Here is a 110980-nt window from a genome sequence, read left to right as displayed (position 1 = left end):
ATCCAGTTATGGTTATTGTACCTTCAGTGAAGTAAGTAAAGAAACCATCTGTCATTTGTTTTATGTACACCAGAATATTTTGGGTGTATGTTCAACATTATGGAAAAAGGAAAACTGGGCAAGCAATTTAATTTAAGGATCATTTTTAGATATGTTTTGGAGGTAATAAGAAGGAAAAAAATACATTTTATTTTGTACAGTTCATTTTAGGAAAAATACCACAATCAGAAGCAGAGATGAGTATAGAATCCAAAACAAATATTGGACTTTTTTTTTTTTATACAAAACTGCATCAATATGGCACCATGATAATAAAGAATAATTAGGAATGTTAAGAATACGAAGATAACAAAAACATATTTTGTTTGATAAATTTATTTTCATTTTACTTTGTATATGTACCCTAAACATGGGCAGTTTTGCGTGTCCATATGTTAATGTACGCATCTTAAAGGAAGTAATGAGCTATGACAGAATGTCATATTAACAATTTCTTATTCCTAATGGTTCTGATAAGATAAATGCTGAGATAAATAAATATCGCACCCTTTGATCAAAGCTTTAGAGAAATATATTCCTTTGTCATGAAGATTTTATCAGAAAGAAACCATTGAAAATGATATATGTTCCATATGTACAGTAGACCTATTGATACCTTTGCTTTATTCATTGTACTCCCCTCAGCTCCTAAGTACGCGTTCATTTGAACTATTTTTCTCTTACAGTCCTCCGATTGTAATACTTTGGTTGATACTTATTTATCCCAACAAATCATCTGAAAACCTCTGAATCGTGTAATGTATACAGTATTTGTATTTGTGTAATGGCCTCATTAATCAAGTCTGTCTGCATCACCATAAACAGTCTACAAATCACTCATTTGAAGCAATGATTGGCACATGTTAACCAAATAATATCAAGCTTATACAAATGAACGAACACACAAGTCCACCATTCATGATCCTCTTTATTGATCCTCCACCAAGCTCATCACGATGCTCGGATGTTCTGGAGACATCCGTCTCACAGCTCGCTGCACGCTGAGTCATCACTTGTGCATTTACAGTAGATGAGTGTTGGCATTCATGATATAAAATATAAATGGCATCAGTTGTGTAATGATCAGTAAAAAGCATTAAGAGGTGCAGGCGTATTGAGGGAGGTGTGATCATCCAACAAGTCTTCCTCACATCTGAAAACACAAGCGAGGTTCAGTCAGTGAGTCTCTATGGACTGTTAAAGCCACGGGAAACGTTTTAGTTCACAAAGATGGGAACAGAATGGTACTCACACAGGTCGTCCTGTGTCTCCGCGCTTAACGCCCGTTATAGAAGCGAGAAGAGGGAGCCCTCTGCTTCAGCAGCAGCTTTTGATTCTCAAGGACCTCGTTCAGTTTTTCAACAAAAATTCGCTGGCAGACTGAGGAAGAGTTCAGAAAGATGTCATTTAATGCATACTGGTTTATTATATGTCTATAACACAGCTCAAGTATAGTAAAATATACAATACTTCTTCATAACTGCTGGTCACTCACTGACTGCAAAGGTCATAGTGCACTACAATTCCCATTGTTGTAATACATTGTAATGTTCTCATAATGCATATAATCATTGTTATAATTTACTATAACGTGTTCATCTAGTAAAGTGGAAAAAATATGAATTCTACAAGAACACAACAGTGTAAATTTACTTTTTGAATTTTGACTTGTCAGTGAGTGACCAGCAATTATAAAGTATTATGATCCGAGACCTTATTAATAAATGCTTCATAATGTGTTATGATTATTGGTGTGAAGAATTATGAACATTTATGATAATTATACAGTGGTATATAATATTTACACGGGCGTCATAAACAGTGTTACCAAAATGAAATATGATTTTAATAATGATGTAATAATGCGTAAATAAACAGGCATGTAATAACAGGAGGTTTAGACTCACTTCCTCCACTGTCATCAACAGGTTTCTCAGCTGTGGAACAAGAACATCGGACGAAACATTAGTGGTCAGGAAGCATTTTACCAGATGCCTGTAGATCTGCATCCATATACACATGTGGCATATGATCATGCTGATTGAAGTGATCTATTTACAACATTTTATATTTACATTAAAATTGATTTTTCTTTATGGCTGTTTTCAGATTTATAGAGTTATGCAAAGAGATATCCAAAGTAAATAACGTTGACTCAAATATGTCAACAAAATGAAATAATTAATTTTGAACCTGCTCAATGTTCAGATTTATGTTCTGGAAATGTATGAAAATTAGCTCATATTTCATTAAAATAATGCCTAATTTGCATATTAAAACAACATTTCAGAAAACGTGTAATACAAATAATAGAAATACTATAAAATAGTTCAAATGTAAAGTAAAAGCACATAATGTACAATATGTAATATCAAATTTAACAGGAAGGAAATATAAAGCGTAAACCTTAGACGGAGAGCTTTACCTGGACGCAGAGCATCTTCCAGCTTGAATCCAAAGTCATCTGGAATGAAGAACATTTTACAATTCACAGATGATTGTCTTCTTGATTATTCCATACATGTTAGTTGTAAGTGGACGTTTTGTGTACTCACGTCCTCCAGAAGGCTCGGAAGATTTGGGATCTATTGATCAACAGATAAAGTGTTCATTCATACCACAATATATCAACCTGAAGGGATTGTGACTGAAAAACACACACATATAAATATATATATATTACTTGATGTATAAATATTGATCATTCGTATGTTTGCTGTCACGTGGCCTGCAGCTCAGTTTGAATGTTCTTCTACAGTAAAGATTTAGGTCAAAGGTGATATGTTGATGTCAGTGCTGTGTTAACAGCTTGTTCTGCTGCCCCCAAGTGGCCAAACACTCATCCTACAACTCAAGAATAAACTACTAAAAAACAACCGTCATAGCAAAATGTTGAAATAACTATAGAAAAAGCAGTAATTAAAACAAAAACAGGAAACAATAAGGGTTGATTATAATCAATATTTGGTTATTGCTATGTTAGGTCAATATTAGTCGAACCTTAGAAACTCTTTTAAAAGTTGAATATCACAGTCTTTACCTGGATGAAGAGCATCAGCAAGGTCGAACCCAAAGCCATCTAAAAAGAAATGCAGAATGTCAAATTGAAGAAAAATTCAAATAAAAAGTGTATTTACTCATGTATTATGTGTATTAGTAAGATGTTTCACCTGCTACAGCAGGTGTGGGTTTAGCGGCTGCTCCTGTAAGATAGAGAGGCATGAATAGAAGGACTCACTGTCCTCACTAGTTCTCCTTGTTTGGAGAACAAGGTAAAGCAAATGCAACCCCAGCATATATGTGCTGATCAAATATTACAGCTATCAATATGAACATTCTGCTAAGTGTTAGCTTGCACTGACGCTACGCACCTTTGCGACTGAAAAAGCCACTCAGTCCTGATTGAGAAAGACATGAAGACATGAAGAGTCACGACCAAACACAAGATTAACAACCATTCAGAGATCCCCTCCCTGCTTCAGTTACAGCCGCCAACATTCAGTCATGATGTGATTGTTAAAACTCAGGGTGAGTGTGCTTAAACACATGATGTTGGTCTGGAATAAAAGGCGCAGAACAAATAGTCAACATTGAACAAATATAGTGATAAAGTAACTTTGGCTTGTTTTTCTGTGCTGATAAACAATTACTACGTTGACAATATCTGAGCTATCTATTCCCCATAATAGAGAAGATGTGACCAGTGCGTCTGAAGCCTTTGAACACTCACCACTAAAACGCTTCGGTCGCTGGAGATCTGTGAGCACAGAAACATCAAGTACATCAATAAGTAGAAAAACTGAGAATACAAGTTCCTGTCTGTTGCATTTGTTATGTAGTTTATCATATCCATCCTGGCTACAGTGTATAAGATCATGAAAGGTCTCCTTGTGAATGTATTATTACTGATGTATAAAGCATTACTACATGAACAACTCATTTCGTTATTTGTCTTAAAGGTCCCTATGAGCAGATATTTAAAGATTTAGATATCTTGCATCAGGGACACAAAAATTGTGACACAAGGCCGGATTATCAACTCCGACCCAGGCCGTCTGTGTGGTAATGAGTCTGGTGATTTCATCATTACTAATGTGTTAGACGCACCACTGAAACACAAGTAAAACCTGAAGCAGCAACAAGTCTAATGTGTTCATGTTGGGGGTCCATGTCTGTTTGGTGGAGTCCCTGTTGAGCTGGACTCAACCTGACAGACATGGACCCCCAACATGAACACATTAGACTTGTTGCTGCTTCAGGTTTTACTTGTGTTTCAGTGGTGCGTATGTTAGGTTCAAAGAATCCACTAGATGTCGCTGTGTCAAGTCTCCTCAGTCCGCGTCCTGATGTGTATATAATGTATATATACTACTAATGTTTTAGTAGTAAGTAAATGTAATGTACTACTAAAGGTAGTGATGCTAAAGCAAAACGTATGAACATCCACTGTTATATGTAATGTCGTTCCATTAGATATTTGATCAAATCTATCTATTATTGTAGATTTCTTCAAAGTGTGGTAAATATCTAGAATACATAGGTGGAAATAATTAAAGTTATTATAATACTTTACATTTTACGGTTCACACACTTTTCTGGCCCTCATACAGAAGAATTGTTGTTTGTTACTATTGCCCCAAAGAAGTAAAAAAAGAGAAATAACTTTTTTTAGTAAGGAAATTAAAAAGTTAATATTTTAGTTGGTAATAAAAGCCTGGGACGCTTTGTGTGAGCCCCTATGAGGGAGTGGTGCTGGGATTAGTTACACCACAGGTTTAATACTTGGGCGGCAGCAGAAATGGTGCAATGCTGAGGTGTCTGATGTGCTCATCGGTCAGTATCAGCCTCAGAAAGCCACAGCAAGCAGGACAATGTTGCTGCTGCACCACCAGTCCTCCGCCTCATTAGGACAGAGACCTGACCCAACCTCACGGTTGGGCCTTTTAGATCATGCATATAACCATGCTATGCATTAACATGGACAGGCCCGACTTCCTCTGGTACCACTGAGGGGACTGAGTGTTTCATTAAGATCTACTTGTATGATTCTGAACAGGCCACTCACCATTATCATTGGGGGCTTCGGAGAGGTCCGATCCTGTAAGATGAGGAACACGTCAGGTTATCACGAGTAGCACCAGTCGGAGCGACAGGAAAACATGCGGTTCACTTCTGTGTGTTTGTGTGGCCTACGCCTGGACCAGCAGCCCAGACGACATGTGCTCAGTGTTAGCATGTTGCTCGGAGTCATACAGCGTGGTTGCTGGGTTCACTGCCCTTGGACACCATGAGTCACTAGGAGGTTGTTTCCCGACAGAAAAGCCTGCATGTCAACACTCCTTAACCAAGATGTTGTAAACACAGTGGGTGGAGCGGTGAAACGAAGACCACTAATGCTGCCACGAATACTCACGAGAGAGCACCAAATGTGGATTAATCCGCTGCTGAATATAGTCCCCAACAGAATTCCCCCGTGTTTTAAGTGACCTTTGTTAGAAGCTACAGTGACAAGCTGCTTTTGGTCATTACTGAGCTTCAAATATGGGAAATATTGGATATTTGTAGCCGAGTGGTCGATTCCGGCCTTCTTCTTTAAAACAAAGTGTGCACTGTTTGTGAGATGATGCGTCTTCAGCGGAGAAGTCCTAAAGAATTCAATGATGCACTTTGATTCAAACTCCAAACTCCTGACATGTGCTTTAAAGATCAAACAAGCATAGTGAACACCTAAGAACACGTATCATCCACATGTCTCCTCATGTCTTGTGTTTTATTCCGATTTGATTTCACCTCCTCTTGTTCTCTACTCTTCCAGGGAATGAAGATCCGGTGAAAGGATTGTCGGCAACATGGACGAGAGGTTCTGAGAGTGCTGAGATAAAAGTGCACTTTTACACGTCTAGGTGTGCCCACCTCGTCCCTCTAGGGCAGGGATTCCCAAAGTGTGGTGCGCGCATCCCTGGGGGTGCGCGAGAGGAAAAATGTAATGGTGGTCTAATGGTGTAATAATTGATATTAAATATAATTTTAAAAAATGTAAGTGGGATTTTTCACAAAAACATGAATTATAAAAATTCCCTTTGTAACATTTAAATTTAAAAACTTACAATTTAATAAATAAATGCACTTCAGCTCCTGCCGCCAGACTGTCTTTTAGTACACACTCGCTAGCCTAGCTTGTGCAGCTATAACGTCAGCTAACAGCAACGTTCATGCAAATATGCTAAACTGGCTGAAATCGGGGAAACTGTCAGGTGGAACATCTGAAGCTATCAGTCATAAAAGAGGAGAGGGACAGAGAGAGAGAGGGACAGAGAGAGAGAGAGAGGGGGACAGAGAGAGAGAGGGACAGAGAGAGAGAGAGAGGGACAGAGAGAGAGAGAGGAATCGGAGGCGAGAGGAACGGAGAGGTGCGTTGGGGAGAGACCGGGAGAAGAAATCGAGCCGGAGTCAGAGAAAGATGAGACGGAGGAGACCGAAAAGGAGGAAGGGATAGCACAGACAACGGGAGCACATCGGCCCATTGGAGGAAACGAGAGTGAGCATCAGACTGGAAAAAAAAGAGGAAATATGATGAAAATGATCTGGGTCTGGGCTTCACTTGGATTGCCAATGCAGATTGCCCAAAGCCACAGTGCAGAACCTCTGCAGTGAGGTTCTGGCTAACAGCTGTCTGAAGCCCTCTTATTTACGTCGCCACCTGAACACCAAGCTTGCCAGTGCAAGTCAAAAGCCCCTTACATTTTTTATATGGAAATTGGAGGAGTTACAAAACAGCCAAAAACAACTGCAGTCTCATTCATGTGTTGGGTCTACAAAACACGCACTACGGGCTACATATCTGGTCACAGAATAGCAAGAAAGGGGCTACAGTACCTCACACAATCGCCGAAGACGTGTGCTCGCCAGCTGCCAAAGAGATGGTGGAATGTATGATTGGAGAGAGTAACTTTATTGTAATTCGATTCAGATTAATGTAACCGCTATGTATGGTTAATTGTAAATTAAATGTGATGCAATCTGCCTCTGAGCCTGTGCGTGTGTCCTCGCCATCCTTATTGCTCTTTCAAAGTGACGCCTTGTGTAACTGAAATGTATTGAAACTTTGTTGCAGTGTTTCAGGGCGTTTTCACACCCGTAGTTCGTTTGCTTTGTTCCGATTCAGGGATTAATATGATACAATGTTGCAGTTGCCCCTTTGTTCGGTTTGTGTTCACACTGCAACATTTAACAGCGGACTAAATCTTGTAAACAAACGCCACGCGCGAGCAAACTGTTCTCTCATTGGTCCGATTGTTATGCGGCTATAAATAGGCTCTGTTGATTTTTTGTTTAAGGTGTGGGGGATTGGGGGTGCGTGAACCCGGTCGGGATGTAGAAGGGGGTGCGTGGCCTAAAAAGTTTGGGAACCGCTGCTCTAGGGATAAGAGGTTACAGGTGATGGATGGATGGAACATCCATCTTACCACCATTAACCAGTATAAGTATTAGTCTGGAAAACCACAACCCTAACCCTAGCTCTCCTAACTGATAGTTATTTTGTTCAGTATCTTACCTTTTGCAGTCACTGTAACCAGAAGTAGAAGGAAAGCGACCCTCAAACCAGACTTCATTTTCGCTGTATCTTTCCTCTCGCAGCAGCACAGTACTGCAGACGAGCTGTACCTGCAGACCGGACTCCTTTTAAAGAGCAGACTGGGTGTGGAGCTCTGACAGAGACCTTACGAAAGATATATTGCAAAAGACTTTTCTTAACGAACCTGACGAAAACAGATTAGTTCGAAACAAACAGAACAATTAGTGGTTAGGACTCTAATGACTTCTGTCCTTCACAGGAGGAGGAGCCTCCCTGTGGGCACTTTACACCTCTTGTGAAATGTGTTATGATTCATCATTATCATGTAATATTCAGTAATGTGCGTGTCATTCCATGTTATTCCAGTTTATCTGTTCATTATTTATTTCTATTTTAAGAACAACATTTTTTAATTCATATAGCACTTTTCCAAATCAATAAACATGAGCCAAACAATAATAACGTATGTAACTAAAACACTTAACTGAGTACATCCCATGTCCTTCAGGAGCAGCTAACTGTTAACTTATTTATTTAAGATGTAAGATACTTACACTTCAGTATCAGTATATGATGTTTTGTAATCGTGTATTGATTTTAAAAAAATAGATTTTTAATTGTTTAAATGAATATGTGTGATGAATGCAGATCCCAGTGTTCAGGTTGCATACAAACATGTAATCAGATGTTGTGCATATGGTGGTGTGGTCTTTATAATATGATAGTTTTCCTAGAATAAGATATTAAAAAATTGCAATTTATTGCCTTGCTAATCTGGCCGGTTGTGCTGTTAATGGTTCAGCTTTCTGCTGCCTGTGTGATTGATTCCTCAGCCTTTACTAACTGATATTACAGCTGTGTCTTTTGGACACACTGAACCACTGTGTCTGCCTCGTGTCTTTCTTACTCAATGAAACACGATAGTTCAAAGCATACTTTTGGAGATGTAAATAGAAATGAGAGGACAGTTGTGTTGCACTCGATATCACAAGGTGATATACTTCATTTTTTTAGGTAGTTGGAGTGTGGAGCTGAGACCTTGGCTGCGGTCCAATAGTCCAAAAAGTGACGTGCTAGTTTTTTCTCACAACAATTCTAACAATGCAATAGCCACAGAAAGGCTTGTTACAAAAAAAGACAACTGGTGCCCTGTAACAAAGGTCCCTGTTAAATTACAGTAAACTACTGGCAGCTAGAGCAGCATTCAACTGTAAATACAGTCAACTTACTGTAATCTACAACAACAGTTTAATACTGTCAAAATGATTACATTACTGTGCTGTATAGAAAAGCCATTATACTGTTATTTAAGTGTTCCAACTGTAATCTCCATGAACAGTTGTAATACTGTAAAATGTGATATTTACAGTATAACAGTGCTAGAAGCTGATGATTTCAAAATGTTACATTTCAAAATTTAAAAAAACCTGAAAATTGCTAGCATAGAAACAACTCAGACAAGGGATGGCCTTATAATATTAAGTTTTCATTAAAGTCAAACTCACAATTTTAAAGTGATTGCATTTTTTTTTCAAATACAATTAATAAAATTACCATTACTCATGCTGACCAGGTTCTTAATCTCCATGTCCTAGTCCATGTACCCTGAATTAAGTTTCCATTTTTTATACAAATTTCTATAACTCCCACGTCTGTAATGCATTACAAACATACTGTGGTGAAGCCTGACCGGAGTGGCTTCTGAAGTGGTAGGAGGCAGACATGAGAGACTTTGTTCCGATAACAAAAAGGTGTTTTATCTACAAAAGTGCCCTGCTACACGCGTAACCAAACATATATACAAGCAAAACAAACGTTTAACTTAGCTTAACTGAATAAAACTCAACTCATCATAAAGTAACATAATCACGTGCACACAGCTACACACTGATCTTCCTTTTCCCCCCCTGCTCAGTCAAAGTCATCTCCTTATATAGAGCCTCCTATCAGCAGGATTTAGTTCCTACCATGAGTGCAGGTGACACCAATTACTGACTCCACTAGTTAACAGACAAAAGCTATAACTTACAGCACCCCTTTAGGTAGCCAACAATTTGATATGGTTTACAATTTGCTATACACTCACAACAATGTAAAACAGATCACAACTAACCTACAAATCTACCTGTACATACTCTACTCCCCCCCCCCCCCCCCCCCCCCCATACTTGGTCTGACCCAATAACATCACGGATTAATAGAGGTGTATACAGGTGCTGGTCATATAATTAGAATATCATCAAAATTTTGCATTTCCTTTGGAAATCAGGGTCCCAGAGTCTGGAGGAAGAGAGGAGAGACACACAATCCACGTTGCTTGAGGTCCAGTGTAAAGTTTCCACAGTCAGTGATGGTTTGGGGTGCCATGTCATCTGCTGGTGTTGGTCCACTGTGTTTTCTGAGGTCCAAGGTCAACGCAGCTGTATACCAGGAAGTTTTAGAGCACTTCATGCTTCCTGCTGCTGACCAACTTTATGGAGATGCAGATTTCATTTTCCAACAGGACTTGGCACCTGCACACAGTGCCAAAGCAACCAGTACCTGGTTCAAGGACCATGGTATCCCTGTTCTTAATTGGCCAGCAAACTCGCCTGACCTTAACCCCATAGAAAATCTATGGGGTATTGTGAAGAGGATGATGCAAAATGCCAGACCCAACAATGCAGAAGAGCTGAAGGCCACTATCAGAGCAACCTGGGCTCTCATAACACCTGAGCAGTGCCACAGACTGATCGACTCCATGCCACGCCGCATTGCTGCAGTAATTCAGGCAAAAGGAGCCCCAACTAAGTATTGAGTGCTGTACATGCTCATACTTTTCATGTTCATACTTTTCAGTTGGCCAAGATTTCTAAAAATCCTTTCTTTGTATTGGTCTTAAGTAATATTCTAATTTTCTGAGATACTGAATTTGGGATTTTCCTTAGTTGTCAGTTATAATCATCAAAATGAAAAGAAATAAACATTTGAAATATATCAGTCTGTGTGTAATGAATGAATATAATAGACAAGTTTCACTTTTTGAATGGAATTAGTGAAATAAATCAACTTTTTGATGATATTCTAATTATATGACCAGCACCTGTATGTATAAATAGAGGAAATGGTTGGGTGCCTCCCCCTTTAGCCTTTGGAACACATGGTACTTCATGCACGGACCCACATCATATGTCGGACCTTTGATGTAACATAAATTATATCAGAATTAAGTTAACATCCTTTATGTTGAGTGCAAATGACCAAGCTAACTCCATCTAACTAAACTCAGCTTGTTGATTTGATTGCAAAGAAATTCAATCCTGTGGCTACGAAAATCAAATGACTCGACACGGTAACGTGGTTCGAAAGAAAGATAACAATATCAAATATGATCCTCTCAGCAGCTAAAGGAGAGTACGGTCCGCTAGCTAAAGTTAGCTGAAAGTGTGAACACCAAGTAATGTATCGGCAAAATAAAAATCTGTTAATACAAGGAAAATTCAACACAAAATGACAAAACTAGGTAAAGCAAACTTTGATTACATGCGAATTACCTTGTTAAGTAAATCTTAAATATAATCATGGGTCCATAATATTTAATGCCTATTTTTCTAATTTCTTTATCATGGGTTATGAACATTAAAAAATAATGTAGTATATGCAAGATTGGACAGTAGTTTGCTGTTGATCATTTTTTTCTCCCAAGGCATCAACATTTGGTATATTCAACTGTATTTAACTGTTTATATGAAGAACAGTACATTACTGTGTATAATTCCCGTTTTTTTCAGCGATTTGTGACGGTGTGGTTTAAAAATTGCACGCGTATTATTAGTAAAGAGCCGATGGTGTCTGGTCCCAAATGTCAACCGTAAAATGGCCTCACTCTATCGCCATGACAAATCACTCATGAGAGATATCCTCATATCCAACGGTACAAAACAACACGACTGTTATTCCACAGTGAAAATCTGCAATTACAAATTACATTAGGAGGAGATCGAGGAAGAATGTTCACTCTGTGAGGGTCTGGTGATAATATCAAAACTGGATGTAGTATATTAGGTGCTATTATTCAAAGACTATATATATTTTCACGTCTTGAACTTAAAATGCCCTTAAATGTATGATTAAACAGCTTCTGCTACAAGCAGAAGCATTGTGACCTTTAGGCTACACCAGTGGCGGGCCGTGCATTTTATACCTGGGCCTGCACTGCTGTCCTGCAGCTGAAACACAGCTACGGTTCTTATTTGTTTCGTGTCAAAATGAAGCCAACACCTATAGATAGAGTGCGTCTCCTCTCTGCTCTGACTGCAGCTGGGACTGCTGCGCCTCTGTGTGCTTTGGGGCGGCGGCGGTGTTCACGGCAGCTCCCGCTGCTCGTTCACGACAGTGCAGAACGTACGAGCTTTCACGAGTCAAAACACCACAACAGTCTCCAACAACATCAGAACAAGTCGTTAGATTTGTCAATAGTAGCTTTTGACAAAAAAAGTCGCCATGAGGGTTTGGAAAGTCACCAGGTTTAGCGAGAGAGTCGCCAAGTTGGCAACACTGTCACCTGCTAAATATGTCCCCAGAGCAACATTGGACGTAACAATGGTTCCTATCACATATAAAGCCAAACAAAAATCTTCATAAAAACAAGTTGTACAAATAATAATATATAAACAAGCATATTAAAGCTACTGCAGATGTAAAAACAAATGCATTTAACTTACCAGAGCTGCTGTTCACTATTTAAAGACAAAGTCCATCCTCCTTTCTTTGCTAATAAAGAGTGTAATCCCACGGTTGTTCAGTACATCCGTGCATTTTAGTTCCAGTAAGAAGTCCTTCTGGATTCATGGACGCCAGTGAAGACAGTCGAGCCTCCCCAGTTGTATTTCTTGAATAGGTTTTAATGCGTTTGAGGGCTGAAAATGTCCGCTTGACAGAGGCAGCAGATTTTGGGATTGTCACCGCCCAACATGTCACGCTAGCCCACTGACCAATCACGTATGGCTAGGCCAGCTAGCAGGCTCTGGCACATCAAAGAATACGCCCAACATGTCAAACTAAAGATCTGATTGGTTGAACATTATGACAATCAACAATATCGTCCCCATTCACTTAAACTACACATGGATTCACTTGTGAGTCTGCAGGCCTCTGGCCTCTGTTCTTACCTAGAGACACAGAGGTGAGATCTGATTGGATAAAAGCTCTACTTAAAACAAGCTGCACTGGAAGCAGAGCAACTGAGGAAGACAGTAGCTGTGCAATGAGAAAATAAGATAATGGGAACAAACCAGTTCAATCCATCACGGTTCCTCATGTCTGTGTGTCTCAGTTGAAATGGTGAGTTGTTCCGTCAGCCTATAATGCATAAATGGCTTCATACATAATTCAATTCACAGAAAACACAATTTGCGTAATGTGTTTTTTTGTCATTTTTAGTGGTCCTGTTATCATTGAAGTAATGTGAATAATTACAGAACGTGGCCGACTGCACTTGTAGGCTGTAGCCTTGTGCTGTCGGTGCGTTCCTCTAGTGAGGGTGTGGGCAGTGAGACTGGTGCCTGGTGGCCCGACGACCATTTTCTAATTCACAATAAAAATAAATTGATTCACAATGAGATTTTTTGTACTATTAATGTAAATAAGGTGCCAGACTGCATACAGAAAAAATCTAAATCGACTAATGGAGGCTGTTAATCAAAAAACTGTTTGTTTACTGTCATTTTGCAAAAGTGGCCCCCGAGCAAAGCAAGTTGAGGATCCTCTGGTGTTCGGCTAATAAAGCAACCCAGTCGCCAGAAAAACAATTTTTCAAGCATTGTACCTTTCTGCAAAGCACTGGATGAACCCTAAATATTTTTAATAAATGTTTCTTATCACGCTTGCAGAAACGCACAATGATATTTGGTTATCATTGTGAAACAATTTGTTGGGTTTAAGAAACAAAACTTGTTTATGGTTGGAAAAAAAGATCATGGTTTGTGTTTAAATATTAACATAACATCGTAACTAGACTAAATAAAATACTCATTTTTATAGCATGTACCTTTTTAAAAACGTTTGCGTAATATGATTTGTCACTTGCTCTGCATGAATGCAAACTGTCCACATTCCAACAAAAAAAAGTATTCAATATAATTATTTCCTTCTCTTTAGGAAATCCTGTAGCTTACATGGTTTTGACACATGACTCATGAATTATCACCTATTAGAATCTTTTATACAGTATTTATTTTTACAAGTAAGACATGACGCATAATAAATACTAATAAAAATGTTTTACATTTTGTACCACGAAAGAGTGTGTTAAATGAGGCAGTGGTTTAGACCACAACTTTAAGCCTACGTTACAATACAGTACAATGCATTCATGAAATGTAGAAGGAAGAAGAGAGGGTCCTAAAAGTAAGCTTTCTTGTCTTAACAGTTCATCTCAACCAACTTTTCCATCATGTGACGCCATTTTCCTGGAGGCGGAACCACGGACAGATAAATCCCTCGCAGGCGCTGAGTCGGACACTTTGACGTGAAGCACAGACGAAGTCGGAAGCATAATGTGGCTGCAGTCCGTGCTGCTGCCTCTCCTCAGGCTGTACCTATGCGGAATGAAAGTTCTCTTCTATCAGATGTTCAACAGATCTTTCACGCTACCAGGTAAAAATCAATGTATATGTTATTTAGCAAATGATATTATTTGAAGTTATAATCTCCCGGCATGCACATTATGTGCCGTTTCCATGCGGATCTCCGTTAGAAATGGGACTGTTTACATATATATGATCGGTATGATATCGCGTTAGTTCGTCATAATCTTCCAACAAAATAAATACTGATGAATCAAATCTAAAGAACGCGACTGTAGTGAAGAGAGATGCTGCCGGAGGGACCGTGGGGTTGTGTAAAGTGTCAATGTTTCTAACCGAGTTTGGCACCTTCACATTTTTAAAAAGTCTTAAAACAATAGTCAGGTATGAACATCGTGTTAACGTATTAGCTATATCAGAATAGCCAATGCATGACTGGAAACTAAGTCTGTCTGATATTGTATCTATAGATTTTTGCCGTTTTATGAAGTATTGAATGTGAGCTCGTTCATTAATACTTTAGCGTTTGAAACCTACTTAGACCTCAAAATGTAATAAACCTAATAGCCTAATAAATTAGACCAACAATGTAATAAAAATGCCGGAATGATACTGAAATAACATTTTACCGATTAATGTAAAAGTATGGTATAGAAAACGTATAATACTCTTAGTGTCATGGTAGTTTACTGAAACCAATCATATTTAACACTGATGTCATGTTTGGAAATGTACACTCTAGTCTTTTTAAGTTATCACAATATTGGTTTTATTCCATTTTCAATAATAATTGCAAATTGTGTTACATTTTTTTAGGAGATTATTACTACAAGACATAACAGAATAGTATTTATAGCCTACTATGAAGATATGTTTACCCTCATTGAGGTGATTGATTATTAATAGAATGTATATTTTATAAATATAGCTCTTGTATGCACACACATGAACTACTCAAACTGATGTTGAAAGCGGCGCTGTGTTCCACTGCGAGGTATCAGTACACCCTTTGTATGTGACAAACAAATACTACTTTAGTTTGTAAGACAAAGAGAGGATTGTGTCTCCAGACAGCATGAGGCGGGTTGGACCTGAGCTTTACACACTTCTAATCTCACAGAGACTGCAGGCTATTTATCAGCTAGTAAGAGGATTTCCTAAATTCTAGTTATTTATATGGAATTTCCCAAACTGTGACTAAAAGGTAAAGTCTGACTGGCTCGTGATTTTTTGCAAAAATTCCAGTTTTGCAGCTGCCCTCTTTTTATTCATTTTTTCCTTTCTTTATTTTGTTGGTTTGGACATCAGTGCTGTTTAAGGCGACTACGTGTTTTCCCCTCCATTTTGAAATGTGCCCTTAATCTGTGTTTGTATCCAGTGACTCATTCCAGGCTGTCGGCACTGACCTGATCTCTGAAATGATGAAGACTGGTTCTTTGCTTGCACCCAGGCCTGTGTTTTAATGCCAGCTAGTGGTGACCAAATACTGAATTGTGTTGAATGAAAATCCTTCAGATAACTGGTGTTGAATTATGTTTTATTATCACTTAATTACAATGAACTAATAACGGGCTAATACACTTAAAATGTGGTCGAGAGAGCTCTTATTAAAAACACCATTTGAATACACTCTGTTGCCAGTTTATTAGGTACAGCTAGCTAAAGCGTGTGCAGTCTAATACCACAGTCCTGCAAGAATTCCTCCCTTCATGAAGGTTATAATCTGTTAGTCATCCTGTGTCTATTCAACTGTATGATCATGTTGGGTCATATGTGTAAAAACAATTAGAAACGGCACTATAATTACTATTGTATTACAATTGAATACCTCTTAAACAATGTCAATAAAAACGGAACATTATAAACTTCATGAAGGTAGAATGTATTGCAGAACTCTTTATGATTTTTCACTGTGATCTAGTTTGTTGTGAGCATTGCTGACTGATTTTCAAAATCCCATCTCAGCGTAGCTTCACAAATTGCTCGACTGTTTTTTTTTTAACCACATCCTTCAAATGTGTATTTCACTATTCTTGTTAGGTGCTCAATAAGTGAAGGAACCGATGGAGGGTAAAAGTTCAGGACCTTCATGCTCTGGCCCCAAACTGGTGTCGCACCCGCGGGCAAAAAGCAAAGTCTGGAAATACTTTGGCTTTGACACGGATGCAAATGGCTTCATATTGCACTGGAAACGGATATACTGTCGCGTGTGTATGAGTCAAATCGCTTACTCCGGAAACACCTCCAATCTTATGTACCACCTTGAGAAGAACCACCCCGTAGAATTCAACGCATATGTGAGGAGCAACACGGATCAGATGCGCGAGGCGTTTGCCATGGCGTTCTCCAGGATAAAGACCGAGCCTTCGCTTGTACCTGTTCAGCAACCGTCCCAGGACACAAACCTAAAGCCGAGTTTAGATGATGAAAACAGGCGACACAGTGATCTAACAATAGCCGTCATCAACTTCATCTGTGAGGGGCTGTACCCTGTATCTGTAGTTGAAGAGCCTACTTTCAAGACCTTGTTGAGTACCGTCGATCCTGGGTACTCTCTACCGAGCAAAAGTGACGTGGCCGTTAAAATGCTCCCTCAGATGTACTGCCGTACCCGGGACATGGTCTTCTGCGAGCTTGCTGGGGTTGTGAACTGTGGCGTGACCACTGACCTTTGGCAAAGCCAAACCCAGAAAAGGACCTACATTTCGCTCTCTATGCATTCAGTTAACTACAGTAGTACTATGGGCTTCTCTATGATCAACAGGTGTCTTAAAACCTTCGAAGTGCAAGAGGACAACACAGCTGAGAACATCACCAGAGCGATGTACGAGGCGTTCGTTGAGTGGGGGATAACTCACAAAGTCAGCGGTGCCACCACAAACAGTTCAGTTGACGTTGTCAAAGCATGCTCGCTCCTAGACCTCTCCGTGGAAATGCCTTGCCTCGGACACACCATCAACCGTGCGGTGGACGAAGCCTTCCAGTTGCCGCGAGTCGACAGCTTTTTGGGATGTTGCCGAAAACTGGTCGACTATTTTCAAGAACCGACGCTGTATCTGCTGAAGGAGAAACAGAAGCAGCATGGCCTCCCACAGTGTGCACTCATCGCAGACAGGCCCAGGTCTTGGTTGGCCACGTTGGCAATGTTGCAAAGACTGGAGGAGCAACAAATTGCTATAACTGCGACACTTGGAGAGAGTTCCAGCAGTCATCATTTCAGCTTTGAAGGCACTCACTGGGCTTTGTTGTATGACTTGATTGAAATCCTTCAGCCTTTTAAAGTTGTGGCGAACATGATCACTTCTTGTAGGTACCCAACCATCAGCATGGTTCGGCCCGTGCTTCATATGCTGCTGAACACCACCCTCAAGGTCAAGGACGGGGACCTCAAAGAGATCAGCATGACCAAAGAGATCATCTCAAAGGTCCTATCCAGCACCTACTCACAGGATACACCGCCGTCGCAAGACATAGCAACGTTCCTCAACGTTGCTACATTTTTGGACCCTCGGTACAAGAAGTTGCCCTTCCTGTCCACTCAGGAGCGCTCCAAAGTTGAGAGTACCATCATAGAGGAGGCGAAAGCGATCCTGGAGAAGCAGATTGCAGAGCGACCGTGCCTAGATGATTTCTCCTTGGACTCTGATGAGCCACCGAGCAAAAAGCCTGCGCCTTTAAGAGAACCTGCCAGGAGTTCAACCCAAGACAACCCTTTGGCTGCCATATTTTGTCAGTTCGATACAGACCAGAGCCAGGAGGAGCTGCATGCACAGGTGTTGGAGGAGCTGAGCAACTACAAAGCACAAAGAGTCCTCGGTCTGAATGAAGACCCTTTATTCTGGTGGTCGAGTCATGCGCCCTTGTTCCCCGCCCTCCCTAAGGTGCTCCAGAAGTACTGGTGTGTTCCTGCCACCAGTGTGCCGTGTCACCGGCTGTTCGGCTCCTCTGGGACTGCTCTGTGTGGGAAAAGGAACCGCATAGCTCCAGCTTTAGTAGATCAGCAGATCTTCTTGTACGAGAACTCGAGAAGCTACTATGAGCCTGAACCCTGTGAGGGGGATTTGGACAACGTTTAGGAGAGCCTTTTGAGTGACTCTGCGCTTAAAATAAGCAAAAAGTTAAAGAATTGTGATGACTTTATTCCTTGTAATGGAACTGTTGTAGCAGTAATTACCTTTTTTTTTTTTTTTCTTTTTTTTTTTCAAGAGTTTTTACCTATATTGTCTTACATAGTCCTTTTTAAAATTAATTCCAGAGAACTTGTTGTACTTTGTTAAAAAATGAGATTGAAATCAATCTTCTCAGGAAAGAAAAACTTCAAACTGGAAGGAGTTTATTAAAGCCTATAAATCAACTCTACAAATCACTTTTTTTTTTATTTTGCCATCGCATTAATCAGAGGAAATCCTTAAACTGCTACAGTCATCACATCTGTTCAGTAGATGGTATAAACCAAATGTTTATGGATATTTCAGCATTAACAATGGATGGGTTTTATGTCTTGCTGTGCAGAACACTGGCACATGTGATTATGATGTAAAAGCAATCTATGAAAGTAAAGGTTTTTGTCTTCAACATTTTACTGACTGTTTGACTTTTTTATTGTAACATTGGTGCATTTTTATGAATACACTCACAATTATTCATCTTTCACAGGGGCAACGTATTTTAAATTATATGAATTGATTCTTGAATAATTACAGATTAGACGTTCCTGTCCTGACATAGTTTATGTAACACTACCTGTTCTTCACACAAACATTGAATCATATTGAGTCCTAAAAACATCTGCAAATGAAGGATTGGATAATGTTGTCATGTGATCCGCTCTCTCCTACACAGTCATGCCCAAGCAGAATGGAAGGGTTGCCGTTGTGACGGGGGGAACCAGAGGAATGGGTTATGAGACAGCGAGGCACCTGGCACGCCTCGGCATGCATGTTGTCATAGGTAGGGTGGATTATTCCAAATACCTCTTGAGTGTGAAAGATCCACCAGGATCGGCCACCTTTTACATTTCAGTCAAACGTGATGTTGTCAAAATGTTTCATAAATACAGCCTAGCTTGATACATGACAGCTAATCATTTTCAGAAAGAATGAATAATTAGTAGCGACATGAGCTTTAGCCAGTCCGGTTGAGATGCAGTAGATATCTGCTGGACATCCGCCTACCAAGTCTCTCTGATCTCCATCATCTCCAGCTGGAAACGAGAGGGAGGAGGGAGCAGCGGCCGTCGGCAGGATCCAAGAGGAAGGCGTCGAGGGGAAAGGTAATCATCTGTCTGTCTCTGGTCACATGTCATTTAAGACAAAAGAAAAGAACTCTTTCAATAGTCTGGTATAGAATGTGAGCTGAGAGACTAGTGGAGCCTTCAAACCAAAGCTGCCAGTTGATACAAAATGTTCTGTATTCAAATATACATACAAGACTTTGGCTGTATGAAGTCATTTGTCGTCTGAATAATTTTTTTCTTTAAATTAGCCATCTCTGAAAAAGTTCCCAATCCTTTTTTTGATATTCATAATCAATATTAGCTTTTATATTTCCCTAAAAACTGATGTTGATGTGACAAAGATCTGGAGAAGGCAGCTGCTGCTGCAAAGGTTGCTCCATCTGTGTGCAGGTTACGGGGTAAACATCTGGATGTTAGGTCTTGATCTACTGTTACAGCTGTGTATGTTACAGAGCCGCCCGTCAGCGAGGACCATTTCTCCAGCTGAAATCATAAGCAATAAAACTCACTGTTGCTCAGTTGAATACACACCTCTGCTTGTGCTACTGTCACACTACATGTCAACATGTCCTATATCACTATTGTATATATTTCAGTTGTTCTATCCTGTGACCGCAGTGGTCTCATTCCACTCCCTTTAGTCAGGTTAGCTAATGGTGAAGTCTTTAAAGCAACAGAATTGAGAATCTAAAGGAAATGAATCTACCGTTTATCACGTAATTGTTTATTTTAGATTTTAAAGATGTGTAATACCGCATGACCTGCTCCAAACAAATAGGTTCAGCATTTCACCTCCACGACTGGGTCCATGCAATCCAAATGATTTATTCGACATACGATACTATGATGTTTTTATGACTTTTTTCAACATGTTTTACTTTTTTGTCATACTATACTGTCTTTTTATGACTTTTTCCAAAATACTATACTATGACTTTTTTTTGTACTTTTTTAACATAATATAAATGAATATGAAATAAGTCCAGGAAATGCCATTGAAGGGTTTATTTGGTTGAAGTCATTTGTTCTGGTTTGTGCTTAACATAAAACTGAGGATTTCATGAATCTAACCTATTTCCTCTCATTTTGAAAATCAATTCTAGAATACTAAACTTGTACAAAGTCAGCGTCGGACATACACGAGGGCAAAACTGCCCCTAAGAAATATAATTTTGCCCCTGATATCACTAGGAGAGGGGCAAAAAATGCCCCCATAATTTCCTCTAATAATAATGATAATTTAATGAACTTGTCAAAAACATCGTAGCCTATATGACCCGGTCCAGTTGCCATAGAATGTTTTTGATTTTCGCCTTGACTGATGTGTGCGTGAAGAACCGAACGTTCTAAACAAATAAATAAATGAGCGCTTCTTAATCAGACCTGTGACTGCGAGACTGCGGTCAACTCAGCAGACACTTACATGTTAGTGCACCTATATGCTGACATTCACGGTAAACTCATACGGCACAGATCGGGAGCGAGTAAGGACTTTGAAAGTTAGCGGAAAGATTAACGTGAGACAACATCCGGTTTCTTCAGATGAACATCCGGTTTTCAGAATAAGATGCCAGCAAAGTATACATATTGCATAATGGGAATTAGATTAAATTAATTATATTCGCATTAAGTATAAAACATGCTACCTGCATCTCGTGAGTTAAAGGGAAAATACACCTAAATTGTGCGTAAAGTGTCTCTATTCTTTGATTTGAGGGTTGCTGGAAATGAATAATACCTGACTGACAGTCAATTAAGATATTTTACTAAGTAAAAACTCTGAACTGAATTTGTACTTCAAATGGCACATTTAAAAAAAGTTAAGGTGCTATAAAAATGTTTTTCTCAAAAATTCCACACAATGACTGATGCATATGTTCAGGACAGAAATGGGTAATATCACAATATTTGAGGTGCTACAAAAATATCTTTCTCAATAATTCCATACAATGACTGATGTATATGTAATCAAGGCATCGTTGACTTAATAGTTGTTTAAAAAATGTAATAATAAATTACCACAAAGAAATAAGAAAAAGTGAAATTGATTGTCTGATTTATGTTTGTTTTTTGTTCAAAAAAATCTAAGAAAACACTTTGAATCTGTAGACTACTGCCTAATAGTCTTATTATTGCCATTTGATGACAATTGCTCATATACTGTAAGCCTAAATAAGTATATTTATTATTTTGAACAAAGGTTAAATGTTATTTCACAAGTTTCAAAAAGTGCCCCCAATTTGTTTTTAAATGCCCCTGGATTTCAGTCAGTGGGGGCAAAAATTGCCCCCTAAAAAATATGTAAATTTCCTACCCTGTACAAAGTGCTCTGCTCTGGGCCCGAGGCCTGAGGAGTGCTGATGAAAGCGGCTTTAAATGGGACTCATGGAAGCAGCCAGCTGTTCATAGACTGATTAAAGTGAAGCAGAGTTCCTTACATTATAAAATCTTGACATGAATGACATGCGTGAAGCTGCTAAGAACTAAAACCAGGATTTAGGGGAACACATTCTAGGTTCAAAGCCGTTTAACTTATATTCTTTTTAAATTGTCCCGTGTGCATCTCGATATGCTTTGTAAGCTCTTCAGTCTCTTTCAGCTCTGTGGTTTGGTCTCCAGCCCACATACTCTATAAAATGATTGATTGAAGATGAGGATTTTGATTTGAAGACGCCAAATCCAGTTTTTGTAAATGGAATTCAATGAAATGGTAGAGACGTGATGCTATTTTGTGCTCCATACTTCTGTACTTTCATCTCAGGGTGCAAAATACAAGTTTGGGAGCATTTTGATTGCTAAAACTACTTTATCGATTAAGAATATCTCAGTATTGTGATCACAGCTTGTTCTGCTGCCCCAAGTAAAACCAAATCAATGAGTGCAGCGTTACATTCAGAAGAAAGATGTTTTCACACTCTATGACATGTCTTATATGTTGAATTCTTTATTTGTTGGTTCCAGCACTTCATGCTTATATTAATATTTCAATCTTAATCTTAAAACCGTTTAAACGGGTCCTCTGTGTTTACCTAACGTGGCTGCTTTTCTGTTCACAGTGGAGTTCGTCTTCTTAGACCTGACCTCACTCAAATCAGTGCGGCAGTTTGCTCAGGCGTTCAAAGACCGAGGTCTCCCGCTCCATGTTCTGGTTAACAACGGTAAGCTGCGGTAAATGCATGAAAGAGAAGATCATACGCACAGACACACTGCGTACACTAAGAGCATATCTGTGTCCGTGCAGCTGGAACCATGATGGTTCCTGAGAGACAGACGGAGGACGGCTTTGAGTTCCACTTCACGCTCAACTACCTCGGCCACTTCCTGCTGACTAACCTGCTGCTGGGCACGCTGAAGAGGTCGGGGCGACAGGGCTGCTGCTCCAGAATCATCAACATGTCCTCCGCTACACACTACGCAGGCATCGTGCACATGGATGACTTGAACAGGAGGTGAATGCCTGATGCTGATGATTCTGAGGGTTCTAAATTGCGAGCATAAATAGGATTGAGGAATTGCCTCCACACAGATCTAAAGATGGCGTTGGCTGAGCCGGCAGCTTGCAGCTAACAGTGTTTACCAGGAGGGTGGGCGTTACAAGAGACAACGCAGTCAGTCAGTGCGTGGTTGAAATCGGAATCAAAAACCGGTTTATTGCCAAGTATGTTTGCACATACAAGGAATTTGGCGTGGTGATTGGTGCGGGGCAATAAACACAGCGCAATAGTAAAAGATATTTTCAAGAGATTTAGAACTGAACACAAATGCTCGCAGCACATCACGCCCTCAGATTAGTCCTACTGATGATTTTAGTGATCCTCTGACTTTCCATCTAGTTATAGTTTACTGCTAAATTAGTAGATGGTAGCATGCTAACGCACCGGCGTGGTGCACTGTCACCTCACAGCATGCAGGTAGTGGGTTCGATCCCCGGTCAGGACCTCTCTGTGTGGAGTTTGACGGGAACAGCCAAAAGCAGAAGACGCTAACACACCAAACTATGATCATATATAACATGATAAACATTACATTTGTTAATATGTCATTGTGAGCATGAGGCTGATATTAGCATTTAACCCCACGGAGCTGCTAGCCCAAATCCAAATAATGAAACTATTTTACAGTCTTGGCTATGATATGATGCTACATTCTGCCGTCTGCAGTATTCCCTTACTGTGGTAAAGAAGAAGGATCAGTCCGTGTGCAGACGTCGGACATCTGTCATCTGTGTTCTGCTGTTGTTGCAGTTATTGCTTTTTTAATGACAATATTGCCTCATAGATAGCACAAAGAAGAATACAGAGCAGTCCTTTCAGTGGCATCGCCTCATCTCAGGAAGTGTGCGTGTGTGTGTGTGTGTGTGTGTGTGTGTGTGTGTGTGTGTGTGTGTGGAGACAATCTGAAGAGAGACGGGCTGGTTTAGGTATTCAAGTAGATGAACAGTTGTCTATGTATCTGGCAAAACCTGTGATATTGTTGCAGAAAAGCTAACCAAATACAAAGAAAACTAATTGTACATATGTTAAAAAAACCTGCATAAGAATCCTTAAACAAGTAACAGAGATTAAGTAATTAAGGATTATTTTAGAGTCTCCGATACATTTTAAGTCATGCAAAGAAGATTAAGGCCAGCCTTAGCTGTTTTAAAATGCTAGCCATATTTTTCTAAACTCAATGCTATTTTTACATCTGTCCTTTGGTTTGGCTGCCTGGTCTCAGGCCAGCCAGCCTGTAATTAAATCTATAGAGTGTCTTACCAATTGGTCCTTGAAAATCTTGGAGAATATGATACCATCAGTGCCACATTTTAAGTAAATACAAGATTTCAAAGTTTTGTAAGCTTTATTGATTTTCATCATGTAAAGCTTGAGTTTGAATGTGTAAGTGGACTTGGTCTTTAGCTCCTCAGCCTTTCTGCAAATACTTGAAGAGATTACAGAGCTGCAGCAAATCCACTGGAGCAGCTTCAAGTGGTAACTGGAAGGTTCCATTCTGCAACACATCGTTTGCTCTAACAGCTTTTTCTGTGAACTTTAAATTCGCTTTGAAGCGAGCTACCAAATCCTGGTTAATACAGCAACAAACCTGTACGCATGTCTAGCTTTTAGATATAATTGTTTAATGTGTGCATTGTTGTATCTCTTCTTCAAGAGCCTTCAAACCAACATAGTCAACTCACAGCTCCGAACCATAACCACTGTTGGAGCTCAGTGTGTGAAGCTGACAAAGACTCTGATAGCATCCCTCTCCCCCGCTCTAGGATCTGCTACAGCTCCCACGGTGCTTATTCCCAAAGCAAACTGGCTCTGGTCCTCTTCACCTACTACCTGCAGGAGCAGCTTACGGCCGGCGGCTTCCCGGTGACCGTCAACGCCGTGGACCCCGGCATGGTGGACACGGCGCTGTACGACAACCTGTGGAGCCTCGCGCAGGCGCTGAAGAGACCCGTGGCCAAGATGCTGTTCAGGGTACGTCTTCAGTCTGGCCAGATCAGTGTGTTGCTGAGACAAAGAAAGGTCTCTGTAAAGGGGCGGGGCAGTGGTGAAACCCACCTGACACAGAAACAGGAAACTGTTTCTGAAACGACCGTGTTCTGAAAGAATACATGTTGGGTTTTTTCTCCGGTCCCTGTGAAAGTAGTCTCGACAAAAGCAGAGCAGTTTCAGGATTTAATTTCCTGTTCATTCGTTAATGGATAGAAAATATCAGTGCCATCAACTACATTTCACCGTAATGATTTCCTGTCTCATCCTATGCTCCTCCAGTGGTTTATATTCCATTGCCTCAGACATTTGTAAGTGGTTCTGTAATATTGACTCTCATTCAACATGAGAGGGATGTGAGAGAACAAATGGCATTGGAGAATGGTGACGATATGTTCTCAACTTATATAATCATTTGGTGGCAGTGTTAATGCAAATGACCAAATCTTATAAATACCTCCTCATGTTCATCAACTAAACTTCCATTGTTTCTCTTGCATGCTCTTCTCAGACTCCAGCAGAGGGAGCGTCCATATCCATCTATGCCGCAGCTGCCTCTGAGATGGAGGGCGTGGGGGCCTGTTACCTGTATAACAGCCACAAGACTCAGTCCTCCGACAGCTCCTACGACTCCGAGCTACAAGCCGAGCTGTGGAAGAAGAGCTGTGAGCTGGTGGACCTTCAGATATAGTTCCACATCCTCCAGAGTCACAAGTCTTACCGAACCGCTGCCTGACTTCATATAGTGTCCCAACACTCAAACATCTAGACTTCCAGGCCGTCCACGTCTGCTGACACAGATGGTTTTAGAGCTACAGCTTAAAAAAAAAAAAATATCAATATAACTGAAACAACATGAAAACTGTTGATAATTTATTAAATTCAAACTTGAAAATGGCAAACCTCTTCTGTTTATAGAGACTAAACCACACTTTGATATGTTAATATCTTGCTCCCATATAGAGCAGCGTTGCTGTGTTAAATATCCACAGACAGTCAGAGCACATGAAATTCCTACAGGCCTTAGTGTTGCCTATTGAAGCCGACAGATGATTTCCATATTTGTGATTTAATGTGACGTGTGAGTTTGTAAGTTGTATAGAATCAGTATTCAATCACAACATAGAATCTGGGACTAATTTAAACATCGAGTCTACTGAAAAGTGAGTTTTCACACATTTTAATTTATCTCTATGCCAAACATAATTAATTATTGAATGTACCTTATTGCTGAAAGGAAACACGGTAGACGTTCCAGTTGCAATCTGCAACTTCACTTAAAGATGCCGTCAGATCCTACACACCGGCCCTTTAAGTGGATTCAGTTTTAGGGTATAAATATTCCATTTGTATACCACAAAGTGCACTTTTTTTGCCTTAATGAAAATTTATTTTTACATTCATATATTGAATTAGCATTTATAGTGCAATATCATTTCACATATTTAACTCAAAGAGTCCCCACATGCTGATAGCTTTAGTTGACGATCCAAGATGTCAACTTGGATCCATCTTATTATATTTTATTTGAGTGCATTTCATAATTCACAGTGACCAGTTGTTTTAACAAATTCTTGCAAATTGCTTTTTAATGGAAGTCTATAACTATATGTGATACGTTTTCAAAGATTACATGAATGTAAATCGTCGTCCCGGATCATGGTGTCGTCTTACTTTCTATAAGTATAAAAAAAGTTCATGTTGATATATTTATGTTTATGATCCTGGGCCTGAACTCTTCTCTGTTTAATGTTCTGGATACATTTCAGTGTGTCAGCATCAAAAACTGTATTCCAATCAAACTGATTATACTGCGCACAAATGGTTTACCACGATCACTGTGAATTATGCCTTTATTCCAGATTGTACTAATTTATAGTCATGTGAGTTTACAGTTATTATATTAACAGATTAAGATGTGCCACCGATTCACAATGTGTTAATAAACACTAATTAACAAATTGCTTCGTATGAATGAATTTTACATGTATACAATTAGTATATGAATAAAAATTGTCAAATCAGACAAGCCTTTATGAATATGCAATAATGCACTTTTATTGATTTAATCAGTAAGAACATCAAACATGCACAACCTTAGAATGGCCCCTTAACCCAGGAAACATTTACCATTCTTTAACATAAGGTTTGTGTTATAATGTGCAAATACAAATCTAAGAGCTGATTTTGTTCAAATGTGCAAAGATGTAACAAAATAGATCAAAGGAAATGATAGTCATATAATGCAATTATGTACATATTTGAATTTGTACAAAAAATGACAATATATCAGGCTTATTTTTATCACGATATTTTTGTGCCGAGTGTGACATTTTGCTAATAAGCCAAGATACAGGCCCTGCCAATGTATCAATCCGGTTCTACTGGAGAAAACGGTCATCAGCAATTTTCAGTGTGCAGTTAAAGGATATGACATCATATGAACAGTACTGTATCAGTACTGTTAAACGTGTGCTTACACAGAAAGAGGCTGGCTGGCATAATAACAGAGACACTGATTCCTCATCTCTGTCCTAACACACCATCAGTGGATATATATTCCTGTTAAGTAACCCATTCATATACGTCAGTGCTGTGCAGCGCACTAACCAGGGGATTGATCCACTTTCTTGGATTTAGCCCGCTCCAGGTGGCTTTAGTATTTTCAGAGGAGGTCTGTAACTTTGTTTTAACCTCAAATGTTGGTGAAACGAGTCACAAACATTTAGGGTTAAATGTAGTGAGTGGACCGAAGTCATACGGGGGCATTTCACTCGAGGTAAAACAGAGCTGAGGGTAAAAAATGTTTTTTTCAGTACATCATTGTACATCATTGTATGCTGGTACCGTTGGTATCCCTGTAAACCATTTCCTGTACTGTATTAGTACTGATCTCACCCAAAGAAATATGTCTTGGGTCTGGACTTAAAGAAACCTCTCCCTGACCCCTCCTGCTCCTCCGTGTCTCGGAACGTGGCGCTGTGGACAATCTGCGATGTCCTCAAGCGCAGCTTCTGCAGTCTGGGCTTCATCCTGCTGAGTGAGGACTTCCTCCTGACGACTTTCTGTCTGGGTGGAACCTCGCCGTCCACGGAGTCCCAGTCGTTGGGGTTGAGGAGTCTGAGGGGCTTCAGGTTGGACTGGAGAGCCTTGGAGAACCTCCAGCGGCCTCCTTCCCTGAGGTCTGCGTTCTTTGAGTCAGCACGCTCGTACGCTCCTATTATGTCCCGCATGTCTACACTCACGTTGTCAGTGAGGTACTGGCAGGCCTTCCTCCCGCTGTAGTCTCGGATCTCCACATCGGCGTCGTAGGCCCCCACCAGGAGCTTCACCACCTCCATGTGGTTGTGCATGGCAGCCACGTGCAGGGGCGTGTAGCCGCTGTTGGATCGGACATCGGCGCTGATGGGGACGTCGTGCTGCTTGGCAAAGTTGATGAGCAGCGCCATCAGCTCGGGCTTGCCTCGCTTGGCCGCCCAGTGCAAGCAGGTGAAACCGGTGACGAAGTCCTTCCTCAGGACGAGGCTCGGATCCGTGGCGAGGAGGGGGCACAAGCTGCCCCACTCCCCGTCCGAGGCGCACATCATCCACTCGTGTTCCAGCGGGTCCAGAGTGACGGCGGTCCTGTCGTCGTCCGGGTCGGAGGAGACCAGGGAAGCCGAGTCGCCATCATTCCTGTAGGACAGGTACACTGATGCATGGTGATGTATCACCATGCTCCGCCTCACCTGGGGGGAGCTGTTCATTACCTCGATTAAGTGTTTACGACTGCCTTTGGGGCTGCCGAGTCCTTCGCTCCCAAACAGACTGCGTGTATCCAACTGCCCTTCATCCTCCGCCTCTTCGTCTGACTCCGGCTGTCTGGAGGGAACTTGCCGTTGGGATCCTTTTGAGCTCCTGGTCCCCACGTTAATGTGTTCTACTTCATTCAGGCCTTCTGCTGAAAGAGACTCCGTCTCAACCGGTCCGTCTCTGGGGCCGAGTCCAACACTACCTGTGTCTACCTGTCCTGTAGGACCGGTTTGTACAGGCCCCAGCAGGATGAACATAGATCCCTCTGCAGGAACAGGCGAAGCTTTAGTCACTGAAATTTCTGGTATTTCAGGCTCGTTTACAACCTGCTTCTTCTTGGAGTCCCTCCTCTCTCGTTTGAAGCTTTCTCTGTTTCCCATCTCACCCGAGCGGCTGTCTACTTCCTCAACTGCACAAACAAACTCGCCACACTCACTCGTGTCGTCCGTTTGCTCTGTAAAAATATTCGCAGTGTTGAAATCATGCGGAACTCTCACCTGGCGCTCACTTCCGTAACCTGCGCCAGGTGGCTGCGCCTCACCTCCTGCGGCGCGAGGCTGGGCTGGGAGCTCCGCTGCGTCACTGCCACGAGCCCGACGGCTGTCTGAACCTGCAGGATAACGGAGTTCCTCTCGAGACGTTACCGGCTCGGTTTCTGTCCCGTCGCTAACACTCCAGGTCAGCTGCTCCTTCTCTGAACCGCGAAACATTTTCTTCAGGCGGACATATTTCACTTCACTCTCAGTCTTTACAAAAGCAATGTTGTCCACGTACTTTTTAAATGTCTCACGGACAGCAGCTTTCTTCTCCGGCTCCTCCGGGAATACGACCTTAAAATGCGCAATTAAATCCTTGTTTTTCACTTTGCCCCCTTTCTCCTTTAGAAAGGCGAGAATTGCCTCTTGAGTACACTCGGACGCCATTGTAAACTACTAATTTGAATAACCGTCAAAGCAGCAAAACATCGCGTAAACATGCGTTCCTGTCGTACCGTCCCATACCGACAAAATCAAACGAGTTATCATTCGGCGCAGAAATGAATGAAGTAGTACCGCTAACTGTGCCACGTGAGGTCGAGCTTTTCACTGCGTTCTATTTCTAGCGTTCTTCGCCTCCTAGCAACCGAGTGCAGGAAACGGACACTTGCAGACCGTACCATTTGTTCTGTAGAGGGGGGTGATGCTTAAAACCTATGGTTAAAACCCGTTAAAAACGTCATTCGTGTTTCTATGAACTGCCAAACATACTTTCATTACGTGCACTTTTAAACGTGATGACGTTTGAAATGAAATAAAACATTTTAACATTGAGTTTTCTCCCTTCTGAATTAAAACCTTTTGGACCCTAGCCCTATTTTTAGGCCTCTGCTCAAAAATTGCATTACCCAAAAGACTCCACATCTGTAACTACAAGGCCTATTTTATTAATTTTGATTGTATAATACAGGTTAGGTTAGATGTGTTGATATGTGTAAATATTGTGTATATGTTACTGGTTAATAGTGACTGAAGATGGCACACAGCTCAAATTGAAAAAGTTTAAGGTTCGGCTGAAAAAAAAGCACCTGTATCAAAATATTTACTTGAAATAATGCAGATTCTTGCCTAAAAATACGCCACAGTCATAGCACAACGTGCTTTACAGTCTCTACAACAGATTGTACTTCGATTGAGTGAAGCAGGCCAGCAAGCCACGGTCTGAGTCAAGCCAAATTCTCATTTTTGGAACCAGCTGTTGCGCTGCTCTATTCTAATTTTATATACTATATAACTATATATTAACTATATATTCACTTGTCTTATCACTAAGAGTGTTCAATACATCCTAATAAAGCAGTTTGGAATCATTTTGAGACATTTTGAGACAGTAGAGTGGACGTGTATTTAAACCATAGATTTGTTATATTTACCTGTCTTTGTTAATTGTGTTAATGATACAGATGTATTTAATGTAGGTTATTTAATCTGATATTTGATGTTGATGGTTAATTTGCAACCTAGTTGTATACATCATGTATTTACTTGTTATTTTTATGTAATAGAAAAGTGAGCATGTGTAGTTCATGAAGCAATAAATAATGACAATTGAAAAATAAAGAGACATTTGGTTCATTCTTTTCAAACACTAAGCCTAATTTACGTACTTCATTGATTTAATTGTCACACTTAAATCCTGAATTGACTGGTGAAACAGAAGAAGTTAAAAGGCCAAGATGAGAAGATATAATGTTGGTCAAATACTGTGGTCCAAATAAAATTACTTCAGTTTTATTGCCATTGAGATATAGAAAGTTTGACTCTAGAATATTCAAAAAATTCCTAATCCCTCTGACTGCTGGCGGCACCCTCTGGCACCCTGTGGCACTCTCTGGCACCTTGCGGCACCCTGTGGCACTCTCTGGCACCTTGCGGCACCCTGTGGCACTCTCTGGCACCTTGCGGCACCCTGTGGCACTCTCTGGCACTCTCTGGCACTCTCTGGCACCCCCTGGCACCTTCTGGCAGCTTGTGGCACCTACTGACATACATAAGCAGAGGAAGAGTGAAGATATTTTCAGACATGTATTTTTGGATTGGACATTTTATGAGTTTTAATTTTAAATTAAAATTTTTTATATATATACTTTTAAATGATAATAAAACGGATGATTTATTTTCATTATTTTAGCCGATTGTTGTAAATGACTATAAAAGTAATAATTTGGAAAGAGTGTATTATGTTCCCTTTTGTTGCAAAACCAGCAAAATCATACTTAAAGAAAATGATTGAGAAACAAAAAAGTACAACGTACTTACTATAAGGATGCATACAGAGAACGGGTGGCTCCGGTGACTCAACTAAAATCATAAAACTGATTTACGGAAGCTGACCTGTTGTAACAACAATGTGTGTTCTCAGGAAATGTCTCAGAAATGTGGCTCCGCCCCCTTAGCTCCGCAGCTTCTTGACGGGTGCCGAACTAGTACAGCTCGCCTGCCACAGCTGACGCTTGCCGCTGAGTGCCACAGAGTGCCACAGAGAGTGCCGCTGAAGTGCCACAGAGTGCCGCTGAGTGCCGCTGAGTGCCACAGAGTGCCAGTGCCACAAGAAGGATCTCGCTGTCTCTCCCATACAGAGAGCATAGTTGGTCGATTTATGGCCAAAATTGTGGTAAATCTTCTAGATATCTTCCAGATATGATTTTAGTTCATGTATAATTGTGTTTGCAGTGTTTAAAATGGCTGGTATGATGATGTTGCTCGGACTTTTTTCGTTAATTCGGTATGTAATGTGTGTGGAGAATTAATTATATTTGTTTATGAAAAGTGCTTTCTACGACACGCTGAATGCTACACTTTTCTAAAAGTGATCCCGTGGGGGGCTCTCGGGTCCAAAAGGTGGTACTCAAGGGCAATGCCAGTTTTGCGTTGATGCGTGACGCTGCCTGTTTGTGAACAGACCAAGTTGTTAGTTGAAGAAATCAACTTAGAGTGGACGTGTGATTATGAATAACTATGAAACAAGTTTTATTCTGAATGAGTCATGTGTCAACAGTAGGCTATGGGAAAACATGAACTGGTTGCTGTGTTGCCCAACAGGACTAAACAAGTCTGGCACAGCACCGGCCTGAGTCAGCCAGGCTTCAAATTAAATATATAAGGTGTTTGAGTAGGCTTATAGTTAAACAATGATATTTTTAAAAGGTATAATGTGTAGTATTTTCCTGTGTGTCTGTATCTACAGAGACCCTGAACTCTGCTTCTACTTTCTTTTATCTTTGCTGTGTTCTCTTTGCTGTGTTTGCTGAGTGGCAGCGAAGAGACTTTGGACTCTTTTTTTTAACTCCAAAATGTTCCACTTTTCACTACATTTTTCAACCCTTTGGGACTGCTTCCATCTACTGGAGATGCCAACGTTTCAAAAAACATTGTATTTTATTAACCCATACATTCCCCCTAAATTTAGTGAGGAAAACCGACTGCTTATCTAAGGCTGCACGATTATGGCCAAAATGATCATGACGATTATTTTGATCATTATAGACATCACAATTATTGAATCATGAATTTAGGGGCAACATATATGTATTGCTCTTTCCCATTTAAATGAACAGAGAACTGCTTCCATCCATGTTGTGCTACATTCCTGCTATTGTACAAATTGCATTGAAATAAGACAGGTCCTTCTCTAGGAAGCACAAATAAAACTCAAACTCAACATGGTGTTGACAAGTGGTAGTTTGGAACCTAAAAGTATTCTCATAAATTTAGATTAATTTACTTGAGATTCTCAATTCTGTTGCTTTAAAGTTTAAAGACATCACCATTAGGTAACCTGACTAAAGTGAGTGGAATGAGACCACTGCGGTCACAGGATAGAACAACTGAAATATAAACAAACCTGGAACACGCCTTAAATGCACACGCGCACAAATACATATTAACACAGAGTGAGTTTAGTGAATAACCCCTACAGCTGAATAAGATCTGCAGTATCTTAATATATGAAATAGAGAACAGGTACCTTCACTTGAGTCAGTTCATGGGTTAACAGAGCACACATACTTCCTCATACTTTATCACTGGCAAGGTATTAAGTATAAAAAAGCTCACAGCATTTAAGAGAATTGAAATACCAGTCTACATTAACAGCACATGAGTTGTACACGTAATAATCCTAAAAGGATTAACCTGTGCCTGAATAATTCACACTTTACTCTACCTGTTCTACTATAGAAGAACAGCTGGTTTAGTTTAACAGACGAGTAAAATTCCCTTTTTAGTAGAATCTAATGTGTAAAAGTGTTCCATCATTTCTTTGTCATGCAGTCCACCATGCATTTGCTGTCAGACATGATGTCTTCATAAGGGAACAGAAGTGTATATATATATATATATATATATATATATATATATATATATATATATATATATATATATATATATATATGCATGCATGCAGATTGTGGGCATATTTCAGCATTATAGACTGTAATAAATTGTGGTAACACTTAATAACTACATGCTATGAAGCAGTATGCAGTTCATAAACAGTTATAAATGTTTTATTCTTGATTAATAAGCTTGTCTATTTTGTGCTTCATGATTGTGTTTTCATATTTTATAAATGATAGATTCCCCATTTGTAAATTAAGTATTATATATATTACAAACCAATTATTAAGGAGTTGTAGATAATTAATAATATAATTTACAAAGTGTAAGTAAATGATTAAGAAATGATTTAGATGTACATTATTCATGCATTTATACATATGATATGCACTAATAGTTAGGGACTATGTTAATATAAATGCGTATTAATACTGCAATTCATGAATAATTCAGGTAGTTACTAGTCGTTAGTTAAGTATTTTCTGTGACCTCATCTAAAGTGAGGACTATCTATGTCAAGGGAGTTCTGGACAGGACCCAACAGCAAGACCACGAGACAGAAATTGAGGAAAAGAAAATACTTTATTTTATACGGGAGAGCATGCATCAAAGCCATCGTCCTGCCGCTGGCTCTGCTGTTGCTGAACGTTGCCCTTTACTTCTACTGTAAGGTACGGACACACGTCTGCTGTTTAGACCAGCCATGAAATGAAGCTCTCGCTCTGTTTAGTGAACTGAAGACAGGACTGTGCTGTCATGTCTCTCCAGGCCAACAGGGGGCAGATGCCGTGCAGACAGAAGAACACTGAGCTGGATCATTATAAGCTGGGTGTTCCTGCAGCAGAAGAAGAAGAAGAAGAAGAAGAAGAAGAAGAAGCTCAGGGAGCAGAGTAGCTCCTCCAAGGAGCTCATCTCACATCCAGATGATTTCTACCACACAACCACCACCAGCTCCCTTTCATACGCATGTTCCCTTAAACCAGAAGGCTGAATATGATATCACATTATTATAGCCTGTCTGTCTTACTCTCAACAATGTGTTGGTCTCTCCATACCTTCTGACTTCCTGTCTGTGGCTCTCAGCTCCAAGCCCATTGGTTCCTGCTGAAGAGGTGAATCTTTAAAAACACCTCACAGATATAAAGTTTCATTTAAAAGTAGACTTGAGAGCAGGTTTACCAGAGTCCAAGCAGAAAGCAGACTATCAGGAACAATGTTAATGTGAGATATTAGAATAAACATGAAACATTGACTTCTATCTTCTACATTCTGTAGAACGATAGCAACAGATTGTCAACATTGAGTGTTTGTCCTTTAAAAATATAATGAACTTCATGACTTCACTTATTGTAGTGAGCAACATGTTGGCAGCAGGACAACATTGAGTTAAAAGATAATCATAATAATACAAATATATGAACAACGTCCCGCTGTGATCAGCCCCTAAAACATCACTTATTTGTCATTCAGACATTTTACTATTCTGCTCATTGTTGTACTTTATGATTTTACTTCATTTTGTAATTAAGGATTTTACTTTTTTTTTTCATAATTAAGGCTTTTCCTATTTTGTAAGATTGTTGTTATTCAGGAATTATTTTGTTATTATTTTGTACTTCATGAATGTAAATAATGTTGCAATCAAGGAATTTACAATTTGTGTTATAGTTAAGGATTTTGCTTATTTCACAATAATTTAGCAAATGTTTGTTCTTCATAAATTGAGTTAATTTTGTAATTAAGGAATTAAAAAAAATTTAAATAAAGTATTTTGCTTAAATCATGAGTTTCGCTTGATTTTGTAATTAACGAAATTACCTATTTCATTCAAATTGAGCTTATTTTATACTTCATGAATTTACAATATTATGTAATTAAGCATTTTGTTTATTAATAAGAATGTTGTAATTTTGGGTTTTTCTTATTTCATAAGTTTATTTAATTTTCTAAATACGGATTTTTCTCATTTCATAAGAACTTTGCTTATTTAAGTATTTTGATTACTTTTGTGCTAAAAGGATTTTTGATACAAAATATCCTCCTAATCAAACAATCTGAATAAAATATGAACACATACGTGAAACTAAACACACACTCTGGATGTCCCCCTGGTGGCCCTTGATGATATGCAGCAGTTTTCTATGAGCAGAGCATGCATTTATAAACATCAATATTACAGTCCAACATGTTCATTTAATGGTGGGACGCCAAAATCATGATCACAATTAATATCCTCCAACTCACTCCCAACAGTGTTAAAGAGATGAATCAAAAGCATCATTTAGATAACATGATATACAGCAGAAAGGATCATAAAAGTGGAACTGTGAAATACTCAGGACTCTTATAAAATGAACTTTTCATTCTCCATAAATGTGATTTGATTAAAGTCAGCATTCTCCTCTAAAGTGGTTTGTTCATCAGCTGGTGTCAGGCTGGTTGAGCTGCTTCTGTTTCACATAGAAATGATCGAGCTTGTTGCAGAAGAAAGTCATATTCTGATATTCACTTTTTATTAAAAAAAAAAAATCAAGAATCACATTCTGCAATCATTACATTGAACTAAACACAGCACCCAGTTCAGTGAGTGCAGCTCGTCATTGTGCTGTTTGCGTCAAACACTTCAGAGCTGGAAGGATGTCGTCCAGCTGACTCACTCCTGAAACACACACACACACACACACACACACATCTCATTATTACTGAAGTATTATTACTCTCCATACATTCTTTGTATGCATGTGCTGCAGCATTTGTCTTTACATGTATTGTTATGGTTTCATATCTACCCAGAGTCTGTAAGATATCCATAGTGAGGGCGTGGAAAGCAGGGAAGAACTCCTCATGCTGCTTCACTTTGATGATGATTCTGGAAAACAAGAGCGGTTGGGATGAATGTGGCCCAACAGAAACACGACAGACCCAACAACATGCGTGTGCTCTGTGCATGTGAACCTGTCGATATCAGCATCTCCCAGCACATCTTGGAGTCCAGCGGTGTGCTCGGTGGAGGAAATCAGTCTGGCCACCCGGTTCACCACCTCAGCAGGAGGAACCCTGCTGTCTGACACACAAGCACAAACTACCGTCTGACTACCGTCCAGAGGTCCCACACAGACTGAAGAGCGTGTGAAGCTGAGGTTACCGAGCTGCAGAACATCTCGGAGGTTCCTCATGGTGTTGCTCGTCTCTCCCAGCCTGCTGTAGACCTCGTTCATACGTGGGTACACTCCACTGAGGGAGGTCACGTCAAACAGCTTCTGGAAGTGAGACACCATGGAGCCCAGAGTGTATCGAGTGGGACTGCTGAGCACCTAGCAGGACCACAGCACAGGAAGGCCTTCTTAAAGTTCCATACACAGTACATATTTTTTTAATTTAATATACTATATTGATCCCTTTAAGGGGGAAATTTGTCTCTGCATTTGACCCATCCCTGTATATAGGGAGCAGTGGGCTGCCAATGACAGGCGCCCGGGGAGCCGTTAGGGGTTCAGTGTATTGCTCAGGTACACTATGACACGTGACACGTCCCAGTCGAGGACCATTGACCTTCCGGTTGCCAGACAACCCTCTTAACCCAGTGAGCCACGGTCACCCCAACACGCTCACCACTACCATGAGCAAGTAGTGCACAGTTCTACCTTGTCATCATCAGCTGAGGTGTTTTCCAGCATGGTGTCCACCAGCAACAGCATGTCCTCCACCGTTACTGCGTCTGCAGCATTATGGCTGCCATCACATGGCTGCCAGGGCATCAGTCTGGCAGTCAACTGATTTAAAGCCCTTTGCAGATCCTACCAACACACACATTCAATAATTCTAGTCAGCTAAGCATCCCTAAATGTGACTCCACAAAGCAGCTTCATGTTCAGCTGTGTCAGCTGTTTCCTGGTGAATGATCAGCTCGCATTTATAGTATTTCCATCAACTCCTCTGGTGTTCACCTTCAGGAGGCGGATCTGCTGGGCCCAGACCTCCAGTGTGGGGAGGACAGTGTGAAACTCGGCCAGGTCCAAACCAGCAGAGGAGGGTCTCTGCCTGTGCAGTCGTAACGGAGCGCTGGGATTGGCTACAACAGCTCTGATCTCGTTCAACAGCTGGATGTCAGGACAAGAGATTACCGTTAGTTTTTAAGTTAGAGAGAAGGAAGGGAATATTCAGACCCAAACAGCGTGCTTACGTGGTGATAGTGGGCACACAGACTGGCCTCCCTGGCTTGGTCTCTGGTGTCCTCACTGATCTCACTTGTGTCGTCTTCTTTGAGCAATCTGCAAAGAAGGTTGGTTCTGTACGTGTGTTGAGCGCCTGAAACTCCAGCTTCAGAGCAGTCTTCTAGAGCACATTCATCAGAGATCCTACCTGTTGTTGTGTTTCTTTGAGCCCTCCAAGAGGCGGAGCTTGTGTTTGTAGAACTTCACGTCTCTGAGCGACGGCCTGCACAGAAGAGCACAGTCAGCGTGTTCACTGATAGGACAGCACATGTCTCAGGCTGGAGGAACACACACCTCGTCTCCAGCTCCCGCTTCAGGCACTCCACCTCCCTCTTCAGTTCTTCTATTTGAGCTTTGCTTCCTGTTTGCTGCTCCTGGTATGCCGTGGAAGAAATGCATGAGCATGACCTACTGCTTTAGGGGGAACAAGTCTGAGAAGGAGTTTGTCAGGTTACCTTGAGAATGGTTTTGAAGGATGGAGTGACCTTCTTCAGTCCTGTCTGATGAGCCACTTGAGATCCTTCTGGTTGACCTTTGACAGATCTGGGGTGAGAATGAAGAGCTTAGGACCAGCAGAGGCAACACATCCTACCACAGTAATCATCATGTGACACCTTCAGAAGTGTCTCTCAACATGTCAGCATGTGTTACCTGAGCTCATCCAGCAGCTGAGTCATTTTGGTCTCATAGAAGTCGATCACATCCAGCAGCCTGCAAACAGAAGAAGCAGGTCAGCTGCAGCATCACCTGTGAGCGCGTTAACTGGAGACTCTCAGCCCAATGCGTCCACATATAAGGTGTGCTCGTAAAAAAGCCTTTACGTTCAAACTGAAACACCTGTTGCTCTGAAATGGTCGTAATCTATTGATAATAATAGCAGAATATCATGTATAATCTAAATGTATGGAGAACTGTTTGTTAAGTGAAAGGAGCTCCTGTCAGTCGGTCATGTCCTCACTGCTGGTCTGCTGGGGAGTTCTGCTGGCTGACTTTGTTGCAGACGTGCTGGAAGGTCCGACTCTGTCGAGCCGATCGTCGCTCTTCTTCTTTGACGGTGAAATGTAGTTTTCTCTGGAGTTGAGCTGCTTCCTCCCTCTGTTGAGACAGCTTCTGCTCCAGAACCTCACACTGTTTCTAGACACATGGAACCAAAGATGTTTTCCTCACTGAGAACATCAGATAATAGTGATTTACACACATTTATCAATTACCCAACGTAATGAATCCTTAATGTCGGCCTTTACTGGCTCGTTGACATACCCGTGCTTCCTGTTGTTCCCGCTGCAGCTGTTGTGCGTGGCCGTGCTGTTGGGCGGCCTTGTCGAGGTCCTCCAGGTCCTGGACTCTGGTCCTCACCCCGTCCAGCAGCCCCTCCAGCTCTGTGGCCCTCTTAGACTGCTGAGCCGCTCGACTCGTGTGCTCATGAACCTCCTCTCTACGCACGCGCACACACACACACACACACACACACACACACACACACACACACACACACACACACACACACACACACACACACACACACACACACACACACACACACACACACACACACACACACACACACACACACACACTTTGTTCTAACGATGCAACAGGTGCATGTTCTCTTCTATTTCTTACTTTAAACTATGGCTGTGTTTAGCCACGTCATGTTTTCCTTTTGCTGCAAGGAAAAGATGAGAAAATTGAATTTATTAGCTATTTTTTAATTATGATTTGAGGCTGATAACAGTATTTAATATCTGGTTTGTTCTCTCTGGTGTAACACAGCAGCCTTATAACTACAGAACAGAACTTCTTTGGACTAAATGAAGGCTGAGGCTTCATACCTGCACTGAGCTGGAGGACAGGTGTGTCTCTGTGATGCTCATCTGATGCTGATGAGATTAGATGACAGGAGGACAGGTGGTCGACACACACACTGCACATACATTATGGAGTAGACACACACACTACACCACAGTAATATATACTGCAGCCATGTATACACTGTTGTACTTCAATCTGAACTGCTCCATACATTACAGGACTATTGCTCTGTATTTCTGTGACTCCTCCCCTCTTTTGTGACGGATTGTTGGATGAGACAATAAAGAAGTTGTTTGGATACTAGAGCGAGATTAAACTTATTCAAAGTGATGTCAAGTTCTGCACGTTTGGCCAGCTGTTTGTGGGAATTGAGAAGAATACAACTAAACAATGATACTTAGTACAAGGACTTACTTGAGTGTGTTGTTGGACTTGATGAGCTCCTGGATTAGCGCCTGTCTTCTCTCGGAGTCTGTGAGCATCGTCCTCAGAGTCGTCCTGATCTCACCGGCCGACTTCTTGTCCAGCACAATCAGATCTGAGGACACATGGAGAGTCATGTGACGGAGTAATTCCACCAGAGCAAAAGTAAAGTCTAGAGGCAAACGTGCTAGAGAATACTCTGCACAATGGAGCAGTTACAGCCTAATTACATCAGAGAACCGTAGACATTGGAAGCGTTGACTCTCACCTGAAATATTCTTATTCTCTACAGGATCTGCTAAATGCAGCGGCTTGAACCCGTGATGCTGCAGAAGTTTATTCACATCCTCCCACTGGACCTGCTCCTGCTGAAACACACACACAACCAATGAGCACACAAACAGCACAGAGCAACGTGGACCCGCTGAAGAAACCGGAGCTCTGAAGTCACCTGGAACTGCCTGCTAGTCCACAGATAAACATAGGTCTTATTGCTGCAGTGCACAAAATGAGTTGTCCTGCTGTCCCTGTCCATTTCTAAATGTCCTCTACTGCAGCACACTTCAATCTGAACACAGCTTTGTGAGCCTCCTGTCACAACCAACCGGTGATCAGGTGTCTGCAGCTCCTGCACCCCCACAGGTGACAGGCGCTGCGTTCTCTGATGAACACAGTGATGGTGTGGTGCTGATGGGGACTCACCTGGTCCATGTTTCACCGCACTGCAGGAGAGAAACAGGATGTGTTAGAGTTCATGGAGCTTCAGTGAGATCACATTCCGACAATGAATTCAATTAAATGAACATTTAAAAATCAGGCAATTTTAGGATGCCGAGCTGTTGTGAACACACAGACACACATTAGAAAAGAAACCATTCATGAGTTATTCTGCTATATTCAGCATACTAGTAGCCAACCAAGCGACACTTGTAACTCTTTAAAACAGCAATAAAAAGCCACATTTAGAACGCAGCGGTGACGTCACCTTATATAACGGAAGTAGTTATTTAGCTCGGCTAGCTTCTGTAGCTAACACGGTAGCGTCACCACTCTATATTAGCTGTGCATTTGTTACTGTGCTCGGACTCTGGAGGTGACAGGTACGGCTTTATTTACTCGGTAAGTTACCACTTGTTGCTGTTGCCGTTACCGGGTACCGAGTGCTGTGATACTGCACAGCAGCAGCTGGTGGACAGCAACAGGCGCTACGGTTTACTGACTCCACGTTCCACCGACACGCCTCTTCCGTCATTCAAACAAATGCTCTGTGACGAAATCCTACCGAACCAATGGGATGTGGCTGTTTGGGTCTTTCACCAATTGGCGTTGAGTCCCGCCCATTGTTCCGCGTAGTCCCGCCCCGTTTGTGCTGTGATTGGCTAGTGTTCCTGTGCTGCAGAAAGGGTTCCTTTTAAAAAAAGTGTCTTTAATAAAGACATCATATAAAATACATAAAGATGCACAAAGACACAAGAACATTTACATTTCTCTAAATGTTATGGCGATTTGACATTTTTTCAAAAGATGAGTAGTTTTACAGCCTTCCATTTGAGTCAAATAGTTGATAGTAATAAGGATGATATCATTTCTTAAGACATTTCGTACACAATGTCCTTATTATTCCAAATGTAATATTGATGCAGGTAGAAGTATACAAGGGAGAACAAGACAACCACATCTGCTTATGAAAGTTTGACTTTGATTTTTACTAATATTATAATTGCACAATAAAATAAAGTCTAGTTCTAATTTTGGAGAATAGATCATTTTGGATCAAATTCCATAAAGATGGGTTTTTAATGAATTGTCTGAGCCAATTAATGTTTTATGTATTGTTCAGAGTTGATAAGTCCAGAAAATTCAAACCACCGCATTGATTTGCGTTCATTGTTACATTAATCATTACATATGATTATTACATGAGGAATGCTGCAGTCACATGAGTCCCTGTCTGATGATGATATAAGTTTACAATGGCTGACTGAGTCTATGAAAGAGTTGGCTGTTGCCTCACAATATTGAAATGTAAATTACTTTAAAGTTGAAGCAAGAGGCCGCCATCTCTCTGGGATTATCGAGTAGCTTGACTTTGTTCTCATCCACTTTAAGTTGATCAATAGCAGTTGAACTGTTTTTCCAATCTAAGTAGGATTATACATTTTGCAGCTCACTCATGCGTTCATGCTGAATGAACATGCAGCTTTGAATGTTTTGAATAAAACACATTTTTGTATCACTACTCTTCTAAGACACAACATGGGTCAAAAATGACCCGTATTGACCTACAATGTTATTTCATGCACGGCTGAGGGTTTCTTTGCTATATTTTTGGAAATCAATATATTTCATCATTTAATATTCAAAGTATTCATTAAATATCTTGTTTTTGATTACCACAAATCGTTATTTTAATTTTTCCTTTCTTAATTTATGAACTAAAATAGTTTTTGTATTTTTACATCAAGTTTACACACATGGGTCAAAAATGACCCATGTGTGTAAGTGTGATAAAAATTAAAAAAGACATTATAATCATGATTTTGTTAAAAATTACTATTTTAGCAGTGATTTGGATCAAAGAATTACACATTTAATATTTGAAATGTTTACTTTGTCACACTCACACATAACATACACCATACAACCGATAACACTGATAACACTGTAAGTGTATCTGCAGTGTTACTGTAGTGAACTGTGGTGAATGTATAAAATGAATAAATAAAAGAAAAGAAAACTGATTCAATAAACTCATATGGGTACAGTGCAAATTGCCATCTTAGTGCATACATGCCTCACAAATGACAACCACACGTTTGTGCTCCTTGCACACAGGGCTGGTGCACTTTGAACACCAGCTGCTGGCTTTTCGGTCTATGCATTTTTCGGTCTATTTCTGAAGCTATACAAACCCCTTTGATACATAGTTTCAAAGATTTTGTTCAAAAAAGTTGACTTCAGTTTCATGATGTTTTCATTAGAATCTGATGCTTACACACCTCTACTGGTTTAAGGTACATTCTCAGCCTTTTATGCTCTTAAAAGACGTTTCAGGCTGGGAAGAGGCCAAAAGTGGATTTTATGAAAATTAACATAGGTTCAAAGATTTTCTTCAAAAAAGTGACTCAGGACAGTTGACTTCAGTTTCATGATGTTTTCATGGAATCTCATGCTTTAAAGGTTTAAGGTACATTCTCAGCCTTTTATGCTTTTATGAGTTCAGGTTGAAACATATGTAAGAGAAGTTATGACTCATGTTCTTTTTTTCTTACCTAGCTGTGTTTTGTTAACACTCAATGGCTGAAGGAGGAGAAACGGATTTGGTGGCAGAGTTACTGACAACGCCTGTCTCGAGGAGGACATTTCAAGAAAAGCGGGAAATCGTATCAAAGGGTCAGCTAGCCCCGCAGCTAGCAGCCTTGACCCAGCAAGTAAAAGGATTTGTGGGTCACTTTCAGTCCACCAACTACCAACGTGATTCCTGGCTGACAGCTTCGGAAAAGAGTTGCAAATAGTTTGGCTGGGAATGCCTTTTATTTGCGACTGAGCGTCTTGGTATTTGGAGCCACGTTGGATTTGCTAACCTGAGTTGCCTTACCAAGGCTGCAACACGACACAAAAGAACAGTAGGACACTTAACTCTATCGTGTTGTTTTTATTATATAGTTAATATCGTTCCCTCTGATGTAAATAATATTTGAATGGCCCCTGCTCTTGCTGCAGTTTTGATGGATTGTTTTGTCATGCTTTGTTGTAAATAAATGTGTTTGTTCTTGTCATTGTGTTAATTACATTGATTTGACTATATGCATTTTCCGATAATGACGCAGCATCCCGTCATGCGCGTATTCATGTCTCTGCACTCTGCAGTTAGTGTATGTGTAGGGTTAATGTAACATTTTATTTCACTTGTCAAATGCTGCAGTGTTATGTGAATAACACTGCAAATAACACAAACAAATAATAACCGTAGCTGTGGCGTCATAATGAGGTTATTAGGAGATGGTTCAACTATAGTAAGACAGCACAGAAGGCCCAGGTATAAAATGCACGGTCCGCCACTGTTTTAGACATACTATACTATGACTTTTCATGAGTTTTTTCGACATATTATACTTGGTCTTTTAAATTACTTTTATTTACAAAAAATACAATGAATTGTTTTGGAGTTACTATACTATGATTTTTATGATGTTTTTTTGGGATCTAAAATACAATTGTTTTGGACATTATGTTACGTCCCTTTTCTTTTCGTCCCTGGTCTAGGGGATGATTAGGGACAACCCAAATTATGAACAAATACTTCAACATGGAGTTTAACCGTAAACAATATTTATTTCACTCACATATTCCAATTAGTGAGTGCCATCTTAACAGCAGCTTTTGTTTACCATTCGTTTATTGTTTGCACACATATTACAGAATATCACCAATATAATCATAGATACATAAGACACACATTTACAATATCAAAAGTAATGGATGAAAAAAGAAAAGAAAGAAATATCAATAAATCAGCTGAGAAACCACAATATTTCTCCTACAAAGAAATCACTGTCACCATGACAAAAGTTACAGTACAGAGATCCATAGATTGGACAGGGCTGTAATTGATCAGCAGAGTTGAGGAGAAACAGTGTCATAAAATGTAATAAGCACAAATTATACTTGGTTATTACTGTAAAAATAACAAGATGAAGTAAAAAATGTCTGATATGTAATCAGATTATAAAGTGAAGGGAAAATTTGGTTGTACAACATTTTAGACATCTGAAACAGCTGATCATTTGTATAATGATTCTAATAATTTGAAAGTGTTTGTGAATTACACATTAATATCTGGTTGACCAGATATTGTAGAACCATATGTGACATAAGGCTTAAGGCTAAAAAAAACAACTTACTTTAATCCTCATTTAAATCTTAGATGTATATAATGTCAGAATTGCATGTAATTTGAATGAGGATCAAGCCTCTTTAGAAGTTATGGAGTTCATCATTATGAGGTTACATTTCTCAAGCCTGTGATCCATTACAGAATTGGCTGTGTTCAACCAGCAGAAGAGTTTGAATAGAAGCTCCATAGTCCCCCTCATGTTGTGTGGAGCAGAACCCATCAGCCCGTTTGGACCACTCTCACTAGACCACTGTCTAACATCCAAACGCCAGAGCTTTGTTGAACTCACCTCACATGGTTTGAATCTATGGCAGAACGGGCACAGTGGCACTTTGATGGATAACTACATGATCACTGGGAGAAACAAATAAGGCACAAGCATGCAAGCAAACACACACACACACACACACACACATATATATTGCAGTTATCAAATGGAAAAACTCGTACCACCATCCTGTCAATAGTCTTAGATTCATCTGCATTTTGTTGTTCTACAATAAGGTTTTGTATATATAAGATTCATATATCAACTAAAAGGAGCCCTATTATACTACAATCCTATATATTCAAAAGCCTCAGATATATACTCAAATATGCTGGGTCCAGATGAGTTAGCACTTACACACACCTACACACACCCACATACTGTATACACCAATAGCATGCCGATTACCACATGATTGACATGACTGGGATGACATGATTTGAGATTGATTTTTTGCTTTCAGCTTCAGTCAAACTAAATATCTTTTGGTGCTTTTCAGTCACATATTAGGTATCATAGCAACATTACAACACTAATACTCCCCTAATGCAAGTATTTTGGCCATTCACAAAATAAAAGACAACTAAAAAAGCACAGTTTGGCCAAAAGTCTTTACAAAAGCAGACACAATAATCAAGGTCACAAAGGTCAAACTGTCTTGTTCCTGGGACTTACATCCAAAGTCATATACAGTAGAACTAGAGGTCACAAGTACACTGAGATGCTCCACTCTAAAAAAAACTTTTACTTTACATAGAATGCAAAGCTTCAAGAGACAGATGGCAGAAAATAAGAAAATGTTCTTTAGATTAAGACTTGGGGAACTGAATTATGACCAAATAAACTTGATAACCCTGCTCTATGGGTCTAACCCTCCCCTAACCTTGCTCTATGGGTCTAACCCTAACCCTCCCCTAACCCTGCTCTATGGGTCTAACCCTCCCCTAACCCTGCTCTATGGGTCTAACCCTAACCCTGCTCTATGGGTCTAACCCTCCCCTAACCCTGCTCTATGGGTCTAGCCCTAACCCTCCCCTAACCTTGCTCTATGGGTCTAACCCTCCCCTAACCCTGCTCTATGGCGCTAACCCTCCCCTAACCCTGCTCTATGGGTCTAGCCCTAACCCTCCCCTAACCTTGCTCTATGGGTCTAACCCTAACCCTCCCCTAACCCTGCTCTATGGGTCTAGCCCTAACCCTCCCCTAACCTTGCTCTATGGGTCTAACCCTAACCCTCCCCTAACCCTGCTCTATGGGTCTAGCCCTAACCCTCCCCTAACCCTGCTCTATGGGTCTAGCCCTAACCCTCCCCTAACCCTGCTCTATGGGTCTAGCCCTAACCCTCCCCTAACCTTGCTCTATGGGTCTAGCCCTAACCCTCCCCTAACCCTGCTCTATGGGTCTAGCCCTAACCCTCCCCTAACCTTGCCCTATGGGTCTAGCCCTAACCCTCCCCTAACCCTGCTCTATGGGTCTAGCCCTAACCCTCCCCTAACCTTGCCCTATGGGTCTAGCCCTAACCCTCCCCTAACCTTGCTCTATGGGTCTAACCCTAACCCTCCCCTAACCCTGCTCTATGGGTCTAACCCTCCCCTAACCCTGCTCTATGGGTCTAGCCCTAACCCTCCATGAATGCAGTGAAATAAAGTGCATAAGGTCGTTACAGAGTACAGTAGCAACACAAAAAATAGAACACGACTAAAGATATAAATAAAACTCAGGTCACAACAGTACTTTAATCCTAATAATATATCTGTTGCCCTCTGTAAATCATTGGCCAAGTGGTGGACAGAGAACAGCAGGAGGCCTGCTGTTATATTTGCAGTTGAAACCAAGAAGAAAAAAGCTGTTCATGCTTGTTTTAGGGAGGTTGTGAAAAAGAAGAAGATAAAAAGATAAAGTGAAAAATTCAGAAAACCATAATGAAATCCCCCAGTCAACAAAAAGAAAACCCTGACCAACCCAGGCTAGGCCAGGTACTTTATAAGGACTATTCCCAGAAACAATGATTCCCTCTACTATAAAGCCTATTGGATGATCTCACTTCCTGTTTGGCCCATGACCAGCTCCACAACTAGGACTACAGATAGAATACACAGTAGAACTGCAGAAACTGAGTGTGCAACACAATACAAGTGTATTGTGCACGGGTTAGCACCATGCTATGAACTGCTATTGTTGTTATTGTAGTTGCTGTGTAGCTTTGTCTCTCTTTCTCTTTCCAAAACAAGCTGGTCCAGTTAGAGATTTCATCCTGTTCAAGTTGTCTAAATGCTCATGGCGAAATGATGGCCTCTGTAAATTAAAGGTCTAAATCTGCTCTATATGAAAAGTGTCGTGAAGTAATTCTATTGTGATTTGACGCTATTGAAATACATTTGAATGTACTTGAATGAACACAGAGGTAACAAAAAGACTACAACACCATGCTAATTTCATACTAGCACAATCGTATCATTAGGCCCATGAGCCAAGTCTCCACACACGAACACTCAGCAGTATTACTAAAGCTGAACTGTGGACGTGAGGGGGTGAAGGTAACACTTTCAGTAACATGAACACTGAAAGCAGTGACCATGTTCTTCTCCTCACTTCCTTTAACAGAGCCCACAACAACACTAGGATTTCAATATGTGAAGTTTTTCTTCACATTTAGAATCTTGTAAAGTCGATGTCACTAATGCTCACCACTCTCTTCCAACACAAATACTACAAATTAAGTCCAGTCTTTCACTTCCTTGGTTTTCTTTACCCACGTAATCTGCTGTCAATGAATCTTAATACTTCCTACAATGTTGTCACATTTAAAGCCCACCAATGAAGGAAACAGTGGACTCTTTCTAGGATGAAAAAATAGTTTCATTGACAGAGAAAAACTGGAATGAATAAATGAGATTTATGACTGAGCGGTGAATATGACACGACTGTGTTGTTGTAGTACTTTAACTTGTACGTGTATATACGTAATGTATATTATACTGTATTAATCAAGGCAGCAGGAAAAATAAAGACCTGCTTCTCTCTGCCATTAAGGTTTCATAAATGCCTGTGACACTTTATTTAATGACATGAACTGTTTGTGTATCTGCTTGTAATCCTGTTTTTGTACTAATATTACACCTCACTGCATGGAGTTTATCCCATAGCACTAAAAAACTGCTTCTCTGATGACCTGCAATGAGACATGTTTTCTACAATGACAATGGAGTTAAGCTAACTATAATGTTAATAACCAGATAATATGAATACAATACTAAAGTCAAATATATTAAGGAGAGCCATAAAGAATATCTCAGGATATAGTACAGTGCTGTATATGACTGAGCAGTGAGTCTGAAACAAGGGTTTGGGTTCCAACATGCTTTTTTTTTTACTGCTTTTTAGAATTACAGCATTTCAAAGAATGTCCACAACGTTAGGTACCAAGTTCACCATTTGTGAATTTACCCTGAGACTTTAATGAAGATGGAAACCTCCCAGAGCTAAAGAGAGGAGAGCCTCATCTCTCCTCTCTTTAGCTCTGGATCATCATCCTAGAGGGCATGTTTGTTATCTATAGTTATTATTGATCGTGTGCTATCATCCTGCTCTCTCTGTGAAAGCTACACAACACTTTTTGACACTTCATAGAAACAACAGAGAGACAACAGCACAGCACATGTATACAGAGACAGACCGGAGACATCCAAGTCCAACTGCTATGAGTCTGCCAACAGGAGCAAAGATGAGGAAGAGCCTGAGACACTGAAACAGGTAGAAACACATGCATGTTTGAAGGGTTGCTGTGGTGGAATGATGTGGTGGAAGAGTCACAAATGTACAATGTGACAGAATTGATACATATTTGACTTGAGTGCATTGATGTCCTGAAAGATACACTCACGTGACTACACATCTAGAACAGACTGGATTTACCTGGCAGGGTTAGGGTCTGATAGAATACTATTAAGCTGCATTATGGGAAATGTAGGATCCAGGGCTTTTGGAGATTGACCAAAGTGACCAATTTCTTTGATTCTGACCACATTTTGTTGAAGGTCTCTTGAGAAAGAAAATGCTGCAACAAAATCCGGGAGTGACTTTTTCACCTCATATCAGCTACTTTTTTATTTGTTTAATGATTACTGATTATGAGACAGCACTGTTGACTTCTCAAAATGACAAAAAAAACTAAGCAGACTTTGATCTCCAGTCAGACCAAAGTGACCCCGTGAATGGATGCTATGTCAACAACTTATTTGCAGTTCAATTGTGTGCTATATGTTGTTTATTTAACGTTATTTGGCTGCATTCCAATATGTACCATTGGCACCCACATGCCTGGAGTCACATGGACATGAGGGCCAGAAGCCCTCATGTCCTTCTTGTTATGTCAAGCAGTCCAGACTGCTTGACATAACAAGAAGACACTGCTAACGGGCCAATCAGAATGTAAAGACTGATGGAAACTAAATGAAATGTAATTGGTCCACAGGATCTAGTGTTATAATGGAATATGGTGTTTGGGACTGGACGAGAGACTGCAGGGTGAAGGGGCAGGATTTAGGTAAAGACCAGATGCTGCTGGTCCAGCAGGGTTCTGGTGAAGTTGTTGATTGGCCCAATGGCGCTGAGTGACATGGCGTTGTCCCGCCCCCAGAGCAGGTTAGGACCAAACACCACAGCCAGGTTACTGTTGGTCATCTTATTCACTTCACTGTTGGCTGATACCTAAACACACACACAGACAGGTTACACAGGTAGAAAGGTTCCGGAGAGAGAGTGATGGGAAGTGAAGTCTGTACCTGTGCCAGGAATGTGACGAGGTACCGAAGTGATGCAGCGTTTTCCTCTGGCAGCGACTCCACCAGAGTCTTCATAAGGGCCATCTGGCTGTCACTGGAAACAGCTGGCAGACAACAAACAGACACCATTGTGAAGTAGAGGTGGTTTAGGATACAGTACATGCTGTAGATCAGTAGTCAATCAAGAAGGGATCAGGTGACACAGGAACATTTGCATGCACTGTAATTCTATATTATATAATTTTATTATTAGTGCTGGGCAAGTTAACGCGTTAATTTCGCGTTAACGCATTCATTAATTAACGCCGACAATTATTTTATCGCGCGTTAACGCATTTTTAAAATTTATTATAATTGGTTTTTTTTTTTATTGAAAGACAAGAGACAATACATATACATAACAAGAGGATGACAAGAACAGTGGGATAAAAGCCAGCAAACATCCTATAGTCAGTTGTGTAAGATCTCCGTGGTCAACTCAGCAGACACTTACATGTTAGTGCACCTATATGCTTAAATTCACGGTAAACTCATTTAAACGGCACAGATCGGGAGTGAGCGAAGGACTTTGAAAGTTAGCGGAAAGATTAACGTGAGACAACATCCGGTTTCTTCAGACGAACATCCGGTTTTCAGAATAAGATGCCAACAAAGTATGAATTATATTCACATTAAGTATAAAACATGCTACCTGCATCTCGTGAACCAAATGTTATTGCCCTTTTGTTCATATAGCAGTACTTTTAAAATAAAAGTGCGCAATACACTACTTTTGAATTCATTATTGAACTTTGCCATAACAATGCGATTAATCGCAAAAAATCCATGCGATTAATCGCGATTAAATATTTTAATCGTTGCCCAGCACTAATTATTATATTTAGAACACTCCTTCATGAGTCAGCTGTCACTCTGGTTGTCTCAGCTGCCAGAAAATACACTTCAGTGATAAAGCACATAATTACTTCAAGTAACTACCAAAAAATAAAATAACGTGTGCGTGTTCTGTCTCTCTGTCTCGCTCGCCCACATGTGCAGGCTTTCTACTTCTCTCTCTCCATATTTGTTCCTTTCTCTTGCTCTCTTCCACTTAAACATCTGTATCATTCAAAATCAACACATCAAACATTGATGGGGGCTGTGCATGAATGTGCATGAATGATTACTTGTAGTGTAAAGCGCTTCGAGTGGTTGGAAGACTGCAAAGGTGCTAATCATGTCAAGTCCATTTACTGTTAACATTTACTAGTGACAAAACGTCAGTGAACAGTGTTTGTAATATAACACGCTGTCAAAGTAAATGCAGGTCTCAAAACCGACTGTTTGTTTGTGCAAGTGTCTCTGACAATCACTGCTGAGAGATTCAAAGCTGGAAGAGTCGAGGAGAAATAGGAGAATGTATAGTGCCATGTGGGGAAAAAAACATCTTTTTGTAAAGAAATAAATTTAAGCCAAAAGGTGAGCCAATGTAGAATAATCTATCATATAAATTAGGCTGGGTGTAGTTGATTTTATTAAACAAACTTCACGTTGCATGCAATTACTTTACGGCCTGGCTCCAAAACGAACAAAAACAATAAAATGTACTATTAATGAAAACGACCCCTATGATAGTTAGCCCACGGACTTTAGCCACCTCGCCCGGACCAGGGAAACCGGGGTACCCTCCCGGAGCCAGACCCAGGAGGGGAGCTCGTAGGCGAGCGTCTGGTGGCCGGGCCTTTGCCCATGGGGCCCAGTCGGGCTCAGCCCGAATAAACACCATGGAGCAGCCACCCTGTGGACCCACCACCCGCAGGGACAAGCATCGGGGTCGGGTGCTATGCAGACCGGGCGGCGGGGTCGGGCGGGAGGCCTGGGCATGCCGATCGCCGGCGGCATAGACTAGCTCTAGGGACATGGAACGTCACCTCGCTAGCGGGGAAAGAGCCGGAGCTGGTGCAGGAGGTGGAGCGATACCAGCTAGGAATAGTTGGACTCACCTCCACACACAGCATTGGCTCTGGAACCAAGCTCCTGGAGAGGGGTTGGACTTTGTCCTTTTCTGGAGTTGCCCAGGGTGAGAGGCGCCGGGCGGGAGTGGGGATACTCACTCAGCTGAGCACCGCTGTGTTGGAGTTCTCCCCGGAGAACGAGAGGGTCGCCTCCATGCGCCTACGGGTTGCGGGGAGCAAGGCTCTGACTGTGGTTTGTGCTTATGCACCAAACAGCAGTTCGGAGTATCCGGCCTTCTTGGAGTCGGTGGGAGGGGTCCTGGAAAGGGCGCCGCCTACCGACTCCATAGTTCTCCTGGGGGACTTCAACGCTCACGTGGGCAATGACGGAGAAACCTGGCGGGGGGTGATTGGGAGGAACGGCTTGCCCGATCTGAACCCGAATGGTGTTTCGTTATTGGACTTCTGTGCTTGCCACGGTTTGGCCATAACGAACACTATGTTCGAACATAAGGTGGCTCATAAGTGTACCTGGTACCAGAACACCTTAGGCCGGAGATCAATGATCGACTTTGTAATCGTATCATTTGATTTGCGGCCGTATGTCTTGGACACTCGGGTGAAGAGAGGAGCAGAGCTGTCAACTGATCACCACCTGGTGGAGAGTTGGATCAGATGGCAGGGGAACCAGTTGGAAAGACCCGGCAAACCCAAACGTGTAGTGACGGTAAACTGGCAATGTCTGGCGGAGGACCCTGTCTGGGAGGTCTTTAACTCCCACCTCCGGAAGAACTTCTCACACATCCCGAGGGAGGTTGGGGACACGGAATCCGAGTTGACCATGTTCAAAGCCTCTACTATTGTGGACGCGGCCGCTAGGAGCTGTGGCCGGAAGGTCATTGGTGCCTGTCGTGGCGGCAACCCGAGAACCCGGTGGTGGACACCGGAGGTGAGGGAAGCCGTCAAGCTGAAGAAGGAGACCTTCAAGGCCTGGTTGGCCCAGGAGTCTCCTGAAGCAGCTGACAGGTACCGGCAGGCCAGAGGGGCTGCAGCTGCGGTGGTCGCGAATGCTAAAACTCGGGCATGGGAGGAGTTCAGGCAGGCCATGGAGAAGGACTTTCGGTTGGCCTCAAGGAGGTTCTGGCAAACCATCCGACGGCTCAGGAAGGGAAAGCAGGGCTTACCCCAGCCTGTTCTCAGCAGGGGGGGGGGGGGGGGGCTTATGAAAATTATAGTTTCATAAGCAAAACTAACAAATAATGTATGTTCAGGTTATATATTTTACTTACAAACTTGATTTTTGTTTGCAGTGCGAGAAATTTGCTCTGAAAACATTTTTTTTTGTTTGCGTAATAAAGACAAATATACCTTCATACTGACCACTTTTCTCTCTTTGGAGAACGTCATGTGAAATAACTCCTCTGACTCACGTAATTATTCTCCTGCTCTTCGTTCTCTTTCCTCGTCTCTCTCGTGTGTGTAAATCACTCACTTGAGTCAGGAAACTTGTCAGAATACCCATATTTGATTGGCTGAGCTGCATCACGTGATGTGATTTACAACGCATTGGTCGGTGTGTTTCCTGCACCGCTGAACAAGTGCCGTAAATACTGGAAAAGCTACGCCGGTTAAAATAGAAGCGCTCCGTCAAAATTTAATAATTCTCAATTATCTATCGGTTTTAGGTCCAAGGTCCGGATACAACGGCGTCTGGGTCCGGATCCGGACCGCGGTCCGCTTATTAGTGGTTTAAGGCATGGCCCCAGGAGACTTTTTTTTAAATCCACATGTGATACATGTGCCTACCAAATTCTGTAAATCTATGTGAAACGTACTGCGAAGGCTGCTTCGGCAAAATTGTGTAGGGGGTGCTATCGAGCGATTTGCCACTCTGAAGCAATAAAATCATATTATATAACAAAATTTTGGGCTTTAAATCTGTCTGCCACGTTTGCTTATGTTTCAAGCATTTTTAGCCCCTCAAAAGCACCGTTTTTCACGGCGAAGACTGCGAAACATCAAAAGCTTCATGAACTGGCATTATGAACTTCTTACATTTGTGTGGAACTAATTTGATGTTGATCTGATTTACCTACTAAGAGAAACAAGCCAAAGTATAGAGACTTTAACTTCCTGTTACCAGTAGGTGGTGCTATGACTATGATTCAAAATTGGCCTGCAGATGTCTTCAGGACTGGAGTCTCATCAAACATGTGAAATCTGGAAAAGATCTGATGATGTAGAGTTGAGTTACATCAGTTTATTTGTTCATGGCGAAGGATTGAAATTCGCCGAGCCGCCACGTCGCCGCCCTTTAACAAATTCTTACAATCTTCACCATGAAGAATAATTAAGGTCTTAAGGCTTTTCTGACAACATTTTAGAGGGATCTGATTAATCTGTGAGGAGCGGGACGTACCGACTTCCTGCAGGATGTACTGACTTCCTGTTTGGTTTGGTGAATAACTCCAAGAGGATTATTTGTACGTCCCATCATGTTACACATACGTACCAGATTTCATACATCTAGGTGAAACCCAATGTTGGGGCTAGTCAATAGGGGGCGCTATCGAGCCAATTTTTCATGCTGGACTGCAGTTTTCGCCACGACTGCCTTGCGTGCAAAATTTCAAAAATCTTACCAGTATCCCAAGCACCTCCTTTTTGCGACGAAACATGTACGATAACAATAATAAACATTAGAAGAACAATAGGTCCTCCGCTCCGACTACGTCGGTGGGGAGGACCCTAATATAAATAGTAGGTAATGCTTGAACATACAAGTGAAGTTGATGATGTCGTTGTAGAGCTGGTAGGTCAGCAGAGGCTCAGGCAGTTCCCTCAGGAATGTCTTCAAAATCACAGCAGCCAAGTGGATGTCTTCCATCTCTGTGAAACTCACTGGCTCACCTACCAACACGTGCACAATAAGAAAAGAACACGTTACCCATATTTCCCTTTGTCCATCACAGTCAGGTCCTTTTAAGGGGGCTTAAGCCCAGAACTCAATTAAAAAAATTAAGCCTGTGACAATCGACAAAAATATGTGATATACTTGTGAATGTGCAAAAGTATTAATGTGACATAGACTGTCCAAGTAAATACAGATGTGTGTGTGTGTGTGGGGGGGGGGGGGGGGGGGGGGGTAGACTCAAAGCTGGAGGAGTAAAAGAAATATGTATATGGGATTATGCATGAGGTAATAATTTAATTATAGTACAGAGATGGGAGAAATACTCAGAGAAATACATAATAACAATAACCCCTACAGTTTCAACAGGGCCTTCGCGGCCCGACGTTGTCGGTTGCTCGGGCCCTAATAAGGGAATTATCTCTAGATCCTATAAAGGCCTTATGACAAAAAAGTCCCACAATGCAGGATATGTTAAGGAAAAATGGGAAAGAGAAGGTAACCTCTCAATATCAAACGAGGACTGGTTAGATGTGTGTAAATTTCAATGGAAATGCACCAATTCTCATGTGTGGCGGGAATTTGCGTGGAAGTGTGTTATTCGTTTTTTTTTAAATCACACCGAAGCAGAAGGCACGCTTCGCTGGAGGAGATGCTACATGTTGGAGACGGTGTGGGGCTCCGGAAGCAAATCACTGGCATGTATTCTGGGAGTGTCCGGTGATAAAACCTTTCTGGGCAGAGTTTCATAAAACATTAAAAAGCATACTTAACACTGACCTGCCCCTGCAATTTTCCACATTATTCATAGGAAAATTTGATTTCCAAACAGGGCGTCCAGATGAATACCTGTTTGGCATTTTAATAACGGCTTGTAAAAAAGCACTCACAAGGCGCTGGTTGCTTCCTGAGCCCCCCACGATACAGGAGTGGATAGATATAGTAAACAACATCTATGTTATGGAAAGGATCACTTTTTCCCTTCGCCTTCAGAGAAACAGGTTTATTCAACTCTGGGACAAGTGGGTGAGATACGTAAAACCATTACAAACAGATTTTGTGGCATAGCGAATGAATGACCCTGGATTTTCAGGGGATTTATAGATACTGTAATTAATGTGCTTCACTCTGTAATTGTATTAGCATCAGAAGTATGAAATACTTTTGTTCACAATTGAAACCGGCTGACTTTTTAGTAAAGCTGGGTCAAAGGCAGTCTTTCCCACAGTTTAAGAGGCTCTCGAACTCAACACTAGTTAGCTTAGCCTCCCTGAACACACCTCAGCTGTTTTTTGTTATTGTTCCGGGTTCAAAAGGTCACAGCCCGTTGTCTGTTACGTGAGCGCAGTCCACCGAAAACATTATATTTCCCACAATTTAAGCTTCTGCATTTTCCAAATGCACTAGTATTATTCAAATGTATTGTTCGGTTCGTAAGCCTCGTACCGAACGGTTTAATACGAATACGTGTAGTTACACCCCTAGAAACAAATAATAACCGTAGCTCAGTAGGACAGCACAGAAGGCCCAGGTATAAAATGCACGACCCGCCACTGCATTATAGAACTGCTCAGAGAAATACTAAAATGTTGGCACAAGGTGATCACGAGCTCCCAAAATCAACACATCCCTGCTTCCTGCGTAGACAGGAAGTCAGAAGACAAAACAACAAAGTCTGAGCAGTAAAGTCAACACACTGGTTCAACAGGCCTATTGATCCTACCTGAGTTGTATCTGAGCTGGACCTCCTTCACCAGAGTCACATTGGCAGACCGTCTGAAGATCCCTTCAATCTCCAAACCTGAGACACACACACAGCACAGTAAAGAAGCACAAGACAGTTCTTACTAGGAGAACAATTCATTGAGTGACCTGCAGTTAAAAGTATCAATTTAAAGTATTAGTACATCATGTTTGTGGTACCTTGCTCTGAAAGGAAGCTGATGGTGTCTCTCATCACCAAGGGAATAGGATCCTCATCTGGATTCCTCTGTCTCAGTCTAACAAACACACACAGTGGTTAAGATAACAAGCTGAGACACAGCCAGTGTCCTTAAAGCTGACTGGAGCTGTAATACAATACCATCCATGGCTTTCTTGCACTTAACATTTAGAGCAAATTGTGTGAGTAAAATGTACCAAAGCACAACCTAACAAACGTTTTACTATCATATATGATGTTTCTGGATTAATATCACTGCTGCATTTTACTGCACTAGACGTTTATGGTTGTGCTAATTTGAACATCTTTGTATACAGTTAAGTCTACAGCAATGCATCATATTCTATAAGATCATCATATGTGTGAGAACCACAAATCTCTAAAAATTAAACTTTTCATGAGCTCAGAAGAACAGCCCTGTTTTCAGCTTCATAACGATGCATTTTCTAGTTAATAGTACGAGTATTTATTTAACATAAAACGTAGGAGAATTCATTAAACTCATGAAGGAACACTTCATCCATCAGTTTATCAAAAACACTCGTATTTTCTTTTTCTTTTCACTGAACAGGAAGGGTATGAAAAAAATGTAATCTGAAAAGTAACAAGTAACTAAGGTTCCTAGACAAATGTAGTAGTAGAATATAAAGTACAATATTTGCCTCTGAAAATTAGTAGAGTAGAAGTATAAAGTTGCATAAAAGGGAAATACTTCAGAAAGTACAAGTACCTTGAATTTGTACAGTGAATATAGTTATCAATCGATATATCAAAATATAACAGTCAAACAGACTTACATTGCTAGTGGCACCCCAAACACCTGGTTGGGGAGGGGGGGGCTGTGGAGAGGAGACGTGGGGGGCTGGCCGGTGGGTTTCAGAGACGCTCTTAACTTGTTGTCGTACCTGACAGAGACAAAGAAGATCAGCTGCTGTCAACTCTTACTTTAAATCTGTGGATTCAAAAAGTTAACAAAGATGTACACAGATGTAATTGTGTGTAGGTTTCAATTATTTCTGGGATGAAATGTATTTTAACAGGATACAGAAGTTAAATAGCAACAGTGAATGTAATACAAACACCAATTTCAAAACCAATACCATGACCTATTAAAAGACACAAAATGATAACAGTAGGAAATCAAATGCAGATATGGATTGTGAATAATGGAGTAGATTTGTGGACTATGACATTAGCTCTTACTCTTTGACGCGGGCAGGAATGAGCAGCTGCTCACATTTCACCACATCCTCCAGCTCACTCAGGTAGCTCGCATAGTTGATCTTCCTGCCAAACTTAAAACTACAAAGAGAGAGAGAGAGAGAATTCACTTCAGTTACCTTGTCATTTGCTGCATTCACACTCTGTTGTTCTGAACTTGTTTAGTTTGAAATGGGGAATGATGATGATTATGTTGCCAAATGCTGGATTGAAACTGGGTTGAATTTTCACATTTTATCATAAAGTTGATGACAAAAGTTGATGACAAAAGTTGATGACAAAAGTTTTTTTTTTTTTAAAGAAATGGACAACAGAAAATGTGAACACATAAACTAAGTAAATCAGAAAATATGAGTATATTTGATAAAAGGTTATAATGTGAAGGTGCCTCAGTGAGCCATCACAGGATGACAGTGAATAAGCATTCACAATAACAGGACATTCAGCCATGTTTCATTTGATTATTTACCCTCCTCCCATGATCATGAGAGCTGTTGTATAGTTGTCCTGTGATGAACAGCTACATGTTTGGACCTGGTCTTGCACTGTACTGCTCTACATACAGACGGATGACCATAAAGTAATATAAATCGGTCTTATCTCAATCAACAGGAAATTACTTAATTAAATTCATAAAAATCATAGTTCATGTTTCTCAAATGTGACAAATTGCTGCTTTTCTTTCTTACATGATAGTTTAATTAATAGCTTTGGTTTTTTTGAACAGTCGGTCAAGCAAAAGAAAGTATTTTAAGACGTAAACTTGGCATTTTAAGCATTTTCTGATGTTTTATAAAGACATTCTTAACTACAAAAATAATCAGCAAGTTAATCAATAATGGATAAATGGTAAATGGACTGTACTTGTATAGTTCTTTTCTAGTCTTCCGACCACTGAGAGTGCTTCAACACTACATGTCGTCATTCACCCATTCACACACTGATGACAGGGGCTACCATGCAAGGTGCCACCTGCTCATCAGGACTATCCAACATTCATACTACATTCACACATCATAGGAACAGCCTAAAGGACAACTTGGGGTTAAGTGTCTCTCCCAAGGAGGACATGGAAATAATGACTACAGCCCCTTTTGGCTACTCCCTGAAATGTGTCTGTAGTAACAGGATCCGGGGAGGAGGGGCCAGCTTTGAATGCTGTGGGTTTACAGTTAACAGCAACCAACAATGTAACATAGTATACCTTTTAATAAACAAAGGCTTTTAAAGAAAAAAACTTAAATAAGGTATGAAAAGAATATTGTTTTGCTATCAGGAATGACACTTGGGTATCATATGTTTCACAACACATTTTACAAACGTGTGTCAGTACTCTTATTGAGCCGGGTCTTGTCAGCCATTTGTCAAGTTATAAAGGAATTAAATACTTTGAATGTGAAGCATGCTGGCTTTAGCGGTTACCTGGAGAAGTGATGCAACAACTCTCCTGACTCAGTGGAGAGTGAAACACTGTTGGATGAAGTTGTTGTAGTAGTTTTCTACAGCTGCCACTAGAGGTTACTAGAGTGATTTCATCAGTTATGTCAATGAAGTCACTTCATATTTCTGGGAAACTACAGGAACTCAAATATCGTGTTGAAGTAACACAAGTATTCACATCACTGTACTTTATGGATCTATGGAAACACTGTGCTATTTTCAGATTGAGTTTTCTTATCGGTGTAACTATTGCTGACAGTAAAAACATGTCAGTGATTATTCAACAGCAGGATGGAAGCACATGAAGAACTAATCTGAACACCTTCACAGCTTCTGCATGAACGTGTGTGTGAATGGGTGGCTATAGTGTGCAGTGCTTTAAGTGGTCGGAAGACTAGAAAGGAACTATAGAAATGTACCATAGCTAACGAGGTGATCTCTGCATGCAGGCAAAACAGCAGCACAGAAGCAGGAAGTGCACCATTGAAAATAGGTTTCATGTGTTCAGGATGTGATCTTATCTTAAACTGATCAATTTTATACTTGTTCTTTCTGTATTAATCCTATTAATGCTAGTAAACAGACATTGATCATTATGTGCAACAGCTTGTGTGTTGTAATATTCAATATTAATGGTTCACCCACAAACCCATTTATAGCCCCCCCCCCTTATAAATCTTAAGCCCCTAAACTTCATCAGAAGTCATTTTACCCTCGTTAGACTTTTGGATTATGTGAATAAAGAGAAAAAGGTGAATTTAGGTGAAATGGTGTGGTCCTATACAGGACTAGTCATATTGTTCTGATACACACAAAGTAGTAAACAATGATGGTTTACACTGTAGAAGTGTCAAGAAAACCTCCTGTTTAACATGTAAAAACGTAAATTTACATCTCTCGAAACATTTGATTTAATGTGACATAAAAAAGAACCTGATGATTGGTTTGAAGAGGAACAGCAGAGTCTTGATGAACATGGTGGGATGAACGATATACAGAGCCTTGATGTTCTTCTTGTACCTGAAAACACATACAGATGATGTCCTGTACAGTTAGTAGGATCTCTGAAGCAGAGTATGCAGCTGTATGCTGGTTTCTAAATATTCCACTCATTTCACTAAGGCATGCAGTGCTTCCACTTTTACTTTAGGAGAACATCCAACGCACTTCAAAACAACCATCGACAGTGTGCTATAAATTTGTAGGTCAGTTTTTCTGCTTGGTCATGTTGTCTTTTATTTCCATACATAAGTGCCACTCATTTGGCAAACACGTAGAATGATAGCAGATAGTTTCATTGATCTAAAATGTCACTATTACATTTTAGATTGTAGAGTAACTCAAATAGTGAGTTCTGTTTTCTTCTTGATGATAATCCTACAGCGAAGATGCAATGTACAAGGCAGTAAAGCCAAGAGAAGAAAATGGCTGGATGAATTGAATTCAGCCGATTTCTTGTGTGTAGCAGGATCATAAAACTCTCCGTTCGGATCGTATCATGGATTTGAGGCACAGATCTCGAAATTGGATCAGCACAAAAAAAAGGTAGCAAATATAAAACTTTTCTGCCTCCGATACCAATTACCAATCATTGATAATCCATATTGGTCAATACAGATGGTTCTGTTGATATATTTTATGGCAGCTGGTGTACAAGGCTCCAGACTATTTCATTTTCACCACCATCCCAAAAATCATTTCAACCGCTCTGAAGTCAGTATAAACCATCAAACATTATAAATGTTATCTTTTTACTTTGTTATAGTCATCTATTGTGATTTTTGCATATAAACGCAGAAGGAAATGAAAGATTGTATTTGTATTGATTAAATCAAATCTTAGTTTTAATTAGAGCTAGTGTTATGAAGTACAACAGGTCATAATTCATCTCTAATATCTATTTATGTTGTTGTGAAAACATCTTCAAAGAAATGGATTTATTCAAGTTACTCACCAAAACCTACGTTATACAAAATGACATCTAAACACATCATAATGTTAAAATGTACCTTCACCCAATACTCATTTTCCCGTAACAGAGCCTGAACGCATCATAATGTGACTGAAGGGAACCTCCGTATGTTAGCCGTTAAGCTAGGTTTATAGTTGCACCACAAAACAACGTAACCACGGCCTGCGAGAAGGCTCCGCAAGTGGTCACAGCGCAGTATACGGCCGTTTTATGGCTCTGATAGAGGCAGCGACCTGTCAATCACTGTGTAGCCCCGCCCTAAAGCATCCCCTGCTTTATGGTCTGTTTGACTCTAAATGGACCATCATTTACTAAATGAACATCATGCTGTATTGAAGAAGACTTGAAACTAGAGATTGAGACCATAAACTCATGTTTACAATGTTTACTGAGGTAATAAATCAAGAGAGAAGTAGAGTCATTTTCTCATAGACTTCTATACAACCAGAGGAGTCGCCCCCTGCTGGTCAGTAGAGAGAATGCGAGTTTAAGACACTTCCACATGGCTTCACTCTTCAGAACCGAAGGTTGCCGCAGGGTTTTGCAGGTTACGCTTGTTGTCGTTTTGATTCTTCACAGTTCATTTTGTTTGTACACCCTCTGGCGTTTCAGAGAATCACACAACGAACATCCCATTGGGCATAAACTGGAGCTCGCTCGCCATCTGCGGAGGCTATGTTGCAAAGCGTAAGTACAAACAAAGCTTATGCGCCGCGACCACTTGCCAAGTCAATTTCACAATCAAACAAATTCAGAGCACTTTTTGCGCTTGTCAGTGTGCTGCCATGAAAATAGGGCCCGTGTTTACTTTAAAGAGATGAAAGTGATGGATTAAGGCAAGACGAAGGCTTCAGTCACTTCTCATGTGATGGTCTGTGGCCCCTGTCTGTACACGTCGTGTGACATGTTGTACAGATATTAAGTGATTTGTGATATTGGACTGTAGAAATAAAACTGTACTGAAGTGATGTTGTTGAGCTTACTTTCTGTCAAACTCTCTGTATGCGTCTCGTAGCCAGCTGAGAGAGGGTTTGTTTTCCCCGGTCAGCCCATGGTGGAAATAGATCAGTGTGTAGTCACTTTCAACATACTGATCCAGTGTTCCTTTAAGATACCTGCAAAAAATACAACAAATGAATTGTCATTTCAATAGATACATATGTATCTCAACTGGACTCAATAATCTGGTCCAATTTGACCAGGAATCACATTTACACCAACCTTCTTAAAGCTGAAACACATTACAGAAGCCCTCAGGACATATGGTGAAAAACAAACATCAAAAAGCTGAAGTGACATTTCCATTCACAGTTCCACGTTATTGAGAAACAGGACTCACTGAATCATAATGCTTTGTATTAAGAACGCTTGTTACCACCCACAGAGCCATGAATACACAAGCAGGGATATTTACACAGCACACAATAGATATAAAGTTAGTACAGAGTATTGTGTTGTATACTAGATATTCTGTCTATGTGAGCAACATGAGATTCCAGTGTCTAATGCCCCTATGGTTTATCTCTCACTGAATAAAAGTAGTATTATTCTATACACAAGCTTTTGAACTAAATCATTTCACACAAACATATAACTAACAATTACATATACATTTTTGCTGTATTGTATTCCAATTCTATGATTGTTAAATTGGTGAGATAACCACATGGCTGTGTGCAGGGCATTAACAAACAAAGCTACGAGTGTACAGCTCTGTTAGTTTTCCATTGGTTCTTACATCAGCAGCTTGTGATGGTCCAGTTGGTGGTGTGGAGGCATCCTGCATGCATTAAAGACGATCACCTTCCTGCCAAAGTTATCATCACCTGCAGACACACAGAGAGAAAGAGCGGGAATCAACATCAACTTTTTACTTTCACTCTATTACATATTGTTAAGAAAACATGAAGTCAGACTTCTGCAAATTAACATTTTAGTCTGAACAAGTATTTGTAAAAGATAAAAGACAAACTGAACCATCAACTTTACAGTGGGACACATTAGAAGACTGACCTGCCACTTCAATGATCTGATGCCTGGCGATGTCATAGAACGGATGGTCCCACGGGAGGTGAGGAGAGCCGGCGTCGAAGCGCTGGGAGACATCAGTCTCTGAAACACACACAATAAAAACAGCAGTAACATCGGGGCTCATCAACACTCTGGTCTTTAATACTTTAGCCCCGGGGCCCGTTTAATACGGGGTTGCAGTACCATCCCTGTGTTGGTCTGTCCGTTCTGGGCTGCTGTAGAAACAGGACTGTCCATCATGAAATGAATGAAGAGGACCCGGTCCCTGTGTAGATATACAGGTGCTGGTCATATAATTAGAATATCATCAAAAAGTTGATTTATTTCACTAATTCCATTCAAAAAGTGAAACTTGTCTATTATATTCATTCATTACACACAGACTGATATATTTCAAATGTTTATTTCTTTTAATTTTGATGATTATAACTGACAACTAAGGAAAATCCCAAATTCAGTATCTCAGAAAATTAGAATATTACTTAAGACCAATACAAAGGATTTTTAGAAATCTTGGCCAACTGAAAAGTATGAACATGAAAAGTATGAGCATGTACAGCACTCAATACTTAGTTGGGGCTCCTTTTGCCTGAATTACTGCAGCAATGCGGCGTGGAGTCGATCAGTCTGTGGCACTGCTCAGGTGTTATGAGAGCCCAGGTTGCTCTGATAGTGGCCTTCAGCTCTTCTGCATTGTTGGGTCTGGCATTTCGCATCATCCTCTTCACAATACCCCATAGATTTTCTATGGGGTTAAGGTCAGGCGAGTTTGCTGGCCAATTAAGAACAGGGATACCATGGTCCTTGAACCAGGTACTGGTTGCTTTGGCACTGTGTGCAGGTGCCAAGTCCTGTTGGAAAATGAAATCTGCATCTCCATAAAGTTGGTCAGCAGCAGGAAGCATGAAGTGCTCTAAAACTTCCTGGTATACAGCTGCGTTGACCTTGGACCTCAGAAAACACAGTGGACCAACACCAGCAGATGACATGGCACCCCAAACCATCACTGACTGTGGAAACTTTACACTGGACCTCAAGCAACGTGGATTGTGTCTCTCCTCTCTTCCTCCAGACTCTGGGACCCTGATTTCCAAAGGAAATGCAAACTTTTCTTTCATCAGAGAACATAACTTTGGACCACTCAGCAGCAGTCCAGTCCTTTTTGTCTTTAGCCCAGGCGAGACGCTTCTGACGCTGTCTGTTGTTCAAGAGTGGCTTGACACAAGGAATGCGACAGCTGAAACCCATGTCTTGCATACGTCTGTGCGTAGTGGTTCTTGAAGCACTGACTCCAGCTGCAGTCCACTCTTTCTGAATCTCCCCCACATTTTTGAATCGGTTTTGTTTCACAATCCTCTCCAGGGTGCGGTTATCCCTATTGCTTGTACACTTTTTTCTACCACATCTTTTCCTTCCCTTCGCCTCTCTATTAATGTGCTTGGACACAGAGCTCTGTGAACAGCCAGCCTCTTTTGCAATGACCTTTTGTGTCTTGCCCTCCTTGTGCAAGGTGTCAATGGTCATCTTTTGGACAACTGTCAAGTCAGCAGTCTTCCCCATGATTGTGTAGCCTACAGAACTAGACTGAGAGACCATTTAAAGGCCTTTGCAGGTGTTTTGAGTTAATTAGCTGATTAGAGTGTGGCACCGGGTGTCTTCAATATTGAACCTTTTCACAATATTCTAATTTTCTGAGATACTGAATTTGGGATTTTCCTTAGTTGTCACTTATAATCATCAAAATTAAAAGAAATAAACATTTGAAATATATCAGTCTGTGTGTAATGAATGAATATAATAGACAAGTTTCACTTTTTGAATGGAATTAGTGAAATAAATCAACTTTTTGATGATATTCTAATTATATGACCAGCACCTGTATATGGCTTTTTCTAAGCTATCAAAGTTACAATGAGTCTTAGTTTCAGGTCATTATACACTAATGAAAACAAAGTTCTGACTATTATATTACATTTCTGACAATTAATCCTCCTGTTAAACACTGTTCCTTCCAGGGATTCATTCATACTAGGATTCAAGGATTTATTATGGTCATTATACAATACAGTCTGTTTCTGCACTGATTCATTTCATTCCTTTGTATTGTTAGCGTTGCTGTTCAGCAGCATGTCTCAGGAGGTAGAGAGTTGTCTGGTAATCTGAAGGACCTGTGATCAATGCCGGCTTTATACCTTTTTATTTATTGATATTATGTTAACAGACAACTTCAAGTTGTGGTCAATAACTTTATTGTTTATGATGTTAAGCGACTTAGAGTGGAAAAATGCCATGGAGCTGAAAAATAAAACTAAAGATTTGACTTGCATGATGCATTTTATAAAATTGGTATCGAAAAAGTGTCAACGCTTTTCATCTGCATAAAAAATGTTTTTTCACCTTTCTCTTTTAACCAAAAGTAAACTAGACGACCAGCAAATCCAAATGTTCTTTATATTGTTTTTACCCTAACCATGGCAGGGAAGAAACACCAATGCCTCATGAACCTTCGTGATCCATGGCTCCTTAAAATGAATAATACTGTAAATGTGCAGAAATCCCCTTTTTGAATGAAAGTACATATTCTCAGAATCAGCTTTATTGGCCATGTACGCGTAGGCATACAAGGAATTTGACACCGGTTTTTCGTAGCTCTTCACGTACATACACAGAATTTACAAATAAACAGCGAAAAAAAGTAGAACGCATTTAACGACTATGTACAATATATATATATATATATATACACACACACACACACACACAGTATATATGAACATAACCCTATACAACAATAGTGTCCATGGAATTAAGTTAGTAGTGCAGTATGACTGATTTATTGTTCACTAGAGTGACGGCCAGTGGAAAGAAGCTGTTCTCCTGTGTCTGGTGGTTTTGGCGTACAGAGCTCTGTAGCGCCTATCAGAGGGGAGGAGTTGGAACAGCTTGTGTCCAGGGTGTGAAGGGTCTGCAGTGATCTTTCCAGCCCGCTCCCTGACTCTGGAGGTGTACAAGTCCAGGATGGAAGGCAGGCTGGAACCAATGATCCTCTCTGCAGACCTGACAGTCCGTTGTAGTTGTTTCTGTCCTGTTTGGTGGCCGATCCAAACCACACAGTGATGGAGGAGCAGAGAACAGACTGGATGATGGTGGAGTAGAACAGAATCAGCAGCTCTCTGCTGGGCCATTTTCCTGATGGTGTTGATGTTGGGGGCCCACTTCAGGTCCTGGGAGATTGTGGATCCCAGAAACCTGAAGGTCTCCACAGCAGACACTGTGCTGTTGAGTATGGTGAGGGGGGGGCAGTGTTGGGGGGCTCCTCCTGAAGTCCACTGTCATCTCCACAGTGTTGAGCTTGTTTAGCTCCAGGTTGTTCTGACCACACCAGAGGACCAGCTGTTCAACCTCCCGTCTGTATGCAGACTCATCACCGTCCCTGATGAGGCCGATGGCCGTTGTGTCGTCTGCAAACTTCAGGAGTTTAACAGACGGGTCCTCTGAGGTGCAGTCGTTTGTGTAGAGGGAGAAGAGCAGTGGGGAGAGCACACATCCCTGGGGGGCGCCAGTGCTGATAGTCCGGGTGCTGGATGTGATTTTTCCCAGCCTCACCTGCTGCGTCCTGTCAGTCAGGAAGTTTGTGACCCACTGACAGGTGGAGGCTGGCACAGTGAGCTGGGAGAGTTTGGGTTAGAGTATTGCTGGGATGATGGTGTTGAACGCAGAGCTGAAGTCCACAAACAGAACCCTTGCATATGACCCTGGGGAGTCGAGGTGTTGCAGCATGTAGTGCAGTCCCATTGTGGCAAACCAGGGGGAAAAGCCGAGCCGACACAGTACAGGAGGCGGATCCCCAAGCTCAGGTTGGGGGAGGTGATAGAGGGAGTATACTATCCGGTGCAGGTGCTGCAGCCACTAGGCACGTGGCAGTGGTCACACCTGCAGACCATGAGCTAATTACAATGAGCATATATTCCCAGGGCTGTGAAGCAGCACCACCAGACAGACTGGGCAGAAGAATACAAGGATCTCCTGAACCTCTGGAGAGGAGCTTCAGCAGACCGGAGGTAATTAAGCGGACTCACCGCTCTCCTCTGCTCTGCCCAAACAGGACGGAGGAATCATCTCACACTGGGTGTAGACTGAAGGCCAAAGACCCCAACCGGGAGGAATCTTTTGTTGAGTTTGACCCTATCCCGCTTTACCCTATCCTGTTTATTAAAGGACACTTTATGTTACATGGCTACTGTCGCTGAGTCACCTGTTTTATCTCTGAATCTTGCCTCCATGTCCCCCGGGTTGCCACACCATACTGACTGCATCATCCACCGACCTGTTAGTACGGTAGGCAAAGTGCAGGGGGTCCAGCAGGGGCCCTGTTATGTTCTTCAGATGGGTCAACACCAGTCTCTCAAAGGACTTCATGACCACAGACGTCAGGGCGACGGGCCTGTAGTCATTTAATCCTGTGATGGAGGTTTTCTTGGGGACCGGGATGATCGTCGAGCGTTTGAAGCATGAGGGGCCTTCACACAGCTCCAGTGATCGGTTGAAGATCTGCGTGAAGATGGGCGCCAGCTGGTCAGCACAGACTTTCAGGCAGGAGGGTGAGAGACCGTCTGGGCCCAGAGCCTTCCTGATCTTCTGTCTGTGAAAGAGCCGACTCACATCCTCTTCACAGATCCTCAGTGCCGGTGGGGGGTCGTTTGGGAGAGGTGAGGAGGAGGCAAGGAGTGTGGGTGGTTGAACTGATGACGGGGCAGTTGGGGGGTGTTAAAGTGGACTGATCAAACCTGCAGTAGAAAACATTCAGGTCGTCAGCCAGTTGGTGATTCTTCTCAGTGGGGGGAGGGTGGTCTCCTGTAGTTGGTGAGTACTTGCAGGCCTCTCACACTGATGAGGGGTCGTTGGCTGAAAACTTTTTTCCCAGCTTTTCAGTGTAGCTCCTCTTAGCTACCTTGATCTCCCTCGTCAGTGTGTTTCTGGCCTGGTTGTACAGAATCCTTTCACCACTTCTGTAGGGCTCTTTTTTAGCCCAACGAAGGTCCCTTTTTCAGTAAACCAGGGTTTATTGTTGTTATACGTGCAGAAGGTTTTAGTCGGTGCACATATGTCCTCACAAAAACTGATGTACGATGTCTCTTCTGCGTTTATATATTGTGTTTTTTTACATCTGGTAATTCTTTAAATTGACAGATTAATATTGTAAATGTGCAGAAACTTGATTTTGGTTTTATGCACTTGGGTTAGGGTATGGGCATTATTTCTTAGTTATTGTACATGAAAACTATATTTTAATGTGAGTAATTAGGTACTTTCTTTGCATGCAACAAAAAAAAGAAATTTAAAAATAATTAATTTTATCTGTCTCATACAATACATTCATGATATTTGATTTGCATATTTAATCAAGCATAGTAACCATTCTGCTCTGCTAAAAGTACCTCTTCTGCTTCAACAGAATTAGTTTAGTGTTTCCCGTGGCTTAGTTGAAGAAAAAAAGTAATTTCTGTCTGTGCGTGCACTGCCTAGGAAGTAGTAGTTGCAATTTTAATTTGAATTCTTATATCCTACTTATATAAGTTATAGTTCATATACTGAGTCCACACGTTTGCATTTAGTTAAGTTGGACTATGTAGTAATACAAACAGTTCAGTTTGTCAGGTGCATGCAACATTTATGACATTGTTGGTCAATCCTATTTTGCTGCAATAAAAATGATTGAAGTGAGATGAACAGACTGAAAACTTTATCTTATTAGATAAAACATGTTGACACAGTTTTCCTTTGGGGACATAATTTGAAGTTGAAAAAAAGTAATAAATCGCAATGCTCAGAATATCGCAGTATCGTGATAATATCGTATCGTGACCCAAGTATCGTGATAATATCGTATTGCGGGACCTCTGGCGATTCCCACCCCTACTATTTATAGCATCATAAAAATCGGACCAATGAGAGAACAGTTTGCTCGCGCATGGCGTTTGTTTACAAGATAAAAAACACAAAAAGACAAAACTTCCTGCACCTTGCCTTCGAAAAGGTAACGACGTACACCAGAAGATTGGCCAGATTAGCCACATCTGTAGGCTCATCTACTTGCAGAGAGTAGAACTATCTCTTCTTCACGTGACCGACTAATGTAGCCAGGATGTCTTCGGACAAAGCATCGATGCGGCGCCACAGTGTTGTTGGACACCAGGATCATGTCCAACTTGTTTGCTTCTCTCTCTCCAATCATACATTCCACCATCTCTTTGGCAGCTGGCAAGCACACGTCTTCGGCGATTGTGTGAGGTAGCCCCTTTCTTGCTATTCTGTGACCAGATATGTAGCCCGTAGTGCGTTTTTTGTAGACCCAACATGAATGAGACTGCAGTTATTTTGGGCTGTTTTGTAACTCCTCCAATTTCGATAGAAAAAATGTAAGGGGCTTTTGACTTGCACTGGCATGTTTGGTGTTCAGGTGGCGACGTAAATAAGAGGGCTTCAGACAGCTGTTAGCCAGAACCTCACTGCTGCACTGTCTCCTAAAAATTACGTTCCCCCAAAACTAAAATGCATTCTCAATTACGTTTGACCAAAAATGTATTTTCTCCCCGATTACGTTTGTGTTTGACTTATTACATTGACTTATTACAAATACGTTTCTAATCAACATTTTAACACTAACATTTTTTTCCCTCTCCACCACCGCCTCTCCTTCTCCCTATTACGCGGTCAGAATACTACCACAACACGCCGCCTGTCTCCGGCAGAAATGCGCACGGGAACAACACAGAGTTGTCGGCCGAGATACCACCAAAACACCCCGCCTGTCTCCAGCAGAAACGCGCTCATCCAGGCCGAGCAACGAGGAACATTACGCGGCTACAATACCTCCACAAAGGCCCGCGTGTAAAATCCGGGAGTAACCGTGACTCTCTTAAGGGTTAGGTTTGGGTGGGGACGTGGCTTCCTAGTGGAAGTTATGGTTAGGGTTAGATGGATACAAATAAATAAAATATACCTCCATAACACCCCGCCACTCTCGGCTCATACCTCCCCAGCAACGAGGCACATCACCCGGCCACAATACCTCCAGAATGTCCCCCGGGTGAAATCCGGGACTTGGTTTTATGGTTCCGAGTGGCGGGCGCTCACCCGTTGGCGCCGGACGAGAGGTCTCCAGCCGCCCCCGCCGTGAGGCACCCCATCGTCAGCCCTCGGAACAGGCCGCGGGGCAACAACTTGTGGGTGGCGGGGGTAGAGGCGAGGCAGATCACAGAAAAATAATAAAGACTAGAGTATGGCAAATATATGTTGATGAGAAACATATTTGTAATACGTCAAACACAAACGTAATCAGGGAGAAAATACGTTTATGGTCAAACGTAATTGAGAATGCATTTTAGTTTTGGAGGAACGTCATTTTTAGGAGACAGGGCTGCACCATTAGACCACCATTACATTTTTCCTCTCGCGCACCCCCTAGAGGCAGCTCGCGCACCCCCAGGGTTGGTGAAAGAGTTTAGAGGGTTGGTGAAAGAGGATGAAAAAGAAAAGAAAGGGGGGGAGAAAGGCAGATCCTCAGAACAGTAGAATAAACAAAGTGCGGATGAGAAAACAAAGTAGAGCCTCCATCTTCATTACTTTTATATTTTTGTAGTTTATTCTCTCCTGAGTAGTGAAGTTTGGATGTATCCAGGGTCGGGTAAAGTCTGACATAAAGGTCTCCCCACAAATTAGGGTACCCTGAGCCTCCAAGATAAAGAACTCTGCCAATACATTTCCATTTAGATCCTGAAGGAGCTTAAACATTCAAGAAAGTAACCAAAACACCCTCCAGATATCCCTGGAACAGTACAAATGTCTATATGTCTACATTTTATTTACTGGTAATCAACATTGCTACCCGACTCTTAGAACCCCACATGGTCCCATTCTGCCAGAACGCTGCTCCTCTTTATTGGATTTCCCAGACCATCGACATTATAATGAGTTACTTGAATTGACTTGAGACTGTGTGTCTTTAAGTATATGAAATCCCCTGCAGGCCTTCATATAAATCATGTCCTACACACCTGGTGATACAAGGGCCGCTAGCACAAACATAATCAATAACTAAATAATGAACCCAATCCCAAATACCAACATTGACTTCTAATATGAAGGCCAGAGTACATATCAAGTGCTTTCTGACCAATCGTTACAAACAGCTTTCATAGTCTGCTATGGAACATGGCGCTCCTCTGACCTGCAGCTTTGAGCTAGTTAAGTTAACATGTGCATGTTCAATAAGACCCGCGATGGTGAGATGTACGCCTGATCGTTAACTAGTGGTCCATTCAGACGGTCTGAAGGGAATTCTACCATAATAATAATAATAATAATTAAAGCTGCGAGCAGCATTGATCGGGCCCTCGGAACTTCACGCACGTCGAGGGTACTAGCAGGACTCTTGCCATGCATTTCTGTGACCGTCATACACTGCGTGCATGAGTTAAACGGTATTTGCTGGTACTGGCAGGACTCTCGGTGACGCGGCTATGAATTTCTGTGACCATCACACTCTGCGTGCACGAGTGAGATATTTCCTGCGTAGACCAGCAGCGTAGCAAGATCATGTTGCCAGGTCTTAAGCCTCAAATGTTTTGAGTGTACATCCGATACAATCATAAATGTAAGCCTTTAAAGATCATTAAGAAAATTAATGTGTGTGAATGTGCTTCAGTGTTTGTAACATAACAGACTGTCAGTTTACTGGGATGGGTTCAACTCCCTGCAGTGTCCTGCTGATTGTATTTGGACTTACATGAAAGTTAACAAAACAGTAGTGCCATTTGCTGTTACTTGAACACTTTAATTTAACACTGTTTTCATTTTAAGTTCTTCTGTAACTTTAGATTGTAGTGTGAAGCATTCATTGTAACGTTTAACCTGATTGTCATGAATAAGCTCTGGACAGATCATTTATACTAATGCCCACTGACATGGTTTGAAAATCCACTGTTATCTAACTTTTACTCTCCAAGCATCTTAGTTTACACATATTTAAATCAGAGAAGTCTTTTTCTCATGGTGTGCCCACAAACCCTTTTAATAAGTTCATTGTTTGGGCCGCTGTAATTATAGAATCCTGCTTACGTCCGTGCTTATCAGTAGGTGGCGCTATGACTATGAGTTAATATTGGCATGCAGAAGTCCTAAAGCCATGACAGTCAACAAGCATGTCAAGTTTGGGACAGTTTTGAGAAAGTACAGTCAAGTTACAACAGCTTGATGGATGATGGCGAACCATGTAAAATGCCCATCACACCATATCCACGTCGTTCGATGAAACCCAAAGCTTTTACTAACTTTTAATCGCCAAGGTCTTTAGATTGTTCTGACCAAATTCTAAGCTGATCGGATTAATTCCCTAGGAGAAGTTCGTTAAAGTGCAGCGCCTGGAAATGACAAAAACGACACTAGAAATTCATAACAAATTCAAAATGGCTGACTTCCGGTTGGGTTTAGAGCATGGTCCCAAGAGACTTTATTTTAAGTCCACATGTGATACATGTGCCTACCAAATTTTATAAATCTATGTGAAACATACAGCGAGGGCTGCTTCGTTGAAATTTTGTAGGGGGCGCTATTGAGCCGATTTGCCACTCTGAACCAATAAAATCATATTCTATAACTACATTTCGGGCTTGTAATCTGCTTGCCAAGTTTGCTTATGTTTCGAGCATTTTTAGCCTCTCAAAATTACCTTCGTTGTTAACGGCGAAGACTGCATCGCCACGACAAAGGTGTTCGACGAAACATCAAAAGCTTCATGAACTGGCATTATGAACTTCTTATATTTGTGTGGAACTAATTTGATATCGAGTTGTTTTACCTACTAAGAGAAACAAGCCAAAGTATAAAGACTAACTTCCTGTTACCAGTAGGTGGCGCTATGACTATGATTCAAAATTGGCCTGCAGATGTCTTCAGGACTGGAGTCTAATCAAACATGTGAAATCTGGTAAAGATCTGATGATGTGGAGTCGAGTTACATCAGTTTATTTTTTCATGGCGAAGGATCGAAATTCACCGAGCTGCCACGTCGCCGCCCTTCGACAACTTCTTACAATGTTCACAATGAAGCATTATCAAGGTCTTAAGGCTGTTCTGACAACATTTTAGAGGGATCTGATTAATCTGTGAGGAGCAGGATGTCAAAGTACACAACTTACAACTTACAGTTGCCACTAGGTGGCGCTATTACTATGATTCTAAATTATCATATAGATGGGTCAGGATGTTATGACATATGAGAGATTTGGAGCAGATTAGACAATATATGGCCGAGTTACAACAACTTCCTGTTTCGCGGCGAATGGTGTTTTTTTGACGCCACGGATACATAGTTCGATAACTTTTTGATCTTTGAGTAACTTTTCACTGCCAAGGTCTCAAGAGCATACTGACCAAATCTGAAGTCAGTCGGGTTAAATCTCTAGGAGGAGTTCGTTAAAGTATGACGCCTTGAAACGGTCCAAAAACGTCATAAAAGTCAAAATGGCCGACTTCCTGTTTGGTTTAGAGAAAAATTCCAAGAGAATTTTTTGTACGTCCCATCACGATCCACATACCTACCAAATTTCATACAGCTAGGTGAAACCCGGTGTTGGGGCTACTCAATAGGGGGCGCTATCGAGCCAATATTTCATACCGCAGCTGGACACCCCCAATCAGACTGCAATTTTCGCAAATTCTGGCTTGCGTGCCAAATTTCACAAAATTCCCAGTATCGCAAGCACCTCCTTTTTGCGACGAAACACGTAAAATAATAATAAACAATCGAATAACAATAGGTCCTCTGCTCCGACTACGTCGGTGCTCGGGCCCTAATAATAACTTTATTTATATAGCATCTTTAATCAGATGAGCAGATTGCAGGGCTGGAGGCTACAGCAGACAAAAGGACTTTCTTCTTGTAATATTACAGCTTTTCCCCTGAAAATATTGCGACATTATTCACGACTTCTCAGAGAACACAGACTTTTATGTACAAAGAGTTTTTTAAATAAGCAGACATTTTTTCTGAAGCACATATGAGCTATTAAAGTTCAGGTGGTTGTAAATTAATTCAAATAAATTGATGCTTCATTGAGGTTCATAGGTGCATACATGCACCTATGAACATGAATGTGCATACATACATGCACATTTAAAGAGGTTACTTCCCCAAACAAAAGACACAAAACAGGAAGGGGAAGTATCATGTATACATGTTTGTTGGCTCAGCAGTTATAAGATAAATACTTAAAAGCAATTCAGAATGCCTGAGAGCCTTACTGGATTATATTCCATTATATTTAGGGTTCTAACCCCGAAGGATAGTTCCAAACATAGAAGGGTAGAAACCTATATTTGCTGATCCTGAGCTAGAAAGAGACTTAGACCAATAACTGGAAATGATGTGCATAATTATGCTTCTCAAAAAGTATTACCCTTCTCGGCCACATGATGGTGCTGTTATGAATGCCAAAAAAATGCCTTTTTGTTTTAATACCTCTGTTTGCTACCCAATTTTCTGAGATTCGCTATTGGAATAACATTGTTAAAATGTATCAAAATATTGTGGATCTCTTATTTAATTTTTAAGATATTGACCAATGAACTTCAAAAGGGCGTGGCTCATCACAAAAGTAGACCAAAGTCAAAATCTCAGTCTTTCTGATTGGCTGCAAAAGTAATTATAATTATATAATAATAATAATAATAATAACATGCATATTCTGGTGATTAGCCTATATTGTAATTGATGGGACCTGGATAATGGATAGTTGACCCTATGGGTTAAGGTCAGCCCTGTCAATAACATACGTCTCACCTGACTTTGTGAGAGTGGACTCATCAGGGGGCCACTGCTGGTCCTCGATGGTGGTCAGCTTCAGCTGTTCTAGCTGTGCAGTCGCAGGGTCTTCACCCAATTCTACCAGCAGCTCTGAAGACATCACACCCACTGTGGAAGGACGCTACACTCACACCGAACAGCGATGTCTCTCACACACACAAAGCTGCGTCTTCCACGGAGCAGCAGCCAGAGTCCTGCAAGAGACAGAGACAGCCGAGGTCAGCTGGGCAGAAACTATTGATTATCATGAAAGTACAATAATCAGTTAGACAGTGTGGCAGACAGCGTTGTGTGCTACTCATATACTGAGATACTATATTCTATATTGATTTGGTCATTGTAGTTTAGATTCTAATGTTTAGCTGCGAACTAATTTCACATGTATATGTTGTGTTAATTGTATTACTTAAAAGGGCCGGATCCTTTAAAACACAACTGAATGTACGGTGAGATACCGTTGGGTTAGTGAAAACATATGTATTCTTGTTATTGATACATGTACACTGACCCTTACGTGTCTTATTTGTTTCAGGTCTAATACTGTGAAGTCTGGTGCCCTGCAGTTTGATCTCTTCTCTTTGTTTTTCTTCAGTTGAGAGGAAATTCAAATATTGTTGCTTGAAACCGACTTGTGCTGCGTTTCTATAGAGAGTCACATGCGAGCCGCCATGTTGGCCCATTGTTTTGCCCTTCAGAGATCATCGTGCATGTCACCTGACAGAAAACTATAAACACCGCAGCAATGCAAATTTCCAAAAGTTGCAACACTTGTCCAATAAAAGGTGCGAATAGATTTGTGCAACCAGCAGGATCCTTTGACCCAGAGCAGCGTCTGGCAGTCTGTCTGAGCTACTGGAAGATATTTTCTTGAGTTTCCTTCTAGCCAAATGCTTTGAGTGAATCAGAGTTCCCTCTGGTAAACAGTTCATCAGTAAGTACATCTAGGGCATTTATTGTGAAAGGTAAGAAGAAATGTGTGCTGCCTCTGTCATGATGGAAAGAAGTAAAAAGCTTTTGTACTACTGAGCCTCCGTCTTTGTACAATAAATTCTCTGTGTTGAATATGTCTGTTGCACACATGATTGGTTTATGCCTCTATTCGCAGTGCAAAAGCTAAGAAAATTGACCTCACTTGAGAAATAAATGTCGCTTTTTTTAAAAGCCTTAAGGGCAGACATGAAACAGGGTTTAATAATTAGGATACAAATGAGTGTATTCCGTTACTGTTCCAGGTACATACGACTAAATGTGTGTCTTGTGTCTTCATTACAGTCAGAGCATGTGAATGCAGCTCTACTCTTCATCACTATAATGCTGTAACTCAGAGGTGATGATGGTGACCCAGCGATGTCCAGTAGTCTCCAGTGAGAGCAGCAGCTGCTGCACGTTGTAACGCCGTCGCTTTAGTCGTCCTCTCCTTTAATACAACTCGTGTATTCTTCTTGTGACGGTCCGTCTTGAGGCTCATACGTGACGTCATTCGTTGCGATCCTAAAGGTGCGTTCACACCAAACGCGACGCGAACGCACCTTGAGAACGTTCCTCAGACCGACATCTTCCACAACACTAACCGGCTGCAGTTTGTCTCCACTTCTCTGTAGCATTTGTTAGCTTTGCTTTTGTTTATCTATACTTCTCCCACACGCTGCATCAACGTAGTCTGCTGAAGACTTCCTCCCCCGCTGCCAGTGAGCAACGCACTTTCAAAATAATAATAAAAAATAAAAAACCACGTTAACTTGCCCAGCACTAGTAAAAATACTTTCTTCATTATTATGTACATAAAGCAGAAATAGGGAACAACGTCACTTCACTTTTTTGGTCCATCAAACAGGACAAATGTTGAGTATGAGTACTGCTGCTGCTTCAAGTTCAAATCCAGCAACTGTCCTATGCCAAATTATTGGATGATTATTGATTTTCACAGCAGGAAGGCAGAACTGGAACTGTAGCGTGATGATGTTCCCCTTCTCTGCTTAACATACAAAACAATGCCTATATTTCAGGTTTTCTTTTCTTTTCTTTATTTGCATAGTTGGTATTGAGGCAATCCAAAAGAAACAAAGAAAGTTATTACATTACTTTTAAAAGGTGCAAGATCTGAGATTGGGAGCATGTTAAATTGCCTCTCAATGACTCTTACCATGTCGAAGATGGGCCGGCGGCTCACAGCTAACAGCTCATTACTAACAGTACAAGCTACAGCAAAAGTGCTGCCCCCTAACCGCCATGACAGCAGAGCTAAGGGCACGCTCACATGCACTAACATTGGTTTCAGATTTTAGATGATGTGGACAGTAACGGGTCCCTCAGTATAGCCAGTATAGGTCAGAGCACAAAGGACACCAGCTGACTGTGACATCATCTGTATGATGATGAGCTCATGATCAAAAGTGAAACCAGAACCAGCAGCACATTTCATTTCCAATCATCTCTGTTGGACCAGACCAGATACTAAGGGGTACGGAGGACTTCTTTTTCATCATCAGTCAGAAGGCTGAAATCATGCGTTAAATATAAAGAAATAATCAGAAAAGCAACATGTCATCCACGTTTTCATCAGTTACTCATGTGATAACGAGTGGTTGAATAAACAACCTGTTGTCATGTGACTGAGGATCCACACTGAGACTATGCTGTCCATTTAGAATTAAACACTATTAACGTCCGCATTAGTGGAATGCCTCTCACTTGTTCCAAGAGACTTTGCCATTATTACTTGATAAATGACGTTAAACAATAAATAGATCATTAAGAATTATTGTTGATTAGTTCGATTTAAAAACATCCAACTCCAGGTCCTTTTACTAGCCTTTAACAGCTGTGATGTCACAGTCTAGTCCTCTCTAGCCACATTTCCAATTCCCAAACCACACCTTGGCCATTCTTCATCCCTCCTTTCCCATCACCTGATTGCACCAAAGATGAAATAACAATCTGGTTAATGTTGAAAATATGTAGATATAATACCATTTCCACAAAAAGCCCAAAGAATACTGTGATACTGCCCATCCCTAAATGACATGTTTTTTCTAACGAAATATTCTGCTTCAATCCATTAGTAAGCCCTTCAAAAACCACATTTTCATGTGTTGGTCAAAACAGATGTTGTTGTTGTCGTGTTATAGCAGCTGGTGTTCAAAGTTCACCACCATCCCTGATATCAGTGTAATAAATAAAAGATTGTATTTTATTGATTTAAAAACGTCTCGTCATGATTAGTTTTCATGATGTATAATAATGTGCTTAGAGCTCGTGTTAGGAAATTAAACAGCTCATAATTCATCTCTAATATCGATTTTATATTCATGTGAAAATATCTCCTTCAAACTACTTGATTTAGTTCTCACTAAAATCTACACTGTACAAAATTACATTCAAACACATCATAATGAAACATCAAAATTGACCTTTGCCCGATACTCATTTTCACTGAACGCATCATAATGTGACTGAATGGAACCTCTGTATGTTAGTAGTGCTGCTAACGTTATTAGCTCTCCTTCTGTCAACCCCAACACAGATTTGTTATTCGCAATGTCGCATTATTTTGATCGCATATTTTGACTGAATATCTGCGTATGTCAGTAAACCTTTACTCAGCTTAACTATCATGGTGTCAAATAATCAATCCCGAACCGTGCAGGGGATCCTGACGGGTCATGGACCGCCAACGGTCCGTTACACCAATACATTTAACAGCACCACGAACTAAATGTATATAACCACAACACAAAATGACACGCATGCCAGCAACTTGTTACTGTTTTTGATACGCTACAAAAATATAATGAAGCAAAGAGAAAGCAAGAGAAAAAGAACAACTGAATACAGAGCAAAATAAATAACAGATGTTCCATCATCAAATTCAGTCAATCACAGGTGAAGACCGTTACTATATCGTGTTGAACCATAATCTAATAATAATAAGCCTATTGTATGATGTAGGTCTGGTGTCCATAGGTGCAGGTGTACGTCTGTATCTGCTTGTGCGCATACATGCCAATTTATGGAGAAAAAATATATATTCACATATGTGGACAAAATGTTTGGTACCCTTCCGTTAAAGAAAGAAAAACCCACAATGGTCACTGAAATAACTTGAAACTGACAAAAGTAATAATAAATAAAAATTTACTGAAAATGAACTAATGAAAATGAGACATTGCTTTTGAATTGTGGTTCATCAGAATAATTTAAAAAAACAAACTAATGAAAATGGCCTGGACAAAAATGATGGTACCCTTAACTTAATATTTTGTTGCACAACCTTTTGAGACAATCACTGCAATCAAGCGATTTCTGTAACTCTTAATGAGACTTCTGCACCTGTCAACAGGTATTTTGGCCCACTCCTCGTGAGCAAACTGCTGCAGCTGTCTCAGGTTTGAAGGGTGCCTTCTCCAGACTGCATGTTTCAGCTCCTTCCACAGATGTTCAATAGGATTTAGATCAGGGCTCATAGAAGGCCACTTCAGAATAGTCCAATGTTTTGCTCTTAACCATTCTTGGGTGTTTTTAGCTGTGTTTTGGGTCCTGTTGGAGGACCCGTGACCTGCGACTGAGACCAAGCTTTCTGACACTGGGCAACACATTTCACTCCAGAATGCCTTGATAGTTTTGAGATTTCATTGTACCCTGCACAGATTCAAGACACCCTGTGCCAGATGCAGCAAAGCAGCCCCAGAACATAACCGAGCCTCCTCCATGTTTCACAGTAGGTACAGTGTTCTTTTCGATCCGTGTTCCGTTCGGATCACCCCTCCCGGTTCGGATCACTTGTGAACCGCAGATCAATTGATTATTTTATTTTTTTTACAGTGTAATAAAGTTTTACTGCTGCTGTTCCTTTTCAAGTAACAAGTCCCCGAATGTCAACGCAGAGTATCAGTGAACACTACGGTGCCAAGCGCGAGTATCAACACAGCTTAAAGGGGGCTGACATGTCCATCAATGAACAAGAACCAAGAAGAATATGGACAACGTCAGGCAAACACGCATAGTAAGAAAATAAAAAGGTCCTGGAGACTTGGACCGCAGTTGTAAATTATTCATTAAGTTGAATCTGGTTAAAAACTAGAGGTTGCAAAAGTTCTCGGACATTAATGAACTGGACAGTTCAGATGAATAAATGACCATCGTCTCATCTCTACTGCTGATCAGCACACTGACTAACAAACGGTCTCATTCTCTATTGTTTTCTATGATTTCACATGAACTTCACAATGTCAGCATCTTCAAAGGGCAGTATCACTAATAAGGTACATGAACTAACTATCTCACTCAGAATAACACCATCCACATCTTCACTTCCATGTTACCATAAAGAATGCAGAGGTATCTATTGATGCTTACAGCGTTTTCAGGATGGACGGAAATATACACAGGGAGGAGTAGTTATATATGTACAAAATAATCTTCCTATGCTACATGGGTTAGGGCTTCACAGCTACGCTACAATGCTGGGTGGATTTGCTGGTTTCTCTTTATATTGGTGCACTAGTCTGTATGTGTGTGTCTAAGTGGTTCTGATGCTGTGCTACAAAGGGAAGTAAAACCATAACGTTGTCTCTGGAGGTGAGATCTCCCCTAATATTCTCTTCTGACACCATTTTGTCTGTTCTTGTCTGTATATTAAAACGACCAATACAAATACTGTATTGAAGTGTTGGCTCTCTGCGTGCAGACGAGCTAACAAGCTCACGTTAGCTCCTGATATGGCTGCAACAGGTGAGCAGTCACGTGACTGGTTTATTTTACCTTTACCCACAAAGTCAGGTTTCGATCATCCTGATATTGCTTTAAAGCGCAACGGGCTAACTTAGCAACGTTAGCTGCATATGTTCCGGATGTAACACATTCGCATAATACGTTAGCAGGCTGCTACGGTTAGTGTCGCAGTCTGTCTAGATAACGATACACATTCAACACTAACTTCTACGCGGTGTCAGAGACAGACTGGACCCACATCATTCTGTTTACCAAATTCACGTTAGCACGAGCTGTACGACAATGAGCCACCACGAAAGCCTCGCGCGAGCATTGCTCTTCCACTTCATTGTGGATATTTAAGGCTATTTAACAGAAGCACATTTATACACAGTGAATGTTGGCTCAACGTTACCGTGACTGTAAAGCTTTGTTTTCACCCGACAGGCTGTGTGGCGTCTGACGGCACCGGAGACTCGATCGGTGCTGTTGACAACAATCTGCGTCAACACCTTTTCCGGTGGATTATTTTCAAAATAAACGCATGCACTTCTGTTTATGCTGTACATATTTTAACATTCATGTGTTTCCTTTTTGTGTGTGATGTTGATATTATTTATGGTGTCTCTTCTTCTTTCGTTTGGAGCTACACTGTTGCTTGGCAATAACGAAGTATCTTGTGACTTGTATTGTTTGTACTGTTCCTAACAAAATAAAAGTGATAGTGCACGCGCCTCCTCGTGGTCTTATGAGGCAATAAATACAACAGCAGAACCCAGTGACGATGGGTGAGGGGACGTCACCGTTCTCCTAAGAGTGGTTCAGTTCTCTCTTGCTCATTCTGCAGATAATGGTGCCACTACATAGTTTAAGAACATTAATATTGTCCCTCCTGCCACTATCACATTATGACACAACTATTGACCAAAGGTTTGATTTAAATTAATTTGATGCATTACTCACAAGACAATTAGTCAGCTGATGAAAATACAGCAGCCTATATCACAAATGACATGGAGATCATCTAGAAAAGGTCTGCCTGTTTCACATGAAGCCTCAGGAAAGATTTGATGCTCCAAGAAGCTTTATCTCACCATCGCTACTCATTGCATTCATGCTTCATAAATCATAAAGGTTGTGTGCATTTGTGACGATTATCTTGCTGAACAAAACTTGTAAGTATGGCAACGTTTTTTGTTTGCCACAGAGCTTATTTTCTGTAATATTCCAAAATTCAATGGAAAATCTCATTGGATGTGGAGGGAACCAGTGTTGCGGCAAACTTCCGGGGTTGGCTTACAACAATACGTCATCCCTGCACGAGTCCTCTGACAGCTGGTTCTATCGGCCTTGCTCTTGTTTGAAGTTAAAGGAAACTTACAACAAATATCCTGCAAAAGATATCCCTGTAATACAGACTCTATGGGGAGGACTCCTGGTACCCGTCTGTCGTCATATGTGTCTCACACACAGGGTACATCCCAAGTCTCTTAATTACATCCCCGTTTCCCTCACTTGCGTCCTTTCCTTGCGTCTTAGTCCCTCCCACCATTGATGCATGGAGGAAACCATGCGAGGAGAGAGGAACGAGGAAATATGTTTTAAGATACACGAGACGTCCTTTCCTCAGGTGCGTCACGTGAAGCGACGTCTGTTTCTGATGACGGAGGATCAGCTGATCACAGCTGGATCAGCTGTCAGTCGGCTTTAACAGCTGGAGAGACTTTTGATAAGTTTGTGTCTGTTCACATGACCACTGTACTTAATAATAGGAACTAATACTAATAACTAATACTAATAACTAATAAAGACACACAGTAATCACCACTGTAGAGGTGTTTCTCTCTGTAGTCTGTTAACAACCTGTCCTGTGTTCTGTTTATAAGCACAGGATCGATTTCTACCGGCGGAATGCGATCGTCTTATTTATGAATTATTTGCGTCTGTACGTTTTGAAATTGTGACTGTGGCGTCATTATTAAATAACCCAGAATATGATTATTGTTTCTCTTAAATGATAAAACTCATCAAACACTCAGGAATGATGTAAAAAGTGTTTCGTCTCTCCAGCTCTCTCTGACTTTAATTGTATTCATAATAAAAGTTATTGAGGGAAATATCAGATTATGAAAACACAAATCATTCTAATAAATGAAGAACGTTGTTTGTGGTCCTTTTGTTGTTCAGACTACAATGAACATTTATTTAAACCAGATGGTGAATCAGAAACCTAATCAAATATAAAGCTTGAGTTTATTCTGTGATCTGTCTTCACTCTGGTGTTAAACTCAGTCAGTCAGTCCGATCGGCTGCAGCGTCCAATCACATGACTGATGAACAATGAGGGGGCGTGTCGGCCGTTAAAAGACTTCCTGGAAGTCTATTCTCGTGGTTCCTCGCTCATGGCTCCTCCGGGGTCCCTCCTCCATCCTCGATCCTCACTCCTCCGAGCTACATTAGAGCTTTGGGACGGCAGTCAATATGGCGGCGCAGATCGAGGAGCGAGGAAACGACAATTAAGAGACTTGAGAAGTACCCACAGGCTGCTTACAGGGGAAAACAGAGAAACTAAACTGACGGAAAAGCCCGAGGGACAAAGTTGTGTGCGGAAGTGCGTCTGTTAGTACACACGTTGTCCCATTAAAGTAAAGTTACCAGTAACCTACTTTAATAGGAGAGTGCGTCATACCGGGACCTTCAGATTCCGGATCTCATTCTGTGAGACCATGCCAGGACAGGGACTTGGTGGACCGGGACGGCCGTTCACCAACGGCCCCAAACCGTGGTCCGTGGTCGTGCTGTCGGTGCTTGGCTCCGCCGTAACGGTGGCCGCTGTGGGCTGTGTCTGCGCCCTCATCTACCCCATACTCAAAGGTGAGCGGGCGGGCGCGCGTGCACGTGTGCCTCATTAGGGGGGTGTTAGCTAAAAGTAAACATGTGGACACTTCCTGGACATTTTGAGAAGTTTTCAAATCAATGATGCAGAAAACTGTAGTTCTAAAAGGTTTCATTTAGCACTCGAGATGACCAAAATCAATCAATCAATCAGCTGTGTTATGATATGATTTAGGGATGATAACCATTGCTGAATATGTAGAAAACAGGGTTAGGGTACATATACAGTAAGCAGTGCTACAGTAGCAGTAGTAGTATTGCTACAGCAGCGGTACTGATTCCTACTGGTGGGCGACTGTGGCTAAGTGGATAGCAGGGCCGTCTTTCAATCAGAGGTTCGGAGGTTCAATCCCCGGCTCTGCTAGTCCCATATCGATGTGTCCTTGAGCAAGACACTTAACCCCAAAAATTGCTCCTGTAGTTGTGCCTACGGTGTAGAAATGTGATAGACTCTAAATTGTAAGTCGCTTTGGTAAAAGCGTCTGCTAAATGACTGTAATGTAATGACTGTTTCAGAACTGAGGGCAGAGAAAGTGACAGCAGCTGATTGGACTGAAGAGAGGGTGTTGGGTGAGTATCAATATGTGTTCATTTAGAACAGAAAATAGTCCAACAGTCCACAACAAAGCTGGAGCCTTCACTTAGAAAGGACTTCAGTGTTTAATCAATTATGAAAATGATTCCTGATTGACTAATCTCTTCATGGACTACTCCTCTCGGCTGTAAAACAAATATATGTATATAATATATATATATAGATGCTAGTAGCACAGGGGCTGGCCTCTATGAGTGGCAGGACTGGAGCTCTCTTTAAGCCTGGATAGAGATGTGTGTGTGTGCGTGTGTGTGTGTGCGTGTGTGTGTGTGTGTGTGTGTGTGTGTAGGTTTCTGGAGTATCCTGGTGCTGTCAGTATCAGTAGGATGTATCTGCTGTGTCTTCTCATGGACCCTGACCTACCTGGACTCGCATCAGCCTGCCATGGTGTTGGGATCACCACTGGTCCACTGGAGGTAACACACTGCACTACAAGAATTTATATATATATATATATAGTAGTGAATATATATAGTAAATATGACACATGATCCAGTCAATGTGGTTCAACACAGTCTTTGACCTCAGGCAGAGACTTCAACATGTTAAAACTGTGTGAATGTGTGTGTGTTTTCTTCTAGAGATGTATCTGACCATGGTTTCCACATGGGCTATGGTGTTGCTGTCCTTAATGGCATCATGGCTCTGCTCACTGTCATCTGGATCCTCACCTGACACACACACACACACTCAGTACGAGTACTGGGCAGCGATCAGCATATGACACTGCAAAGAAATGAGAAGGTCCCCATTATTAATTCAAATGAAAGTTTAGAATGAATTTGAGTCATTATGTGTCTCTTTTTTTACCAACACTAACACTATGTTCACACCACGAGCGACAAAAGCACCATTGAGATGGAACGGAACAGGGTGAAACAAAAGCATATGATTGGTTGACTCTTTACAGTTCCATTGGAGACATCGCACAGCAACAAGCATGGGTTAGTAGTTTCACGGGTCAGTAGCTTCATGTCAGCAGCTTCCATAGAAAAGGACTTGTAGGCTGCTGCTGTGTGCTCTTAGTATGAGTGGTTGTGTATAAGTCAAATGTCTCCTTATAGTTCCTGTAGTACACTCCAGATGTTTTGTATTCAAACAATTACATTGTATGCAAAAGTACAGAATTAGCCCAGTAGGTTGTGTAATTCTGTCAGAGCCCTAACCACCTCTTCAACTCTGTCTACACAGGAAGCATTTACTCCTTTTTTAGGGTCAGCCTCGTGCAAGTCAAATCTATGTTCCACCTTTCTAGATTTAGTATTGTGCTGCTGGTGCTATCTGTCCATGCAGTCGTCTGCTGGCTGAAGACATCCTGTGTACACTGAAGCAGCTGTTGCTGATGTGCTGTGTTCACTATGTTTGAAACAAGAAATGACCAGATGTTGTAATAATAATAACTTTATAGGAGTAAATAGGATATACATGTTCTTTTCTGTGATGATGGACTGTCCACTATATATGCAATGTTAAAGCCTTACTTCTGGCTTCAACTGTGTTGGAAATGTCCATATTTAAATACTAAATCAACGGCACAAAATAAACATGGGCAGTTTCCACCTGAATGTGACTGTGAACGAGCTCTGATAAACGCTCTGATTTAGTTTGACAAGTGATACCGAATAAGTGATAATAAATCTGCAACATGTTGGGAGATCTGTCATTATAAGGGAATATTTATTTTTGGAAATAAAGTGTTATGAACATCAGAAGAGTTTGGTTGCCTATTTATTATGTACTGTGTATTTAATATGTATTTAAGTGTCACAAGCAGAGCAGTATTCTTCCTTCTTCTGTTTTGTATTTTTGTATTGCTTTACTGAGTTCAGTCTAGATATGTGCCACGCCCAACATAAGATTAATACACCGAATCAAGTAAGTGAGTTTTATATAAATGTCACTTTTCAAAAGAACTTACAGAAGCATGCAGTCATTGGAGGTCATTAAAGGCAGGGTTGGTGATGTTCTTCAACAACATTTTAGATATGTTTGTAGAAATTATCATTACATCAATAAATCAAATGCTCTGACAAAAAAGGGAAAAACCACAGTATCTGGCTGATGCAGGACCGTAATAATATGTAATTTGTGGTACATGAATGTAGTGAAGGCACGGACTGTCAGTGTTGAAGACTTTGAGTCTTTCTTTCTAGATTTAGTGCTGCTAGCTCCAATCATTGGAATAGAGTTTTTAGGTTGGATCACTTTAAAATCTTAAACTCTTCATAGTTTCTCAAGAATACCAACCCTAGCTTTAAATGTGATAGTTGAGAAATCATTGTCAGAGAATTCAATATTTAAGATGTTTTTCTCAAATGTTCTGAACGTGTTCAAAGTGAGTCTGTTGCTTTAAATGGAGACTGGTATGATGAATGCATGTATAGGCTGAAAATAAATTTGACATAGAAACATGTTTGTATGTTACAGACTGAAATCTCAACCATTTATCCAACCAAACAGAAGACTTACATGTTCAGGTCTAAAGCAGGTGTACAGTAGTTGTGTTGGAATCTGTTCTGGTCACACCCTAACTGTGAATACATCCCAGTCTCTTAATTGCATCCCTGTTTCCCTCACTTGGGTCCTTTCCCAAGGAGAGAGGAAACAAGGAAATATTTTTAAAGAGATATGAGACGTCTTTTCCTCAGTTGCGTCACGTGAAGCAACGTCAGCGACAGCTGGATCAGCTGTCAGTCGGCTTTAACAGCTGGAGAGACTTTTGAGAAGTTTGTGTCTGTTCAAATGATAACTGTACTTAATAATAATAACTACTAATACTAATAACTAATAAAGAGCTGGTCAAACCGTGTTCTGTTTATGAGCTCAGGATTGATTTCTACCGGCGGAATGCGTTTGACTTATTTATGACTTAATTGCGTCTGTATGTTTTGAAATGGTGACTGTGACGTCATTATTAATTAATTAACCCAGAATATGATTGTTTATCTTAAATTATATAACTCATCAAACCAAACACTCAGATCAGCCTCACGTGACTGAATGAAATGATGATAAATGATGTAAAAAGCTCTCTCTGACTTTAATTGTATCCATAATAAAAGTTATTGAGGGAAATATCAGATATGAAGAAATGAAGAAAGTGGTGGAGGAGTTTGAGTGGCTCAGTGATCCTGGGAGCTATGTTGTCCGGGGCAGTAGCCCTGGTAGGGTCTCCCAAGGCGAACAGGTCTCAGGGGAGAGCCCAGACTAAGAGCGGTTCAAAATGACCCTGATGATAAGCAGCCCACGGTCTTCAGCCACCTCGCCCGGACCAGGGAAACCGGGGCACCCTCCCGGAGCCAGACCCAGGAGGGGAGCTTGTCGGCGAGCGTCTGGTGGCCGGGCCTTCGCCCATGGGTCCCGGTCGGGCTCAGCCCGAAGAAACAATATGGAGCAGCCACCCTGTGGACCCACCACCCGCAGGGACAAGCATCGGGGTCGGGTGCAATGCAGACCGGACGGCTGGTCAGGCCGGAGGCCTGGGCGAGCCGATCGCCGGCAGCATAGACTAGCTCTAGGGACGTGGAACGTCACCTCGATAGTGGGGAAGGAGCTGGTGCAGGAGGTGGAGCGATACCAGCTAAATATAGTTGGACTCACCTCCACACACAGCACTGGCTCTGGAACCAAGCTCCTGGAGAGGGGTTGGACTTTGTCCTTTTCCGGAGTTGCCCAAGATGAGAGGCGCTGGGCGGGAGTGGGGATACTCACGAGCCCCCGGCTGAGCGCCGCTGTGTTGGAGTTCTCCCCGGAGAACGAGAGGGTCGCCTCCATGCGCCTACGGGTTGCGGGGAGCAAGGGTCTGACTGTGGTTTGTGCTTATGCACCACCAAACAGCAGTTCAGAGTATCCTGCCTACTTGGAGCCGGTGGGAGGGGTCCTGGAAAGGGAGCCGCCTGCCGACTCCATAGTTCTCCTGGGGGACTTCAACACTCACGTGGGCAATGACGGAGAAACCTGGCGGGGGGTGATTGGGAGGAATGGCTTGCCCGATCTGAACCCGAGTGGTGTCTCGTTATTGGACGTCTGTGCTAGCCACGGTTTGGCCATAACAAACACCATGTTCGAACATAAGGTGGGCTCATAAGTGTACCTGGTACCAGAACACCTTAGGCCGGAGATCAATGATCGACTTTGTAATCGTATCATCTGATCTGCAGCCGTATGTCTTGGACACTGGGGTGAAGAGAAGAGCAGAGCTGTCAACTTATCACCACCTAGTGGTGAGTTGGATCAGATGGCGGGGGAATCGGTTAGAAAGACCTGGCAAGCCCAAACCTATAGTGAGGGTGAACTGGGAACGTCTGGCGGAGGACTCTGTCCGGGAGGTCTTTAACTCCCACCTCCGGAAGAACTTCTCACACATCCCGAGGGCGGTTGGGGACATGGAATCCGAATGGACCATGTTCAAAGCCTCTATTGTGGGCGTCCACAAAAGAGGCTTTGAACATGGTCCTTCCGCTGTGGCCGGAAGGTCATCAGTGCCTGTCGTGGTGGCAACCCGAGAACCCGGTGGTGGACACCGGAGGTGAGGGAAGCCGTCAAGCTGAAGGAGACCTTTAAGGCCTGGTTGGCCCAGGAGTCTCCTGAAGCAGCTGAGAGGTACCAGCAGGCCAGAAGGGCTGCAGCTGCGGTGATCGCGGATGCTAAAAGTCGGGCATGGGAGGAGTTCGGGGAGGCCATGGAGAAGGACTTTCGGTTGGCCTCAAGGAGGTTCTGGCAAACCATCCGACGGCTCAGGAAGGGAAAGCAGGGCCTACCCCATGCAGAACTACTGACCCGGACGGGGGACATCGTCGGGCGGTGGAAAGAGCACTTTGAGGAACTCCTAAACCCGACCAACATGTCCTCTGCAGAGGAGGCAGCGCCTGAAGACCTGGGGGGAGGCTCACCCATATCCTTGGCGGAGGCCGCTAAGGTAGTTAAAAAGCTCCTTGGTGGCAAGGCGCCGGGGGTGGATGAGATCCGCCCTGAGATACTGAAGGCGCTGGACACGGTTGGGCTGTCTTGGCTGACACGCCTCTTCAATGTCACATGGGGGTCGGGATCAGTGCCCATGGACTGGCAGACCGGGGTGGTGGTTCCTATCTTCAAAAAGGGGGACCGGAGAGTGTGCTCGAATTACCGGGGTATCACACTACTCAGCCTCCCGGGGAAGGCTTATGCCAGGGTGCTGGAAAGGAGGCTCCGACCATTTGTCGAACCTCGGATTCAAGAGGAGCAGTGCGTATTCTGTCCCGGCCGTGGAACAGTGGACCAGCTCTTTACCCTCGCAAGACTACTGGAGGGGCTCTGGGAGTTTGCCCAACCAGTCTACATGTGCTTTGTGGACTTGGAGAAGGCTTTCGACCAGGTCCCTCTGGGGTTCTTGTGGGGGGTGCTGCGGGAGTATGGGGTCCCGGACCCGTTACAACGGGCGATCCGGTCTCTGTACGACTGCAGTAGGAGCTGTGTCCGCATTCTCGGTAATAAGTCAGACACGTTCCCGGTGGGTGTTGGCCTCCGCCAGGGCTGCCCTTTGTCACCGGTCCTGTTCGTGACTTTCATGGACAGGATATCTGGGCGCAGCCGGGGGGTGGAGAACGCCAGGTTCGGGGGTCTCGGCATCGCCTCTCTGCTGTTTGCAGATGATGTGGTCCTGTTGGCCTCCTCGGATCGTGGCGGGGATGAGAGTTAGCACCTCCAAATCTGAGGCCATGGTTCTCTGCCAGAAACCGGTGGATTGCTCCCTCCAGGTGGGGACGGAGTGCCTACCGGAAGCGAAGTAGTTCAAGTATCTCGGGGTCTTGTTCACGAGTGAGGGTAAAATGGAGCGGGAGATCGACAGGCTGATCGGTGTGGCTGCAGCTTGTAAAGCAGGCGCTGCACCGGACCGTCTTGGTGAAGAGGGAGCTGAGCCGGAAGGCAAAGCTCTCAATTTACTGGTTGGTCTACGTTCCTACCCTCACCTATGGTCACGAACTCTGGGTCATGACCAAAAGGACAAGGTCGCGGCTACAAGCGGCCAAAATGAGTTTCCTCCGCAGGGTGGCCGGGCTCAGCCTTAGAGATAGGGTAAGGAGCTCGGTCTACAGGAGGGAGCTTGGAGTCACTACTCCTTTGCGTCGGAAGGAGTCAGCTGAGGTGGTTCAGGTATCTAATTAGGATGCCTCCTGGATGCCTCCCACTGGAGGTTTTCCAGGCACGTCCAACTGGGAAGAGACCCGGGGAAGACCTAGAACACGCTGGAGGGATTATGTCTCCCAGCTCGCCTGGGAATGCCTCGGGATCCCCCAGAATGAGCTGGAAAATGTTGCGGGGGAGAGGGAAGTCTGGGTCAGCCTGCTTGGCCTGCTGCCACCGCGACCCGACCCCGGATAAGCGGAGAAAAATGGATGGATGGATGAAGAAAGTTGTTTGTGGTCCAGTCTACAATGAACATATATTTAAACCAGACGGTGAATCAGAAAACGAATCAAATATAAAGTTCGACTTTAATCTGCGATCCGTCTTCACTTTTTACATGTTGAAAAAAATATTATCAGTCTGATCAGCTGCAGCGTCCAATCACATAACTGATGAACAACAAGGGGGCGTGTCAGCCGTTAAAACACTTCCTGGAAGGCTGTTCTCGTGCGTCCTCGCCCATGGCTCCTCGGAGATCCCTGCTCGATCCTCGCTCTAACAGACTTTGGATGTACCCTAAGTGTTTCTCGTGGTGTCCTCAATAGTGTTGCTGTCCATCTTTGTCCTTGTGTTGTCTCCTTGTCAGCTGGTCTTCCAGTTTCACTCTGCTCAAACACCCTTCACCACTCATCTCATCAGCTCTGCCGTATGTTGACCCCGGCTCTCCTTGCAGTCTTTGCCAGATTGTTGTCCAAGTCCAGGTCAAGTCTCAAGTCAGCTGAGCCAAGTTTAAAGACAAGTCTTGAATCAGTCCAGACAAATCCATGTCCAAGCATCTGGTCCCACTGGTTGTCTCAAGGTCCGCTGCACTTTATCCCCACGCTTCCTTCTCCTGTTAGTGAGTGCATGTGCATAAGCCTTAGTGCTGCAGTCATAAACAAATCATAGCAATAATCTAGAGAGTTCATGAGAGCTATAGGCTGCCATTGGCATTTTAGAAGTAATTAAATGAACTATTTTACTGTAATTTAGTAAAGCTTTTTAAAATAACCACATTCAAATATGTGAAATACAACAAACTTCAAAGGAGGCAATCATTTGTTATCAATGTCATTTTTTGTCAAATATATGACCATAACCAGTTTGTTTTTTACTGAAATATTCCTGTTCAAAGGATTACCAATAACATCTGTGGAGCTGACAGCGTGAATCCTAATGATGTCCACTTATCCAGTTAATATGAACTACATCTGGTTCAGGAAGTCAATGATTCCAGATGATCAATCTTGAGGGATTATTCTCCATGAGGTTGACAGTTCTGCATTTGAGTGAATTATCTCAACAATTAGATTCAAGATTCTAAATTTGTACTAATTTTAACATATTAGCGTTATACATAGATACAAAAATCAGGATTCAGACAGAATAATTACGTTTAAATTAGATTTACAAGAAAGAAAATACATAACTTAAAGGCAACTACTTGACATGTTTCCATAAAATATTGAGGCGTAATAGTACTTCTAATGTGTTACATTTGAAACCAGCGAAAAAGACATGTTTGTATTTAAATATGTATTATTTCCTCCTGCAATGGCATAGCTGCTGTATTGTACTCTCATTGATCATTATTGGCACTGGCGAGGAGTTTGTGTATCAGGTTCATCAATATGTATCTTTAATGAATGACAATGAAATGATGTGTTTGATGTTATGCTGCTTCTATCTGTACAAGATGTTCATTACTACAAATTAGATGTGACCCAGAGCCACAGTGTGAGTCGTTGGTGTGTCTGTGGACTACAGAGACAGAGATGCATCAGGATTAGTGTTGCTTTGGCAAAAAGACTTAATGACCAAAGTGTTGTCTGACATCAACCAAATTCATTTAGAAAACATGGCCAAATATAAAGGCAGAGTGAATCCTAATGATGTCCACTTATCCATGGGATGGGATGCATTTAGAAACTTCCTTTTAAGAGTAAAAACTCAACTGTAACTATGTGTTGTGCTTCTGAGAGTATCGCCATCTTCACCAGCCCTACCTCACATTCTTAGTTTGCTCAGTGCTATGCTAGTCAAGACCGTCATCGCACATCATCAACAAAAGATCTTTTCTTCCTTCACTGGTCTCTCCGGATTGCCGTGACATTCGGCCTCAGCTGGACTTTGTGTGTAGCACATGTAAGAATGCTAACGAAGCACCGCATCCCAAAGTCCAGCCTCAAACCATCGCTAGTGTGTCCGAGGACTCCTGCTCCTGTTTTACTGAGGAAAAACACCACTGGATAGAAGATGTTATTTCTGTTTATTTAGAAGATGTATAGAGCGACTACAAAAACAGTGAAAATACAGAACACAAAAACATTTTGATTTCTTTGTGATAGAAATTGCATAGAGACAACTTAGATTGGAGTGTTTATAGAACCTTCACTAGTAAACTACACTCAAGACTTCATGTATGAGCTAAATGTCAAATAGTGCAAAGAAAGGAACAAAATGAACACAGACAAAACAGTGAGACAGTCCGTCCTCTGCTTCACATCCAGCCGCCAGCAATGTCAAAAGAACTAAACATCAATAAAAGAGGACACAATAGTTCAATCCATTGGCTTATTGCTGTTGTACAAAGAGAAATTAGAAATACAGATCACCTGACTTGTTAAATTGTTCAAGCCATTTTTTTATTTGTTCGCTGATCATAAAACATCATTTCTATGCATGTTGACAAACATTCAAATGAAGTATTACATACCAGATGTACAGTTACAACTGATCCAATACTGTTGTAACACTTGTTTTTAAGTGACACATGAGCTTCATCAGTGACATTAAGAAGTACCAGAGGCTGGCACAGTGCCCAAAATATAAATACAGAAGAATCAGTGGAGAACATTTTTAAAGTGGAAAGGAAAAGGCACTATTTGTAGTGTTCCAATATGAGATGAAGAGTTACTGGTGTGTGTGGAACACTTCAGGTATTTGTACTTTATATTTGGCCATGTTTTCTAAATGAATTTGGTTGATGTCAGACAACACTTTGGTCATTAAGTCTTTTTGCCAAAGCAACACTAATCCTGATGCATCTCTGTCTCTGTAGTCCACAGACACACCAACAACTCACACTGTGGCTCTGGGTCACATCTAATTTGTAGTAATGAACATCTTGTACAGATAGAAGCAGCATAACATCAAACACATCATTTCATTGTCATTCATTAAAGATACATATTGATGAACCTGATACACAAACTCCTCGCCAGTGCAAATAATGATCAATGAGAGTACAATACAGCAGCTATGCCATTGCAGGAGGAAATAATACATATTTAAATACAAAGTCTTTTTCGCTGGTTTCAAATGTAACACATTAGAAGTACTATTACGGTACCATTCCTAGTGTCTAAAGGCACAAAGTTCAACAAGCTGGGAAACATACAGAATTACAATTATGAACATTTGAAATATTGTGCGACGTAAATCTCAGATGGAGCCTTTTCATCTGATCTGTGATCAGCAAAGAGAGGAAGTATATATTTGTTTCAATGACTCCAATGAGTAAAGACCCACTCTGTAACTTTCATGGTTTGGGCCTACTGCATCTTTTCTGTCCAGTTGGGTCTCAGTGTGGAACATTCAATGGATCAGAAGTATGGGTTAGACAGCAGTATGATGACATCATGTCATCCTACCACATAGTGGCCACAACAGAGTACTACAGCTTCATTCATTATTAACAACACAATGACGTGATGACTGCAGCTCACTCACTAATGCTGCTTTATTCAGTATGTGAGACGCCATCAGTAACCATCACTTGATCGGAGACGAGTCAGACTCCGTTTCCTGCTCGGCTGTTGGCCAGCACCTCCTCTTCCTGCTTAGAGCGCCTCCTGGAGGCCAATTTGCAAAGTGCAGCGAGCATAAAGACCACAGAAATGACAGCAAAGTAGCCGCCATAGATGAAGAACTGAGGGAAGGAAACAAGACATCTATCAGATCCTCTCTGCAGGAGGTGGAAAATGTCCCCATGTATGTTGTCATAGGCAACTAAAGGTGGGCGGAGCCTATTGTACCCCCTCACCTGAGTAAAGACATCGAGGCCAAGGCCGGCCGAGTCCACCACAGCCACAGTGAGCAGAGTCTGCAGCAGCAGGGCCATGAAGGTGTTCACCCCGAACACTAAGGCGTAGCGCTGCATGTTGAGACTGGCAGCAATCTGATACCTGACGGGTCAGAGGAAGGTCACACCTGTAGTACACCGTCTGTCTGAAACACTTCTACATGTCTCCACAAGCTACTAGACAATCCACAAAGTAGGACAAAGTTTTTGCTGGTGATTCAACACTTTTTAGAACATATCCAAGAACCCGAGATGAATGTGCTTCTTATTGTGGACTCACTCCTGATGTTTAGAAACGACGGTCAATGGCTGCTATAATCTGGAACATCGTTACACAAGTTTCTCATTTCTCATTAACATTGAACATTAACAAACAAAGGGCATAGTATCTAAACCAGTACTGCTTAACGTAGAGGAAGCAAATCCGTCTGAGAAAAGGACCCACGGTTCTAAAAGCGTGTTCCTTCCTGAATATACCTTCCTCCTTCTTTATATCACTTTTTAAATATGAATATTTATATAAACACACGAGTACCGACTTTCAGTACGACTGTCTCTAAACAGTTCAATAAAACTTATAACAATACAATTATTGATTTTGAACTGTGTCTACATGCATTTGAGATCCTGACTGTAAATATCTGACACTTGGACTAACCCAATAAAAATATTAGGTTTAGACACGTCCAACATGTCATACTAGTTTACTAAAAAAGTGCAAAATCAGCAGTGTCACTGGTGCAAAAGTGTTGCATAGTTAACAGTGATAGCCCACCATAGCCAACAGTGATAGCCCACCATAGCTAACAGTGATAGCCCACCATAGCTAACAGTGATAGCCCACCATAGCTAACAGTGATAGCCCACCATAGCTAACAGTGAAGGCCCACCATATCAGTGATGAAGTGTTCCATAGCTAACAGTGATGCAGTGTTCCATAGCTAACAGTGATGCAGTGTTCCATAGCTAACAGTGATGAAGTGTTCCATAGCTAACAGTGATAAGCTAACAGTGATAGCCCACCATAGCTAACAGTGATAGCCCACCTGATGCCTCCTCATACTTACGTTGCCACGGTGATGAGCAGCATATATATGGCTCTGAAGAGGACGTATGCACTGTAACAGAGCCAGATGTTCCTCACAGTGTCCATAGCAAACACACACAAAGCCATCAGCAGGGAGAGGACACACAGAACCAGCTCCCCCCACAGAGACCAGGACACGGGCAAGTAGCCCACCAGCAGGGCCGCCAGAGCCCCTGAGGACCAGCAGGACACACAACGGTTACAAATACTCAGCCTGAGGTTTACACTGCAGGGAGAGAAACCAGTGTTAAAGAGCATACTGGGTCCTTTCCTGCTGACATGTTAGTTCATTCTATCCAACAGAGCACATCACCAAATTCAGAAAATGGCCGCAGATCCTTATTATTAAATCCCCCTTACCCAGCAGTGTGGACAGGGTCTCTACGTAGCCGTTGTAGATTTCGTAGTCCTGGGATGGACGGATGTTCTCCCACAGTGCTTGAGCGTAGTTGATGACCTGGAAGTAGCCGCAGGTGGCCAGAGCCCACCACAGGGACCAGGCCAGCAGGGACCGGCACCTGTAGCACTTCAGGAAGTCATCAAACAGAACCTGTAGCACTTCCACAAGCCTGCTGCTGTGACTTCCTGTCTCAGAGGACCTGGATATCTGTATGGAGAGTGGAGGATACAGTTCTTGACATTTGAACAGATGAACCCGATCATGAGCATGGTGTGTCCTGAACAAAGCACATAGTCACTCACCGTGGAGACGTCCTGGCTGTTGGGAGGCGACTTGCTCTCTGAATCCTTGGTCCGCTCCAGCAGAGCGGTGCTGCTCGGCTTCTCCGCCGCGGCTGGACTCTTGTGGAAGAACAAGCTTCTCTTGGGCATGGGCAGAAACCAGGGAGCCACAAAGGCCACGGCGGCAGTTGTCAAGGTGATGATGACCAGGTGGACCAGCTGAACTTTGGCCACAGAGAGCAGCAGCTGACCGGTCAGAGATCCAGCAGCTGATCCGAACAGAGCGATGCTGCGGCAGTAACCAGTCACTCTCTTGTAGTGCGCCGGATCCACCACGCTGTAGATGTACGAGTAGTAGGCCACCTCGGAGGCCGTAGCCAGTCCAAAGAAGAACTCGAGGAGCTGCATGGCCAGCACGCCCTGCGCCCTCAGCAACATGACATATGTAACCACTAAGCTGGTGGCCTGCAGCACCAATACGGGCTTATAACGCAGGAAGTCAGTGGCCAGGAAGATGGGGAACAGCAACACCAGGTAGGAATACGTCCACACTGGATAGATTTCATTCACCACCTGCAGATAAGAGATGAACATTTACACTAGTTACATTATTTCAATCTCCTCAGCATCAACACTGCTTCCCAGGGAATCTTGGGAGGGAAGTAAGACAGTAGGACATTTAAAACACCTCAAACTGTTAATCAAGTTTATAACTGACCTGATTTCAGTTTCCATTTCTAAGTTCTAGACTAGTTTGCTAGTAACTGCAACTGTGGAGAATCAAAAAGACAAGTTTAACCGGCAAAAAAGCCATAAACCAACCTCCGATTGTAATTATCTGTCAACTCATATCTCATATTCATGGCCTACGTTATTGCCTTTGTACATGCCCTGTAAAAAAAGTCAAGTATTAAATGTATTATAAAGAAACAAAAGGTTAAATATCCTGTAAACTATTTGATTTGTCTGCTAAATATTTACGCAAGATTTTGAAGACATTCAAAAGTGAATTGGCGTATTTTGTATAATCCCCAGACATGAACAGCTTTAATCACTCTGTGCGTATAAAGTAAGCCTTAGTTTGGTGTAGCCTAGTTATTCTAGACCAGTGTTTTTCAACCTATTCTGAGCCGCGGCACAATTTTTACATTAAAAAGATCACCAACAACCAAAAAAGTTACAAAATGACACATTTTAGCATAATACAGCAGATATGCAGGGGCGTCAAACTCAATCACAGAGAGGGACAACGTTGAGGGCCAAACAGGGTCAACATTTAATAAACAGGATAGAAGGGATATTGGACAAATAGGCTACATTCTTTTATGCATATGTGCCAGAGCCAGATGTCCGGCATCTTCTCTTGGCTGCCAGTTCATTAAAGTCTGGGGTTAGGTTCTGTGGAAACCCTCACGATGGAGTGAAGGTGCATCAGTGAGACGACTCCTGTGTGGGTTTTTGTTCATCTTCATCACAGAGAAAAGCTGCTCACACAGGTATGTGCTTCCAAACATGCAGAGCATTTGAGCAGCATGTAGGCAGAGTTGAGGCATCGTTTTGGGGATGAAGCTTAGAAACTGTGCAGCACCCTCAGAGTCATACCTTGCCTCGAGTGTGTCATTACACTGGAGGTCTATCAGCTCCATTTGGATGTGCACAGGTGCTTTTTCTAAGTCAACTGCAAACGGATTGCTGAGCAGTTCAAATTTAAATTTCTGAGCTGCAAAGTCGGCAAATCGCAGAGTGAACTCTGTGCCAAGTGTGCCCAGTTTATCAGCAAAATGCGCAGTCGGGAACACAGCGGTGGAGACACGGTTTGGCAACACGGAAAGTGACCCAAGTTTCCTTGCTGCATCTGAGTCTCCCATAGGCGCAGCTTGTCCTGGAAAGCTGTTACTGCATCATACATGTCTGTGATCACGCATGTCTGTGGTCACGCATGTCGGTGGTCACGCATGTCGGTGGTCACACATGTCTGTGGTCACACATGTCTGTGATCACACGTCCCCGTCCCTGAAGCTGGAGGTTTAGCGCAGTGAGATGCTTCGTTATGTTGCACATAAAGCAGCTCACATCGCCACTTTTTGTCCCAGAGCTCTGTGGTGTGGCGGGCCAGTTATGATAAACATGATATTTTCTCGCGGGCCGGATATAATTGTACCGACTCGAGACATGCCTTGAGTTTGACATGTCTGATATATGCTGACAATTTAATGGCAAGTCACTTAATGTGTTGATCCTTACTAGGCTTTTCATCTGGGTTATGTTGTCCAGGGCCCAGTTCAGAGTCTGCATTTTTCCTTTTCAAATATTTCTCCATCGCTGTTCGTCTTGTCACCGCAACCTCTCCCGCACGTCATTTCATTCTACTGTCTTAAATTAACAAGGTCATTACTGCGCTACCTACTGCCACCCACTGGCATGGAAGAGTATTTATTACTTAGCCAGCCACTATATTGCAGCTCAGATGCTCAACAATGGCAAAGTATTTGCAACACAACTAAATAATATTTTTTTGGACTGATTAAGTGAAATTGGACATTTTCCCACAGAACACATGACGATCTCTCACACAGTGGTTGAAAATCACTGGTCTAGACCAGTGGTCCCCAACCTTTTTTGCACCACGGACCGACCTCAAGGTGTGGCGGAAAAACACGACGAAATAAAATGATACAATCGGCATGAAAACAAATATAAAATGCATAAATAAATACAACTCACAATAACGCTGAATCAGTGGGAGCCCTGAGCTTGTTTCTCTGCAACGAGACGGTCCCATCTGGGGGTAATGGGAGACAATGACACCCGAAGTGTGTTCCTTATGTCCAGTCTACTCCGTCATTTAGTTTTGATTGCCGTCACTGCAGAACATCCTGCTTCACAAAGAGGATGTGTGGAATGGAAGCAGGGTTTTCAGTGCTTTAGTGGCGATCTCAGGATATTCAGCCTTGATTTTAATCCTAAACACCAGCAGAGTTGTTGTCTCAAACATACTTTTAAGGTCACCGTCATTTACAATCTCCAGCAGCTGATCTTCCTCTGTCGCCACATATTATGCAGAGCGGGCTTGGCGCGTCAGAATTACTCCTGATATTTAATTAGACTCCTGATATTGTCTGTTAAATGAAGCTTTCATTTTCTTGGAAGTTGTAGGCTATGATGTAGATCTCAGGATTTTAAGACTAGACTTAAAGTAAGGGTCAGTGGAAACAAAGCAAAGAAATGATGGTATGTTATTTTATTAATTCAGCATGGTACACAAGAGAGTGCACAGTTTTTTAGTATTTGGTAGAAAATGTATTGTTTGCTAACTACGCATCGAGCACCTAAGTAACGGCGATGGAAGGCAGACCTCCAGCACCATGGCACACTGTCCGGTCCGGTGTGGCCTAAGAGGTTCAATGTGTTTTCTGTTCTTCTGTGCAATAATAATTGTGTTTCCTAATAACTGATGCATGAGAAACCATGGCAACCAAATAACAGGGAACCAAAAACCAGCAACCATCTAATTAAAGAAACGATTTGTAATTTAACTAAACAGTGAATAACGTGTGATATGAATACACTAAATTGATTTAAATAACATGCTGTTAGAAAAGAAGAAAAAGGCCGATCCTGTAACATCTGACTGTTCTCCTCCCTCAGATGAGCAGAACCTTGAAAGTGACATTTCTGTGTCACACTTATGTTTATTATTACAGCTTGTTATCTAAGAAATATGATCTCACAAAACAGCCAGTGCTTTTGTTTAGTTTACCTGATGTTTTCTGAATGTTTATTATGGTAATATGATAGAATTTCTTACAAATTGTTAAAGTTGTTTGATTTTTGTTTGTTATGAAACTCACTGATATGTTGTCTTATTATACAGTTCAACAGAGAGGTCCAATGTCTGTTTCACCTCATCTCAGGAGACTTATCTTGCCATGTTTATGTTAACATTCCCTCGCTTGCTAACAGAGTTGCTTACAATTTGAAAACACAGCTAATGCCTTTACCTTATCGATTAATGATGTGCATATGTAAACCATTTTGAGTATTAAGTGTTAATGTTTTGATATGCCCCTGATTGACGACAGACTACAATGAAATCTGTGGTTTCAACACCTTAATACTGTCCACACGTCAGTGAATTTCTCTTGTCTCGCCTGCCAATGTTAACCAAAGTAACTAGTGAGATATCCAGATGATGGTACGTGTCAATCCTTTTGTTAGACTATCCTTTAGTGCGAGCCATCAACAAATCAGTGTCCCATCAACTCCTGTATTCCCCCGAGCACTCTGTTCAAACGACTGCACAAAAACACTTTTCCAACTATGATACAGACTCATCCCTGACACACTTTAGCGACATGACGAGGCGAGTGTGTAAAGGTTTAGTTTCCTCCACAGGCTTGGTGTTCTCACCACACAAAAACAGCCCATCAACACTTTCCTACGCTAGGGGTTAATGATGGCCTTAACTCAAATCGTTATGAAATATTATTGACTTATGTTCTCACTTCTAGCGGTGAATATATACTATTGTAGTGATCTAATCTAATGATCAAGGGGAGGATTGTAATGGTCATTTTTTTACCTAGTATATATTTCTACTTACTTAGTATATATATTTCTACTCAGTATATGTATTTATGCATAAGTAGTTTTGCTCTGAGCTTTGTTGAACTTCACCGTGTCTCTGTTGTGCAGAAGAAGAGTTCTCCCTCTCTGTTCACAAAGATAACTTACTGTGTTGTATGAGGATGTTCCAGCACCAAGGCCTTTGGGCCGCTGGTTGTGGTTGCTGGCCATTTGTTGTTCATTGTTGTTCCTATCAGTCTGAGACCAAACATCTGAGACCAAATGTCTGTAACATTGGCCATTGGCCCCCACCTTTGCTCATTCTGTATAAAGAAAGCTTGTTCACTTTTTTCTTGGTTCTTCCTCACTGAGACTGAACGCATTCTGTTGTGATGATTGAACCTTCTCTGCGCAGAGAATAAATACTTAAAAGACAACCTGGTTTTTGGTATTGTGTATTTCAGCAGTAAAAGACTCATGCAAAGTGGGTATAGGAATATTTTCCACAACACCTGATGGAGGTAACCTAATTATTTTAGGATTAACCAAACACTCCAAAGGATCTGGCAATTTTTCAAGTAGGATTATTCCTTCTGTGGCTGTGTGTGTGTAAGACTGAGCCATTAGAAGACATCCAGTTGTATTATTGTGAAGCAGTCCACATAACATCAACAGGGTTTTCTAGAACTGGCTGCTAGATCTGTACAAAATGGAGCTCATTAGATCTGGAATGTGGTCAATGAACTGGAGCTCTGTAGTGATGCAACAAGAAACAACAGAATGAGAAGCTCACAGCTTTAGTGTGTGGTCTTGTGAAGGATTTCAGTATCAACAACATTATTAGTAGGATTAAATAACACCCCAAGTGGTGAGTAGAAGTGTCGCAATAATAATAATGTCAAAATATGTTAAAAAGTCACAATATGTTTATTTATGGAATGTATATGTTTACAATATTCTTACTTATAGAGGATATTATATGTTACAGTATTTTACTCACTGAATGTATTAAACCATAGTCACTAAAGGTATTAAAACACTGTATGAATAGTTTTGAGGGTCAGAAAGGGATAATTTTGAGTGAGGCTTTACAGAGGTGCAGCAGAGAGCAGAGGGATGGACAACTGACCAGCAGGTCACAGAGAGGAGGAGGAGCCCAGGATGTTTTGCTACAGGATCGATCCAGGGAGGGGACAGAATTCAAATGGAGCCAATCACTGAATGACACGGGGGATCATTCAGACGTTTTAGGACAGTTTCGGACACTTTCCGGGGATATAAAAGACAATGTTCTACAGAGTGTCGCCAGACCACTTCCGCCCCTTTTTTTCAGCACCTGGAATGGCCAGACCTGTGAGGAGGATGCGTGCATGTGGTCTCTGCTCTTAAGAACATTACTATATAGTTGATTTAGATTGCAAGTGTTAACTTTGTGTAGTACATTCAATTTTGTTTTGATTTTAAACCGGATCCAGTAACTTTTTGGGTGCCTGTGCTGTAAGAAGTAAACAGAGCAGAGCGTGGTCCAGCGGCCTAGCAAGCTCTCATCCTTGTCCTAGCCTTAACAGTCTGTAGGTTAACAACTGTCTTCACATCTGTGTACAGACATGGTGAGGTCCATCCATGCTGCTGCGAGAGGCTTCAGAGGGTCACTTCCTCACTACAGGGGTCGATCAGAGTACAAAGAAATTGAGTGTCCATGAGACACGAGAGGAGGTACAAGAGACACAAGGACTCTACAGACTTTAATGGATTCCTTTGCTCTCTCAAAGACTAATTTTGCACTACTGTTAGTTCATTTAACATTATTCTATTTCATTGTAGATATTGTGCATTTCTATACTATTTTTACTTTGCTTGCTTACCTGTATCATAATGCTGCTGTAGCGAACAAATTTCCCCTTGCGGGATTAATAAAGTATCTATCTATCTATCTAATTAGTGGAACCTTTGCTGTTGAACTGTATGGCGGGTAAATACAGCAAATACAACTAATACATGACTCAACGTTTCGTTCATATAAAGAAGAATTAAAAAGCTCATGGTCACAAACTCAATACAATGTTTATGGGCCATTCTACCGAATTGGTTCAAAGTCAGGTTGGAAATATTTTAAAATTTTGTATGTTTTATTCCCAAAACTTTGTCCGTATATATATTGTACCATATCTAAAGTACACATATCTAGTAAAAGAACCGTCAATTTTTATATTGTATTTTCAGACTGTGTTGGAATGTTTTTCCTCTCCCAAAAATGGTCACTACCGAAACATAGTAATACACTATAGTAAAAAAGTATTATTATTAACCTGTTAAGATTGTGTTTCCTTCCCTTCTCTGAAGAGTATTTTTACAAATATTTCTTGAAGGTTTTCACAATTAAATCAATAAAAATGAGATTTGTACCAAATTTCTAAGTTCAATTTATAAAATTCATCAAAATCTAAATGCAATATTTCTTTGTAAAATGCATAATACTGATCATATTGATTCCAGAGTTGATGATTGATACAATTGAACATACATTAAACCAATCAGTATCATAACATTTTAGTTGATAACTCAATATACTTTATTTTTTACAAAACATCGTGTTTCGGCAATGACTGCACTGTATTTTGTTTGCAAGGTTGTATCATATTTCCTCAACCTTATTGCTTAATCTTAACTCATAACATGCCTTAGGTTGGGAATATTACAAACACAAATGTTTTGTGGCCAATAGAATCATTTTATTTTTGAAGACATAACAATTGTTCATCCAGAACCATTTAAAGTACAAACATTACTTATCAATGGAAAATTACCCAAGTGGGTTCAGTAAAAGAGAACAAGAAAACATTGACAAATAACTGATATTATGTTGTACTCTATGTTTAAGGGGGTTCAGTGTCAGACACCATCACAAATCCATTCACAAATTTAGTTTTTCACATACTGCGGTGAACACTCTTGGGCTGATCTGGACAGCCCAAGAGTGTCCAGATCAGCCCAACGTCGTGTGACGTTGGGCTGATCTGGACATGCCTCTGTGTGATGTTCTCTGGTGGAGGGATTAAGGTGACGACCTTGTCCACTGTGTACCAGATCTTGTCCTCTAGTCGCGGTCAATAAAAGCAGTTTTGCCCAATGTTGTGTTGTGCATGACTTTGACCTCAAGGGCACCTGCAGACAGATAACAATAATAAAAGGACATTGGGCGAGATATGATAAGTATTGCTTGTATTGGAATCTTATAAGACTATGAAATAAAGTTTGATTCAAAGGGAATGGGAATATGAGAACGGAAGATGGCCAAGTGAGAATGAATGGAAAGAGAGACTTTACCATATATTTCGGTAGTGGCTGTTTCGGTAGTGACAATTCTAGCTAACTTTGAGCAGAACTAAAGAATGCTAGCAAGCGGATGGCTAGCATACACGTATTTGAAGAGGTGTACACACATAAAAACATAATACTTTGCAATAAACCCCAAAAAGTTTACATAATTGAAGAGAATATGTGTTCGGTAGTAACAATTCTTAAGGTTACACGCCGATTTTCAGACTTTGGAACACATTTATATCAAAAGTATGGGATTTAGCTACTTACCATTCAGCCATGAGGGACAGGGATGCAGTGTCACTGCCTCGTCAAAAATGCAGGGGTGTGGCTAAAAACCAGGCTCAGCCAATAGACTAAAACTCTTGTTTCGGTAGTGACATGAAAACTGGGGACATGATTTTTTGGGTATAGTTTTATAATTTTAAAATTAAACCCACAATAAATCTAAATCTTACAACTTCTGTTTAAACTTAATCATAAAGATCTTTGAAATCACACCATTGAACAAAATCTAAAAATTGTTTTAAGTGTTATTTACAGAAATTGAAATTTAGATGTCAGGGTTGGGGACAGCTACTTCCTAATAGAAAGTACCCTATAAATGATGATTTTGTATATATTTAGCTTATCACTATCTAATGTAATGCCTTGGGTTTAAACAGACCACAACACATTCTTAGTAAATATCTATGTCTGAATACTTAATTGTTTTGTTAAATAGTTTTTCTTGTTGGGGGACAGCACGTTGAACGAATTCGGTAGAATGGCCCTTATGGTGTCAAGTTCAGATGTGACGCAAGGTGGAATCAGCCGTTGGTGCTCGCGCTCAGTAACGTAGCCTTTAGCCCAGCTAGCTAACTCACCTGAGTCTCCGTCAGGTTCTTATCTGGGCCCAGAAGGTAAGCGGTGAGGAAAGGCTCCGACGGCCGGAGGTTGGAGAAGAAGCCGTACACACACAGCACAAGAGTTTGGTCGAGCACAGGCATGATGGACTCACAGACTGGGTTCATGTGCTTCTTCTTCGGTGGTGGTTTCTGCTGTTAAACGGCCCCCCTTTAGGCGCACTAGCGCTATCAGGTGGTCTGACGGTGGAGCAGCAGCAGAGGAGAACTAGTACAAACTGTTAGGAGGTTATTACTTTCTTTGTTTTATAATTTACTAAAAATGTATGCAATAGATTCACAGCCCAACAAATAGACTGAGCAAGTCCCACAGGAGCCCGGGCCAACAGGCAGTACAGAGAGAGTGTTTGATCCCAAACCAGAAAACAGGGAAAGTAGAGGGACGATTACTGAAGATGAGACTTTTCTCTTTAGTTGAGTCAGACACATTTGTCTGTAATAGTTTATATTGTCAAATAAAAAGAGCAGAAAGTCATTGAAGGATTTATTGAAGTACACATCGAGGCATGTGACAGTAAAACAATTCATTCTTGACACACTAGGTAGTGATACATCAGTAGAAGCAAGACAAACTGAAAACACGTCTCAAGCTGCAGAGGAGGGAAATTGAAAGTTGAAGTAGAACACAAAAAACATACGAGCCAACCACAAGAAGCATGAATGAAAATAATAATCAAGAAGCTTCTATCAATGCTGTCGTCGGGTACACAGACATCTTACACACTGATGTTAGCAACCAAACAGACATTTACTTCCAGTAGCGGTCCAAATCCACAGATTTCAAATAATTTCTTCTGAATCTCATCAGTAGCTGAACAAGAAAAGGATGCACATAAACAGATGACTAAAGGCAGTGAAGGGCCACAGTGTAGGGCATGGCATGCTTATTGTTTTGGATTTATGGGCCAGAACTATACGGTTCTTGCTCTCAGTGAATAAATAGCTCTGATAAACCAGCTTGTTCTGCTGGAACCAATCACAATTTTAATAACTCATTATTCTTTTTAAATGGCCTCAAACAGCGAAGCAGTGCGGAATGGGGCGAGTCTTAGTAACAAGAAGTTTGTGAGCGCTCACCACATTGTGGTCACAACATCAAACTGTAGAGAAACATCAGAGGTACAGTCCAGCTTTTGGGACGAAGCTTTGTCTGCAGTCTTACCGAGGGTCAGATGAAGAGATGATATCAGGTTCATTTGTGTGTCCAGGCCACTGTTAGCCTAGCTTAGCACTGGAACTACTAGCTAGCTCTGTCAAAGGGGAAACAACTCTATTCAACCACTTGTTGTAAGAGAGCAAGCTAGTTACAAATATATCCAAGTGTGTTGTTTTTACATTTGAGTTTTCCACAAGTGAAATCAAACAATACAACATGAAGATAATACACCTCTGGCTTTGAAAGGTGCACTTTTCATGCCATAGTGAGGCTAGCAACACATGTATCTCTGTACTGGAGGCACACAGATCAAACCCATACTGATCTTCTCATCTGACTCTTTCATCAGCCTGTTCCTTTAACAGACGTTTTGTCACATACCTCCAACATTCCCCATGTGCTGCACCCACGCAGTGAGTTACACAAACTGATTGTAATCAGACCAGACCTGATTTAATCTCAACACGAGGCAGAAGAGCTAATGTTTCCCATGGTGCATCAGTAGAGGCAGACCTATGAAGCTACATGGTGAAGTGTCTTGTGTAGTCGTATTCTATTGTAGGAATGACAGCCTGGACAAACTTGAGGAAAATTAGAAGATACCTGAAAGTGTCAGTTAAGGAAAACAGAGTAGAGCACGGAGGGAACAAACAACACAGTAGGCATGACGATGTAACCAACTACCTACTAGGAATATCCACACCACATATCATGAGCATGATGGGATATCTTCCAGTGTTCAAAGTGTCACCAGGGGATATTTACTAAGCCTGTCACAACACCTACATCACAACGCTGCTTATTGATTTCAGATCAGCCTTTAAACACAATCTCTCCATGAAACTGATTGGTAAACGCTCACTCTGTGACTGGTTACAGAATCCAACCTAGTGGCACCGATGAGCAGCATTAGGAATAACTATACAGACCATCTTCTCTCTGATGATCTCGTTTACTGATGGAGGTCATAAGGAGGCATCAGTATTCAAACAGTTCCTCACAGTAACTTTAACAAAGAGATCAGTGATGGATCTCTCTCACTCTGTTGACCTGTGTGGTAAAACAGTGCTGCAGAGGTTTCCTCACAGTAAAAATGTCCATTCCCTACTCCCATATTTTGTGGCTCTTAACAGGAAGGCCTTAAACTAGATATTGCATGAGACAAAACTTGACCGTGCTGTCCTTTAAATGTGGTTCTTTAGTAAAAAAAGGATTACACAATTTGGCTGTTTAGTGCCTATGAACAGGCCAGAACAATAGATAAAGTAAATATCCTCCCAAGTGTCCATAGTACCCTAATAACTGTTTCATCTGACTTTGGAAGTGGTTATTACCGTGAAAGGATACATATGCACTCCCAGCTCTCCTCCCCCTTCTGCCACAGTCTCAATGATCTTTTTCATCACTTCAGCATGTCTGAAAGTAAAGGTTGGATCAGCCAAAAGTTTTTAAAATAACAGTTTCAACACACTATAAATCACTCTCCTATACTAATGTTTTAAGACATCACTATACATTGTGTTTGTGAACGATTGGTGGAGGTATCGTAACTGTATAGATCTAAATAAAGACCAAAATATGAATGCTTATATTGCTCTCAAACTAAACCTGCATGTGTGCATCTAAAGAAAGAAGGTGTCTTCCTCACCTGCAGGGGTGGACGGAGCACATGGCAGGTGGAGGAAGGTGGGGGTGGTTCTCAATAGTGACCGTCTTCTTCACGTGGTCCTGGCTGATGTCCTCGTACATCTGTTCTACAGTCAGTGGTTGCCTATCCTGGAGGACCCCACAGAAGCTTGATGAGCTTTATTAGTGCCGTGTCTACTGTACTTTCTAAAAATCACTTCCTGCAGCCTTAAGCTAAAGAGTACAAGCTCCACAGTATTGCATCTGTCCTACAATGACTTGACTGCTGCTGCTAGGGCTGTCCTCAACTAACGAAAGTCTAGGTCGACTAACACTCTTACCATTTTGTCGACTAATTGATTAGTTTATTTAATGGACAGATCTGTAAAACTCTCAAAGAAACATGCGAAAGCACCACTTTAACTCTTGGGTTTACCAGAGATGTGCTCATAAGTTTCTCAGAAATAAGTGACTCAGCACAAAAGAAGCAGAGAAACAAAGAAATGCGAGTTGACTGATACCAAAATGAGCAAGATGTGGACTTGTTGACAAAGAGGGGGCAGCCTTAAACTAGTGAGCACTACATTCTCCTATAGAACATGCTTACACTATTTCAGCAGTGCTCTCCCAGATACATACTTCATCATATCCAAAGAGCCAGAGTCGAGGGGTCTGGTAGTATTTATCATATGTGATGTACAGGTCATATGTTCTCGTCTGGAGGATGGCGTCTTCACTCCCGGGCTCTGCTCTGGCTTTAGTTTCAACCATTTTGCTGGTGTCCAAGGTGGCCTAGACGGACGAGAGAGGAGCTCGTGTGACTGACGATGGGATCACATCCCACAAGAAATGACATGCTGACCTTTGAGAGCCTACCTCGTCGGTTTCCAGCAGGCCACTCTCCTCGTACTCTGAAAAGGACAAGTCCAGTTAAAGGAAGAAACAAGAGGACTGCTTCATTACCGGTAGGGTAGGAGTACCTTCCATATCGGCTGGTTCTCCATCTTCATCTTCTTCATCATCATCATCACAATATGCTGCAGATGTGGCATTCATATTCTTGTCCTAGAGGATTCAAAGGACAAGGACCCATTTTGATCTACACACTTCAGAAACAGTTGAAACTAAATGATCACGATTTCAAAACTGTTCTGAAGAAATACAATGAACATGACATCACTACATTTCACAACACATTTCACAACATGACCAGGAACCAAACCTCTGAGTTGAATAAGGACATGTTCTGAGGAGCTTACTGCTGAATGATGTTCCTCAGATGGGAACAAGTCATGTACTTTTCATTATTTACATGTATTAAATCTCGGCCAGCAGGTCCAAACCCAGAGCCCTTTGCTGAGTGCTAACCACATTATAATTAACTTTTGGAATTTTCCATTGTATTGAACCAGAATCAACACATTTATGAAGCATACCTTATTATTGTCCAGTGAAATGTCCTGTACAGCATCTGTGACTCCTAACACACCTGCTGAAACACAACAGTGTCAGGACATGTTCTTCACCGTGCTCTTTCATCATTTTAATGAACTGGAACTGATAAGCAAGTGGTTTGAGAATCTGTCAAATCTAACCCATTGAATCATTTTAAATACATAAAAGTACATTTTCCCCGATGCTAAGGCCTGGTAGGGGGTCAATTTACACTGGTGGAAACCCTGCAAAAGTAAGTGCTGATTCAAGCACACTGAAGCACAACTATTACATTAGGTAGACTATATATTCTGTGAAGAAAAGTGTGATAACTCAATGTGTTAGTGGATATGTTGTCCTCCGTAGATCTCTGCTGGTACAGCACTGTTTCTTGCTCTGTTTTTGAGTTTTTATGCTGTGTTTTAAAGACAGCGAATAGAAATGTTGAAATATCAAATCGGTCCAACATGGGTTTCATAACAATGGAGAATGGACAAGATATTTATGCCATGTATGGATGTTGAGATGGTGTCCAACCTGAGTTGTGGTAAGTGTCCACCCAGCCCCCATCGCCATCATCCTCCTCTATGATGGCCTCCAGCTCGTCTGAGTACTCCATCTGTTTACAGCGCTTGTAACAGGGAACTGGCAGACCGCATACACACACAGTCAACACACAAAGAGGAAGTACAACATGTTAGCCAGTAATGTTGAATGAATGTCTAGATACCAACAAGGTAACTTATCTTAATGATAGCAGGGGTTTCCGAAAAAAAATGTTTTGGTGGCGGCCAAACTTAACTTTTGAATGCTTAAGACTCAGATATGAGGCTGTATTACAGCCGGATGATGCAGCGTATGTAACTGTGCTATTGCACAGTACTAAGGGAAGTGAGGACAGAGACTCTAGAAGCTCACACAATGAACTGAATACTACTTCATGGAACACCGGCTTGCTCTCCATTGTCAAGTGTCTTTGTGTACTTGAGTGATGTCGAAGAAAATCACAAAACCATATCTTTACAAAGAAAATCCTTCATTAATGGAGGCTGGATCTTGCCTTTAAAAATAAATCAATATTTCATTGTTTAAAAATAAGCAATTATAAAGAACAGAAAACATTCAGTCGAGGAACTTTAAAATAATGTACTTTTCAATGTTTACATGCTATAATTACAGTTATTTGCAATCCACACTGTGATTTAAAGATGCTTTCCTTTCATGTAAAAACGTGCAGCCAGTGTGCACTACAGATTAAATTCATTCACACTCGTGGAAATTTCAGAATTCATGTGGAACTGGAGAGAGTTCTTCATATTAAAAATACAAATTGTTGATGTTACAAAGTGAGTGGCTCAGAGGAGTTGATGATTAAATCCCCCTCTTACCGTTGCGTGTCAGGAGAAACTGTTTATCCTGGGGCAAATATGGCTTCACCTTGACTTCTTCCCCACTGGCCCTGAAGGGACATGGAACCACAGACAGAGAACACATGGTTT

General features: G+C 41.5%; 8 protein-coding genes across 15 annotated transcripts in view; 3 read left to right on the top strand and 5 right to left on the bottom strand.

The window, feature by feature from the left end:
* Nucleotides 1-14117: 14117 nt before the first annotated feature.
* LOC142952703 (E3 SUMO-protein ligase ZBED1-like) lies at nucleotides 14118-18756 on the top strand. 2 transcript variants are annotated; one of them, XM_076094585.1, is made up of 3 exons: nucleotides 14118-14251; nucleotides 15560-15656; nucleotides 16222-18756. In XM_076094585.1, exon 3 carries the CDS (start codon nucleotides 16245-16247, stop codon nucleotides 18255-18257), a length of 2013 nt encoding a protein of 670 aa, XP_075950700.1. In that variant the 5' UTR covers nucleotides 14118-14251; nucleotides 15560-15656; nucleotides 16222-16244; the 3' UTR covers nucleotides 18258-18756. The 2 variants fall into 2 exon arrangements, with proteins under 2 accessions (XP_075950700.1, XP_075950701.1); XM_076094586.1 differs by lacking the exon at nucleotides 15560-15656 and having other exon boundaries at nucleotides 14120-14251.
* Nucleotides 14136-26899, top strand: dhrsx (dehydrogenase/reductase (SDR family) X-linked). Its single transcript, XM_076094587.1, has 7 exons — nucleotides 14136-14251; nucleotides 19024-19131; nucleotides 19385-19453; nucleotides 22474-22575; nucleotides 22659-22866; nucleotides 24675-24882; nucleotides 25409-26899. Exons 1-7 carry the CDS (start codon nucleotides 14152-14154, stop codon nucleotides 25586-25588), a joined length of 975 nt encoding a protein of 324 aa, XP_075950702.1. The 5' UTR covers nucleotides 14136-14151; the 3' UTR covers nucleotides 25589-26899.
* Nucleotides 26900-26964: 65 nt separating this feature from the next.
* Nucleotides 26965-29612, bottom strand: LOC142953016 (ankyrin repeat domain-containing protein SOWAHA-like). Its single transcript, XM_076095075.1, has one exon. It carries the CDS (start codon nucleotides 29610-29612, stop codon nucleotides 27792-27794), a length of 1821 nt encoding a protein of 606 aa, XP_075951190.1. The 3' UTR covers nucleotides 26965-27791.
* Nucleotides 29613-36054: 6442 nt separating this feature from the next.
* LOC142952986 (centrosomal protein of 70 kDa-like) lies at nucleotides 36055-41276 on the bottom strand. 5 transcript variants are annotated; one of them, XM_076095036.1, is made up of 17 exons: nucleotides 41141-41276; nucleotides 40715-40734; nucleotides 40281-40380; nucleotides 40004-40127; nucleotides 39038-39212; nucleotides 38736-38911; nucleotides 38429-38488; nucleotides 38233-38320; nucleotides 38072-38151; nucleotides 37926-38000; nucleotides 37747-37852; nucleotides 37511-37663; nucleotides 37208-37360; nucleotides 36709-36877; nucleotides 36519-36627; nucleotides 36353-36432; nucleotides 36055-36222 (listed from the first exon to the last, which is right to left on the bottom strand). In XM_076095036.1, exons 2-17 carry the CDS (start codon nucleotides 40721-40723, stop codon nucleotides 36161-36163), a joined length of 1719 nt encoding a protein of 572 aa, XP_075951151.1. In that variant the 5' UTR covers nucleotides 40724-40734; nucleotides 41141-41276; the 3' UTR covers nucleotides 36055-36160. The 5 variants fall into 5 exon arrangements, 4 of the variants coding, with proteins under 4 accessions (XP_075951151.1, XP_075951153.1, XP_075951152.1 ...); XM_076095038.1 differs by having other exon boundaries at nucleotides 40281-40377; nucleotides 41141-41266; XM_076095037.1 differs by having other exon boundaries at nucleotides 41129-41240.
* Nucleotides 41277-44327: 3051 nt separating this feature from the next.
* On the bottom strand, nucleotides 44328-81519 carry arhgap1 (Rho GTPase activating protein 1). The gene is made up of 14 exons (XM_076094276.1): nucleotides 81403-81519; nucleotides 75255-75472; nucleotides 63395-63493; nucleotides 63120-63207; nucleotides 62365-62496; nucleotides 60343-60429; nucleotides 57952-58050; nucleotides 57546-57653; nucleotides 56730-56806; nucleotides 56530-56607; nucleotides 54677-54805; nucleotides 49962-50065; nucleotides 46097-49887; nucleotides 44328-46060 (listed from the first exon to the last, which is right to left on the bottom strand). Exons 2-13 carry the CDS (start codon nucleotides 75376-75378, stop codon nucleotides 49720-49722), a joined length of 1293 nt encoding a protein of 430 aa, XP_075950391.1. The 5' UTR covers nucleotides 75379-75472; nucleotides 81403-81519; the 3' UTR covers nucleotides 44328-46060; nucleotides 46097-49719.
* Nucleotides 81520-83366: 1847 nt separating this feature from the next.
* On the top strand, nucleotides 83367-86189 carry arl6ip6 (ADP-ribosylation factor-like 6 interacting protein 6). The gene is made up of 4 exons (XM_076095068.1): nucleotides 83367-83861; nucleotides 84399-84452; nucleotides 84767-84893; nucleotides 85059-86189. The coding sequence occupies exons 1-4, from the start codon at nucleotides 83714-83716 to the stop codon at nucleotides 85150-85152; spliced, it is 423 nt and encodes a 140-aa protein (XP_075951183.1). The 5' UTR covers nucleotides 83367-83713; the 3' UTR covers nucleotides 85153-86189.
* A 6684-nt stretch (nucleotides 86190-92873) lies between these two features.
* On the bottom strand, nucleotides 92874-105631 carry slc19a2 (solute carrier family 19 member 2). 2 transcript variants are annotated; one of them, XM_076094271.1, is made up of 7 exons: nucleotides 105227-105623; nucleotides 99198-99349; nucleotides 96495-97046; nucleotides 96153-96399; nucleotides 95773-95965; nucleotides 94667-94808; nucleotides 92874-94552 (listed from the first exon to the last, which is right to left on the bottom strand). In XM_076094271.1, the coding sequence occupies exons 3-7, from the start codon at nucleotides 96909-96911 to the stop codon at nucleotides 94415-94417; spliced, it is 1137 nt and encodes a 378-aa protein (XP_075950386.1). In that variant the 5' UTR covers nucleotides 96912-97046; nucleotides 99198-99349; nucleotides 105227-105623; the 3' UTR covers nucleotides 92874-94414. The 2 variants fall into 2 exon arrangements, with proteins under 2 accessions (XP_075950386.1, XP_075950385.1); XM_076094270.1 differs by lacking the exon at nucleotides 99198-99349 and having other exon boundaries at nucleotides 105227-105631.
* A 105-nt stretch (nucleotides 105632-105736) lies between these two features.
* atg3 (autophagy related 3) overlaps nucleotides 105737-110980 on the bottom strand; it is a 6526-nt gene continuing 1282 nt past the window's right edge. The window contains exons 4-12 of one of the 2 annotated variants that reach the window (XM_076094273.1): nucleotides 110870-110940; nucleotides 110019-110126; nucleotides 109484-109539; nucleotides 109028-109112; nucleotides 108924-108958; nucleotides 108687-108839; nucleotides 108070-108197; nucleotides 107769-107837; nucleotides 105737-107024 (exon numbers count right to left, since the gene is read on the bottom strand). In XM_076094273.1, the coding sequence (XP_075950388.1) occupies nucleotides 106943-107024; nucleotides 107769-107837; nucleotides 108070-108197; nucleotides 108687-108839; nucleotides 108924-108958; nucleotides 109028-109112; nucleotides 109484-109539; nucleotides 110019-110126; nucleotides 110870-110940 (787 nt within the window). In that variant the 3' untranslated portion in view covers nucleotides 105737-106942. The remainder of the gene's footprint in view (nucleotides 107025-107768; nucleotides 107838-108069; nucleotides 108198-108686; nucleotides 108840-108923; nucleotides 108959-109027; nucleotides 109113-109483; nucleotides 109540-110018; nucleotides 110127-110869; nucleotides 110941-110980) is intronic. The other variant, XM_076094274.1, reaches the window with a different exon arrangement.

This window comes from Anarhichas minor, unplaced genomic scaffold (assembly GCF_050575085.1).
Source record: "Anarhichas minor isolate MPS153535 unplaced genomic scaffold, ASM5057508v1 ptg000018l, whole genome shotgun sequence".
Taxonomy (NCBI): domain Eukaryota; kingdom Metazoa; phylum Chordata; class Actinopteri; order Perciformes; family Anarhichadidae; genus Anarhichas; species Anarhichas minor.
The sequence above is the reverse complement of the archived record's forward strand: the minus strand, read 5'-3'. Positions and strand labels throughout refer to the sequence as shown.

Excerpts from the sequence above, each read along its gene's own strand:
- dhrsx (XM_076094587.1), top strand. The coding sequence starts at position 14,152 with ATGTGGCTGCAGTCCGTGCTGCTGCCTCTCCTCAGGCTGTACCTATGC. Across the intron at positions 14,252-19,023 it reads CAGATCTTTCACGCTACCAG|TCATGCCCAAGCAGAATGGA; the intron begins GTAAAAATCAAT and ends TCTCCTACACAG. Across the intron at positions 22,867-24,674 it reads ATGGATGACTTGAACAGGAG|GATCTGCTACAGCTCCCACG; the intron begins GTGAATGCCTGA and ends CCCCCGCTCTAG.
- LOC142952703 (XM_076094585.1), top strand. The coding sequence starts at position 16,245 with ATGGAGGGTAAAAGTTCAGGACCTTCATGCTCTGGCCCCAAACTGGTG.
- LOC142953016 (XM_076095075.1), bottom strand. The coding sequence starts at position 29,612 with ATGGCGTCCGAGTGTACTCAAGAGGCAATTCTCGCCTTTCTAAAGGAG.
- LOC142952986 (XM_076095035.1), bottom strand. The coding sequence starts at position 40,547 with ATGGACAGGGACAGCAGGACAACTCATTTTGTGCACTGCAGCAATAAG. Across the intron at positions 40,128-40,280 it reads AGAGAATAAGAATATTTCAG|ATCTGATTGTGCTGGACAAG; the intron begins GTGAGAGTCAAC and ends ATGTGTCCTCAG. Across the intron at positions 38,152-38,232 it reads CCTTCAAAACCATTCTCAAG|GAGCAGCAAACAGGAAGCAA; the intron begins GTAACCTGACAA and ends ACGGCATACCAG.
- arhgap1 (XM_076094276.1), bottom strand. The coding sequence starts at position 75,378 with ATGTCTTCAGAGCTGCTGGTAGAATTGGGTGAAGACCCTGCGACTGCA. Across the intron at positions 63,494-75,254 it reads GTCCACTCTCACAAAGTCAG|AGACTGATGTCTCCCAGCGC; the intron begins GTGAGACGTATG and ends TGTGTGTTTCAG. Across the intron at positions 56,608-56,729 it reads CAGCTTCCTTTCAGAGCAAG|GTTTGGAGATTGAAGGGATC; the intron begins GTACCACAAACA and ends TGTGTGTCTCAG.
- arl6ip6 (XM_076095068.1), top strand. The coding sequence starts at position 83,714 with ATGCCAGGACAGGGACTTGGTGGACCGGGACGGCCGTTCACCAACGGC. Across the intron at positions 83,862-84,398 it reads CATCTACCCCATACTCAAAG|AACTGAGGGCAGAGAAAGTG; the intron begins GTGAGCGGGCGG and ends TGACTGTTTCAG. Across the intron at positions 84,453-84,766 it reads GACTGAAGAGAGGGTGTTGG|GTTTCTGGAGTATCCTGGTG; the intron begins GTGAGTATCAAT and ends GTGTGTGTGTAG.
- slc19a2 (XM_076094270.1), bottom strand. The coding sequence starts at position 105,373 with ATGAACCCAGTCTGTGAGTCCATCATGCCTGTGCTCGACCAAACTCTT. Across the intron at positions 97,047-105,226 it reads AGAACCTGACGGAGACTCAG|GTGGTGAATGAAATCTATCC; the intron begins GTGAGTTAGCTA and ends TCTTATCTGCAG. Across the intron at positions 94,553-94,666 it reads GCCTCGATGTCTTTACTCAG|TTCTTCATCTATGGCGGCTA; the intron begins GTGAGGGGGTAC and ends TCCTTCCCTCAG.